At 47.2% G+C, this 130,123-nt stretch overlaps 1 protein-coding gene and 1 long non-coding RNA gene across 7 annotated transcripts; one reads left to right on the forward strand and one right to left on the reverse strand.

Moving 5' to 3' along the window:
- Nucleotides 1-2,725: 2,725 nt before the first annotated feature.
- On the reverse strand, nt 2,726-93,046 carry Abhd2 (abhydrolase domain containing 2, acylglycerol lipase). 4 transcript variants are annotated; one of them, XM_040729955.1, is made up of 13 exons: nt 92,902-93,012; nt 81,326-81,613; nt 71,871-72,034; nt 70,794-70,885; nt 68,421-68,620; nt 38,520-38,695; nt 37,737-37,904; nt 20,161-20,344; nt 17,712-17,804; nt 14,808-14,918; nt 12,373-12,442; nt 10,162-10,246; nt 2,726-8,491 (listed from the first exon to the last, which is right to left on the reverse strand). In XM_040729955.1, the coding sequence occupies exons 5-13, from the start codon at nt 68,612-68,614 to the stop codon at nt 8,295-8,297; spliced, it is 1,278 nt and encodes a 425-aa protein (XP_040585889.1). In that variant the 5' UTR covers nt 68,615-68,620; nt 70,794-70,885; nt 71,871-72,034; nt 81,326-81,613; nt 92,902-93,012; the 3' UTR covers nt 2,726-8,294. The 4 variants fall into 4 exon arrangements, with proteins under 4 accessions (XP_040585889.1, XP_012974394.1, XP_040585903.1 ...); XM_013118940.2 differs by lacking the exon at nt 81,326-81,613; XM_040729969.1 differs by lacking the exon at nt 71,871-72,034.
- A 68-nt stretch (nt 93,047-93,114) lies between these two features.
- On the forward strand, nt 93,115-108,020 carry LOC121133457. Of its 3 annotated transcripts, XR_005870304.1 has the most exons (4): nt 93,315-93,553; nt 94,577-94,742; nt 106,438-106,600; nt 107,047-108,020. It is a non-coding gene; the product is annotated as an uncharacterized LOC121133457 (long non-coding RNA). The 3 variants fall into 3 exon arrangements; XR_005870305.1 differs by lacking the exons at nt 93,315-93,553; nt 94,577-94,742 and adding an exon at nt 93,115-93,275; XR_005870303.1 differs by lacking the exon at nt 94,577-94,742.
- The last annotated feature ends 22,103 nt before the right edge of the window (nt 108,021-130,123 follow it).

The raw sequence follows: 130,123 nt of genomic DNA on the forward strand, positions 1-130,123 counted from the left end.
ATGGCTTCCGTCTTCTGCTAGCACGACAGCAGGTGCTCTCTGTGATAAACAACACCTGTATTTGGTTAAGGCTGGATAGCAGGCTTGCTTCCGAGTACGTGGACCTATCTGCATGTTCCACGTGGCATACTGGGGTTGGCTGCCCAAGGGCTTTTAAGCTGTGGGTTGGCGCTCCCCGGGAAAAGAAGATTGTTCAAGGTTTCCTGAATAAACTGCTTAAAAAAGAGTCTGGGCGTTGCGTCTTCCTTGCTGGTCGAGGCGGGTGCGACACAGCACCTCACTATGTAGCCCTGGCTAGACTGGAACTTGTTATGTAGAGCAGGCTGGCCTTGAAATCACAGAATTAAACAGGATTTAAAAGTGTGTGTCACCATGCCTGCAATGTATTCCATAAAAGTGGTCAGTTCCTGTAAGTTGCCCTTAGGGAAACACACACACACACACACACACACACATGCTCACACACGCACACACAAGGGTGTGGGGACAATATGGAGGGCCATTCAGCTAGACATTGGGTCCTCATCATGGGAAATATAACAGTGTAACATGAATACCAAGAAAGAAAAGATTTATTTTTAAAATTGTGTGTGTAGGTAGCTGTGGAAATCAGAATAGGGTGTTGATCTTGTGGAGCTGGAGTTACAGGTCATTGTGAACTACCTAATGTGGGTGCTGGGAACTGAACTGGAGTCCTCTGCAAACGCAGGAGGAGCTCTTCACCTGAGTCATCTCTCCAGCCCCAGGAACTGAATCTTCACATTGTGCTTTATTCAGAGTGGGAAATCTGACAAGGCAGCAGATTCAACATCTTTAAAAAGCTCTCTTAGATTCATCTCTAGCCAGCAGGCTTTATGAGCATGGGCAGGAGGAATAAAGACAGTCTTTGCAGAGCTTGGCTCTGTTCCTCTGGTAAGGTGTCAATCACATTTCTGAGGTTTTTGCCTGTGCCTTTCTTGTTACCATCCCGTGTTGTCTTCCCTCACTTTGGCTCTCCGGGACTCAGGTGGCATCTTGGAACACAAATCTAGATAGTACTTCCTGCTATCAGCCTTGCAGTTCCCCGGGGGCACCTGAGTACATGGTTGATGTAGAACAGGGCATTAACAGTTTGTGCTACGCTATTAATAACACACACGTGTGGACTTCTTTCTACAGTGTAGAACACAAATGTGTCCTTATACTACAGGATATACAAATGCCACCATCTGTCCTTCCTACTTCCTCTCAATAGGACCGTCTGAAGGGGCTGTTTGGGAAAGGTATAATGGAAAATACATCCTGTTGGGAGTCAGAAGTGGCACCGAGCACAAATGCCAACCTGCTGCCCAGGAAAGGTGTGGCAAATGATATGCTGTTGGCATCCACTCCCCTAACATCCCAGACCCGAAATCTTTCCCATTTAATCTTTTTGTTATTTTACATGTGCGTTTTGCCTGAACGTATATCTGTGCACCACACGAATGCTGTACCCATGAAGGCTAAAAGGGAACGTCAGATCCCCTGGAACTGGAGTTACAAACGGTAGCTGCCACATGGGTGCTGGAATTGAACCTGGGTCCTTTGGAAGCACAGCCAGTGCTCTCAACTGCTGAGCCATCTCTCCAGCCTGGCAGTAGTTTCTTTCCCACATTTCATTTTTTGGTGGTGGAGGCTGGAGCAGGGCGTTGCACTTGCCAGGTAAGTGCTCCATTTGTGAGTTAAGTCCTCAGCCCTTTAGGCAGCATTCTTTACAAGCTGGTTCTTAAGTCAAAATAGAGTGCTTTATAAGTGACAGGACAGGGTGAGGGGCAATCTAAAACGTGGTAATTCTGGGGTCTTGGTAATCTGCACCTTCCAAAGCCAGCACTCACTGCCTAGCTTGTCAAAAGGTTTGCATAAACTTGGAAGAAGGAAGGCTCAAACACAAGGCTCTGAGGTGATGCAGTTCCCCCGGCTAAGCCAGCGTTTGGCCCCGGAGGCCCTTTGCTCAGGTTAAGACAGGTTCAGAGTAGAGGAAAACCTCATCACCAAGTTGGGTGGTGGTGCATGCCTGTGACCAGCACGTGAGAGGCAGAGGCAGGAAGATCAGGATCTAGAGACATCCTTACATAGAGAGTGAGACTGAGAGGAGCCCAGGCTCTGTGAGATCCTTGTTTCTAGAAAACCAAGGGAAGGAACCACTACAACTATGCAACAAACACTACAACTACCAACAAACACTACAACTATGCAACAAACACTCAACTACACGATGACCCCGACTGGACCTTGACTTAGCTGAATCTCACTTGGTCTTTTCGCAGAACGTGGTCACATCTGGTATTTGTTTGCAGGGCTGGTTTAACATCACTTAGGAAATGGGCGTTCTGTGCACTGCCACTGAGCCCTGGGCTTTGATGCAGACACAGGAAACACCCTTTGTGTGCTTGTATGCACGGCGTGTGTGCTCTCATGCAGACGCTAAAGATCAACACGATATGTCCTCCTCTGTCACTCTCTCCTTTGGGTCTCTGGAGTTAGAGTCAGGTAGGTAGAACAACCAGACGTAAGCCCCAGGGACCCTCCCATGCCTGCCTCCTAGCTTTATAATCTACAGGCATGGACCCCACACCTGCCTTGGGAGCTGGGGATCCGAACTCAGGTCCTCAAGCAAGCACTTTATGCACCGAGCCACCTCTTGGCCCCCCAGACGCACCCTTTTTACGTAGAAGCCCCTCACTATACAAAGCACACACAAACACTCTACATTTTTAAGTCTTTTATTTTTTTTAAGTAAAGAAATCCCATTGAATCAAAGATAACAAAATTACAGCTTTTGTTTGTAATGATCTTTGTTCACCACCACACAGAATCAAAGTAGGATCAAAAGTAATGTGAGAACATAAAACAATCAAGGACGCCATTGTGTACTATAATTTCTTAATAAAGGTGAATATCGTCGTGGTTAGAAAAAGTTGCATTGCTAATTGCAGGTCCGAAACGCCTTGCTGGAGGAGTCGAAGGACACAGCGGCACAGGCAGGGGCTTTCAGAGCTCGGACTCCGAGATACAGTATTTCCGGGGCAGCATCTGGAGTTCCGTAAAACCCAGAGAGGGCAAAGCAAAGTGAACTAGAATCAGGAATGTGAGAGTGATGGTTCTTGAAAATCAATCTGGAAGCAGATGTGCCAGCTTAAGACTGTGGTTGGCTGGAGTTTACCTAGGAAAAGGAGGGAGGCGAGCTGGCCCCTCCCCCACCCTAGCCCCGGGTCACTAAGGCAGAGGCAGTGGGGAAGTTGCAAGCCCAGGTCCAGTGACCTGAGCCTGAGGCTGCAGGAGAGACCCAGGTCACCTGGAATGGGTGTGGGGATGGGGAGGTGACAGGATTCTACACAGCCTTGTGCTTTAGGAAAACTAAAGAGGCCAAAATGAAGACCAAAGTGAGTCTAGCCAGGAACTGGGTTCCCTCGTGAGAGCAACCTGGGAGAACAGTGGTTGGCCCCGGAGGACCAAGGAGGTTGGCAATTTCTTTTTCTTTTAGGTGATGTTGCCTGCTGTGTGTGTGGTCTGGGGGTAGAATGCCCAGAGGTGAAGGGTACTTCTGCAGGCGCCAGAAGTGGCCTGTCCCCAGCTTATGACAATAGAAGATTACTTGCCTAAAGGGGACCAGAATGGGGAGACAGAAGGCTATGGAATTTGTTACTAACTGACAGGAGTCTAGTTAAAGGCTGAGGACTTTCACGAGACTCAGGGTGCCAGATTTAACCTACCAATTAGAAATTAATTTCAGCTTCTTTATTAGGCATCGGTGAAAGCTCTAACTACACACATGCTAGGAAGACAGTTTGGAAAACACGGAGGACGGACTTTTCCAAAAGGGACAGCTGTCTATGTTCTGGGTGTCTGGGGACTGTTGGCGAGCTGGACTGTGTGGCCTGTCTCTAAGGACCACTACCAGAGGATGCTGGGCTGTAGCAAAGCACCAGGAGGCAGCAGAGACAGGCTGGCGGGGCAGCCTTTGCTCTCAATGCCGTTCTGTTAGTCGGCAGGGGCCTGTTCCTGTGTCCTTAGCTGTTAATATAGTTTAGGAAAAAACACCCTAGTATATGAAGAGGGGATACTGTCCTTTGCTTAGATACCAGGTGGAAGAAACCTGGCCCTCAACTGCTTGGTGTCTGGGTGCTGAGCAGGCCCCTTCTGGATGCATCTGGGTGATCCAAAGTGGCTTTGAGAGGAGTAAGGCAAAGAGGACAGGTGACAGGGTTGTTCCACACCACTCACGTTGTTGGAGGGGAGAGGTGGGGGTGACGTCACAGGAGCCTCCAGGCCACCTGAGGAAATTCTCTGGTTTGGCTGTGGCTTTGCCTCAAACTTTCAGAGTAAGAAGAGTTTGAATTCTTACGCCACAATGTTGTCATACCAGGGGATTTTCTAGAGGCAAGTTAAGGCTTTCTGGGTAAGGAAAACAATTCCAGATGAAACACCGTGACAGGACGCTGAAGTGACATGCTTCCTAACGACTTTCCTGTGTGTCTCAAGGAGGAAGCCCCAGGACTTCCTCCAACTCCACATATTTTTGTTTTTGTTTTTCCTTTTTCTTCTTCTTTTAAAAATGTCACTCTAAGCCAGAATCAAGGCCACGGGAAAAGAAAAGCCTCTCACATCTCTGACACCTGCTTCCGGGGCAAACACAAACAAGAACACATGTACTGTATCCCCGGAGCTGGCAAACTCTCTCTCAAGTCAGCCACTTACAAAGAGAGCTCTCATCCGGATGCCAGCCATATAAGCTCAGCTACCCAGAAGGCTCAGCCACGGAGTACAGCCTGGGTTCAGAATGAGCCTGTACAGGAAGGACTCTGTCCTGGCAACGGTCCATGCTTTGCCTGGTCACACTGAAGGACGGAGGTACTTTACTTATTACCGGTGGCCCTCACCTGCCACAGTCACGGGACTATGCTCAGAATATCGAGGAAACTGTCTTAGTGGTGAAGACAAGAAAGAGAGGCCAAAGATGGCTTTGGATTCCATCCAGAGTCCTAACTAGGAAAAGCTGACCGCGCACGCGCCTTCTCTCCGAGTCCTCTCAAGATGAACTGATGGGTCTCGATTCACCTGTTTTTACTTGGCAATGACTGAGAAAATGATCCGTAAATGGACGAAACAGTCTCAGAGATGATGTAGAATGAGGTAACAGGTTCAGAAAGGTGCAGTGACTTGCTCAGGTCCAAAGTGAGTTAGAGCGGGGGTGTGGGAGGTGTGGGGGGGCACACACACAGGCCTCCTGACCCTGGGTATGAAACACCATGGGGATAAAGGAAGACTTCCCTTTCAAGAACACTTCAGGTTCCCTGCAACTGTAAGATGCCACAGAAATGAAAAGAATATGGACAACACAACAAACTTGTCACCTTCATTCAGCTCAGGAATGGATGATGCAGTCATCGTAGTCTGGGAAAACTGTCTGCTAACTACCCAGTCTTGATTATCTCTTTTTCAAGCTAGGTTACTCTAAGTTGACCAAAGATAATGTCTTCCAATTATGTGAGAGGCAGGAGACACAGCTAGAGTAATGTGGATGCTTTCCTCACTTGGGTTTTAATGCTATCCCTGCTATAGTGCTATAGAATGGTCTAGATCCATATAATTTATGTCCTTGATCTTTAGAATATTCAAATGTTCTCTAAAAATTTGGCCTTTGGTTCTGAGTAAGTCCTTGATAGCCAGCAGACAGTTCACATCATTATCGGAAACGGACGACTTTGGGAAGAAAGCAAGGGAGCCCAGAGGAAAGAAAGAGGCTGACCTACATAGAGGGCTGTTCCCTCGTTCATTAGACAAGCTCCTCACACTCAGGCCTCTGTGCTCTCACTCAGGGTCAAACAAGCATTTTCCTGTCAGACTGCCATGGTCACGGTCTCATTTCCATGTCTGAGAGCCCAAAGCTTGAATAAAGAGCTTCAGTTGATTTCATGTGAAGCAAAATGGGACACCAGTGCCATTCAGAGCCACACACCAAGGAGGTTTCAGCTGGCACATGTCCCCTCCCCCAGTCCTGGGGGCTGGAGTACCAGCAGTGTGGCAACAAAGGCTGTGGCCCAGCTCTGCCTCTCCTGGGTGAGTCTCCAGGACTGCTGTAAAGACAGGACAGTCTCCCACTTCCTCCCAAGTGTGACAATAGGGCGACTTTTCTCTGAAGCAGGTGGCACCCAAGCTACTGCTTTGTCAGGACTTGGAAAGAGATGACCTCAGGCAAACGAAGAGAGGCGCTTACTTCTGGGGACCATGACTCAACTCTATCCCCTTATTGCTTTCTTTAAAATTTGTCTTCAGGGCTAAAGGCAGCAACAGGAACTATGTGAGTCTTCTAATAGCTGCGGTTGGGTGGAGGGAAACTGACAGTGAGGATTAGTTTCCAAATTGAGGAATGGATAATAAAGTGCCAATTTGTGCTAAGAGAACATAAAAAAAAAAAAAAGACATGCAACAGAGAAAGTGACAACCATTGGAGGGGCACAGTGACATAATTTGGTGAATGTGAAGAAATTATAGCAAAGCAAGCTGGAGACCCAGACAGCTCAGTCTTCCGGGAGAATGTCCACGTACAGTGTTATGGGATGATCTAGTGATTGTCAGAAAACAGTTCTTCAATCCACAGACGTTCCTGTTACAGTCTCTTGGGCCAATGCCCACACTCTCTATTCCGCCCGGGGCCCTGAGGATTGGCATTCGGGTACACAGGTGGCTCCTTAAATATCCGTACAGACTCACTACTATACTTCAGTCTGTCCTGGAGCCAAAGGAGATGAAGCAGAGAAAACAATTTTGTTTTTTTAAACAGTATCCAGGCAATTCACCCACAGTTTCATTTAATTCGAGAGCAACTGCTGATTTTTCAAAGTGCAGGTTCTTAGAGATTCAAGTACCACATGGATTCCAGAAGAGTACTTGAAGCTAGAGTGGCATGTCCACTCAAGAAGACATTTTGGAAATATCTACCCAACAGACAACCCGGAGGTTATTTAGTTACAAACCGGCTTCAAAAGAGCAGCCTCTCCTCTCAGGTGGACATACATTTCTTCAAACTCAGATCCAACTTTTGAGTCATTTGGTATCAAAACCCAGAGTTAGGCGGACCCTGGGCTGAGAAACTAAAATGACGAGCGAGTGATTAAGACTCTGAAATCTCTTTATATTAAATGGGGAAGGGGAACATTGCAAGGCCTGGTTTGCATGCTCAGCCCGGGAAGACAGACTCCCAGGCTCCCTCAGAGGGATGTTCTCTCAGACCTCAGTACACTGAGTTTGTCACTGAACTTTAAACTGGTGGTCATCTCGGCAGTCTACCTGGTAAGGGAAGAGAGTCAAGTCCAAAGGGACTTGTCCAGGGTCATACATCCGGGGAGAAACAGAGCTAGGGCTAAGCCCAAACGCCTTCCCCCTCTTAGGGACACCACACTGATATCACACAAAGGCAGTCATACAACAGGCCCTGCTGCTTTGGAGGTCTCTGAGAGCAAAGAGACACTGTGTCTTATGAGTGTCAATTAAATGAGCCACCAAGATGTTTCTAATTTAAAGGCGCTGTAGTATGGTGTTTCCCTCAGTTTGCTGGGTGATGAGAATTCCCTGGGGCACTTGTCAAAAATTAAAATCCCCAGGCCCCTTCCCAAACCCACCGAGTCAGCGTCTCCAAGGGGAGGGATCTGGGAGGCTGAATTTTTAGACAAATGCCCCATGCAACTCTCAGCAGCAGCAAGGTGGGAGGAAGGTGTCTTGGGAGATGGTGAGAAGGAATTGGCTTTAGACTCAGGGAATCTCTTTTGTTTTGGAGGCAAAACTCAGGCCCAGGAGGCCCCAGGCTCTCAGGCTCCCAAAGCTGAGTCATTTCTTCAGCATTGGTCAGGGATGCTGACTTCTTGTTGGAGACTCTACGAGGGCACACACAACTGTCACAAAGTGACACACACATCCTTCACGGTTCTCAGGGAAAGGCCTTTGATTGGCAAAGGGAAACTGCAGTTCGGATGCGCTCCTTAGTAGGAAAATTAGATGTAACTGGCGTGAAAGCAATCAGATACTGAAACTGGACAGAAAGGTGAGAATCTTGTAGCTTGTCACCATGGCTAACAATGTAATGGAGAAAACCCGTAACTAAGCACAAAAATAGCCTGGAGCTCCCAGGGAGAGCTGCCTACTTGAGACAGGGTGCATGATGGGTGGCCCCCACTGATGGTATGAGGTCAGATCCAGGTCACTGGGGGAGAGGGGAGACCTGAAACAGCCGTGGGTTCCAGAGGAGGGCTGCGGGAACACGCCAGAGTCCAGAGGCCTCATTCTAACTCCGCCTCCACCTGCTCGGTGTCTGAGCACTGGGACTTATTCCTTTCCCATTGGCAAATGGCATTGGCATACTCCACCACGAGCTTATCCATCCACGTCAGTGGCTCAGGGAACAGCACGGAGCCCTCGAAGAAGCCCAGGTGGCCCCCGTGCAGAGGCAGCACAAACATGACATTCTCCCGTTTCTCTGTGGGGGAAAGGCAGCAGAATTACAGCATCCTCTTAACTCCAGAGAAAGGTGAGAGAGCTGGGGAGGTGGGCATTCCCCAGAGGGCACCTAAGTGGGCATGCAACCATTGCTCACTGTGCTGTCTCTTCTCAAGTGGGCAGGCAAGTCGGACGGACCTCATGAGCCTGGCGGATAACGGGCACCAAAAAGGCTGGGGGCGCAGGTCAACAGTAAAACACTGCCCTAGCCTACGAAAACCCCCAGAGTTCAGTCTCCAGCACTGCCAAAAGGGCACCGGCTTCAGAAGATCTTAGAACTCATTCTTAAAGCTCTATAAACCCAAGCTGCGCCCCGACCTCCACATGACTAAGTTACAGCCTTAGGGGTGAAAGAGAGCGAGCGAGGGGAGCCAACGCTGTGCTGGGGATGCTGAAGAGCCCCAGCTGATTGATTGGCTGATGCTGAAGAGCCCCAGCTGATTGATTGGCTGATGCTGAAGAGCCCCAGCTGATTGGCTGTGCTTCCCAGCTTTGTGTTCCTGGATTCCTCAGGGTATCTTACTGAAATATATCCAACTCCAAGCGTGGGAAGGCTCAGAGGATGGGTCACAGCACTAAAGTGTGCAGGTGATCCGAGAGAAAAGAGAGCACAGAGCATCAACCTTCAGGATGAAGGCCAGGTAGCTCAGTGGTTAAGCGCACTGGCTGCTCTTCCAGAGGACATGGGTTCAGTTCCCAGCACCCACATGACAGCTCACAACTGTCTGTAACTCCCATTCCAGAGCATCCTCACACTGATATACATGCACACAAATCTTTAAAAAAAGATGCCCAGGCTCCCGGTGCCAGGCGCTAAATGTCTACCCTGAGAGCTGAGGGCCTGAGGCTGGACTTGGACTCATGTCTCACTCCCTCCACCCTTCCTTTCTAGTTGCTATTTTGCACATTTCTGCGGGACAGCGTTAGTCCTGTCGATGTTACTTTCCGGCCGGGAGATAAGCGCTGTTGCACGTGGCTGAGTGGGCTGTGGTGTGGTGTGCTGGGAGTCCACAGGGTGGCTGGGGGGTTGACAGGAGCCTTTCTCCTGGGCAGCACAGAAGCCCTGTGAGGCGGAAGCCCTCCTCTGCTGCTGTGGTGCAAGGGCAGGGTTAGCTCTTTCTTTAGGCTATGACATTTACGGGGGAAACGGAATCATAGAGGACTGTGATACCCCAGGGATCGGAAACTGCAATTCGAAATAACTGGAACCCCAGTCTTTCCTCTCTCTGCCTTCCCTGTAGTGCCGACACAGGATGGGTTAAGTCTGCATGGTTTCTGTGAGCAACGTTCTCTGCCACTTCAGCTGCCTATAACGTCCAGGCAGATGGAGGAGCTGTCTGTCACCAGAGGAAGCAGAATTGGCTTTGTTTTTGTTTTTTTGGTTTTTTTGTTTTGCTTTTTAGGGCAAATTTTAGTTCCAAATATCTCTTTCAGTCAGGCTCTCCCATTTAACGGAATGACAGCTATGAGACGACGCTGCTACAGACCACTCTCTTGGTGATGGGCATCAAGAACGGTCCCGTCTCCTGCACCAGGATGGAAGTCTAGGACTATCAATGAGCTGCCCCTCCCTCCAGAGAACAGCGGAGGTGACAAAGTTTACAGTGGTAATCCACTGTGTGGCTGGGGACACAGTGGGAAGAAACTCACCTGAGAGAGACTTTGGAATGGTTAGAAGGCTTTCGTGCACCAAGGGGTCGTCAGCTGCATTCACCAGCATAAGAGGCACGTATATCTACAGCAAGAAGGAAAACCGGAGTTGCATGGCCCGCTCCCTACCGGACACGCCTTTGAAGCAGAGGGAAATGCTCACAGCTCCGCTTGCTGGGTTGGAGCCTTGGGGTGCCTCGCTGTCACTGGAAGCGAGATGAGTGACAAGTCTGCTGTGATCACCACCCCGCAGCAGGTACAGTTAGGAGCGCAGCTGCCAGTGCCCCAGGAGACCTCTGTGCTCATGGGAGACTGGGCTCAGTGTGTACTTAATGCCACTCACAAGTGTTTCTGATTATTGTTAGTGTTTTGGATTAGCCACATTTCCCAGAAAAATGACAGCATCAAGAGTCTGTGTGTGTATCTGTCTGTCTGTCTATTATTTATTTATCTGTCTGTGTATGTAGGTATGTATCTATATATGTGTCTATGTATATATAGGTATCTAATATCTATCTATATATCTATCTATCTGTATGTATCTACTATCTATCTGTGTATCTATCTATATATATGTATATATGTATGTATGCATCTATCTATGTGTGTATGTATGTATCTGTCTATGTGTCTGTCTGTATGTATGTAAGCATGTATGTATCTTTTTGCCTGTCTGTCTGTCTGTCTGTCTGTCTGTCTGTCTACCTATGTGTCTTTATCTCAGGACCCTATTTCAAAAAACCAAGCATTAGAGATGTCACTCAGTGGTAGATCCCTTCAGCGGCATTTTAACAAAACTGCACAAACAAATAGGAGTGGGTTGGTGGGTATCAGGGAACACTTGGCAGGACTGTGCTCAGTTTGCTCATTAGTAAAACAGATGATAAGAGCCTCCTTTTGGTTTCCAGTGTAGGTGATGCTGATGGGTGCACTCAGACCTTCCTGAACTGCTATCCTGACATACGAAATGCCTGTGCTCTCCTGGAACTCTGGCATGTCAAATGATGCTGACTCAGGAGAACCCACAACCAAGACAGTCACAGAGCTATAATTCACAACCATCCCCATGAGCTGAGGATCAGGGGGTCGGGCACAGGGACACTCATAAACGGGAGCTGTGTGTTGGCATAAGGGCAATGGTGCATGGCAGGATGAGAGACGGGCTCAGTGCTGGTTCAGGTAAAAACATGGGCGTTGTGTTTGCCACAAACTTGGTAAACATAAGGTTTGCTGTAGCTGTTTAAAAGAACAGGTCAAAATCAGTCACCTTTAACTTTTTATTGCATTGATTTGTGTATCTCTCTCTCTCTCTCTCTCTCTCTCTCTCTCTCTCTCTCTCTCTCTCTCTGTGTGTGTGTGTGTGTGTTTGTGTTCATGGATGAGAGGTCAGGGAACAACTGGGGAGTTACTTCTCTTTTTCCACCATGTGGGCCCTGGGATTTGAACTCAGAATACCAGGCTTGGTGGCAAGCGCCTTCACCTGCTGAGCTATCTATCTTGCTAGCCTTCTTTCTCTATTTGAGTTGTGGTCTTTCAATATATTTCTGGCTGGCTGGGTCCTTGCTATGTACCCCAAGTTGTTACCAACTCACAGCAATCCTCCTGCCTCAGCTTCTTGAGTACTGGTTACCGCAGGTGCATCTACTATGCCTATTACATGTTTCAGAAGGCATGTTCCTTATCACTTTGATACAGAACTCCACCTAATTTATTCTGTGTTTACCAGACCATGGCAGAAATCCGGGAGTGCAGTCCTAGAAGGCATGCTAATAAGATATGTACAGCCACAAGACAGGTTCAAGGGCAGAAAGAAAGCCAGATGGATCTCCCGTGAAAAACCACACCAGAAATGGGTGTTTTTATTATTGTACTGTCAAAGGATGTCTAAGGATAAACTCCATGCTGCAGGCAATTTCATCCTTGAGAGAAGCCTGCGTGTCTGAGTACAGCTCTGGGCTTTAGAGTATGGGAGTCACAGCGCGGGCAGCCGGCTCAGTGGGAAATCTGAGTGATGAACTAGAGTGATGTTGGTCAAACGCTCGCTCTGCTTCCACCAGCGAACTCAGGAAGGGTATTTGTTGTCATGGGCAGAGCTGGCCCCCGTGAAACTGACTCTAAGGTGGGTCATGGTGACACTGATTTGGGGTGACATGGGGCCATGGTGACACTGATTTGGGGTGACTCTGACTCTGAGACGGGACAGCCACTCACCCTGTGCAGGTATCTCATGCAGCTTTCTTCCTCATAATATTCCTTCAGGGAGTTATAGCCATGGAACTTTCTGGAACACAAGCACATATACACACACAAAGGCAAAACAGTGTCTGTTAGAGAATTGAGCTGATGACTCTCCGGTTTCCACACTAACTCATGGCAATAGCAGAATCTGTACAGGCAGTGATTTCACCATGGTTCTAGCTTTCGCATAAATAAAATGAATGTAGGTGGCAGAGTTTGGAGCCGAGAGCATGGGCTTAAGATCTGGATTCGAGCCTGGTTCTGCCACTTTGTGTTGTGCAATCTCGGTTTCCTGGCCCTGGCGTCTCACTGTACAGTGGATCAAAGACAGGACCGTCCTTGCTGTGCTGTGACTGATGACAGAGTGCTTACGCGTACCTTGCCTGGAGAAACCTCAGTGTTAGCCGTTATAATCGGCATTGGCTGCAGCATCTTTTCAGGCAGCATAAACTGGTTTATCTCCTTTGATGGGAAACTCAGGGTCACAGACATGCATGAGCTAGAACTTTGCTTTTGTCAGGGTTACCCTGGAGCCGATGGAATGAAGTGTGCCGGAGAGTAAGATGTGACAAGAGCATTTTGAAGTTGCCAGTTCTGTCCAGGCAAGGAGCTATACCTGCCACTGACCACTTGAGGTTTCACAACAGAGAGGTCTGCAGCTCTGCTCAGCTCGTGCTGACAGGCCTGGAGAGTTCAGCTGGGGCTCTGACACCCTGATACCCCAAATTCTACCATTGGTCAGACCTCCCAACCTCCCTTTCTTTCCTACCAGGGTGGACCTTCCATTTCGACTCAGGTCTCTGAGATGTCCTGCCTCCCCCAGAGCTGTGACAGATCTCTTCTGCCTCTTCCCTTTTCAGGTATCTCGGTCAGAAACTGACCCAGAAGGCTCAGGCTAGACCAATAGGGACCCTGGTGGGGAAGCAAGCTGTGTACAGAGATCACATCCAGACTGTGTGAATCTGTCCTCTGTGGTCTTCCCAGAGTATTCCAATCCTCCAGCATTGCTGGTGACCACTCTGAGGACACTGCAGGAGTGGCCTGATGACAGAACCACAGCCACCCAATACTAACAATGATGAAGAGTTTTACCAGAATTGAAGGGACTTTTTCTTTGGGGCTTCAATTAAGAAGATGGATGGGAAATTTATATTAAATTAAAATTAAGTTACTTTTCTCTCCTTATTAGTTACCACAGTAAGCTATATACTGTACTCTTAGAGGGCTGGGCATCATTTATTTCTGTAGTAGTTTGAATGTAATTGGCCCCCATAATCTCATAGGGAGTCGCACTATTAGGAGGCGTGGCCTTGTTGGAATGGGTATGGCCTTATTGGAGGAAGTGTGTCACTGTGGGGTGGGCTTGAAGGTTTCCTATGCTCAGGATAATATTGCCCAGTGTCTTAGTCAAGATGTAGGACTCTCAGCTACCTCTCCAGCACCATGGCTCCTTGCAAACCACCATGGTCCCCACCGTGGTGATAATGGACTGAACCTTTGAAACTGTAAGCAAGTCACCTCAATTAAATGATTTCCTTGTACGAGTTGCTGATGTCTTTTCAAAGAAATAAAAGCCTTAATTAAGACAATTTCCACTTCTTAAATATACTAGCAATTCCATAGCTTCTATTTGCTTTGAGAAAACAGTAACCGTCACCTTCGACTTTACCTGGTGTGAAAGGATAGGAGTTTCATGACGGAAAAAAAGCAGAGCTCTTACAGCCTCAGGCCAATGGCCACCTATCCGAGGAAGACCTGCTTGGTTTAGGCTCTGTCTAAAGGTATCAAAGGATTGTGAAATGTGAAAGACAGGGACAAGGTCTGAGATGAACTCTACAAGGGAAGTTCTAACTTCAATTAGAAGGTGCTGGTGCCAGCAAAGGTGAGACCATTGGAGCCACCAATCCAGGCAGGGAAAGAGCGAATGAGAGAAATAGGCCGGGACTACAGCTTCTGCCCAGAAGTACCTCATCCCCATGCCCAGAGTGTGAAACCTACGGCTCTCTTGGTCTACCTCTGGTCATCTCTTTTGATAGACTCAGCCATCAAAGTCTGGATAAGCATGCTTGCCATGTAGAAGAAAAACTACTCCCCCACTGCAAAGGCAAACCTGGGGGCATTGATCTTGTCCTGTGTTGAGGCAGGACATACGGTGTACAGAGAGGGACACACTAGGTGTACGAGTGTGCCAGGTGAGCACACTTCATCCCCCAGTTCAAGCTGCCTGTGGCACATGGGAGGAGAGGCCACAGTCTTTACCCACTTCCAAGAGATGAGCATTTCCTATGATCTCTTATTCTAAGCACTAGACTCTTACTAAAATGAAAAAAAGCCACCAAAGCAAGTGGAGCAAGGCAGTGGCGCCGGGCAGAGCTGACCAGCACTGTGGCCTGGCCTTGGGGACCCACCTCATCACATTGTCATCAATCTGCATCAGGGATGTCGCTGTGTACAGCCGGCTCAAGTCTGTGTCCTCCAGGCTCTGGGGTTTCTTAACGTGGTCTCCAAAAAGAGCTTGTCTAGAACAAGGCACACAAGTAAACAGAGCAATGTGGGGGGAGAAATCACCACAGCAGAGCCCGCTGTCCTGTTCACAGGCAGACCAGGAGAGCTGGCTGCCATGGGACTAGAGATAGGGCAAACTAGACACACAGCCCTCGAGCTCTTTCATTCATTCATTCATTCATTCATTCATTTATTGTTTCCCTGTGTTACTGAGGATTGAACCTACACTCTTATGTAGTCCAGGCTAATTTTAAATCCCCCATGTAACCAAGGACGACCTTGGACTCCTGAGCCTCCTGCCTTTATCTCCCACATTCGGGGATTACAAGCATGTGCTACCATGCCTGATTCCTTCGAGCCTTTAGAACATCCAAGAAGATGGGCATGTATAGGAAAGGGAACATTAAAAGCCCTATTTTCCTTTCAGGATACCAAGACCAACTGAAGACTAGGTGTCAAGTTGGCTGGCTATTATACAACCTTTAGCACAGGGGAGGAAGCCCAGGAAGAGTGTTTTGGAAAAGCGATGGGCAGCAGGCCAAACAAGGAGATTCAGGTTTACACTGACGTTGATGCTGCCAAAGGTTGGCAGGTCCTTGTTCCTTTACAAGCTGTGTGTGTTGCTTAATAAGGAAGCTAACCAGCAATGCCTTCGGCATCTGGCTAAATCACAGCTCTCCACAGTGTTCACTGAAAAGCTGTAAACTGTCACCGTTGGTATCTACAGGCAGTTAGTTTTAGGATAGTCCTCAGATGCTGGGCAGTGGTGGCACACACCTTTAATCCTAGCAATTGTGAATTTGAGGCCAGCCTTGTTTACAGAGCGAGTTCCAGGACAGCCAGGGCTACACAGAGAAATTCTGTCTCGAAAAACAAACAAAACAAAACAACAACGACAAAAGAGGGTACTGCTCAGAGATCCAAATCCACAGATACTCCAGGACTGATATTTTTGGAGGGTGGTGGGCGGATGGGATAGAGTGGGGTCTCTTTGTGTTACCCAGGATGTTCTCAAACTCCTAGGCTCAAGCAACCTTGCTGCCTCAATTTTTTGAGTAGCTTGGACAACAAGAGCATGTGCCACCATACCTGGCTTTTGGATGAGCATGTAACTCTGCCATCTCCTGTATGTTTAATCATCTCTAAATTACATGTAATACCTAAGACATTGCGAGTGGAATGGAAACAGATGTTAGACTTGATTATACTGTTTAGGGCAGAAGAAATGAGGGTAATGGGGTTGGCTAGGCTAGTGACCCCCTCATTCCTCACAACTCCCTGTGTGTCTCTATGGAAACTGCATGGTTGGTCAAAGAGGACAACCTTCCCTAAATAGAGAATGGTCTTCAGTCAAGGGTATACAAGTAGCTACGCTCCCCTGCTAGAACCTGTAGACAGACTCTCAAGAGGTAAACTTGCACACATCCGGCACAGACAGAACCTTTGCAAGGCTAACTGTGATTTTCATCTGCTCTTGTTTGAACCTGTGCATCTGTGGAGACAGAGGAGTGGCTTCCATCCAGAGGTCATTTCTACGAAGAGGAATGGCCATTTTGGACATGACAGTGAAGGTAGGGATGACAACAGGCAGGGTGGACTTCCCTTCCATGCTCCTGCTCTCAGTCACGCAGCAGAGGGAGGACTGAGTCTGCTTTGAGGGTTGGCGCGACAGGAGGGAACAGTCATGCCAGAAATGCAGTGTTCTGGTATCCATTTATAACCTCTCTAAAAGGAGATCAACAGCCTTCCTTAGGACTTACTTTTTCCCAAATAAGGCGGCAAAGGATTGAATTCATAACCTAAAGTTTTCCTCAGAGTTCAGTTAGTTGGCTTTCTGTGATAAACACACTAACATGCCTTCCCAGTTTGTTAGCAATTGCATAATAAACCTTCGGGACTTTTTTTAAGCAACACTCCTCAACCTTTCAGCAAAACAAATCTTCTGCAGTAGGCTGCACTGTCCATTCTAGAGGTGCAGACACAAGGACTTAAATTTGGCATCGGCAATCTAACTTCACTCCGTCTGGCTAGAGAGTCTCAGTAAATCCTCAGACCCACTGGGACTTCAGCTGGGCTGTACTCTACTCTGTCCAGCATGTGTTCCTTGGAGTCCCAGGTTCTAGGGCAGTGCTGTGACCCTTTAATACAGTTCCTCATGTTCTGCTGACCCCCCAACCATAAAATTATTTTTGTTGCTACTTCATAACTGTAATTTTGCCACTGTTATGAATTGTAATGAAAACATCTGTGTTTTCCAGTGGCCTTAGGTGACCCCTCTGAAAAGGTCATTCAACCCACAGGTTGAGAACTACTGCTTGAGGAGGAGTGAAAACATGCCCAGATTACTCAAGGCACAGGACAGACCCAAGGAAAGCCTCAAAAAAGCAGCTTGGTGCAAGAAGGGGGGCCTAGATGGGCCTCAAGGACGGCGTGGGCCCAGTGGGCAATGCTGACAGGGACAGACAGGTGGAGACGCAGAGGGAGCAGGGTCTCCTCACACTCCTGTCCAGCTAGAGGGGAAGGGAGGAGCCAAAACAACAGTGGGGATAATCAGAACAAGGCCATTGCTAACATCGCTGACTCCTGCTCCCTCACATTACTCCAAGAGCCTGGAGCAGGCACCGCTGAGCCTCCCGCCACGGGGCTGAAGTTGAGGTCTGGACAAGACCCAGTCCTGAAGCCCTTCCCAGGAGCACCCTGAGGAGGAAGGCCACTTAAACAGTGCCAGGCAACCTCGGGGAGAAGAGTGTCACGTCTCAGCAGGAGTTACCAGCTATCGCCTTCGAGAAAAGAGGAGGAGGCCTAACCTGTGAGACAGGATGATCTTCTTCATGTTGTCGGCCATGAGGAAGTTGTAGAATCGGCGACACTGGTCCCACTGCATGAAGGTCTCCTGGGCCCTGGAAGAACCACAGCAAGTGAGAGACGCCATGACTACCACGAGGGACTGTGTGGACAGTGCATGCCTGGTTTGCGCCCGTGCTGGATACCAGCGTTGGTGTGCAGCATCCAGACATCGGGGGAGAAGCCACAAAGCCCTTTGAAGATGGCCCTGCAGGAAGCCTCCAGGCCCAGAAAGGCACAGCTGACACCCTCCTGGGGGTGAGAATCTGCTCCAACTGCTTAGATAAGTAAGTGGGGAGCATAAAGGTGCGTGTGCGCGATGTGTTCACAGTACAAATGCTGAAGCTTCAAGTGGAGAACAGCACACTTTTCGAGAAGCCACTATCACCGAGGGGCATTCTTGCTTTCATTAGTTCCTACCTCAGAGAAGATGGACTGCAGAGGTAAGGAGGGGAGGGTAGTCCTGGCCATAATGTTAGGAGTCAGCAGTGCAGAGGTTTTTAGGTTCAACACCACGGGTGCTGCTTAGTAAAAGTCCCTGGAGTTCACAGGGATCCAGAGCTTCACAGGGTGAGGACAAGGATACTGCGCCAATGAGCCTCTTGCCTCTGAAGGACGGACGTGTCTGCCTGTCAGGGTGCAGATGCGCCTTCCTGCTCCACCTGCCCCGCTGCCATCCCGGGATGAAAAGTCTCCTCCCGTCTCAAGTGTCCACAGGAAGAGAAGGCTACACCGGTTTACAGTATGGAACTTGCCTTCCTTCCTTCCTTCCTTCCTTCAGCCATGGCTATGAGCCCCGGCAGCGCCAGCACACAGGGACAATGCCCTTCTCTAGCTGGCCTCAGGATTCCATGTGGAGGGCTGCAGGGTCTCAGCCAAATGTCAATCACGCTCTAGAGAATCAACCTACCTCCTTCTCTCCTTATTGTATGAGGCTGATGTGACAACGGGAAATTGCGTGTCTGCAGCTCTTAGCGGCCTCTGGGAAGGTGGGAAGGAAAGCACTTCACCATCCTAGGTTCCTACTTGAGTCACTCTTGTTTGCCTCACTTGAACACCTTACTTTGCTAACTGTGCTGCTCATCTGCCAACAGCAGATGGCGCTATTGCTGCACAATGCAAGGAGACTTGTATATTGTAAGATTGGTGCGTTGAGAGGACAGCAGAGGGGAGAGAGGAGGAGAAGAAAAGGACAAATTTGTCAGCAGCTTCCTATTTATAAAAACCCAGATCTCTGAACACTGGGCTAGCATTCACAGCCAGTTCCCTGCACCGAGGCTGGAAGGGAATCCAGTGGTGTCTAACAGCAAAGATGACAAAGGTGGGTGGAACATTAGACCAGCTGTCGGGCGGAAGCAGGGAGGACCCCTCATCTCCAGGCCCTGCTCCCTCCGATCTGGTGGAAGGCTGCCCCCTCAGTATCCAAGTGACCGGGCAGGAGGGTTCTGGCTAGTTCTATGTGACTGTGAACTGGGAGATGGATATTTCTCAGTGAGCCACAATAAAGGGCATATGGGACGAGAGGCTAACCTAGTCCGAAATGCCAGAGCTGGAGGTCACCAAACCCAATGACTGCTTAACATGGAATCCTCTGAGAAACGGGTCAAGAAGGCAGATTCCGGGGTTCCTCAAATGAAAACCTCCAGACGTAGGGCTCCACCACCCTGAACTTGTTTCTAACATGATCCCCTCAAGTGAATGTTTTTAAACCTTACTATTATTGCGTGTGCATGATGATATGTGTATGTGTACATGCCATGGCACACGCATGGAGGTCAGAGGACCGCTCTATGGAGCTGATTTTGGCTAGCTTTGGCTTATGTGGGTTTTGGTCATCAAACTTGGGTCATCGGACTTCCCCAGAAAATGCATTTACCCACGGAGCCATCTTGCCAGTCACTCCAGAGACAAGTTCATCAGACTGGCCTCTGTGATCCCTGATCTAAGCCACCCTCTTCATTTCCCAGTGACAGCAGTGATGCTGCTGGACATTATGTCTGTGGCCAGGCATTGCTCCGAGTACGTCAGGCACACGAACTCATCCTCATCCTGCAGAGGGTCTGCTGGCAGGAGACCAAGGGAAGGCAGCAGCTATTACAGTGGTCTTGGTGATCCAACTGCTGGATCTGATCCTAAAATACTGTGATGCATCTCAGGCTTAACAGGCCTGCTAGGACGACTCTGGTGTATGACATGGAAGCAGGCCCAGCTGAGTCCAAGTCTGCAAGGTGCTCCCTGGACCTGTTATTGGCTGAGTGCAATAAACAACTACTGTCAGCGCTGAAGGACGCATTCGTGCGTGCGTGCGTGTGTGTGTGTGTGTGTGTGTGTGTGTGTGTGTGTGTGTGCGCGCGCGCGCGTGGTGAGAGAGAGAGAGAGAGAGAGAGAGAGAGAGAGGCGCAGACGACTCACCTCAGCGCACTGTACCCCTGGCACACGCTGACACAGCACAGGACCTTTTCCTGGTTTGCCTGCTTCTCCCCCAGGTATTTGCACACGATGTTACCACCCAGGCTGAAGCCCACGACGACCAGCTGGGTCTGGGGATATGTCTTCTTGATGTAGTTCACCATGGCTCCAAATTCCCACGTGCAGCCTGAGGGCAAAAGGTGAGGTCACCCGATCATTTCAGATGCAACAAATACTGAAGAAAATGCAAGCTAGAGCGTTTATAACTGGGTGCCAATACACTGAAAGAACGAGCCACACATGCATGCATGTTGAGAAAGGACAGGAAGCAGATAGATATTGCTTTTTAGCTGTGTGAGAGATGTTCCCTCATATTAGGGAAAACTGGGCATTAGCCTTGTCTGTGAGCACATGTATGCACATCGGTAGATTTACAATGCCCCTTTAAAGATGGCTGCGATTTACTAGTTTATATGCTCCTGGGCAGCCAAGATCTTCAGGGTCAGTGTAAGTACCTATCTTCATGCACAGATATAAACACAGCAAGAGTTAAACCCCGTGGGGATTGATTGGCTTCTTAGCTACAAATTGGGGTGGTATACCCATGTGTACAATGATTCGTGGTGTTAGAACCCAAAGCGCGTTATTTACAGGATCTTCTTGCCAACTCTGGGGAGGGAAAGAAGATGAACTCTAGTCCAGAGGGACACCTGGGACACTCTGCAGGGTTCAGCCAAAAGTTCTTGATGACATAGGGATAGAGTGCCAAGGGAGGCCAACTCATTCAGAAACACTCAGAGGGACTGTGTGAATGGAGAGGGTGTTTGGGCCTGGCTGGCCCAGGAGGAATGATTTCAGCTGGTGACCTCTGGGAAGCTGTCAGAGCCAAGCTATGCCACTGCGGCTTTGCTACGAGAAAGAGGTTGGTGGGTATTTATAGGCAAAGGATTTAGCACGTTCTTCTGAAGGGCTAAGACCAGACTAAAAGGAGCCAACTTAAGAGTAAAACCTAGCTGAAAACCTACTGGAGGCCAGCAGAAGCACATGCCACACACCAGCAATGGAAAAGGGGATTTACAATGGGAGTGGGAGCTGCCGCACTGCCATTGGCACAGAGGTTTGACACCCTAAATGGCCCAACAATAGCTTCCAGAATTGGCAAGCTTAGGGGACAACACTTTTTTGTTTTGTTTTTTTGAGATAGGGTTTCTCTGTGTAGCTTTGGAGCCTGTCCTGGCACTTGCTCTGCAGATCAGGCTGGCCTTGAACTCTGCTTCTCAAGTGCTGGGATTAAAGGCATGAACCACCAACGCCCGGCCCGGGGAACAACATTTTTAAGATCTAGAACAACTCTCTTCTATCTGTCTGTGCTGTTTGATACAAACTAGAGTTACTGGGGAAGAGAGAACCTTAATTGATACGATGTCTCCATCAGATTGGGCTATAGGCCAGTCTGAGGGACATTTGGGGGTGGTGCTTAATGATTGTTTTGGGAGGGTCCAACACACTATGGGTGGTGCTGGGCCGCTGGCCTTGAGTTGTATAAAAAGCAAGCCAATAAGCAGCAGTCCTTCCTGCTGCCCTGATTTCCCTCAATGATGGGCTGTGACCTGCAGTTAGAGATGAAATACACTCTTTCCTTCCCCAGGTTGCTTTTGGACATGGAATTTAATAACAGCAATAGAAACCAAACTAAGGCACATGTATTGCGTTCATCTTTTTCCTTGCGGGGGAGTGGCCTCCTGTATCCTAACCTGTCATCCGAAGAATGCTCTTAGGAAGTCCCCCTGGGTGGTCTATGTGTAGCGCTAGGCCTAATAACCATTTCTCTAAAGGCTTGTTATCTGGGCATTATGGCTCACTTCTGTCATCTTAGCATTTGGGAGTCTGAGGCAGGTTGGTAGTCCAGCTGGGGCAACATAGCAAGACCTTGTCAAAAGACAAAGAATAAAAACAAGCAGGCCTAATGGTACACCTTTGTAACCCAGCACCCTAGGTGCATGCATGCCTGTGTGTATGCTGAGGCGGGATTTCTTGAAGTAGAGGGCAGATTGCACTATCTAGCGATTTTCAGGCTAGCCTCACAAAACAAACGACAGCAAGTGACCCACTTTGAACTATATAAGGAAGGATTTTTTTGTTTTTGTTTTTGTTTTTCAAGACAGGGTTTTTCTGTGGAACCCTGGCTGTCCTAGGACTCTTTCTGCAGACCAGGCTGGCCTAGAACTCAGAGATCTGCCTGCCTCTGCCTCCTGAGTGCTGGGATCAAAGACATACATCAAGCTGCTCAGAAAGAAAGAATTTTTTTTTGAAGCATGCTCTTGTCTACTTCTAGGCGATTGCAGTAAGAGTCTTGCACAGATGGGGGCGCTGCGAGTGTTTTAGAAGCTTGGATAACTTTCCTCATTTCTCTAAATGCAAGGTTTTCCCAGGAGGCCATACGGTTCCAGGTTACCATAACCAGGCACTCCCTTAAGATCCTTCCCACCTGACAGAAATTTGTTTGGGGTAATGCTCCTCCGAAAAGAGAGACTCAGAAAACCTGCTGGCAGTGAATCTCCCAGCAAAGGGCTGGGCAGGTTCAGTGGCAGCCATGTTTGTTTGGCAAATAGACAGCTCTAGGTTTGATTCTCTGGCCCTGCAAAAAGGGATATATAAGCATGACTGCAAGAGTGAGGGTCTGTGGCCCAGCATGTGGGAACCTGCCCCAGACCTGCTGACCCAGCAGCTCCAGAGGCAGGGCCACACCGAGCTGCAGGGTTCTAACGTTCCTCCTTCAGAGGGTATGGGTATTCTGAGTCTACATTTCCGGTGTGATGCTGACGCTGTTGGTCCAGGGGTTCACTGGAGAATTACTATCCTAGTGGATAGGGAAGGAGGATAGAAGCCTCGGTTCTGTTTCTTTTGTTTTCAAAAGGCTAGTGGAGAAAGACGTTCTGTGTTATTCATAGGTAAGAAAATTAAAATTAAAATAACAACTAGCATTATTTTTTTTCTGCTGCTGAAATCAGGAAAAAAATCAAGTTTGTCAATATTCAAAACTGGGGAGTTGCAAGTAACGGGCTTGCAAGTATGTTCACTGTGAATGAGCCCATGGTGGTGCACCGTACGGCATGGTGGTAAACGGTGGTGCACCGTACGGCATGGTGGAACAGAGAGACCTCAGAATGCATCATGGTAACATTATTAGTGCTTTAAAAAGTACAGCACTGTGGCTGGAGAGACGACTCACTGATCAAGAGCACTGGCTGCTCTTGCAGAGGACCCAGATTCCGTTCCCAGCACTCATACGGCAGCTCACAACCACCTGGAACTCCAGTTCCAGGGGATCGAATGTCTCCTTCTGACTTCTGAGCACCAGGCATGCACAAGACACACAGATATTCATGCAGGCAAAACACCCAACACACTCTAGCAGTCTGAATAAGAACTGTTCCCCTTAGTCTTGGCATTTGAAACATGGTCCCCAGCTGGTGGTGCTGTTTTTAGATGTTTAGGAGGTATGGCCTTGTCACTGAGGCAGGCTTTGAAAGTTTAAAGGCTCACACTTTGTGCTCATAGTTCAGGATGTGAGCTTTCAACACCCTGCTCTGGCCACCGTCCTGTCTGCTGCCTCTGTCCCACCATTATGGACACTCTCTAGAATCATAAGCCCATATAAACTCTCCTATAAGTTGCCTTGCTGTTAGCATTTTATCACAGCAACAGAAAGGCAGCTAATATGCACATATTTGTTTTTTAAAGTACAATCAATCCTTAAGCCAGGTATGGTGGCATACACCTGAAATCCTAGTACTTGGGAGATGGATGGGGGGTGGAGTGGGGGGCGGGATCAGGAGTTTAAGGTTGGTGTTGGCTACAAAGCATGTTCCAGGCCAGCTTGGGCTACAAGAGACCTTATCTCAAAAAAAACAGAAACAGTCTAATTATTTGAATCCTTGACACTAAGGGCAGAAGGACTATGAGCTCAGGCCCAGCCTGGGTTGCGCAGTTAGACCCTGTCTCAAATAAGAACAAAATAAAAACAGTGTTTTTTGCTAGCAATTCCATTTCTGGGAACCTTATGCTGCAGACATAAGGTGTGCAAAGATGTATGCACATGAATGTTCTTGGCAGCTGCTGTTTGTAGCAGTGAAGACCTTGGAACAGAGTAGTGGGCGGGGGTACACGGACCATTGCTCTGCTGTGAAAGAGAAGGATGATGAGGGACCTGACCTGCTGGGTGATGATGATCCATCTTCCAGAGGGGCCAAACGAGGGAGGGAGCGGGAAAGGAGCCATCCCACGTGTGCTTGGTTTATAAGGGAATTCTATGTGTGCACATATCTAATCGAGTATTTGTGAAAAACTGTGGCAGAAACCAAGAAGAGAACTGTGGGCCTTATGCTTAATAAAAGCAACCTAGCTAGTTTAAATCTCCAGCCAAATAAAGATCCCCAAGGCCAGTTTCAACTGTGCTGAAGAGACACTACACATCAATAATTCGGAGAGCAGTCTATGCTGGGGACGCTATTTGCATGAGGAATGGTTCTAAGGGGATTTTTTTGTTGTTGTTTTTACACTATTAAATGTAAAAATTTTTCTCTACCATTTCTATGGATTTCTGCCTAATATCAGCCTTGGCTAATTACTTGTATCTCTATGCTGTGTTCTAACAGTGAGTGAGCTGCTATTAGATTATAAACTCCATAAAGATGTCCTTCATCTTGCTCCCTATTGCATCTGTGAGCCAGATGCTTAAAGGATGCTTAATTGGCATAACCTAAGCCAAGAGATGGAAGGGGGAAGCATACTCTTCTGTAGGCTTTCTGTTGGATCACACAGATAAAAAAAAAAAAAAAAAAAAAGAACTCTTGGCCGAGGTGACTTGTCCTCCCCCACAAGGTGAGCGGGGATGCTGGTCAGAGTGGGGATGCTGGTCAGAGCGGGGATGCTTGGATGCTGGTCAGAGTGGGATGCTGGTCAGACTGGGATGCTGGCCTGAGTGGGGATGCTGGTCAGACTGGGATGCTGGTCACAGTGGGGATGCTGGTCAGAGTGGGGTTGCTGGTCAGAGCGGGGATGCTTGGATGCTGGTCAGAGTGGGGATGCTGGTCAGAGTGGGATGCTGGCCTGAGTGGGGATGCTGGTCAGAGTGGGGATGCTGGTCAGAGTGGGGATGCTGGTCAGACTGGGATGCTGGTCAGAGTGGGGTTGCTGGCCTGAGTGGGATGCTGGTCAGAGTGGGGATGCTGGTCAGACTGGGATGCTGGTCAGAGTGGGGATGCTTGGATGCTGGTCAGAGTGGGGATGCTGGCCTGAGCGGGGATGCTGGCCTGAGTAGGATGCTGGTCAGAGTGGGGATGCTGGTCAGAGTGGGATGCTGGCCTGAGTGGGGATGCTGGTCAGAGTGGGGATGCTGGTCAGAGTGGGGATGCTGGTCAGAGTGGGGTTGCTGGCCTGAGTGGGATGCTGGTCAGAGTGGGGATGCTGGTCAGACTGGGATGCTGGTCAGAGTGGGGATGCTTGGATGCTGGTCAGAGTGGGGATGCTGGCCTGAGCGTGGATGCTGGTCAGAGTGGGGATGCTGGCCTGAGTGGGGATGCTGGCCTGAGCGGGGATGCTGGCCTGAGTGGGATGCTGGTCAGAGTGGGGATGCTGGTCAGAGTGGGATGCTGGCCTTTGGTATCTGCATCTGAATTTCAAGCCCAAGTCTCCTGCCCTGTATCACAAACCTACAGAGGCAACAGTACTGCAGGAGAGTACTGCTCAATTATTAAAGATTCACTGTCGATTTGAACCTAATTATTTGAGACCTGGAACAGTCACAAAACTTGGATTTTCTATACAACTGAGAAGCAATTACAGTTAATGGTGTAGGCTCTTTGGGAACCTTCATTTCATTAAATTGAAACACATCTGACCTGGATAAAGGGCCAGCTTATCCTGGATAAGCTGTCATTTGTCTATGAAGAGCAGACACCTATCCTCGGCAAGGGAAGGGAAGTCATGGTGTGACTACCTAGTGCCAGGACTGCCCTCTTCACAACGCTGGGAACTCCTGATGCTCTTAGGCCCACCTGGCTTCTTTTGCTAAGTACTACAGTAATCTGTATGTCCACAGTGGGGGTTTAGTGAGGTTCTATGTATTTGGTCCTTCCGGGATTAGCACCAGTAACAAGATTAGACATCTAATCTCACTGTAGCTTTCAAAGACAAGATGAAATATGAGCCACTAGGCTGGCTTTAGAGAGATGAGTCACACAAGATGACAGAACAGTATTGGAAGAGAACGGGCAAAAAGCTGTTGCCTTTTCTTCAAGCCTTCTCCCCCACGGAAAGACAAAGTGAAGTCTCTCTGAAAGCTGCTATTTCAAAAGCTATTCCTGGGCCGGGGATGCAGCTCAGCTGGTAGAGTGTCTGTCTAGTATGCAGGAAGCCCTGGGCAAATCCGCGGCACCACAAACTTGGCTGAGGTGGTACAAGACCGTAATCCTAACACTTGGGAGATGGAGGCAAAAGTTAGAAGTTTAGGGTCATGCTTGGCAGCACAGTGAGTTTAGGCCTGCATGGACCACATGAGACCCTACCTCAAAAAAGAAACCAAAACCCAAATGACATGACCATGACTAAGCAGCTAAAATACACAAAGCTGGAGACGTGGTGTTCCTGTGCATGCAGCCACTGAGTCATTCTGCACGCCCCGTGCCAGGCATGGGCCTGGCATTTGGTAGGTGTGTCACAGGATGTGAGTGAGTGAGAGCAAAGCGTGACTCATGCTCAACAAAAGCACACACACTGGGCATACATGCAGGGCACACACGCAGGGCACACACACTGGGCACACATGCAGGTCACACACACTGGACACACACACTGGGCACACGCACGCAGGGCACACACACAGGGCACACACACTGGGCACACACTGGGCACACACTGGGCACACATGCAGGGCACACACACTGGGCACACGCACTGGGCACACACTCAGGTCACACACTCAGGGCACACGAGCAGAGCACACATGCAGGACACACGCACTGAGCACACATGCAGGGCACACATGCAGGGCACACACACAGGACACACACTGGGCACACGCACAGGTCACACACTCAGGGCACACGAGCAGAGCACACACGCAGGGCACACGCACTGGACACACACACTGGGCACACATGCAGGGCACACACTCAGGGCACACACACTGGAAACACACTGGAAACACATGCAGGACACACACTGGGCACACACACTGGGCACACACAGGTCACACACACTGGGTACACACACTGGGCACACACACTGGACACACGCTGGGCACACACTCAGGGCACACACACTGGGCACACACTCAGGGCACACGCACTGGCTGGCACCGTCCTATGGGTGGGAAATGAGCACCTGAGCATCTGTCCCACTAAGTTAACAACGTGGCTCGCTGACAGCAGGTGGTTGGGGCTCAGCAACTCCTGTCACTTTCATAGTAAAGGTACATGAGCCATTTCTTAAAGCCAAGGGGAAGCTACCCGGGAAGAGTCACCCAGGAAGAAAATAGCTGCAGAGAAGAAGCGAGATGCCTTGTCCTTATCTCAGAAAGACATTGAGCACTTCCAGCTTCATCTGTCCTGGAAATGCCTTCCTAGGACTACAGGCTTACACACCAGGATCTCACACACGGGGATCTCACACACCAGAATCTCACACACTGGGATCTTACACACCGGGATCTTACATACCAGCATCTCACACACAAGGATCTCACACACTGGGATCTTATACATGGGGATCTCACACACCGGGATCTTACACACCAGCATCTCACACACGGGGATCTTTCAGAACTGTCCTGAAGCATATGGCCCTGCTCCTCAGCAACTGTCCCTTAAAGATGTTTGAGGTCTGGCCACATCACCGCTTTCACTCCTCCTCCCTTCCCCCCTTGTCCCCTTGTCTGTCTCCCTTCCCTTGGTGTCTACTGCCATTATAAGAAGGCTTAACTCTTTTTCTTTTTCTTTCTTTTGTTTTTTTCAAGACAGGGTTTCTCTGTGTAGCCCCGGCTGTCCTGGAACTCCCTCTGTAGACCAGGCTGGCCCCAAACTCACAGAGATCCTCCTGCCTCTGCCTCCCGAGTGCTGGGATTAAAGGTATGCACCAGCACAGCTGGCCCAAATTCACACTGTCACTCTAGAATCAACACAATCCCAAACTGAGCCTGTGGCAGTGAAAATGGCAGCTATGACAAGTTTACAGAAACATTAGGTTGATAATCTAATCAAATAATATAAGATGGACTGAACAATGGAAAAAATTGAAATTTCTTAAAATTTACTGTCTGGCATGAGGGTGTACTTCAGGGTCCGGACATTTGACTAGCAGTAGTATGTGCAAAGCCCAGAGTTTGAGTCCCAGTACTATAAAAAGAAAAGGAAATGGGCTGGATAGCTCAGTAGTTAAAGCACTTGTTGCTCTTTCAGAGGACCCTGGTTCAATTCCCAGTACCCACATGGTGGTTCACAATCATCTCTAACTCCAATTCCAGGGGAGCCAATGTTCTTTTCTGAACTTTACAGGCACCAGACAGATATATACATATTTATATACATATATATATAATATAATAAATATATAATAAACCTGAAAATTTTTTAAAAAGGAAAAGGAAGAAAAAGGAAGGAAATAAGAACAAATAATCAAACAACCCAACCTGGTGCACATAAACTCTGTCTATGCCTCCCTCCACTTCACTTTATGCTTGCTTGAACATTCACACACAAATAATTAATAAGTCTTGAAAAAAGGCAACTTCAATCCTTACAGGTGCCAATAATTACCATAAAAGATTTATGTTTTACTTTTGTTCTTATTAGCCAATGTCATTCATTTATCAAGAGAAATATTTAATATTTCACAGTTTAAAGAATCTTACAAAACGCCAAGAACTAAGTGTGGTGGCACAAGCCTTCAATCCCAGCACTTGGGAGGCAGATGCAGTCTGATCTCTGAGTTCAAGACCAGCCTGGTCTACAAAGCAAGTTCCAGAACAGCTAGGACCTTATTTCTAAACACATACACACATTCTCTCCTCTCTCTCTCTCTCTCTCTCTCTCTCTCTCTCTCTCTCTCTCTCTCTCTCTCTCTCTCTCTCTCCCCCTCCTCTCTCTCTACACACACACACACACACACACACACACACACACACACACACACCCCTACAAGACATCTTAAAAGTAAGTAGTATGTATTCATCACAAGTTTCAGGGTTAGAAAGACAAAAAGACCGAGGCGCTGTCCCCGGCAGGAGAACCTAAGTCAACACCACAAATAAATGTCACGGGCTGCTGAGAGGAAGGACGCGTTCCGGCAGTCTGAGAACGCTGCCAATGGGAGTTTCATGGTTTCAATGCTTGTACTGTGGTTAAATGTTGACCTTAGGGGATGGGCCAAGAACATGTGGGAACTCTTTGTAACAGTTCAGTTCTGCTATTTTTCTGTAAATCTGAAATACTTTTAGAATTGAAGTTTAAAAAGGCAACATCTTTTTCTTTCTTTAATAGAGGTCTATAAAGTCAGGACTGGTGACACAGGTGACACAGGCCTGTGATCTCAGCTACTTAAGAGAATAGAACAGAAGGACCACAAGTTTGAGGTTTGCTTGGGCTACAGAATATGTTCAAGGTCAGTCCAGGCAACGTAATGAGACTCTGTCTCAGAATAAAGAAAACTAAAGTGAAGGTTGGGAATACGGCCAAGCATGTGCAAGAATCCAAGTTCAATCCATACTACCACCTCTCCCCACATTAAAAATCTATAGTGCTCCAGGTGGTGGCGCACGCCTTTAAACCCAGCACCTGGGAGGCAGAGGCAGGTGGGTCTCTGTGAGTTTGAGGCCAGCCTGGTGTACAGAGTAAGAACCAGAACAGCCAGGGCTACACAGAGACCCTGTCTTGGAAAAACCAAACCAAACCAAAATTTATGGTGCACATTGGAATTAAGTAGAAGCCCCTACCCCTGCTAGCTGGGGACTGAACTCAGGGCCTCATGTACACCAAGCAAATGCTCTATCACTGAGCTACACCCCCAGCGTAGCGACCAGGAGCACTTGCTGCTCTCAAAGAGGACTCAGTTTGGTTGCCAACATCTACATGGTGACTCACAGCAGTCTAGTAACTCAGTTCCAACAGATCTGACCCTCTTTCTAGGCACCAGGCATACATGTGGTGCACTTATAAAAAATAAAAAGAAACGAAATCATTTTTTACAAGACTAAAGTATGTTGAATATAGCATATACTGAAATAAAATACCATGCCTGCACTAATTTAAAAATTAATTACAGGACTGGGAATGTAGCTCAGTGATAAAACACTTAGTAAGTGTACGAGAACCTGGGTTTGAGCCCCTCACATACACATACACTGAATATGAAGCCATAGTAGCTTTGAACTGGAGATGTTCCCACACAGACCCAACTGATGTCAGTACTGACGGCCATGCATCTGGAAAGCCAGGCCTACAAAAGAAGCGGACTCCATGCACGCCATACACTTGCTGTTACTGCTGCTGTTCTCCAGCCTTTTTCAGCTCTCTCCACTGGATATGCTAATCCCACCCACTGGCCTCTGAAGCCCGGGCTCTTGCCCTGTGTAGGCAGGCTCTTCTTGAGAAGATGTGGCTCATGCAGAGAAAAGTAGGAGATAACAAACATTCTGTCTGCACTTGTTAAAAACTAAGACCTGGTCCCTGTACCTAAACAGCTTGCCAATAGTGAACACTCTTTTGGATAAACAAGCGAATAAAACGAGATCTACGGTGGCTATACAGTCCTCGTCTGCCCAAAGCAGAGAGCTGTTCCTTATAGTGTCCTGAAGGCAGGGTCTCAGACGCTCAGCTGTGCTCCACTCCAGATGCTGGAGGATGTTGGACAAATACAAGACCAGACTCCAAACCACCAGCCCACTTCTGTGCCTGAGCAGCTCTTGGATGCCCTTTGGTCTTCGGTCTAACATGTACCTGACTGACAGCATGTCTTTATAGTGGTCGCATGGGGAGGCACAGTGGCCTGCGGCTCAGGAGCAGGGACTCCGACAGGTGGCTAGAGTGCCTCGGTTTGATACCTAGGTCACCTCCTCATCAGCTTTGTGATCTACAGCTAGTTATTCAGCCTTGCTTGGGCCTCAGTTCCCATAGCTGTCACAGAGGGCAAATGACTTAACAGGGCATAAAAAGTACTCAGGACAATTTGCAGCACTCTGCATATGCCACAAAAGTTATACTTACTAATAAAATGCCCACCGTCACCAAAGTGAGATACTTTTAAATGCTCAAATACTCTTGCTTCTCTATACCCTACTATTCTGAATGCATACATACACATACATATATATTCTCTACTATAATGAACAGTACCCCAAATAGGAAATGAGGAATACAACAGAAGTGGGTTAAGTTGGGGTTAAGAATCAGACACCTCGAATGCTGCTTCTGCTCCTCGGTCACATGATCCAAGGCAAGGCACTTAACCTCCCTAAGCCTGTAAAGTGGAGACACTAATTAATAGCGATCTCCAACGCAGTAAGAATCAAATGAAGAAATATGTGGAGTTCAGCACAGTCTGCCCCTCATTAGTGTGAGATCAATGGAAGCTGCTATGCAAGGCTTTTCTTAATGAATTAGCTTTCCCAGGCCGCACCAAAGAGCCTAAGAATGTGTAATCACCCACTTAGGAAATTCTTCGTTAATAATGGCTGCTGACAAGGGGTTAGGGCTTCTGTGCTTTGGAAATGAGTTCCAAACTGAAAAATAGGGGGCACTGCAGAATGGGCAGAGTACAGGACTCCTACAATGCCCTCTTCTGTTTTCTCCTCCGTCTTGAAAAAGACAAAGGGGTTTTCACAGTGAAGGGAAGGCCAGGCCTCGGTTCTAGAACAGTGAGCTTTCCACCAGGGAGAGTTCACCTGCCTGCCTGAGGTTACTGTCACCTGCAGTGCCACCTTACAGTCACACACTGTCTTCCACATCTGCCAGCAGAGTCCTGAGCCAGTGGTTAGCGTCTCTGAGGGAGAGGGGAGAATGCTCCTAAGGCCAAGCAGGACTCTGGGCAATGGGAGTCACACCAAGGGGAACAAAGACTTGCTCTAGTGGAGAGGACTTTTGGGATAGAGAGAAAGAGCTTACCATGTTGATAAATCCATTTAAACATTACAAAAATCAGCCAGGTGTGGTGGCTCCCAGCACTCGGGAGGCAGAGGCAGGCGGATCTCTGAGTTCAGTGCTAGCCTGGTCCACAGAGCGAGTTTCAGGACAGCCAGAGATAACAGAGAAACCCTGTCTCAGAAATGTATATATGAAAACCAATTAGTAACCTCAAATCTCAAGTCTCATGGAGAATGCTTGGGAGCACTGGGTAAAAGACTGGGTGGTATAGATGGGGTCACGTTATTGCAGACAGAAGAATCAGTGCAGGGGTCTCAAGACAGTGACATCTTGGTAGAGTCTCAAACCACAGGAGAAGCTAAGTGAGGGCCATGGAAGGGATTTCCAGACAACTTGGGTGTGCCCTGGAGATGAGCAGGTCCGAGTCCCTCTGACACCCAGAGAATGCTGGTGCTAATGCATACTCAGGGTGGGACCAGGAAGTCTGACTCATGGGCTTGTGGCATATCCCGGGAATCCAGAGAGCTTCCCACACTGACATCGCATCAAGTCACTCTGATGACGAGGGCTTGCTTAGGAATCTGGTAAAAGTGAGGGAAGGTGACTCAAGGGGTGTAAGAAACACATCAGTCATTTGCAGCCTACGGGACTGACGTGGGTTCTAACCTGAACAACCTGCAGTAACAGGGAACGGGAGACGTGAACCGCTCTTGTGTGAGATCAAGTTGTGCTTGAGTTTAGGCTATGAGATCAACCGTGTCTCCCCAGAGCCATGTCCCGAAGCTCTAACCTCCGGTACCTCAGCATGCCACTGTTTTCAAGGGTATAACTGTGTTAAAATGAGGTGGTTAGGGCAGGCTCTAAAATGTACAGTTGATGTCCTTTAAGAAGACATTAGGACACAGAGACATACCCGACAGGAGCACACACAGAAAACCACAAGGACTCACAGCTAGACAGTGGCCATCTACAAGCCACAGAGAGAGACCACAGATCCAGACTCTCGGTTCTGTGATTGTGGGAAAATACGTTTCAGCTGGATAAATAAGACTGTGGCATTGTTGTAGTCCAAACAAGTTCAAACTGAAGGAGTGACAGATGAAAGGACCAGCTGACTGAGGCTTGTTTCCAAATAACCTTTGAGGGAGGATGTGGGAAGGGTGGTTTACAGAAGGAACAGGACTGGTTGAGACTGGCTATGAGCTGCGTGCGTCTTGAAGCAGGTGCTGATATACTGAGTTTGTACTGAGTTCACTCTACTATTCTCCTCTCTCCCTGCTCTGAAGTTTTCTACAATGAAAAGCAAAACAAGAACTAACACAACACGGTAACAATAACAACAAATGAAGAGGCAATAGGAGATGAGACTTGGGTTTGCAGCTCTGAAAACCTGTGCTGTACCACAGGCCCCCGAGGAGCTGGGCCCCCGGCTCTGGTGTTCTTTAAAATTTCCCAGGAGGAATGAATCCTATGGCTGAATCAGTTGTCTGATTATTGGCCTCTATAGTCCCCTGACTAATCTCTATGGAGATTAGTAAATACCATGTTCCTGAAAGAGGAAACTTTGAACTGCCAATACAAAGTCTTCTATGTTAATTTATAAACTACAATTCTGATTAAAAAATGTTGATAGACTGTGCTAAGGCTCCACTGAAGTTTCGCTTGGTAGTGCTCTGTACTTGGGCCAACAAATTGTGGCCAGGAGTGATCTCATCATTTCTAGGTTAAAGCTTCTAGAGCCAGGCTCTCGTTATCTCCTGTGAGGCTGGCCATGTTGCAGCTGGTGGCCTCTTTAGACAGTAATGACGGAGAACCCAGGGCCCCCGGCCATGCCATGAACATGTAGGGTTAGCAGACATACACCTCTGCTTTTGCATTGCTGGGCTTTGGGGATATGTATCAGTTAGTCTATCTTGTCTCATACAGAAATTCAACACGGAATTTGACCAAATACTTCAAAGGTTGAGCTGAAAAGAGGAAAAGAGTGGGTGACAAAAGTACACCCCAAAGGAGCAGTGAGTCAGGGTTAGTGACGTCAAACACCAGGCTGTGTCAAGCACGATGACTTAAAACAAATAATGACTTGCTATAGATATAAAATTCTACAGAGATATTTGTGCTGAGGTACGAAAGTAATATGGATCATTTACAACTTGATTGACTGTAGTGAAGGTTTTTTCACTTCTAGCATATTGTTAAGCTGTTCCAGTTTCCCTGTCAAAAGTAACAAATGTAGACTTTACTGTAATGTATCAGGCCACTTCTATTAAAATAATACTCCCTGCTCAACAACCCAAGATTCACTTAGCAAAATTCAATTCGTTTTAGCTAAAAACAGCTGCTGATAAAATACCGGCTCTCTCTCTAGCATCTTGCAAGCCACCACAGATACGTTAGATTTCAATACGCCATCTGAATTCTAGATTTTTATACCTCTTGAAAGTCATGTTTGTTTGACCTCAACCCTTATTAAAAGATGCAGAGCACATCTCTTCTAGGTCGCCTGTCTTTCTGGACTAGAGTCTCTGGAAGAACCTGGGACTGAGACTCAGTGAGGCCACCTTGTCAGCTGTGGTTGGACTGGAGTGTCTGACCCAGGGTCCCAGTCTCCTGCCTCGGGTCTTCTCTGAGAGCACACCCTGCCCGGAGCCCGCTGTTTCTTCTCAGCTTATCTCCAGTCTGTAATGCTGTCCACCTCCCTTATCTGCTGCCCAGCACACTCTAGGGATGAGGTGCCTGGCTCTTGGGGACTCAGATGCTCTGCCAGCTGTGAGATGATGCTGAAGTTTGCAACAGCTGGATCTAGCTCCTGTCTCAGTTCTACTTATGGGCTTGGTGCCCCTGACTAAATCTTCCTCTGTGTGCTTCAGTTTTTTTTCACCCAAAGTTGTTTGTCTCTGTTTGTGTGCTTGACGTTAAGGGATTCTAGCTGCCTGAGACCAGGACACACACTAGGTGTAGGTGTCTTCACTGGTGACAGTGGCAGCGTGCGTGCTAGGTAAGCACTGCACCGCCTGAGCTACACTCCCAGGCCTCTCACTGGCGTTTCTAATTTGTGTTGGTGCACTTGCTGTTAGATGCAGTTTCTAAGTCTCGGCTGAGCCTTGCAGCCAAGCCACGTGTCATTATCTTCTCCTTATCCAGATGCATTTCTGTCTAATTCAGGATAGTATAATCACCCCCTATTGTTTTCATCTGTGTTCAAAGTTGCCTAGTTTGGCTTTTTAGAGTCGATTCTTCCTCCACATATCACATCCCCCATGTACCTGGGTTAAGTGTGAGTCTGGATTTCTCATCTTTATCTTAAACCACTGACCAGAGTGTGGGGCACAAGCCACCTGTAAAGGGGGTGTCTGAGTTATGGGAGTGAGTGCAAGGGCGGAAATGGACTGGAGCCATTTCCAGGGCAGTCCTATGCCTGCCACAAAGCACGCTCGAGTGTTTATATCTTCCTAAACCCAGTTTATCCTTCCTTCACACACTGGAGAGTGGACCTGTTACCAGTGGCAGTGTACAAGACCCCATAGAAGGCATGACAATATGCACAAATATGTAGGAAAAAATGTCAGCTGCATAATTCTATCAGAAATTTCCCTCTAAGATGCCATTGATGGGATGAAAAGGCGAGATTGGCTGTTTCAGCTTCTTAGGAGGCTGAGGATTGGCTGTTTCAGCTTCTTAGGAGGCTGAGGAAGAAGCATGCTCAAGCCCACGAGGTTACAGATCAAGTTCAGAGCCTGCCTGGGCATTTCAGTGAAGCCCCGTCTCAAGATAAAAACAGCTACAGTGTGGCTCAGTGACAGGCTGCTTGTCTAATCCACAGGAGACTGTGGGTTCAGTCCCTGGTACTAAAGAGGAGGGAAAAAACCCCAAACTATGAACATGATACTCACCCTTATTTAAAATACTGAAAACAACTTTAAAATACTGAAAGCAATCTTATTTAAAATACTGAAAACCTCTACACCCTGTGACTATAACTAAATAGAAACGACACTCTTAAAAAGATTCAATATCATGACTATGTAGCTTTAAAGTGACTATAAAGTTACGTTAAGTTACTATTAGTATACACACCGTGTCTGCAACTAAATAAAAACTATGTAAATATGGATAAGGATGGAAGGGGAGAGCAAAGAATTAGAAAAATTGAGGCAAGATTACAGATAGAATGTTTAGTTGTTTCTCGTTACAATATATTACAATTTGTTTGCTCATAACCACCCCAAATGTGAACATATGGATGCATTTTTCATGTGCTTATTATTTATGTGTGCATATATAATCTGAAGAGAGAGCCAATGGGAATTAAGAGAGAATAGTTCAGGGCTGGGCATGGTGGTGCATGGTGCACACCTGTAATCCCAGCATGTCTGAGGCAGAAGCGGGAGGATCACTGCAAGTTCAAAGCCAGCCTGGATGATAGCTTAACTTCTAGAGCAGCCTGTGCTACCAAGTAAGACCTTGTTTTAAAAACAAAACAAAACAAAACAAAAAAAAAGAAACAGTTCAGAAGGGAGAACTTCGGGTAACAAGACTTCTAGTAAAGTTAAGAAGTATTTGTGCAGGCCGGGCGTTGGTGGCGCACGCCTTTAATCCCAGCACTCGGGAGGCAGAGGCAGGCGGATCTCTGTTAGTTCGAGACCAGCCTGGACTACCAAGTGAGCTCCAGGACAGCCTCCAAAGCCACAGAGAAACCCTGTCTCGAAAAAAACCAAAAAAAAAAAAAAGAAGTATTTGTGCAGCTTGGTGTGGTGGCGCACACCTTTAGTGCCATTACTCGGGAGGCAGAGGCAAACAGATCTCTGTGAGTTTGAGACCAGCCTGGTCTACAGAGTGTGTTCGGGACAGCCAAGGCTGCTACACAGGGAAACCCTCTCTCTCCTCTCCTCTCTCCCCTCTTCCTCCGCCCCCCTCACACACACACACACACACACACACACACACACACACACACACACACACACACACACATTTGTGTGAAGTTGACAGCTTATTCTTGTCCTCAAGGAACCTGAGAATCCAGCAATTTGCTGGTGTGCAGATTCCTTTCGGCCAACACTAATACACTTCACTACATCTTTGCCTGCCTGGTAGAACCTGGAGGAGCAGGTGTCAGGATGGCATAGTGAGTGGTGCAAGCCCAGCTGTGAACATGGCCTCCCTGGCTCCTGCGGCACTCTCAGACCAGTCAGGGCCTGAGCAAGACCTTCCCTTACGAACCTCCAGGCACTGTAGGTGGCTGCCACCTACAAAGCCGTTCAAGGCGCAGCATCACAAGTGCCAGTGCAAGTTGGCTGCTGTGACAAGTGTGCCCCGTCATCTCTCATGGATGTTTACAGTTCTATACTTACAACACAAGGCGGAAGGAGGAAGGAGCTTGGCAGTGAGAACAGAAAAGGGGGAGAAAGAGAGGCTCCACTGACTGCGCCCCGTGCTTACCATAGGTGAACATTCGAGGGGAGGTCAGCTCAATGTTGGGCAGGGCTCCCAGGTGGTTTAGCACTGCACACCGGTAGCCATTTTTCTGGGCATAGTCAACGAAGGTTCGGATATACTGCTTCTCGCTGTGATTGGCAATTCCAGGGCAGATGACCATGGTGATGTCATCTACAAGGTGGAGGAAGAGATCCTTACATATCTGCTTAATATGTGAACACTGACATTAACAGGGTCTGAGGTGGTGGGATTGTGAGAGATTATGGGTAATTCCCCTCCCTCCAGGGAGGCTCAGGTAGAAGGATCACCAGGGTGAGGCTACATAGTATGATCCTGTCTCAAAAGCCAAAAACAAACAAAAGAAATAACTTTCAATTTTACAAAAGGCAAGGGCTGGAGAGACGGCTCATCAGTTAAGAGCACTGGCTGCTCTTCCAAAGGACCTGGGTTCAATTCCCAGCACTCACATAGCAGCTCACAACTGTCTGTAATTCCAGTTCCTGGGGATCTGACACCTTCATACAGATGTATATGCATGTAAATCATCAGTGCAATAAAATAATAATAAATAAATAGTAAGAAATAAGCTGCATTTCACAAGTGGATCACAATTCTGTACTGATCTCTGCTACATATGAACTAGCAAGCACAGGTTAAACTGCAGGTCATCTGAGTGATGACATGCCCCCCCCTGCCCCCACTAATGCAACGGGCATTTACACTGCATCCACCAGTGGGTACTCCCTCTCTCTAGGTTGTCAACACTATGGTCTGGAACTAACTCACCTCCAACACAGTGCTCAGCCAAGGGCTCGAAGAGATCGAATGTGGAGGTGGCTCCGTCTGCCATGGTGATGAACTTGCGGTGCCCGTAAGGGTGTGGGGACCTCACCCTTCCCATCTTCCCATACAAGGCTGTCTGGATATGTCCGCTCTTCCCCCAGATCAGCGGTGGAATGTATCTGAGAAAGGAGAGGAAGAAAAATGGGAGTGGTCAATCTCCTCCATATTCCTTAACAAAGGGACCCTCATTTTTAAAGTTTTTCCAGACACGTTTTGCACACTGGTCAGAAACCCAGTGGTTTCTTTGCTAGTTTGTAAAAACTTGTTTCGCTGGGCATGGTGGTGTAGGCCTTTAATCCTAGCACTCAGGAGGCAGAGGCAGGACGATCTCTGTGAGTTCAAGGCCAGCCTGGTCTACAGAACGAGTCCCAGGACAACTGTCACTGAACAGAGAAACTCTGTCTAAAAATAAAACAATTCTGTTTCATCTCTAGCTTTTGTCAGTGCAGGGGATGAGATCCAGGCCTCATGCATGCTGAGTGAACACTCTACCATTGAGCTGAACACTTTTACCACCTCATATCCAGGCCGCCATTTGTTCCGCTTCTACATTCACTAATGCCTTCTACACCAGTTTAGCTTCAGAAACCAACCATGACTTCAAATTTAGAGCTTATGTGATTTAACATGGTTATTTCTATACTAGAGGGAAAACAGAAGCAAATAATACCCTTTGGATACATCCCACATGACAGGGTTGGCCTCATTATTACCAAATGAGCCAATGCATACAATGTGGCTTGCATGGCACCTGTGCTCAGTAAATACTCACTTCTGCCTTAGCTTCTGTGGTTACTGCATTAGTAAAAACGCTGCTCTCAGCTACACCATGAAGGACTGCAGACTCTCCTCAGAGCCTCTAGGCGCTTTGGGGGACGCAAGGGGGGAGCACTACTGTATGCCCCAGAGAAGGTGCTGGAAGGGCAAGTTTTCTGTTGGATTAATGAAGGACAAAGGCTTCGTCACGTAAGGTAGGCATGACGCCTTCCTTACCACTGCCCTTTGTGAAGACAACGGTGGCACTGGAGTGAAATATAAGAACTGCAAGCCCATTAACTCCTGGGAAAGATGGTGCTCCGATTAAGAGCACTGGGGATGGGTCATAGCCAGGGTACAAGATGATCCCATTTACTGAAAATGCTATTGGTTTCTCTCAGCTTTTTATCCGAGCTCAGTGACTGGCCACGGTGTGTGTTCTATATAAACTGGAATCTCATAATGTCACACGGTGGCAACACTGATCTCTCCGCTCTGTATTATGTTCCAGGGGTGTTTTATTAATGATTTATCTTAACCTATTTGCTCATTCATGCATAGCTGTCATTTCCCTCAGAACCAGATGGTTCTGGAAGCTCCACTTCTAGTCATTCCTTTTGTGTGTGTACCCTTAGATACACACAAAGTTAAAGAAGCGCACTTCCCATGTAACCCAGACAAGCTGCTGCTTTGGGGCTGGAGACGAGAGAGAAGGGAGCCACTTGCCAGCAGGTGCAGACACCCCTGCAGAAAAGACTGTGTTTGAGAAGCAGGGGGAAGTACTTACAGGGGCTCAGTGGTTAGGACAGTAACAAAAGGCAGCCTTATAAAAATAATACAATGTCAGACTCAGCCACATAGTCTACAAAAGCTACCAGACAGCTACTGGGCTGTGTAGAGGGAACAGGGTGGACATGGAAACCAAACTCCTGAGGAAAGCTGGAGGGAAATTTTCCTTACAGCATGAATAAAAAAGGATAAGTAAAGTGAGTTAAAGATATCAGAACAGGAGACAGGTGGATCTCTGAGTTTTGAGGCTAGCCTAGTCTCCAAACAGAGTTCCAGGACAGCCAGGGCTACACAGAGAAGCCCTGACTCAAAAACAAAATAAAACAAAACCAATAAACAAAAACCAAAGCCAGAACAGGTATATTTCATAGGCTACTTTTTAATCTTGTTTAGAACATGATTTAATCTTGGAAAATAAGTCAAAAACACAACCACATCTCCTTTTGGCTATTTGCAGATTTTTCATGTCATGATGTCCCGTCGTCCACCCTCCTCTGAATCTGGCAATGGCCTCACGGTGGCCTCTAGCCTTGCCCCTCCCCCTCCGCTGTTCAACTGTCCACCTTGCCAACGGAGGGAGAATCTCAACACACAGATCTTGCCGCAGTCCTCCAAGGCATGGGTCTTTAGCTTGGCCTAGGGGGTGGTCACACCCTGGCACTCCCTAATTCTCTCCCAAAGTCCAGGACAACTAAACTAGTGTCAAATGGACACTCCTGGGGAAGAGTGTTTATTCCAGGCGACCGTGAGCCACCCTGGTCCCTTCCTGGTCAGCCAGGACTTGTCTTCAGGACATGCTCCCAATCGGGTTGGTTGCTGGGACAGATGTCTCATCTCTGCGTACTGCTCTGTCCCAGAACCCAGGCAGCTCCACCCCTTTCCACATTTACCCCAGGGTCTGTGGTCAGGGACCCACATTAAGCATCCAGAGAATCTGCTGAGATGACAGAAAACACACCCGCTTAGCAAATCATAGGTTTAAAAAGTATCTTTAAAAGATAGTATACATCATGATAATGTGAGTCTAGTCTCACCCGACTGGCATTTGGTGACATTCTTACTCAGTAGAATAAAATCTTGAAAGTGCATGTTGGGTAGGGGGCCACTGCCTTAGAATCACAGTGTGACATCAACTACGCACAGTGGAAGTCCCACAAATTTTAACTGTGTGACGGAACCACCTACTGATAAAACACTGTTCTTAACTAACTTCCCAATAACACACAGCAGGACTCACAACACTGTGATTAAGTTCAGTGTGGTGGGTTTCTGACTCTATTTTAAAAAATATTCATATAACTTATCCAAAAACCACAAGGAAAAAAGTCAAACAAGTATTCAGAATGGTCCAAGTCATGGAAGAAATACAGACCCAAAGGATAAAATATTCTGGTTTATCTATACAATACACGCAAACACAGAAAAGAGATGCAGCTGACTTGGTCTGTGGAGGGCTATACCTAATCCTAACTACCTATGGGACAATTTTTCTGAAAATATAGAAGCCATTAACTCACCTGTCATTCTTGTGTCTGAAGGTCATCTCACTAGAGGATCTAGGCCAGTCTGGGACGGGTTGGGTGGACAAAAGGACAGTCCTATGCCACCTGTCCCTTAAGAGACCTGGAAGGTTTAGTGTTCATAACCTTGGAAGTCTGACTGCCTAACAGGTGAGAAGCGCAAGGGGAACCTTGGAGGATGTGTGCATTTTCAATTTCATAGATAACCCCAAAATGCTTTACAAAGAAGGATCAATGTATAATTTATATACCACCAATAATAAATGAGAGCACTTTTTTACCCTCATCGGTAATTGGCATCATTATTATTATTATTATTATTATTATTATTATTATTGTTATTATTTACATTCTGGCCACTTTAATGGGCACCTCATTTCAACATGTTTAAAGTTGATCTAATTTATAATCTAAAAAATGTCTCTTGGGCTGGTGTGTTGCCACGGAGGGTAGGAAAGCCGTTTGTTGCCGAGCCTGGTGACCTCGGTCCAATCCCTGGGACCACATGGCTACTGCCAGTTGTCCTCCGACAGCCACAGGTGTGCATGGCACACATGCCTGCTCCAAATAAGTAAATGTAAAAGTGTTTCTCATTTCAACTTGTGTTTTCCTGACTCGTGTCTCCTACTACTTAGTTTCATTTTTCTCTTGTGAATTCTGTTCACAGTTTGTTTTTATTATATTTTTACTTTTTCCTGTTAATTTGTACTTACCAGTTCTATATTATTAAACATTATCATTTGTGTGTTAGAATTGTTTCCTTATTATAGTGTATGTTGCAAGTACACATTTTTCTTTCTTTTTGAGACAGGGTCTAGATATATAGCCCAGGATGACCTTGAACTGGCAATCCTCCTGCCTCAGACTCTGGAGTGCCAGGACTATAGGTACGCATCACGATGCAAGAAAAAGTTTATCTTGATTTTACACATTTTTTATATTTTGTGGTTAAATTTAGTAATTTTTTAAAATTAAACTTTTATATTTTGGCTCCTCCTCCATCCTCTAGTTTGATTTTGTTTTAAGACAGTGTCCTGTATAGTCTATGCTGACCTTGAACTTGCTATGTAGTTGAGACTGGCCTTGAACTCTGGATCTTCCTGCTTCTACCTCCAGAGTGCTGGGATTGTATACGGGCTTGTACCACTTCTGACTTCGCAGGGTATTTTAAGAAGAGCGATTCCAACACCCATTTATAACTATACCACTTATTTCCTTTTATTCCTATAGTTGTTTTCTTTTTTTTTTTAGAAATGCATTCCCCTTAACTGCACTTATTTTTCTAAGTGATACCGAGATGTAATTCATCACTTCCCAACAGATGAGTTCACTGTCCTTGCACAACAATAAACGGTCCGTTCATCTAAGTGATTTCAAGCATCATCTGTAATAGATGCCAAGTTCTCAGTGAGATATGTTCTTATGTTCTCTATTCTGGTTCATCCATCTATCTGTCTACTCGTTTGCCAGTATGGCTGTTTTAATCGATACCTCTTATAGGATATTTCGAGAGACAGAAGTTCAGGTCATCTTGACAATTCTTTTGCAAAATTTCCTTGGCAGGTTATTTCATTCTCCAGATAAATTATATAATCAGCTTGTTGAGTTCCTGAGAAACTTTGAGATTTGATTGAAAACATATAAACATGTAGCACCCTGGGACTAACAGACATCTTTGCACTGACTTCTTCCCTCTGAAAACATGGCACGCCTCCCCCAGGCCCCGTGGTAACGCTTTGGAGTGTGCAGTCAGACTACAGTGCTCTGCATGGGGTCGTGCACATCGGTAAAAGCTGTTCTCCAGAGCTGGAGCACATGGTCATGTTTATCTCTAACAAAGCAGGAATAATGTCTCTTCCTTTTCGAATCCACTCGCACCGCTGCTCTGTCCACTGTGGTGGTTAATAAAGGCGGGCTACTAAGAAACGAGCTAGACCACAGCAAATAGAGGCCAGCCTGTCCTTATCACATCAACATCTGGCTTTCCTAACAAAACTGCCCAGTGGGAGAGACTGCAGGGGGAACATCTGGAACACCCTCCTGCCCACATGCCCTGAGGCATGCACACCGCACACATGCACACACACTACACACACTATACACACTATACACCACACACACACACAATAATAATAATAATAAAATAAGTTAAAATACATTGTAAGCAAGGGTTTATGCAGTAATTCCAGCTACTAGAGAGGCTAAGGCAGGAAGAGCAAAAATCCAAGTCCTATCTGGGCTACATTCCAAGTTCAAGGTTAGCCTGAGCAGTTTGGTGAGACCCTGTCTCAAAATAAAAAGTGGGATGAAGGGGCTGGGGATATATCTGCATGGAGCACTTGCCTAGTGTGTGTAAGGTCTTGGGTTCAATCTCCTGCACTGCAAACAACAAGACTGTGCCTTCCTGGTGGTGTGAAGTGACATCTCATTCCAGTTTTGATGTAGTTTCCTTTGTGACTAATGATGTCAAATACCCCTACCAGGCTATTTCCTACCCTCAATCTCCATGTTAGTCTCTATCTTTAACCTTAATTGCAATAAAAAAATGAACAGTGGATAAATATCAGTCCCCTGTTCATCTCACAATGGCTATTACTGAAAAGCAAAAAAAAAAAAAAAAAAAAAGGACCAAGTCACATGACATCAATTAAAACTGCATATGGCACAATTCAGTGTTGTCTAAGAACATTTTGGCCTCCACAGCTGAATGCAGGGAATTGGATGTGAGGACTAACAGCCACAGAGAACTTATGTCCCCTGAGGCTGTGATTCTGATGTGTGTTATGGACAAAAACTGAGCAGGACATGGTGGCACACGTGTCCTGGTACCCAATACCTGGAAGGCTAGGGCTGGAGAACTGATTAAGTCTGGAAAACCCTGTGAGCACCAAGTCTCAAAAAACTCAAATGATCACTGACCCCAAGCTTGGTTAAAAATACAAGTAGAAAATGACCCAGATAAAAATAAAATTTCACTATATATGTATACATATATTTTTTAATGTCACATTGAATTGGCTTAGCAGAATTTGTTCCAGAAAATATTTTTCCATTTAAATTATCTTCAAGCTCAACAAGAAAATTAGAAATAGATACATTTAGTATTGTGTGTATGTGCCTACCCATTTACACACAAAGAGGAATAAAATTATTTAATGGAAAATTTTAAATCTATTGAAAATATACAGATGATTTCAGTAAAAACAAAAAATCCTACTATTGGCTAATACTGCTTGATTTTTTTGGCTCTTTTATTTTTGAGATTATAATAAAATTATAATCAAACTCTCCCATGTACCCCCTCCTCAATCCTTCTCAAATTCATGATTTCTTTCTTCACTAATTGTTGACAAATGCACATATATGTTTATAATACATATTTCTAAATATAAGTCTGAGTAATGTTACACGTGTGTATGTCTTTAGGGCTGACCACTGGTTTTGGATATAACCAATTGGTGTGCATTCCCTGGGGAAGACTGTTTCTCCCACTCTTAGCATTCCTTGGTTGCCTGTAGTTCTTTGTGTAGGGTTGGGGCCTCATGGAAGACAATATTTTCTCAAAGAAAACTCTTAGTCAGGTGCTGTGCAGGCGTCTGTGGTCTCAGTTATTTGGGCGCTGAGGTTAAGGTATCGCCTGAAGTTTGAGGAGTTTGAGGGCAGCCTGAGCACCGTAGCAAGGCTCCCTGTTGGACGGGTTTCCCTTTATCTTTATTTTATGCGTCTGGGTGTTTTGCATTGTAGGTTGTCTGTGCATCAAGTGCACATACATGCCTGTGTCTGCAGAGGCTGGAAGGGGTCCCTGGGACTAGAGGTATAGATTGTGAGTCACTATGTGGGTGTTGGGAGTGGAACCCGGGCCCTCTGGAAGAGCAGGCAGTTCTCTTCACCTCCGAGCCATCTCTCCAGCCCCGTGAAGCTCCACTGAGGAGTCTTCCTTCTCTTCCATGGCAAGGGAAGAACAAAGATCATCATCTCTCAAAGAGAAATAGAAGAAAACACTCACCATGCTCCAGTCACCTGCAGGAATAAAACTCATGCCAAGGAAAAGCCACCAGAATTTTATAACAGCAAAGAAAACCCTGGGGCCTCTCCCTTAGTGACCTAATACACATTAAGGATTTTCCTCAACAAAGTGAGCCCTGAACAAGGGAAGCTGGAGCTGTCTGAGGAGCTATTCGTGGCTCTGGAACCCTGAATTTATTTGCCTATCTCATTGAACAGAGAACATGGTAAGTAAAACTGCTTGTTTTTCTACAGCCCATCACAGGTTTTCAAAGTCCTTTTTGTGCATGATCTCATTTAGCTTTGATGTCACTTTTGTGAAACGGACTTCCTGCTTTTCCATGAGGACACTGAGGCCAGTGATTAAAGGCTTGGATGGCCAGACTTCGTGCCAACAGTAGAACCCAGAGGTCAACAGAGGCCCTGGCCCTGTGCGGTGCTTATGCCGGTGGTAACTAGGATGCTTTCTCTCCAGAGGTGAACACCAGTGTACATGACCCTTTCCTACATGGTCAACAGCCTCCAGCTTAGAAACTATCAAAGTGGCACGAGGGGCTGAGATATAATTCACTATGGAGGCCTTCCCTATCATGTACGAGGGGCTGAGATATAATACACTATGGAGGCCTTCCCTATCATGTACGAGGCTCTGGGTATACTCCCCAGCACTGCAGCAGCAACAACAACTCCCCACCCCCCAAAAAACCAACACAAACCCAAACAAACAAGCCAACTACTAGCATGTGAATTTTCTAGAGTCAACTTTTAAAGGCTGTCTCCTTCTCCGGAACAGGGACAGACAGTCCTAGCAGTTAGTCACTCCCGGCAGACATCAGCTTACTGAGGACCCAGTAAAAGAGGGAGGGCATCTAAGCCCAGAGCTGGCAGTGATGTGGGGATCAAGTTAACAAATTATCAATTCTAAGCCGGCCACATCCCAAGCATCTCTTAGGAAAGAACACTGTCTTTTGACAGGATCTTGATCCTTCTGCCTCAGCACCCCCAGTGCTGGGTTATGGGCACGTGCTGCCAAACCCAGACTCTCACTGCCTCTCCAAGTGACGCCCCAGACAGTTCCTCAGGGCTGGCCAGATGGCTGGATCTGTAGCTACGCACAGATGGCTTTGTGGCTTCAGGTTGGGATCATGTTGTGCAACAAATGAAAACACAGAAACACATCTTTAAATTGGAGGGACAAGATGTCCTCCCTGTTGGGGAGACACAGACCAGGCACTGCCGGAGGGGAAGCCAGCAGAAGAGCCACCAGAAAAGAAGCTGTCTCTGTGTGTGTGTGTGTTCTTATTTTTGTTTTTGCAGTGTCTGGGATGGGATGTGGGACCTCAGGATATAGCCCATAGCTATGTCCCAAACCCTTTCTTGATTGGGCTGAATTTGCTTAAGTTAAATGTATATTAAGCATACCCCCAACTGTGTACCAGAAAGTAGCCAAGGAATAGCTAAACATTGTGATATTAATCAGAAGTAAGAAATTCATCTTTAAATTACTCCCGGCTGAAACCCAAAGGCCTTGGATAGAGAGCAGGCCACCCGGCACTGAGTGTCTGCAGGCCTCCGCCAGGCGCCCACAGCTGCCTCTGGAATTCAACTAGAATTCACCCTTGAGGTTGATTTGAAAGGTCAGCATGTGAAATGGATGGCCATTTCTTCAGAATTGAGACTGTGTAATGCCAGCCCTGCAGCTCTTCTGGCAGGTCCTGAGGGAAGCGTTTGTGACCACAGCACCTCCCAGGAAGTCTCCAGAGACCACAGGCCCTGGCTTTGTTCAGCTCCACAAACACATCTCTGTCACTCTGTTCTCTGGCCCACAGGCTTCCCTCTCCTACAGAACTCAAGTACAAGAGACATTTCAGTGACTCAAAAAAGCGGGGAAATCAAGAAAAAGCTCTCTGTTGCATCTATTGTTCTGTTGTTGTTTGTTTAAGGTGTTTTTATTTTTTATCTTGTGTGTTTGGCCTACATGTATGTCCGTGTACCATGCATGCCTAGTTTCCTCAGAGGGTACTGGATCCCCTGTGCTGGAGTTACGGATGGTTGTGAGCCACCATATGAATGATGGGATCCTAACCAGGTCCTCTGCTAGAGCAGCAAATACTCTTAATCACTGAACCACCCATCTCTCCAGCACACGGCTTTTCTTTTCTCTCTTCCTTCCTTTCTGACCTCCTTCCCACCCCACCCCACCAAGACAGGGCTCCTCTGTGTGGCCCTGGCTGTCCTGGACCAGGCTGGCCTTGAACTCAGGGATCCGCCTGCCTCTGCCTCCCAAGTGCTGGGCTTAAAGGTGCGTGCCTCCACACTCGGCTCCCACGTGGCGCTCTTATTCTTCTCCTGACAGTCTCACTCTCCAGCAAGGCTGATGTCCGTCCGTCACTGGCTGGGAGCCAGGACAGCAGTCAGAGTTCCAGTCAGGGGCTGTTTGGGAGTGGTAGGGTATACAAACTCTAATGCTCACTTAGGTTCCAGAGAGAATGCCTATTGCAACAGACTGCCACTCAGCTCTGCGTACACACTCAGGGAAAGAAAAACAAGTTTTCCATCTCAGGAAAAAATATTTGCCCCCCCCCAGGAGGTAAATATTGTGACTAAAGGTCAGTGGCCCTGAGAATCCCTATCTAGGAGTGCGCTGACAGCAGCTGGGACCAAGCCAAAGACAGTAGCAGGGTTGCTGTATTCGCCCAGTAAGACTCAACAGATGTGGGCGCTAAGAAGCGCTTGGAGAAAGTGAGGCACGGCGTCTGTCCTTTCAGGGCCTGAACTGGAGTTCAGCCCGTGAGGAGCGCCAGGAAGCTGCTGTCAGAGAGGGAAGGTGTGGGCGGGCAGCAGGGCCCGGGGGACAGAAGGCAAAGACATGATGGTGGACGGCCTTGTGGACGAGAAGTTATCAGTTCAAGATGGAGTCTGGGGTTCTCAGGGAGTAAGAACACTCCTGAGCATCCTGTAAGGGCCGGGGCAAGTCACGCTTAGCATTTAATCTCCCCAACAATAACGAATGATAGCCTTTCCCAGTTTTATAGATGGGGGCAGGGCAGGCATGTGACTCAGGCCATGGCTTTTCTTGTTGGCTTATACTTAAGCCTCACTAACCCCCCTAACTAGAAGTTAAATTAGCAGCAAAGCACGAATCCACAATGCACTTTGAAATTACCCGTCTCCAAACTGAGAATAGAGTTTGCTGGGACCTCTCTACGGTGCTTTTCCCACGCAGCCAACAGAAAGCCATTTCGTTGGTTTCACGTTTTCTACAACTGAAACTGTCCTTTGAATGGCAGAGCGTTTGTTGTTGTTATTGTTTGTTTTCCTCTGCAGAAATATAATGGCATGGTAATTGTTTCAACATCCGCATTTGGCGATTTCTAAGACGAGGCCAGAGTGTTAATAAAATCAAATCGGGTCTCTCTCCAAAGATAACGAGACCCCAGAAAGAAATGAAGAGAAAGATGCACTTCCAGAAAGGTGGCAGGTGTCTGGTTTGGGGAAGCATTTTTTTTGTTGTTTTGTTTTAATGGGTGAAGCTAAACCACCCGCTAATCATGGCTGGCTTGGGCAGGGACACACAGGGGCAACGCTTCTTTGAGGTGGCAAAACTGATCTCTCTCTCTCTCCTCTCTGTGTGTGTGTGTGTGTGTGTGTGTGTGTGTGTGTGTGTGTGTGCAAGCACACCTGCGAGGGTTCTGACCACACCAGAGCCTCCTCTCCCCAGTTCCCCAGGTCTGAAACCAGGACTCTGACTGAATGTGAGCCCAGGCCCCCTCTCTGAGTGCCTCTCCCCCAGTCTGACCAGAAGGTCAATATTAGGTCTTCAGAGCCACTGCCCTGGGACTCACCCTGCTACATTAGGACACAGGAGGCCCTGCAGGCGCATCTCTCCAGTCCTCTTTTGGGGAAGGACTCATCCATCCTGAGCTTTGGAACAAACACCTCGGCCCACTATCTCCGAGCAGCTTCCCCGGCGCCCCTTCCCAGGACCACGGCATGTGCGCTCCACGCAGCACGGCCCCACTGGAGGCAGCCGCTTCGCTTCCCAGCTGCTGCTCATTATTCCCTCCCCATTCTTGCTAAACGTTCTATTCCGGATTTGCTGGATTCAGAACAGGAAAATTCCAACCCAGAATGACTGAAATGAAGAGCAGCCAGAGTAGGCAAGATGGAAATCATCTTCTGTCCCTGCAACGGGCTCCCAAGCCCGCGGCGGGGGCGGGGCGAGAGGCAGGCGCCGGCTGAGCAGGCACATCTGTGGATCCCTTGGGCGCCATGGGCGAGCTATTAAAAAAGGGAATGTTGAGGAGAACGGTCCCGTGAATGACGATTAAACAACTTAAAATGAAAACATCCATACTTTTCTTCACCAAATTCAAAGACAAAACTTTCAAATCCTCGGGACTGTACTATCTATCTGACCCCACAAGATATATTTTCTGACTAAAGAGCCCCACAGTCCTCTCTTGTGCCCCCCCCCGCGCGCATTTTGACTCCATGCTCTAAGGGTGGCAGCAAAGGGAGGTGTTCCTAATAGGCTTCAGGGTTCTACTGGACAAAGGCATCCATCCCCTAAAGAGCTAGGCCTGTACCTAACCTTGGAAGAGTGTGGGCTCCAGGGACAAGGCTGCCCAGGCGCCAGGCACCAGAGCCCCAGATTCAGGGCAAAGACTTCAGGTAGAACACATTACCTTGGCAATCCTTTTTATTGAGAAATTATGGATTAAAAACAAAAGAAAAAATTACCCTGCCTGTACTGGCAAACAGAGCACTTGTTGACACACAGGACATAGAACACCTCTTTGTCCTCATGTCCTCCAGTGACTTCCCTCCTGTCTGGAGGACACACACCGAGTGCCAAGACCCACTCTCTGTCCAATCCATTATTGCTTTTGGCTGCTTCCCAGACCAAGGCCACTTCTGTGCCAGGTTTTGAGGGAAGAAAGATAAGAAATGAAAAGTCCCATCCCCTCTGCCATTATTCCTAGGGGAGGCAAGTGGGACATCTAAATGTGAAACTGCTGGATTATCTACATGGTCCATCTTTTACCAACACTTCAACTAAGAGATGACTTTGAGATGGGCTAGAGAGATGGCTCAGCAGCTCTTTCTTCCAGATAACCCAGGTTCGATTCCTAGCATGCACATGGTGGATCACCATTCAATGTATTTCCAGTCCCTCCTACTATGACACCCTCTTCTGGCTTCTTTGGGTACTGCACGCACATGGTGCACAGACACACATGCAGGCGAAACACCCATACACATAGAATAGAAATAAAGAAAAAAATAGAAAAAGATGACTACAAAATTAAATGCTGACATTTGACATCAGCACTTGGTACTACATGTTGAAAACTCAAAGGATGCCAAGTTATGATGTTAGACAAAAGACATGTTCTTACAATATTTTTAAAAAATTATGCTTTTGTCAGTAATTATATAGGTCACTATTGAGACGCCACATTCAGAATCTGACTCCACTGTTGCTCCCAGGGAGTTTACATTATGAGATGGAGATTAAGAAGACAGTTTCCTAATGTTCTCTAAGGCTCAGGAGACTTGGGCAGATGAGTCTATACTGGAAACATCTGGAACACAAGCGTGTCTAAATTATCTATAAACTTAACAGATGTACAATCAAAACAATGGGATTTCTGTATTTGGAATATAGCATTTAAATGCTCCTATGGAAAAATGGCCTGTCAAGGAGTCAATGAAATTCAGAAAAAGAAGTGTGAATGAGGACTATCCCACAGCAAAACATGCTGCTTAGCTAAAGCCTGCAAATGGTGCAGGTTCAGGGTCACTGGGTATTCCTAAATACAGGAAATGTAGTGAAAGGCAAGCCCTGAATAAATGAGATAAAGATGGATTGTTCATCAAATGGTGCTGGGTAAAGACCAGCCATCTAGAAAAGAAGTAAGCTGACATTGTTCCTAATGCTACCATAAATTCCAGAGGGGTCAAGCATTTTAGAACAAAAATAAAACCATGCATGTGCTAGGAGAAACTTCAGAATTTTTAAATTATCTGCAGCAAATAGGGTTTTCTTTCTTAGAAAGGATTACCTTTCTATGGAAAGCAGACATTCCACAAGGCACAAAAGAAGCTATTGAAAAATTTGACTACGCATACATTACAAAATTCTGCATGGCAAACACCACACATAAAGTCAAAAGGCAAATGGCAAACCAGGAACAAATCTTTGCAATTCCAATCACAGAAGCCTAATGTCCCTAGCCTATCTGGAGCTCTCTCACCAAAACAGCCCAGTGACCATTAGGGCAGTAGCCAGAGGCTACGAGCAGAAAGGACAAAAAAAGGAGCTCTTAAATGCATTTAAAAAATGCCCTTTTCAAAGAAATACAAGTGAAAACCACAGCGAGAAAATATGCTTCACCCGCCAGCTTGGCAAACATCCGTAAGAACCAGAGCCCTGATTGCTGTGGGTTTGGGGCATAAGTGGCCCTCTCACGTGGTGTTGGTGGAAGAGGCTCAATGGCAACCACTGGCAAATTATTACACAAAGTCCCCTTCTAGAAGTTTATCTGATACTGGCATGTGTAAATGCAAAATTATTTATTGCAGCACTGGGAAAGCAAAAAAAAAAAAATACAAAACTTGCAAGTAGAATATGGTTCAACTGGTTAAGATGGCTAAGCAACTAACACATCAAAAGAGAAAACTAACTCCTCTAGGACTGGGAAGAAAGGACGGACGAGAAGAACTGTGTGGTGGTGCGTGTCTGTGTTCTCAGCACTGAGGAGGCTGAGGCAGGAGGACTGCAAATACCAGGCCAGTGTGGGCTGTACACTGAGACCCTGTTTTGTTTTGTTTTCCTGAGCTGAAGGCCAAGCCCAGTGCTGTGCACTTGCTAGCGAGCTCTCTTACCACCTAGCTAAACCCAGAACCCCTAGTTTTGTTTTTAGAGATAAACATAGAAGCCAATGGAAGCAAGACTCACACTTGAACAGACTGTTGGGGAGCAGTCACTGCTCTCTGAGCAGGGTGAGCCCAAGCAGCAACCCAAAAGGAAGGAAATGATGCCATTGGAGCTCTCAGTGCATCTGAAAGAAGCCACTGTTGCGATGGCTGTGGGTCAGCCATGCTGGAACGCAGCCGTCTCCCAAAACATTGCCTCCAAAGGCCAACAGCTCTGCCCCTTGTCAGAAGTTCCCCTCGGAGAGGAGGCACCAGACCATCTGTCCACGGTGTGCGAGAAGGACCACATAACCATACAGATAACTACATTCTAGAGAGTTGTGCTAAAGCAGACTCTCTTGACACATGAAACAAAAGCAAAGGTCAATGGATCTGGTGTTGAGTGTCAGTTTTGGGCCAACGGTGACACGCTGCTTTGACAATCGCTCCCGACTCTTTCTTTAGGAAGTCCTGCTATTTGAATGTTGGATTTCTTGGACAGATGGTCACATAATCTCTTCCATTCCCCACTCCATCTCTGTCTTCTTATTCTTTCTGGAAGAGATCTCCAAATTTACCATGCCTCTAACAATCTTTATTTCTGCTCCCAAAGCTCGCTCCTGGGCTTCCAACGCTCTAGATGTGGTAATTCCTTCTCACCACAGGCATACACATCTTCCCTCACCCCTCGGCCTCTGCCCTCACCGGTCCTTTCTTTCTCTGCTGCTGGCTTCCTGCCAGCTCTCACGTGCGAGGCTTTCTTCATGCTTCCTTGAAATATGGGGTGCCAAAAAGCTGACATGTTCTATCTGTGTAAAAAGGCAGGCCTCCCAATCTGGGGGCTCCTGCTATCTCATAAGACGATCCCCAAACATCCGGGACTTTTCTCCAGGGGTGGTCAGCGTCCCCCAAGGGGAATCCTCCCATCTCTCTAGAACCTGCTTGTGTCTGGGGAGCTTTCGGAGTCAGACACCAGATACCTTCAAGCTGCTAGTCTCCTGCAGGGCAGAGCAGGACAGTTGTGTCGTCTGTGAGATGGGAGATGGGAGAAGTCTGTGGCGCTCCCTGCCAACACACATGCCTGCATGCTCACAGGTACTGGGTGCCTCCAACACCTGGGCCTTCCAGTCATCCTGGCTCTTGTAGAAACCCCTGTGCAAGCTTGTGTGTGTGGGGGGGGGGGATCAGCTTTCTTTGACCTCTCAAGACAGTTTCCATTTCCACCTGGCCACTGCTTTCTGCTCATCCGCTCCACTGCCCCGCCCACCCCGATGTTCTATGTGTCCCTTTTAAAACCTTACACTTTTTGTGATGGGGCGGAGTTCAGGAAGGCATAAAAATAAACTGGATTCAATCTACCACTCTTCATCAAGCTTAGGCTTCTGGTTTTTTGTTTAAATTGATCTTTTTAAAGAACCACTGTTCTACAGTTACTTGTAATCCACCCATCCAAGCAATAAGCATGTGTTAGCTGGGCATCACGCTGGGTAGTGAAGATACACGAAAATAGGAAAAAAAACAAAAACAAACAAAACAAAACAAGGACTTGAGAGCTGGAGAACCAGGGCTAAGTCTCAATCCTGCCCCGTGACTGGATAATTCCCCTTGTTGGGCTGTGTTTCTGGAGAACAGAGGAGGGGCGGGGAGTAGCAACGCCTGCATTGTAGGGTCTTCCTGACAAGGAAATAGCATGGAATCACTGGCTCAGTGTTCCCCTCAATGGTGAGTCAGCCCACAACGTACTGAGGTGAAGATTAGTAAGTAATGTTTAACGCAAGCATGAATGCTATCACAGAAGTTCCAGACATGGTGAGGCCACCCAGAAGAGAACCACCCACTCTGAGTGGAAGGGGACATGCAAGTCCCTCAGAGGGTGTCTGTGTTCTCACAACACGAGGCTGCCTGGGCGAAGGTTGTAAAGAGGAGGAGGGAGGCGAGGGTAACAGGCAGGGGAGAACATGCAGTGTTGGCAGAGTGGAGCAGCCTCTGGGGAGTGCAGAAAGCAGGTGTGAGGGCAGCAGAGCCAAGGCGGGGAGTAAGGGTCAATGGGCAGTGACAGCCAATGGGCAGAGACCCACTGCTGCCTGAAGCAAGGCCGTCCTTTGGTTAGATCTGTGCTTTTGCAGAGAGAGCATGCTGGTGGGAGACAACGAGGGTGAGGCTACCGTGTCACTCCAAGAAACAGCTGATGAAGCCTGAACTAAGGAAAAGGCGACAGACAGGGAGGGGCAGACCCGGGCAAGTCCTGGCTGCGCTGGTGTCGAGGCCTTACTCTCCCCGCTTCTGTTTTACTGACGGTCCTTAATTCATTTATTTGTTTGCTATTTATTTACTTGACGTGTGTGTCCATGTGAGAGCAAGCACGCCACAGCACACATATGAAGGTCACGGAACAGCCGGTGGCAGCCGGTTCTCTCCATCATGAGGATCCCCAGTCAAACTCAGGTCATCAGGCTTGAGGGCCAGAGCCTTGACCGACTGAGTCACCTTGATTCTGGGCGCAAGTAAGTTGCACTTCTAAAGTTAGGTGTGGCAAAGAGCATTGCTATAGTCAATGGAAAGGGAAAGGGAATTACCAACTTCTGGGAAACAGTCTTAGGGAGCCAGCCTGCCTGAGTGCCAAATTCCTGTTTCCGTCACAGGCTGAGGAGACATCTCCACCAGCTGAGGTCCCAGTGGGACTATAATCGGCAGCTCCCTCCTCCTGCTGACAAGGAGTAAACATCTACCACAAGGTGTGATGTTCACTCTGAGACTGAGGAGAAGTTACCATGGCACAAACCAGCCAAACTTGGCTGATTAAAGTTGCAGGGTATCTGAACACACTGTGAAGCCCAAGATTTCGCTGATTGGGAAAACCCGACTCTAGCTGTGGTGTGGCCCATAATCCAAGCGCTTCCTGTTTGTTGTAAACAGGCTTCAATAAAATCCACCACAGGTCAGGAGGAGGAGCAAGCTGCTGACAGGAAGTAGACACAGAGAGTAAGAGGGGGTTGGGAAGACGGACAGCGAAATGCCGTCCCTTTTTGGTTTGGGACAGGGGAAGAAAAGCTCTTTCTGGCCGGGCGGTGGTGGCGTACGCCTTTAATCCCAGCACTTGGGAGGTAGAGGCAGGGGTATCTCTGTGAGTTCGAGGCCAGGCTGGACCGACAGCCTCCAAAACAATACAGAGAAACCCTGTCTCATAAAAACCAAAAAAAAAAAAAAAAGCTCTTTCTGGGCATTGGCCAAGGAAGGTCAGTTGGCTGCGTTCTCTGCCTCTCTGAGCCAGCATATTTTCACCTCAGCATCTGGCTCCTGAGTATTGGTGAAATAAGAGGAAGAGACCTAGTTAAAACAAAGCTCGTCTCCCTACGTGGAGGGGGCAGGGGCAGCAACAGGACATGAAGGCGGCCCTGGGCTGCAGTTTCAGCAAGGTGGTGGCTGTACAGTCAGCAGCTGAGGCAGCGACAGGGTTAGGTGTGGCTGCTGTGCCGCAGATATAAAAACAACAAATTAATGTCATATCGATGACACTTTTTCCTCTGAGCATCAGACAACGCTTCATTTTTTTTTTTGATGCTTCACTATAACCGAGGCTAACACATTATTTGTTACTTGCTACTTATGTTTCCTCTCACAGAAATCATATAGGCCTCTCCTGGACCCAGTTGCCCACACAGGTCTTGTTGACAGTTCAGACAGACTCACATGAACTTGGGTATATTATGCCATTTGCCATTTGATCTGGGTAACAAGATCTCTACCTAACAGCGGCTGTAGTTACTAAACTCTTACACGTGCAAACATCCTAGCAATTACTTTATACACTGATCTCTTTCTCTCCTCTCATTGATCCTATGAAACAACTACAATTATTGTCTCACAAATAAGGAAATAGAGATTTTGCAAGGTAAAGTCACCCTGCCACTAGTGTCAGAGCCGGCCCAGGTGAGCCTCACAGGAACCCCAGGGATTGTTAATCTCTGTTCTCACAAGTCCTAGACGTCCTCCTTTGCAGGGTGCCTCTGCACTCCTCCTCAGGCTTGAGGGGAAGCCTTCATCCAGTTTAGCTTGGTTTTCCATCACCCCCTACCCCTGCTGTCTTTCCCAGAGTCTGAATGCCTGCCAGCATCTCCGGTTTCTTCTTTAATCTTGCTACCCAAAGCACATCCTCAGCATCCCTGATTCTGCATTTCCTCGGGCTGCGTCCTCTCTGGCTCTTTGTGGTTTTGGCACCGTCTTCACGGCTTTCCTTTCTAGCTTCCGTGATACTCCCGACTCTCCTCAGCTCTCTTATTGCCTTCCTGTGGCTCACGCCTGCCCCTTCCTCCTACCCTACTGCAGCCATCAATCCAAAGCATCTCTTTTGGTCTTGCTTCACCGTAACCCCCGACCCCCCCGACCCCCCACCTGAAGCTGATCTGGAGTCCTGGAATTTGCTTGTCTGCCTCTGAGCTGTGCAGTCACACTGGTACCTGCTTCTGTGTAATCCCACAGACAAGCTCCCAAACAGCTTTCCCTGAGAGATCTGCGCCCCTGTGTGCCCGCTCCACTCTTTCTCGGCTGCTCTATGGCGCTGACATCACGGCCTTTCCTCCAGTATCTACAGGTACCACTGCATCTACTTAAAGGCCCATGCTTCTCTTTCCACCACACTGTGGAAGGGGACACTCCATGTGATCCAACTCCTTTTCTTCCCCTGCAGACAGGGGACTCGTGGGTATCAGGCGGCTGTTGTCACCTATGCCCTGGCTAGGCGGTGGTGAGGAAGCAACGGTGGAGACCAGACTGGGGGCAGAAGCGAGTTAACAAACAAAACCAAAGGGCACGGTGGACAAAGGGCAGAATACGTGGCAGGTGCCAGGCTAAATAAACAGTGTGGCGTTCATCTCTGGAATTACAGGAACAGTCAAAGCACGAGGGCCAGAGCACAGCAACTGCCTTAGCCCAGATGCCGGTTGGAGGCGCAAGGCAGATCTGGATGGGTGAAACGCTACGCTGGAAGACAAAGCCAGTCTCCTGCAAGAGTGTTGTTTACACGGTCTGCTCACGGGCTGGTGTCCTCACTGACCTCAGTGCTGACATGCTGCCCCATCTATGTGAAGTCAAGTAGTCCTGCAGATCATACAGGGCCTTCATCCGGTGTGCCAGGGCACCAAGGTTCCTCCTGCTCCCTCAAACCCTTTGTCCCCAGCCTGAAATTACTCATTTGGATAGTATATAATGCTCCCAAAATCTATAAACACCAGCATGAATTGATTCTGTGTGGAGCACAGACTTTTTTTTTTTTTTTTTTTTTGGTTTTTACGAGACAGGGTTTCTCTGTATTGTTTTGGAGGCTGTCGGTCCAGCCCAGCCTCGGGAGCACAGACTTTTAAGACTTCTTTGTTCTCAAGCCTCTGGGTGGGGGTGGGGGGGCCGTGGATGGCTCAAGTCCAGTGCTTGGGGGGCCAGGGCAGGAGGACTGCTCCAAGTTCAAGGCCAGTTTAGGCCACATAGTGAATTTCAGGGCAGCCTGGGCTCCATAGTGAAACCTTGTTTCAAAAGGAAGGAAGGAAGGAAAAGAATACAGTTGGAGCTGAAAAAGACATGGGAAGACTTACATTGCTGCCCTTGGAGAAGCCAGAGATGAGACATTAAGGGGGGGCTGGCTACGGGGAAGGTCTGAGGGTTGCAGGACCTCTGATGGATGGCGAAGGTGAAAATAAGAAAAGGAGCATCTGGCATCTATTATGCACAAGAAGGTGAGTGTGGGTGGAGCGACAGGACTTAAGAGTAGTTACTAGATCCTACTGATGATAAATAGGCTTATTTATTCATTCATAGAGAAAAATATTTTCCTTTATTCAAAACCAAGGAAGGAAAAGCCCACACTGCTATGGTCTGGTAATTTCAAATTGAAAAAAATAAATACAGATTTGGGGCTGGCAAGATGGCTCAGGAAGTAAAGGTGCTTGCTGCCAAGTCTGACAACCTGAGTTCAATCCCTGGAACCCACATGGTGGAAGAAGAGAACTGACTCCTGCAAGTTGCCTTCTGACCTCTGTAAGAGTGCTAAGGCATGTGTGTACTTGCATGTGTACACATACATACACACACACACACACACTATATATATATATATATATATATATATATATATATATATATATATATATAAAGACTTTAGAGTCTTTCAGGTCATATAGTATGAAAACACTGTTCAGGTTTGTGTGATTCAACTGGACACACCAGTTCAGGGGCTTGCTGGAAGGACATTTTCATGTTGTCACACGGAAATCAAGATGGTTATAAGACCTCTTCCTTCCTGGGAAGCCATGGATGGTTCTCCATCAGCCACTGACCTTGGGAGAAGTTCCCCAAATGTTTCGGATCACCCCAAGAAGTTAAGCAGCCTAGCCTGACACACTAATTACACACTAAGCCAGACCCTTCACCTGGGTGGAGACAGGGCATTTCCCAAGCTGACTCCCTTTCATCTCCATGACTTATGTGACACGTCAGGTAGCCACCTCCTGTAGCTAAAGAGCTCCAAAGAGGCTCGGTGGCAAAAAGGACTTCTAGCAGTACCCGGTCACTAGGCATACCTCATCCAACTACAGGTGAGTACAAGCTTTCTGTGTGAATAGAACTTACTGGAGTGTTGAGGAGGGACAGATTTCCCTGCAAGCCCAGGAGACTGCAGCCCTTACGTAGTTACTACACCATCATTGGATCCCGATCTCAAAGCCATTCCCCAAGGCTCTATGTACAGGAAAGCTATTTCTACTGCTGAAGACAGCAGGCACTTCGTTCACTGCGGCTCCTGGCCAAGTACAGATGCCAAAGGGAGCATGCTCAGCCCCACCATCACTGATGACATCCTGACCATGCTCAGCCCCACCATCACTGATGACATCCTGACCATGCTCAGCCCCACCATCACTGATGACATCCTGACCATGCTCAGCCCCACCATCACTGATGACACCCTGACCATGCTCAGCCCCTCACTGATGACACCCTGACCATGCTCAGCCCCTCACTGATGACACCCTGACCATGCTCAGCCCCTCACTGATGACACCCTGACCATGCTCAGCCCCACCATCGCTGATGACATCCTGACCATGCTCAGTCTCACCATCACTGATGACATCCTGACCATGCTCAGCCCCACCATCACTGATGACATCCTGACCATGCTCAGTCTCACCATCGCTGATGACATCCTGGAAGGAAATCTGGAAATCATACTTGACCCTCTAGAACACATTATTAAAGTTAATTTCTGTCTTAATTATACAAACTGTTTGTGGTATGATGTATACTACTCATTGGAGCGAGGAGAGGGGAGTTGAGAGGCAGGCAGAGAAGAACGGATTGAGATAAAAATTGGTAACTATGAAATTCACAGGATCGATAAAACACGAGATGCTGATGAAAGCCCGCTATATTTAGCAATTTCAGGCTTCCTAGAAAGCAGATCTGTTTCTGTTTCTGCATACTGAAGCCATTTTCAGGCAACTACATACAGAAAAGTGGATGTGGTCCCAGGCAGGACTTGTGAATGAAACTTAAGGAAAGTTGTGGAAGGAATCCAAGATGGAGGCTAGCGCCTGGTCTGGGGAAGACTGAGGGTAAGTTGGCAACGGGACCCACAGCAGTAGTGGGCTCTCCTGTTCATTCCTATGCACTGGGTTGACACAGAGTAAAGGCATCACTGTAGCACACGTTTCTTGATTATTTTCCCCTTTTTGAGACAGGGTCTCAGGTAGCTGGCTTGGTCTCAAACTCAATATATAGCTGTGGCTGGCCTTGAACTCCTGACCTTCGTGCCTCTACCTCCCAAGTACGTGGCTTGCACATAGCTTTTTTTTTTTTCATTTCTGAAGGCACAACCTGAATAATATGCTCAGGCTTGATGAACAGGACATCCAGGGGAGGGGTCAGGTGGGAGAGGGATGTTTGGGAAGCTGCTTTAAGATGGAGCATTGCTTCTTGTCATGGCCGGCCTGCTCCTAGGAGAAATATCTACTAAAGCACAGACAGAGAAGGGGAACGAATACCTAGGAGTAAAATTTAAATCCGCCACTGGCAAAGTAATTGCCACTCCAAATGTATACTCGCTTACTTGCACAAAAACAGACAACTTCACTTCATAACAGAGGAAGATGGTGAGAAATAGTGAGGCCAACCCATTCCACTTGTAGGAGACTTCTTCAGTATTAGCAGAAAGTCCCGCATCGCTGGGCATGCTGGCACACACCTTTACAAATCCCAAGCACTCAGGAGACAGAGGCAGACGGATCTCTGTGAGTTCAAGGCCAGCCAGGGCTACATGATATGAGCCTGTCTAAAAAGAAGGAAAAGTCTCATGTCACAGGACACCTGCCAGCCCTGGGCAAACTGGTTGGCCTTGTGACAAAGGTTTGTATCCCAGGGTCAGGTTTTTGTTCGTTTTGTTTACCTTGACAGAATGAGTGTGATAACAATTCTTTGAACTGTGTGCCTAAGCAAGTTTAAGATGAAGTAACCTCAACCAAGGCTGCCCATCAACGTTCAGTCCCAGGAGACAATCTGAGGGTTTCATCTTCAAGCTTTCTAGGTAATTATGCTCCGAAGGGCTAAGGGCTAAGTAACAAGTGCATCAGGACACTGCAGATCCTCTTATAGCATCTAAGGAAATATTTGTACAGCTCTTGGAATGGATAGAATCAGGTCAATGAAATGAAGACTCTTGGCCATTAGTTTATCCTCTGAAAAGGACAAAGCTTTAGTGTTCAGCAGAGGACGGAAGGATTTAAATCTGATCTGGAATGTGGGTGAACAACAGGGAGTGAAGTGCAGTTTAAACCCAAGATAATGAAATTCTTATCAGCTCTAACACATTATAAATAAGTTGTGCAGAGCTTTACCTAGGAGTGGTTGGCCCAGGGTTTGCAGGCTGTTATAGAGGTAGCAGGCTAGCCTAGGGTTTGCAGGCTGTTATAGAGGTGGCAGGCTAGCCCAGGGTTTGCAGGCTGTTATAGAGGTAGCAGGCTAGCCTAGGGTTTGCAGGCTGTTATAGAGGTGGCAGGCTAGCCCAGGGTTTGCAGGCTGTTATAGAGGTGGCAGGCTAGCCCCGGGTTTGCAGGCTGGCAGGAGTAGCAGGCTCGTCTAGGCTTTGGCACTGTTACTACAAAGAAAGGGTCTTATAAAACAGAGACAGGAGGAAAACTGCATGAGAGTGGGAGTTTATATATGGAGCCCTCCATTCATTTGATAGAGAAAAGAACACCGTGTATTATACTACTAGATCCATCTGAATCAGTGTTGGGTTTCCTGGCAGGGTACTTCTAACTATTCAAAAGTTCCCTGGCACACTAGGGCAAAAGAACCTTTATCTTGCATATTTCTAACAGACGCAGTATGTATAGTATGTAGAACCAGGCTTTTATTTGTGGTGGATAAAAGAAAATAGATACTTTCTGTTAGTAAGAGAATGCAAATGACAAGGCAGAAAATGAGTTGAGGGCTGGAGAGATGCTGTTAAGAGCACCTGCTGTTCTTCCAGAGGACCTGAGTTCAGTTCCCAGCACCCACTCCAGGGCTTTCAAACACCTGTAACTCCAGCTCTAAGGGCTCTGATGCCCTCTTTTGACTTCTGCAGGTACCTGCACACAAATTTCTCTCTCTCTCTCTCTCTCTCTCTCTCTCTCTCTCTCTCTCTCACACACACACACACAGAGTAAAATCTCAGATAAGAAAGTGAATCAATGTTGTTTGAGAGAAAAACTAAAAGCAGTTTTTCTCTGCATGCTGGGAATGATTATGAAGTGAGTAATCCAGGTCTGTGGACAGTGGTGAAGCGGGAGGGCAGCCACAGTGAAGTTATGATGAAGCCAATCTTCAAAAATGCCTCTAGAAAATTTCTACAATGCAAACGTCTCTAACGACTTAAGCCCCACCCCAACAGCTATGTCTAACGAAGGAGATCCTCTAACGTTTGAGTCAGACAACCAAAGGACTAAAACTAGGTGCTAACTGGGGCAAGAACAATTCAGTGGGAGACAGTTCAGGTCCTGAACTCTGGTGAGTGAGAGCAATGGGGGGAACCACCCATGATCTATCATGATCTACCGAAGGGCCACAGGGCTTCTGCCGCTCTCCTGTGACAGACAGCATGAAGCAGCTTCCCAGAAGCAGTGTTCCAAGAGGGCACGAGGGCACAGGATGTTGTTTTTGGCATGAGGTCGGAATGGGTGCAAACCTCACAGCCAAGTTTCAGACATTTTTCAAACCCACCGTGAACAGTAACACTCAGTTCTGGTGACACAGGTGGTGGCTGGTGGCAGGAGAAGACTATTATAATTTTGTCTCTGGGGAAGCCTTAAACACAGTAGGGTTCCATCACATTGCCCTCACTGGACCAGAAAAGGGAGCCTAGATGTCTCTTACACCCCCTTGAAGACACCAGCTCTATTTCACGCTTGTCTGTTAGTCCGTCATGCTTCCCCCAAGTCCTTCAACTCTAACTAGAGCACACCTCAGCCAGACACGCCTGCTAGCGATCGAAAAGGCACACCTGGCTTCCCAGGGGAAAGTGTACAGTAGGTGCCACCTGGTGCCTGGGTTCACTTTCCAACCTGCACCTGCCAGCAGGAGCTTCAGCCAGGGCCCCGGGGAAGGGCTGGGGAACAGTCAGTATGCATCTGGGGCTGCCCTGACTAATGCAAGACCAGAACAATCATTTAACAAAACACTTCTTTCAGAGACAGGACAGAGTCTCTCTTGACAGACAGTGTTGTCAGTGCTAAGAGACACCTGACTCCCTGGGACGCCACTGGACAAATGGCATCCAGTGCGGTTTCTTGGTGTCTCTTGGCTAACACGGATGCCATCTGCCATCTGAACATCTCACCTGCGCTTGCTTATGGAAAATCTGAGACAGAAGGATACCATACTGAAGGCTCGGGAGCACCAATGATCCTCTTGATCTGGGGTACATGTGCTCCAGCGGCAGGCTGGAAAGTGACACAAATTCCCACGAAAGCAAATGAAAGGCATCAAATGGAAATAGAAGTTATATGCTGGGGAAGGGAAGACGGTCTGCTGTGTCTAAAAGGGAATAGGTAAGATAGGAAAGGTTTCTCAGCATCTGATATGGTTTAAGTTTTGTTGTTAGACTTAGTTGGCTGAGGCGATGGCTCGGTGAGTAAGGACTTGTGCTTGGATCCTCAACACCCACTTGAAAGCCAAGCCATGGCGGCAGGCAAAACTCAGCACTGGGGTGTGGGTAGAGGGATAAAAACAAGTAGACTCAAGGGATCCCTAGTCAACCAGCCTAGCTGAATTGGCAAATCCAGGTTCAGCAAGAGATCCTGTCTCAAAACATAAAGGAGGAGAGCGACCAAGGGAAGACGCCCAACATTGACATCTGGCTTTCATATGCACAGACACACATGTGTACTTGAACACACATACACACATCCCCCCACTAACATCTCCCTCACACACAGACACACATCTCACACACACACACACCCCTCCACTAACATCTCCCTCTCACACACACAACATACACACACAGACACACATCTCACACACACACACACACACATCCCTCCACTAACATCTCCCTCTCACACACACACAACATACGCACACAGACACACATCTCACACACACACACACATCCCTCCACTAACATCTCCCTCACACACACACAACGTACACACACAGACACACATCTCACACACACACACACATACATCCCTCCACTAACATCTCCCTCACACACACATACAACAGACACACATCACACACACACACACACACACACAAGAAAGAGTATTCTGGTGGAAAACTAAAGAGGTTTGGAGTATCTAGAGGACAACAGTCCTGTGGGCAGGCCTTTCCTGTGCTATGAGAGAATGTCATGAGGGATGGGAATGGACAAGTACACACACACACACACACACACACACGAGGGGCAGGGAGAAACCAGAAATTATACCGTCCTGATTTAGTGGAGGGCACATATATATGGAAGACCCCAGGATCTCACTCAAACAGCAATGGTACACTGCTTCAGATCAGAAGAATTATAGGTGGTTTTCTATGTGCTTTGTTTCCTATTTTTAGAAATGAATATGCATTACTTTTTATTCTGAAGAAAATGGAGACCTGTATCACCACCAGAGACCCCCTCGTTGCTCCTAACTGAGCTTTGGTCTGCCTGTTTCACTAAAAGCAAACCCTTCCTGAATCGCTAGGTAAATATTAACGTGTTGCTAAGTGAATAGGAGGCACAGCATCCCACCAAAGCAGCCTTCCTCCAGACATTTCAGAACTCATGTGTGATGTACCTTTGGGTCAATTACTTTAAAATCAGACTTAAAAGCTGGCTTTAATGCTAAGAAAAGGAAAAAGCTCTCTGCTCTTTGAATATTCACCTTTCTTCGGCTCGTTTCCTCTCTGGGCACAGCAAGAGGGTTTGCTGGATTTGCATGAAAGTCGTAGTAAGTAGCTGCCTGAGTCCAACTACTGGGCAACTCCCTGTGAATCACCACCCAAACCTTCCAGCAGCAAACGTGTTTGTGGAGCCTGGAGACAGCTTCCTCCTAGGAAAAACACTTCAAAGTCCCAGAAGAAGTTTTTACCTACAAAGCCATTTCCTACCCTTAGCTTCAAACACAAGAGAAGCCATTCCGGAAATGTGACTCAGAGAAAGATGATTAGGGGACAGTGGTTTCCACCAGAGACAGAAATAGACACGCAGGAACTGAAGGCCACCTGGTGAGGAAAGCTCGTCTAACCACCCTCCCGGAGCTAGCCTCTGGCTGCTCTGCGCTTTTCCTGTCCACTTCCACCAGGGACAAGAAGGGAACCCACTCCAGATACTACAATCTGTCTCAGGTGTCCTCACTGCCACGTCCTGCTTCCCAGTCCTTAAAACGACAGGAAAAATGAGTTTGGCCTCCAAGGCTTTAAGAAGATTAACTGAACATAATGCAGCACACCTTTAATCCCAGCACTCAAGAGGCAGAGGCAGGCAGATCTCTGTGAGTTTGAGGCCAGCCTGGGCTACAGAGTGAGTTCCAGGACAGCCAGAGTTTCAATAGTAAGACCCTGTCTAAGAAAAAACAACAAACAAACAGAGGACCTGGTGGGAGGACGTTCTCTGAGAGGCGCTAAATGTGAAATGCGGGGCCTGCACCAAAGAGATGGTGTGAGGATGGCTTGCCAACACCACATGACATGCACCAGACTCTAACCCTAAAGAAGACAATGGGTAAAAGCAAAAAACCAAAAACCTAGGGGACAGAGTCCTCTTGTCCCATAATCATTTGCCACATTCACGTCAGAGGGGGCTTGTGCATTTGGAATTCCACTGCTTAAATAACTTGTTCTAGGTGAGCTGGCCCTGCAACCAAAGAGAAAGGTCTTGGAAGCACATGCTTCCTGGAGAACTTGTCTTTCTCGCCTACCTTTTCAGCTGTCGCTAATTCCTCAACAAACATGAGTTCTGCCTTAACCTGGGCATCCCACACCCTCCATATCTAGGCCATGTTGGAAGGAAGCCTGGGGACAGGTCAGTGACTGGGGATACTGTGGCTCAGGTTATGTTCCATAAGGAGGGAGGGGCATTCTACCACACCGGAAGTGAGAGTCAGCCGGCTCAATAGCAGTCGCCCGGTTAGCACCACAGGCTCATATAGGAATAGGAGCCAGGAAATGGAGAACACAAAGGGAGATTTGTAGAACTTAATATGTCTGGGTTAATTTTAAAAGAAAAGTAAGAAAAAGAGTTAAGACCTTCTGTAAGCTGGTTTTATTTACACTTTGAACAAACAGTGCAGAATAAAAATTGACGGCATCCTTCCGGAGCCTGAGCAAAGGCAGCGTTCCTATGGACCCTCCCTCTAAATCCTTAGTACAAATTTACACTGGTCTTCATGTAAACATACAGGGTTTCAAACACTTTGGTGCTATGGTTTTGAAAGGGGGGAGTCCTGCACAGGCTCATTTATTTAAATAGTTGGTCCCCAGGTAGTGCTATTGCTCTGGCAGGTTGTGGAACCTTTTGGACGTGATGTCTAGAAGGCAGACTTAGGGCCATGGGGGGTGGTCTGAGTCTGCATCTTGCTTCCTGACTGCAGACACCAGACACCTCATACTACTTACTGCTCCCCACCCCCACACCTTCCTTACCAAGATGGACTGCACTCTCTCAAACCGGGGGGCTAAGTAAAACCTCTTCTCCTTAAGTTGTCAGGCATTTGGTAACAACAAGAAAATTAGACAATACATTTGGTTTTTTGGTTTTGGTGTGTGTGTGTAGTTTTGTTGTTGTTGTTTGTTTGTTTGTTTGGTTTGGTTTGGTTTATGACTGTCCTGTAACTCACTCTGCAGACCAGGCTGGTCTCGGGATTAAAGGCATGTGCCACAACCACCTGGCATAAATTTGGTTTTCAAATGCTCTTTACAAATGAGATGACTGAGGAACTGGGTCTGGTGGTTACAGTGAATCTGAAAATAATTGTAACTGTCACTGGATAGTCTAGATTAGTGAGTTATCCAAATGAAATGCAAGAGAAACACTGAAAATACAAGGTAAAATGCTGGACAAATTTTCAGTACAGAGTTACTATGCATATTGTGAATAGATTTTAACTGCAAATGTCATGTAATAAGAACACCAAATCCTAGTATGACGCCTGGTGTGTGGTGCCTACTGGGCAGTTTCAACTACAAGGGTAGTTTCAAACACAACTATGATATGTTGTTGTACACACATCTCCTTCATTGAGGGTATCTCTAGATCTAAGGCCACGACATCACAGTCCTGGCTATAAGACACTGCACTGGAGACCACCCCAAACATCCAAGAACCACCTGGAAGGTCCCCCGCCGTGGCTACTAGCCTCTGAAAATCAACCAAATGACGAGACTGCACAAGGCAAGAACTAGACTCTTAGATGCCCGTGGCCCCCAGAAGTCTGAGACAATCATGCAGTCAGTCATCAATTCCCCAGAAGAGGGAGGAGCTTCTGCCCTGTCCATCACGAGTTAGAACCCTGCTAGGCATGTGCCGAGGACGCAGCTTCACGGAGACACCTCTATGCACAGCCATAGCCCAGCCTTGAGGCACAGGACAGGGAGTGTCACTGCCTCTGACCTGGCTGAGCCCCAAAGAAAGACCCAGTTAACCTGAAGACATCAGTGGGAAATTTAACACTGCATCTCTTGGAGACAGATTGTGGGTCCTGATCCATCACAGCTTCCCTTCATCCCTCAGCCATGGCTTCCTCTCTCGGAAGCATGCCACCCCCCCCCCAAAAAAAGCATACGTAGCCCGGGGTCAGAGGGGCACGCCCTTCAAGTGTGCTCTTTTGGTTAGTTGTCTGGACACGTTTCGTTATACACGTTCCAGGGTATAAAAAGGAGCCCACGACAAGGCCTTTGTGGCTCTCAGTGACTTTGGATAAGGATGGCTTCTCTATCTTCAGAGAGGCAAGAGTTAAAATACTCACCAGGGTTTCATATCTACCTAAAAATATCTACTGTTTTCTGAAAAGTCCTTGTCATGGATGATGTGAAGGACAGGGTGTTTCTAAGCAACAAAGATACAAGTCTTTCACCCACCATTCACTACCTAAACACTAGCTGACTACCAAAACTGTTCCTAACACCAACGAGGTCATTTTCCATCTGTGTCCTACAGGTACAATATGGGATTCCTTGCTTGCCCGCTTGTTTTGTGGTGCTGAGACTAGAACCCAAGTTGTCACGCATGCCAAGCCAGCCCACTCCCGATAAGCAACATCCTTCGGCTGGAAAGAGTCTTTGAACATCGCACCAGGTCAAACAGAACAGCAGGAGGGGACAGGCAGGGCAGCAGACTCACTCTTTGGTCAGAAGAGGACAGGATTTGAGCAGGAAGCGTGAGAGACCAGAGTCCTGGAAGTAGAGGTCGGGAGGGGCAGTGGGGCTCTTCAGGTTCAAACACCGCACGATAACGTAGAGAACGGCAGCTACTGCGGCCAGCTTCACCCCATCAAACACGGCGGGGAGCTCGGGGGTCTCCAGCATGGCATTCATCTTGATCTAGGAAGCAAAGGCACAGATCTGGGCTCACAAACATGGTCAGGGCGAGGGGGTGGAGCCCACCTCCTGTAGAGGCATGGCCAGGGCGAGGGGGGTGGAGCTCACCCCCTGTAGGGGCATGGCCAGGGCGAGGGGGGTGGAGCCCCCCCGAGACTCATGGCCAGGGCGAGGGGGGTGGAGCCCACCCCCGGAGAGGCATGGCCCACTCTGGTTGTGTTCACACATTCCCACAGGGTGCTCCACAGACTGCCCCCATCATCATCACCTGACAACACCAACGCCCAGCCAAACCCCCAACCACATAAACAGCTGAGTGTTGACTAAGGAAGGTACTGTACTCTCATGAGCAGTTTCAAGATGAACACTGCAGTTAAGAGTCTTTCTGAGAGCGGGAACGGCAAGGTGAGTTAGGAAGGTTTATGGGAAGTGCTTTGATGTCTGTGAAGAAGCCACTTAAATCTCTGGAGACATAATGGCACTTGGGCACCAGGTGTGTCAAGTGTTGTTTCTAGCCTTGAACAGCAACACGGGACTGTGGGTGCCACCAGGTAAAGCTGTGCGGCATTCTGGCCCCACTTCTCCACGGAGTCCATGGACTACGTAATTCTATTCAGACTTGGCCTAGGTCAGGTGGTCCCGGCTCCTGGGGCTTTTGGGCAATGTGAGATAGACCCAGTTATTTAAAAGACTTTTTCTCCTCCAGGAGGAACCTGAATGTCGCTACCAGTCCAAAGTCGGGCCAACAACAGACCGAATTCAACCACTAGACCAAAATTTAAGATTGCAATACAGAAAAGACACATGCATATCTAATTTCCCACAAAGTGTCTTAATATTTCACCTTTTGAGGTAAGCATTCCCTTGATACACAAAGCATGCACACACACTTCAAACACATAGAACCAGACATCAACAACAAAATCTAGTCTTTTCCTCGATGCTCTACAGGGTTAGGGTGAGTAACCAAACATGGGGATGTACACCTGTAATCCTACAACTTGGGTGGTAGCAGCACAAGGATCAGGAGTTTGAGGCCAGCCTAAGCCATGTGGCACCCTCTCTCACAATGAAATGGGGAGTGGGGGAAGGCTAGCAAAAAACTAACAAAAAAGAAAGAAAGAAAGAAAATGTAATGCTTATAGCCCTGGTAACTATGGTAACGGCTTTCCCTGGACCAATTTCAAGTAGCCAATGCTAAAAACAGTTATGAGAACTCTGGCATCCAATGATGGAGACATGATGGGTAGGGTGAAAAAAGTCTCCAAAATGTGTATAATAGACTGAAGGCTACTGAGACCTACAGCAAGTCCAGAGGGGCCTTGGAGACTCCTCTATAATCAAAGTGACACAAATCTCTGGCAAGGTCTTCAGTTTGGTAAGAAACAGATCAAAGGTCACAGCTTCTTAACTGGCCTTCTGTCATCAAGATAAAAAATAAAAGGACGTTCTAAAACATTCCTGGAGGGCTGGCAAGATGGTTCATCGGGTAAAGGCACTTGCGGCCAACACTGATGACCGTAGTTTGATTCCCAGAACCCACTTGGTGGAAGGAGAAAAATTACTGACTCTAGCAAGCTGTCCCCTGACTTCCACACACATCCTATGACATGAGCCTATCCACACCACACATAAATGCTTTAGAGAAAAGTTTTAAAAGCCAGGGCTGCCCTCCAATACACAGTCATATTCAAGGCCAATTTGGGATGAGACCCTGTCTCATCAATAATAAATAATAATAAGTATTAATTAATTAAATAAAAAGAAATCATCCCTGACACAATTTTAAGTTTTGTTTTTTTTTTTTCCCCAAAACAGTTTCTCTGTGTAGCCCTGGAACTCACTTTGTAGACCAGGCTGGCTTCAAAACTCAGAGATCTACATGCCTCTGCCTCCAAGTGTTGGAATTAACGACAAGTGTGACCATGTCCAGCCCTGAAACTCTGTCTTACAGCAAAAGCAGAAAGAAAAATCTACCATAAATTGCAGATTTCTCTGATATGTGCTGGTGAAATGGAAATAACGTCTATGTGTTTCATTGTCCTCTCTGGCATGAGAACAGAGGCTGGCCATGGCAGCTTTCCCAGTCTCCTTGCTGGTCAAGACTAGTAACTCACCCAAGGATCCTCCCCTTCCAACAACCATGCAAACAAAGATGTGTCTTAGCAGGACATACCTATGTGGTTGTTCCTCTCACAGAGAATGTGGGTTTTCCTTGAAGAGTTGAACAGTTGGGCCAATCAGATCTGATCTTGTATTCAAATTAACCTAAAAGCGAAGAGAACTGGTTATAGGTAAAGTATTAAAGAATGAGAAAGCATTTTTCATTTTTGTGTCGTTTGGAGACAGGGTCTCCCATACCCCGCACTGATTGGCCTTGAATTTGTGGCATCCTCTCTTGCCTGTACTTCCCAAATGCCGGTATTACAGGCATGTGTCATCATGCCTGGCCAATAACCGTTTTAATTGAAACATAAACAGTCTACTTTTCCTTTCACTGCACTTAAAGTCTTCAGAGGAAAGGGCAATTTCTTTAATTAACCTGTCTGCCATGGTCTTGAACGTTTTCATAAACTGGCTGGGGGGGGGTGTGACCCCACCACGACCCGGGGCTCTCACTGGCTCTGGAGACATGTTTCTTCCATGTTTCTTCTGACTACAGCAAACTCAAGCTACTTTTACTCTTTCTCCCACAACACGATCCTGAACAATGCAGACGGGACAGGTGCCCTCGCTGTGACATGACATAAATGAGATGGCTTTAGAGCAAGACAGCACGGCCAGTGAGTCATGCCCTTTCTCCCAGACATACAGCAAAGGGGACGATAATGGGAGCCAAGGGAAGTAAAAGGTGCAAAGACAAGGCTCCAAAAACACAAAAGAAGAGCAAACTGTGCACAAAGCTCTGTTCATGAATATTAATTCATTTGCTCCTTTCCATCCCTGTGGGACAGACGCCAGTATCACTCCATTTTACAGGTGGGGAAACTGAGGCCTACGAAGATTAAGTTTGCCCAAGGTCACAAGACTGGTAGGCAGAAAGACCAATGTTCATTTCTGACTCCAGAGCCCTTGATACAGTGAAGTAAACAAGGAAATGAATGGCATGGAGGACAAACACAGAAGACACTAAAGGCTTGCCCCAAATCACAGGAACACAAGCAGAGTAGGTAGCCAGGCTCCATTTGCTTCTGGTTGGCCACACTAACATTAACGAAGAAGAAAAGGAAAGGCAGGTCAGGGACTGGCTCACCAGCCTTCACAGCAGCCCTGCTCTATCTACTTCACATCCGTACGAGCTCTTCCTGTCCCAAGACAAATCAGCCGCAGAGGCCAGGGTGAGGTGAAGCAGGAACTGCAGAGCGCTGTCCCCGCCACGGCACGGGCCACCTGGGCCCATCAGGCCCCCAGGCTCAGCTGCAGGAGGAAAACAAGACACAGCCCTGACTCAACATCTGTCAGAGCTGCTGGCCCACGGCCTGCTGTTATCTTTGCCGGTTTTGGCGGTGGTTGTGAGTATCTCACTCTGTAGCTCAGGCTGGCCTTGAACTCTTGGCAGTCCTCCCTCGCCAGCCTTTTATGTGCTGGGGTTATAGATGTGAGTCACCATGCCTGGCTTTGCCTGGCATTTAGGGGGATTTTTTTTTGTTTGTCTGTTTGTTTACTAGTTGTCAAACATCAAACTGCAAGCACAAATCTAAAAAAAAAAAAGCAAAACACAAACAATAAAACAAACCAGAAGATTTGGTAAAACAGAGCCTGCCATGGCAACAATGAATGAGACTGTTCCTCCAGACACAACACATTCTGTGACAGAGTTTGTGAAGTCTCTGATGCTGACCCTACCACCCCCAGCCCAATGTAATCATTTCTTATACCTGAGTCATCCCTATAATTATCTTCCAGAGCATGTGATCCTTGGAAAAACCTAACTAAAGTCTCTTATAGCCTTGGGTAAGTCTGTACTGGCTGAATATTTAAAAATATCAACTATAAGCACAAATGATAAAATCATAGCCAAGTTTTGAAAGGCAAAATGTCAAAGCTTATAGGATGTGTTTACTATATTCATCAGTTAAAGTCTATTTATGTTTAAACTTCTCATAAACTGAGGAAACTTTGACAAAGCATTTTTCCCTGGGAATGTGCCTTGTTGAGTAAACTGACATACTCCTGGCTCCCTTGCAGCTAGGTGAGTCCATTTGACTAAATGGCCAATTCTAAATAGTCTGGTTTCATTTCTAAGAAAACTCCTTTAAAAGGGAGTCAGCCTTCCTGCCCTCTTCTCTTCTTGCCTCCCTGAAATGCAGACAATATGGCTGCAACTCCAACAGGCATCTTGGGCCATGAAAAAACCTTGGAATAACTCTAGATGTCTATTAAAACCAACAGATTAGAAGGTGATTTAGCAGAGACACCATATCAGACCTAGGTCATCTGTCTTGGAATTCCTTTTATGTGAAAGAATGAATAGTTTACACCACTGTTATTTCTAGATGCTTTCATTATACAATTTCCAATGACACATAAATACTACATACCTATCTCTGTGATGTTAGAAGCATCAATTGCCAAGTGTGAGATGCTTCTGCTGATACTTATAAGAGTGTTTTAATTTATTTTCAAAATTCACAATGACTTTAACTATTTGGTTACTAGAGAAAAAGCTTTAAGAGCTAGGGGTAGAACTCAGTGGTAGAACACTTCTAAAATGTACAAGGCATTGGGTTCATTACTTGGTACCACAAGGAAGGACAGAATTCATGAATGTATTCATGCTAAAGGATGGAATTCATGAATGTATTCATGACAGCTGGCTTTAAGATAGCAACTAACAAAATATATGAAAAAAGTTAAAATCTAGTACAGTCAAAATAAACATCATGTCCATAGTTCAGCTAGATTAACTCTGGGTTTTCTGCCCTCCAGAGGAGAAAGAGAAACCCGGTGAGGTGGGTGGGTCCCCAGTGGAAAGAGCTAACAGAGCATTCTGACCCCTTGGGTGCATGACATGCTCTCGGTGGAAGAAGGGCTTTTCTGGCACAGGATTATTTTGAAGACATGCAGGACTTTATAGAGAGGACTTCCACTGACGGTGTCCTCAGAAAGCTTTTTTTTTTATTATTATTTTAATAGCAAATGCAGCAAAGAATTGATTTCCTCAACCCTTGAAAAATAACAAGGTTTTAAAACTCAACTCAGGGCAGACAATTCCATGGATGGTTTACAATTACTATGACCCAAATTACAGCCTTGGTCCAAGACTTGAGTTTAAGGGTCCTGAGCAGCAAGTGGGTTCTGTGTGTCCCTGGTGAGTGCAACCCTTAAATCCTAGCGGGCTTAAGTAGCCAACTATTGACTGGGTGCTTGTTATGGCACAGAACCACAATAAAGTACCGTCTGAATACAACCGGGGAAAACAAGCTAGGGTTCTGTGTACTTTAGGAACTTGGAGATGAGAATACTTGAGCAAGGAAAGGCCTGGAACAGCTACATCCAGAAGTGGGCCTCAGTGTATCAAGTCTAGGACTTTAGAAGTACATGTATGTCTATGTATGTCTGTACAATAAATACCTACCTACCTGTCAGTCTATGCAGGTATTAAACTAGGAATCATCGGGAAATTCCAAAACAAAGCTCTTCACACCCATTTCGACTCATCTCTCTTTTTTTTTTTTTTTTTTTTTTACAAATCTGACCTGGTAATTAATATGAGATATTCTAAGCTTTGTCTAGACATAGCAAACTAGACATACTACCCTGCATATGCTAGATTTCATCTGATCTTGGAAGCTAAGCAAGGCCCGGCCTGGTTATCACTCAGATGGAAGACATACCAAACTCAACACTATTTTCAGTGCTCCCCCACTCCATTTTCTAGGCAGATGAAGTCCAGTTGGGATGAACCCAGTCTCAGATGGTGAAAACACATCATGGGGGGTGGGGGGCTGGGTGTGTGAAGGAAGGGGCCAGCCTTTCCCCCACCTGTCTCCATTGAGTCGGGCGCCCCTTGTACCTGTATCAGTCTTTATTCTGTGGGCTACCCTACACTCCAGTTCTGCCATTTTATGAGTAGATTTTGGTGCTGTAACTGATAGTTAGTATTCTATTTGTCATCTATATCATCCAAAAGAAAATGCAGGATGCTGCCGAGTGTCCAGCATCCGGTCATTAAGGGAGCTCTCGGCACTGCTGTTGGCCTCTAAGACTTGCTTGGCTGGTATTTCCACCCACGCTGAAGGCCTAGGCTGTGCCTCCCACGCTTCTCATGGCTCTCCTGTGGCCAAGAGTATCACTTAGGATGGAGGCCCCTGAGACCTGGGATCTAGAACCTGTTCTACCTAGTCAACTTGAAATAGTCACTTAGCTTTTCAGGCCCTAAGGATCTCAGCTGTAAAATGAGAGGCTTGGATTAGAGTAGAAAACTCTCTCAGTTTGAAATGTCTAAGATTTTGGGGAGACAAATGCCATCACTGGCAAAAACGCACAGGAAGATTAAATGTCTTTGTGCTTCGTGACGGAATGAAGTCCCTGTTTTCCTGCCTCAGACCACACATAATAAAATTCACAGACCCCCAAAGCTTTTGTTCTTTCTCCAAGTCAATTAAAATTATATATTTTCAGCTGTGTCATTTAAACCAATAATTCCATTATATTATTCCACTAAGTGTCTCAACGTATGGGCTATCACCATCATCACTACTAAATTCTCTTCTTAATCTGACACACAGAAATCACACAAAAGACGCCTGGCTGACGAACACCAGGGCATCATTGAACAATGAGACAGCTAGCTGATGGTCTACTGGAACTACCTCCAACAAGATTAAAATTAATCCCAGGACATTCTCCTCCAGAGTCCTCCACAGAGGAACCCTGTTGGAAATTAAATACACCACTGATAATAGATGGTGATCCTCAAAGGGTCCCAAGCAGCTGGGCATAGTGGTACACACCAGAGTCCCAGGACTCAGGGAGGGGGGAAGCAGGGGGGCTGTGGGCAAGCTCCAGGCCAGCTTGGTCTGGAGCACAGTGAGAAGCTCTTTCTTCAAAAAAAAGAAGGAAGGAAGGAAGGAAGGAAGGAAGGAAGGAAGGAAGGAAGGAAGGAAGTCCGGGTTTTATGCTAATGGCCTTCCGATATTCCCACTGTGTCCTACAGAGGATCCCTCCTGCCCCTTATATTTACCTCCCCTTGTAGGGAAGTCCATGCTTCTCCCCATCCTGACCCACAACTCTAGGCTAGCACATAGAAAGCCTCTGGCAACTGAAGGTGTTAGGGGGTTTAGGAACAACACTCTGCCACAAAAATATGATCTATGTCCACTCCATGTCATACAAAAGGCCGTCAGCCCCAGTGTGGGCAGTACAAGACCTATGGAGAGAGTGGAGAGAGCTATTTCACTAGAAGTCAGAGCTATCATATGACACAGGAATTGAGTGGCAAGCCCAGGACAAGATGGCTAGGAGAAAGCCTAGTGTCCACTCAAGATGTGTCTTTGTACCCTGGAGTTATTTGCCACTAAATTATTTTTCTATTGCTGTGATAAAATACCACGACCAAGGCACTGGGCTCACTGTTCCGGAAAGCTGGAGTCCACGGCAGCGGGGCAGAAGTGGCAGCAGGAGGCTGGGGGTCACACCTTGAACATCAAGCAGGAAGCAGGCATAGAGCAGGATTGGCCCCAGCTTTCAAAGCTCAGAGCCCACTCCTAGTGACACACCTCCTCCAGCAAGGCCGCACCTCCTAAGCCTCCCTAAACAGTGCCATCAACAGGACCAAATATCCAAGCACCTGAGCCTCTAGGGGACATTTCTAATCAAACCATCACACTCCCATAGAAGGGAGACTCTCAGAGGAACTTCCAAGAGGTTTTGAGACTCAGCCTCATCTTCTGAGAACCGGGCAATCCCTGACAACCCGGGCCCCACTCTGGGTCTAATACCTCTGGTGGTTGAGCATCTGAGCCAGCAGCTCACATAACATGTCCACATGACCTAAATCCCTCTCCCTCAGAGCCTGGGGAGGATGGAGTGTTCTACTCACTTGCTGTGGGCTCTGAAAGACCCTCCTTCTGGACCACCACTGCTCAAACTCCCAAGTGACGAGAAAGCCTGGCAACTGCACCAATTCTCATTTCAAAAAAATGCCAAGAGGCATTTATGTCTCAGCATCAGCACGCGGTAACTAGCTGTTTCCCAACTAGCTGTTTTCCTTTGGTACCTGCTGCTGCTGACTCTTGGGGCCACCCAGGGAGATCAGAGCAGGGTTCCCATGCTGAAGTTGCTGGAGCTGAGAGGCTGAAGACCCCTCACGAGCTGGCCACAGTGACACATGCGCCATCCCAGAATTCTGGAGCTGCAGGCAATGGAGGCAGTAGGATCTTGTTTGCAGCCAGCAATATAGAGTAAGACTTTATCTCAAGACCAAAACCAAAACCAAACAAAAACCCAATAAACACACACACAGAGATAGACGGACAGGCAGGCAGGCAGGCAGGCAGGCAGACAGACAGACACATACACACACACACACACACACACACACACACACACACACAAAGACTGACATCTCTCATAAACTAGATCCTGGAAGATGAAAGTCTGTACAAAGTCACACATAATTTGATTAAGTAGAAGACATGGTAGATAATTAAATTTATATTAATGTTGCCTTCAATTTCATTAAAATCTCAGACCCTAAAATTCCTTTTTTTTCTTTTTTTTTTTTTTTTGTGCAAGCACACTCAGGTGATAGTTTTATTTAACTGCATTCCTCTACAAAGCTGTGGGTCTGGAGTGATACTCCGGGGTGAAGGCCATCTCTTCAGTTCAGGACTCCGGTTCGGTTCCCAGCACCCACAGGGAGCCTCATAACCGCCCAGAAGATGCCTCTTCTGACTCAGTGGGTACCAGGCATGCACGAAGTACAAACACATACATGCGGGCCAAACACCCATACACAGAAAATAGAATAAACCTCAAAAGAGATTTTTTCAGGAAAGCAAGAACATGAAGACTTCACATGGAAATGTCAGGAATGGCTACTAACCCACCAGCTTTCACTAAAGTAACTCACTAAACTAAAAATATCTGAAGACTGAGTCATCAGTTAAACATGATCATTTAATTGGGCACTTTGCATTTGCAGAAATGCTGAAGAGAAGCTGGTCTCTCCCGCTTGTAAAGAAGCTGGGGTGTGGGGAGGGGGGGGGCAGGTGTGGGGGTGGGGGGTGCTATGCCCTGAAGAAGGATGGAGAAATGCTTAGAACCTGTCCCTACCCCACTCAGAAATGTTCTCTACCATGAAGAAACCAGCCCATGCTGAGAAGGAACAAACAAACAAAAACAAAAGCCAGCTGTTTCCTCTAGAGATTCCAGAATCTTCAAAGAGGACATTTCTAAGAAAATATTCTAATAGATTCAATAGCTCCAAATATTGCATTTTTAAAAACTATACTAAAATTAAACTCTATTATCAAAGCAAATTCTCAGTTTCCAGAATCTGACAAACACCATTGCTTCATTTGCTACAAGGCCGGACCCACACCTACCATCCCACCTTCGTTCTTCTTTTTGGGGGGGAGGGGAGAGTTTCTAGACATAATTTGTTTCTCTGTGTAGCCCTCGCGATCCCAGAACTCACTCTGTAGACCAGGCAGGCCTCGAAATCACAGAGATCCGCCTGCCTGCCTCTGCCTCCTGAGTGCTGAGATTAAAGGTGTGTACTGCCACCATCCAGTCCAGATTCTTTTCTCCTTTCTTTCTTCAGAGTTTTGTGCATTCTAGACTGACTCAGAATTTACCAAGCAGCCAAGGATAACCTGGAATTCCTGATCCTATGGCCCCCACCTCCCAAGTGCTGGGATTATAGGCATGTGTTATCTTGCCCAGTTTTAAGAGGTAGGGCTCAAATCCGAGGATTAATGCACGCTAGGCGGCATTCTCAACCAAGCTTCATTCCCAGACCCATCTGCCAGATTTTTTCAGAGAGGGGTACACGTGAAGAGAACAGCTCCAGATCTACAGGAGCTACACGGACAAGCTGCCACTCTGCAGACAAGCTTTTAGAAGGGAGGGAACGAGGTGGGAGCCAGTGGGAGCATGGTTAGGAAGCTGCCCATCTTGCATCTCACCATGGCGAGCACCAAACAGTAGATCTGCAAGGAGACCTGACCCACGTGCCAAGCCCTTCACCTCCCCACAGGGAAAACTGACTCATCTCATCCTTCCAGAACTCCTGGAGCTGAGCTCACTCATCCTGCCTCCCCTCTCAGCTCTGTGGCTTTTAGGATGAATTCTATCAGCTGTGAGAGCAAGGGCTCTCCTCAGGACTGTGCCACTGGGCCCCTAATAAAGGCTAGACAGTGATGACAGCTCCATCATCTTCATCCTTCTGAGACTGGCAAGAGAATATAATGTGCACAGCTTTGGAAGGCACTCTTCACTTCTTCAAGCTGTAAAAGCACCTTGGAAGCTATGAGTAGAAACAAGAGCCTCTGCCAGTCCACAGCGGCAGGCTTGGAGGTCACGTGGGCTCCACTGAGACCCAGTCTCAGATAACAGGTGTGAGCAGCCAACACAGACAAGTACAAACCACTGATTTGTGGGCCCTGGGCTATGAATGAAGGAAAGGGGAGTGTGAGAGAGACACACACAGCCTCTGCTGTCGGTTCTATGGATTCTGAGAACTGCAACTTCCAGAGCACAACCCAAGTGGTAACTTGATGTCAGAGAGAGGGAGAGACAGACAGACAGACAGACAGACAGACAGACAGACAGACAGAGGATACCATGCACACCCTCTATGCTTGTACCAATGACATCTAGAGTGATTGTCCTCTAAGCATTCTGTGCCATGCATCTTAGCACGGGTCCCTTGCTCTCCCTGGATATTTTCAGACAGCTTGAGAGCCCACGTGACCTATTCAAATACAGGTTTTAGGATCAGAAGCTCTGGGTTTGAATCCCAAGTCTGCCAAGTAATCTTAGGTAAATTGTAGAAATTTCATGTTAATTTGTACTTTTGTCTAAAAATGAGGGGGCATAAGCTCATTTACAGGATAAGAGGGAAAGAAGCTGAACTATGGAACTACAGGAACCATGCGGGTTAAGAAGGCTTTAAAATTATAAAATATCTACAAACACACAAGAGGCTCACAAACATTTTGAGCTCTTTAAAGGGAAGTTACTTCTAGGCTAGAGAACTGGCCATTTGAAAGCAACTGTAAGGGACTTCTAACACACGTGGCCAGGCACCTGCCGCCAGGCAGCCCTGAGCCTGGCTTTATCAGATCTTTGCATGGAGGATACTGAACCATCTAGAAAAATAAAAACTCAAAAGGAAGCACACTGGGTTGCTATATTTTGGGATTTGAGCTAAATGAATTGCTTTGCCAAGGGAAGAAATAGAAGTAAGTTCACACCCTCAAATGTTCCTGTCCCCTATCCATCCAGTACAAACACCCGACTGTTGCTCTGGGCCTTGCTCTCTCTCTCGCCTCCCACTCTAGAAGCACAATTTCTCAACCTTTTTAAAGCCCGAGGGCGAGTCCCAACTGCCACCCTTGGTCTGCCAGCGGCCTTCCTCTTTTAACTTCTGCCCAAATTTAGTTTTGCCCATAACTAGCAGGCACCTGCTCTAGGTCAACACCCAACCCTTCCTCTGTGACAGACACTGTAAGGACCAGCAGACAGGTCCCTGCTGGAGCTCTTCCTCCTCCTCAGGGCCTTCCCAACACACAAACACTGCCACTCCTTCAGTGTCCTGGGAGGTTAGAAAGCTGCCAGGGAGGGAGACGGTTCCAACAGAAGCAGGGCAAATCCTTCCCCACAGTTGGGGAGAGTACACAACCATTTCCCGAAAATTAACCCACCTGCTTTAAGTGGCCAAGGCAGGGCTTTGCAAATGAAAAGGACAGAGCCTACTGGAGCTGTGTTCATATCAGCTGAGAAGTGGTCATGCCAACCGTGGGGGGGATGTAGGGGGGGCCTTTACAGACCACACCCTATTCTGTCATTGTACATGCCAACTGTGTGGGGGGGAGGACGGGGGACGGGACTTTACAGACCACACCCTATTCTGTCATTGTACCCTAACCCCACTGTATCAAAGACCTCAGCTTCGGTCTTACTTCTGTAGGTGTAACACAAGTATAACACACAGATCTGTGGAGTGGACAGGGCCACGCAAGCAGGAGTAAGTGCCGACTCCTGAAGGCCGACAACAAACCCTGGAGGAACTCAAAGGGAAGCAGAGGGAAAGAGGGAGATGGCATTACAGTTGGGGATCCTTGAGGAGAGGGAGGAATGGGGTGTGTACGGCTGTCAGGGTCACAGCTAAGCTGAGGTTCAGAGTGTGAGCAGACGGAACCAGAGGGGTGGGTTTGGAGCGGGGACCATGAGTCACTGTGGGATGACGCTTCAGTGCTCTATTTAAAAGGGGAATTCCAGGAGTCAGCCTGGAAGATGGTGCCACACAAATGTTGTCATGGCAGTGGGTAATGAGCCGAGTATATCCTTCTGTTCATGTGAGGGACTGACGTAAGGCTGGAAGGGTGAGGAATATTTACTTGGCTACTGGAGCCAGACTCTTGGCTCTGTTGGGACATGTATTGTCACCCACCATTGGAGCCACAATAACAACTCGTTTTGCAGGAACTTCTGTATGGGGGCCTATCTCCTGTAGACTCTAAGACCACAATGGCCTACCTTCACTGCTCGTGACCAGAAAATCTGCGAGTCTCATCTCTTCATAAGAATGACGAGTTGCTTCTCGTTCCTCTCCATACTGGCGATCCCAGCCAATGCCTTTCTAACAAAATCTTCCTATTGACATTCTACATAGATGTGTTGAGCACAGAGTGGGCACCTTGCAAACAGATCGAGCCGGTGGGAAAGAATTAGCCTGAAGTACCACTACTGTGATCCTTAAGCGGAGTTTCCTTGCCAGAGTGTTCCATTGGGTTTCGAGGTGGGCAGCCGCCTTGGCCCTGTGTGCTGAGAGAGAAAGCTCGATGTGACCTGGGCTGACGGCAGCTTTGGGTATTTTAAAGACCATCTTGAAAATCGCTTCTCCATTCAAAATGAAGGTTTTCAATTTTCTGTCATTCAGGGGAGCTACTGTCCAAGCTTTATTTTCCCTACTTTCCCATCTTTTCCCTGTGTGACTAAAGAACATCTCAGTAGGCCAAAAAGTAAGAAATCTGCTTCAGGCATGGCTGTCTCACAAATAAAGATAACTTGTAGTGGAAACAAGTGATCGTAGGTAGAGGGAAGGAAAGGCCCTGAAGGAAACCGAGAGGAAGCCTCCCCATGGACTGGAAGGAGCTGATGCACTCAGACCTTTTGAAGGCAAGATTTCTGCGGCTCTGTTGAGATAGTCAATGCTACAACACTCTCTATAGTGTTTTCTAGTGGACATAAGCTCATCTGAATAGCACTAATCCCAGGTTAGTCTAGACCAAGAAGTCAGTCGGATTATAAAATAAACTTCCTTTTTAGCGTCTGAGGGAAACAGAAGTCCTTTAGAGCAATTGGTGTCCCACAGTTTCCCACCTCCTGAGAGACTTCCTCTGATCTGCAGTGCTGCTGGCAGGGGAGGGGGCTACTCCTGGGCTCTCTGGGAAAGACAGGCTTGGCCTGAAGTGCAGTTGTACTGCACACTATTTGTACGACTTTGGGCAAGTTTCTTAACCTCTTGGTACCTCACTAAATGGATATAATAGGATCTTCCTTGAAGAGTCCTTGAGAGGTCAAGCACCCTATGCCAGAGTATCCTGCTATTGTGAGTTTAAAGATATAAACACTATGCAAAACTTGGCAATGGTGTGCTCACCAGAGAGGGCAAAGAAGGGGCTTCCTGTATCCAAGACCAGAAGACCTCATTCCAGAGCCTAGTGACAGCTCCTCAAGCTTGGCTAGTCTGCTGCCTATGAGCCACAAGCACCCTCCCAGTCCAGCATTACCAGGTACCAAGGCAATAACTGGAGCACCCATATGTGGGAACACACACACACACACACACACATACACACACACACACACACACACACACACGCACGCACGCACGCACGCACGTGCACACACACATATGCATAACACGCACACATTCTAATGCACAGTCCTTCCCTTACTGCAGACCACTAGAGTCTCCATCACCCACCCAGGCCTGCCCTGGGATCTAATATCACATTTGGCCCTGACATCATTATCTTTAACACACTAGATCTTAATCGAGGAACAGAACTGGATATTGGCAAGTGTTCTACTTGGGTAGCTCCACAGTTTATCAAGTGTTAGTGATGTTAATACATGACCTCAATTACTCCTCAAACAAGGCACATAATGCATTTGTGTTGACAGCAGGGGCCAACTTCATAATTTACCACTTACAAAGTGTACACCCAGACATTACCTCATTGGTACTTGCAGCAGCCTTGACTGTTATGAATGCAAGCAAGGAAACTGAGGCCCAGGGATCCCTCCCTATGCTAGGCCCTAGAAACGTGGAGAGGGAGGGTCCCATGTTAGAGCTGGCTGGAGCCCACCACTTCAGCACTTTGACGAGTTCTCTAAGGCCTTTCCCATTCAAAGACAGACATAAAGACCTTTGCCTTCCCCCTATGAGCTCTATGGTAACAATGTCAGTGCCACACCCACCTTCCTCTGTTAAGGCTAAAATAACTTGTACTGGATGGTATTAATGACAGACCAAATGAAAGGGGCTATTTTCTATTTGGGGAAAATATCCTTGGCTATCTCTTCTCCTTGGCATTTTCTGCTGTCTCACTGTTCAGAAGGACACATTTTTTCAACGGCATTGACAAGAATGAGTGAGTACTTTATGCACATTTCAGACTTGCAGAGGGAACTGCAGCCAGAGTCCTTGGAAGATGAAGTTTACTGATGAATACAGTTCCCTGCCCCCCGGAGTGTAGAACCTGGAACACAGCGAGCCTCCCTTGGGCTAAGCATAGCCCACGGAGAGGCAGGCACATTGTACCCAAGTCCCCTGGAGAGGTGCTGACAGCAGAGTCCCGGGTCATCTCCAACACAGAAAGAGCCCATGAGCATTTTCTGAACACATGAAATCAGTGAGCATCCCCCCGCATCGAAGATTCCTGTCCAATCACAGAACCCTAAGAAGGTTGATATTTTTCCCCTCCATTTCTAGGGCTAAACAATTTCATAACTGGATACATGAGAAAAGGTTGCCAAAAGCTTGATACATGTGGCAATTTGCTAAAATATATCATTCCATGCTACCTGAACATAAGGAAGGAAGAGAAAAACATGGGCAACTATGCTGTCAACTATATAAAAAAAAAGGAAGAAAAGACATTAATGTAACACATATCTGCTGCACTATACATAAAATACATCTAAAAAAAATACGAGGCACTAATAACGGTCATTACTTCGGGGGAACATTCTTTACGGTGATATACCTGCCCAGGTCGCACCGTGTCAATGCATGGCCTGTTCAAAAGCAGATAAAACTCTCTACAGTACAAAGTACCCAGCTGCTCCAATAAACCACAGGGGGATGAGAAGAAAGGAAAGGGGGCGCTCTGAAGCTTCGGAGGAGAGCGCTTGCCTCGCATGTTAGGCACAATGATGCACCCCTGTAATCCTAGCACTCAGGAGGGTTCAGGAAGGAGAATGGTGTGCACTTCAGGCTAACCTGGGCTACACAGCAAGACCCTGTCCCAAATCACAACCTCATAAGAGACAAGGATACAAAGAGACAGTGTCATAAATAGTAGAACAATGAACTAGAATGATCACAAGTCAAGAGATCAGCCAAGCTTGGGCATATTCAGGGTGGTATGGCTGTAGAAAGGTTACATTCAATGAATAATGGCACACTGGATGTTAAAAGGATTAGCATTCTTTTTTTTAGATGTTAGATATGTAATGAGAGTATTTTGAAACGATATCATGGAAGTATTTACAGATGTAACAATGTGCTTGGGGTCAAATTTAAGATAAATGTGGGTTGGCTGAGGTAGCTAGAAGAATTTATGAAACTCCATTACTCACAAGCCGGTGATGGGCCCTGGGGCCATGGGGGCTCACTACATGATTCTGTATACTGTGTATTTTTTAAATTTCCACAATAAAAAGCTAACAAGGGAATGAGTGGTTATTCAGTAACAGACAAGAGCCTGGTAGCCAATGAGATCCAAATTCATCCCTAGCTTTCAGCTCCAGTCAAGTTCAGGGCAATGGCCCCTGAGCTCATGTGTCACCATGACAAATAAGCTTTAGCTGCTGGCTGCTGCCATTTTGACATTGTGTTTAGGTCACACAAACGATCTGTGTTATCCAATTATTATTTATCATTATTCATTTGAAAAGTCCCTGCCTCTTTTCTGTGCTAAGCCCATCTTTGCATTTTTTTTTCTACTAATGGGGTTTCCTGGCTCCAACTCATCAGGATTTCCCACACGTACATGAGGTGCACCAACGCTGTATGTGTGGAGCCTAATATTATCAATAATCCCAACATTCCAGGATGGGTCTGTCAAGTATTTTTAATTATCATTCACATAAAACAAAGAAGACTGAGGGCTGAGTGTTCATCTGCGACCTCAGGAAACCTCACAAATAGACCCTGGGCCCTGGATTGGGAAATTTTAGCCCAAGGTCAGAGTGCTGGTGCTACGAAGGCAAGCAAACAGGATCTGGGACCTGATGAGAGGTCACCCCCTGACATGCTACATCATGTGCTTAATAGGCTTACACGCACACTTCAGAAAATCTCATGTGTAAACACTGCCAAGTGCCTTACCTAACCCTACTCCTTACCTAATGTTGCTGAGCTCACAGCTCAACCATCTCCCACCTTCCATTCCTTAAGAAATTCAACACCTGTTAGGTTGTGGTGGCACTCGGGAGCTGAAGCAGCTGATCTCTGTGAGTTCGAGGCCAGCCTGGTCTACAGAGCGAGTTCCAGGACAGCCAGGACCACACAGAAAAACCCTGTCTCAAAAAGGAAAAAGAAAGGGAGGAAGGAAGGAAGGAAGGAAGGAAGGAAGGAAGGAAGGAAGGAAGGAAGGAAGAGAGAAAAGTCCAACACGGCACTTCACACATGAACGAATCCAGACCCCAGGAGTTGAAGAACAATTTCCCCTAACAGCTTTATTTCTTTCTAACATGCTAGAAACTCAAGGTCTGGACTGCCAAGGATGCTGGATCTGTAAGCCCACAAAAAGGTACCATGTCCAGAAAGCGCTGGGTGGAATGGATGCCCTGGTTTCCCAGTACTGCTTAAGAAAGTTGAAAAGGTGAGGCCGCTTCATGAATACAGTCCTCTGCAAGGGAATCTAGGCCCTCCCAAATGCCATGATTCAACAGCCATAAGGACAACTTTTTGACCTTGTATAGAAGACTCCCTCTATTCTAACACACCTGACTTCCTTAAATGCTAACATATCTGTCGACGTGTTTATTCATGAATAAAATGAAGGTGATAAGCGATCTTATTTGCATTCCTTATTTGAAAAGTTTTGAATTCGGGTGAACTTGTGTTGGACTTCCTGGTTTTGGGGTTTGTTTTCTGTTTTTTTCACTGACATGACTAAGCAAACAGTACATGTTCAGATGATGGTACACAAACTGGGGGTACTTGTTAGCAGATTTTGTCTCTTTTATTGGAGAAAGGATTGAAAAGAATAACTGCTAACAACACCCCCGTCTTCGTGTGCACAAGAAGGTACCTGTGGTACACATGAGGGATGCCGTGGGTGCCCAGCAGTGAGTTAGGACCAGGAAGTGATGACTCAAGACTGGCCGCTCTGACTAACATCTTCAACATTCAGTCATTTCCAAGGTGACTTTAGACCGGACTCAGAGGCAAATAAAAGCAAGATAAAGGCTGAGGCACATTCAAAGAAAACCCAAAACCCACAGGCAAAATCATGTTTAAATCAGTGTGGTTATTTAAAACACAAGTACAGCCACAGGAAACTCCACTGTGGAGAACCAGAAACCCTCTCCTTAGGCCCAAAGAAAGCTTCAGTTAGCAAGGCTGGTGTGGATTGGAACTTGGAAGTGGCAAAATGATCTGGAGAGCCTGGGAGACACTTCCAATCAGGTCGACAGAAGTCGTGTATAGATCTGGAGGCAATGGAAGTTGACAGAGCTGGTTCTCCCTGAGGCAAGAGAAAAGAGGTGTGGCACTTATTAATGCTCCCCAAACAGGAAGTCCTGAGGGGAAGGGCAGGCTCCTCTTTGCTGTCCAAAGGTGGGAACACAGAGAAAGCTGTGGTGTGGAACACAGGGGCCTTTAGACAGGCCCTGAAACAAAACTCTCTGGACACCAGAGGAGACCGCGGCCTGGCTCTGCATTGTCTGCATGTCCTGCCCTTGGGCACCGTCCGTTGGGGCCCAAGGGTCTGTGTGTCCCTCACCACAGTCCCAGCTCTCCTTCACAGGCTAACCTGGAGAAGCCTTCTGCCTCTCCAAGCATTTTCTCAGGCTGAGTCCTACTGAGGGGCTGGGAGCCAGCAGAACCCTGACAGGTAGGGAAAGGGGTTACATATAAATAATAAATGGCAGACGTCCTCGCTGCCCCCCAACCCGGAGACAAAGGCCTGGCAGGTTTTCTCTCCCACCAGCAGACATTCCGCCTGGCTGACCTGTCCAGGTTGTCAGGTATTCAAGCTGGCTCCCAACAAGTTTATTTGAGGCTGTGGGTCTATCAGCTTTCCGTTCTTTAAGCTGACCAATCCAAAATAAGGGGAAAGGGACCCATCCCAGGCCCAGAAACACAATTCCCAGCCCTGGTGTGTGTGTGGGGGGGGGATGATGGGGTGCTTTAGGTCTCTGAATGCCCTCTCCACTTTGTGGGGAGTCTCTCTCTATCTCCCTGTACCCTTTGCTATGTGAATATGCTACTTTACTTTTAAAAGTTTGTTTCCTGTTGCTGCCTGCTGTATCTAAGATATGGTTCCCCTGTCTTTTAATCCTTTAATTGGTGGAGAAAATGGACCAGAATTGGACCCTTAGCAGAGTAGGACAAAGAGAAGAAAAACATCTGTCTCCAAACTACCACAGAATGCTTTAAGATGCTTCTGCAAAGCTGCTGCCTAAACACGAGGGTGGCTCAACAGCCTTCAGAGCAGAAAGCGAGATCTAAAATAGACGGCCTTCCTGCAGGGTGACGTGGTGTTTCATATTGCCAAGAAAAATTAAGTGAAGAAAGCAAGGTTTAAAACAGTTTGCATAGCATGTGCTACCATTTGGGTAAAAGGGTGGGGCGTGTCATATAAAGGGTGGGGCGTGTCATATAAAGCAGGTGATGGTGCAGGGGAGGGGACAGAGATGCATTTACTTCCTAATCTTAGCACTTTTCAAATACTCTCCCATCAAAGGAATGTGTAACCATATCCCCCAGCCCCCAGAGACAGACTCTCACACTGTAAACCAGGCGCCCTAGCTGGTGTTGGACTCCTGGCAATCCTCCTGCCCCAACCTCCCAAATGTTGGGATAACTGATGTAATCTACCACACTTGGCTTTGTATTGCCCATTAAAAAAAAAAAAACTAACTAACCAAAACTGCATTTTCCAAGAGTGACATTTCTCACATAGATTCAATATTTTGTACTTTTCAATGTATATTTTCTTCAAATATGTTTTTAGTGGAGCCAGAAAAGTGGTTTGGCAGATAAAGGTGTCTGTCGCTAAACATGACACTCTGTGTTGGATCCCAGGAACCCACAGGATGGAAGGGGAGAATCAGGCCCTAAAGTTGTCTTATCACAGCATACACACCATGGCATGTATACACATACATAAATACAAAAATGAGGGTACAACATTAAAAATTAAAATGAACAACAACGAAGGTCAAGCTAGGTGTGGTGGCGCACACCTTTAACCCCAGCACTCAGGAGGCAGAAGCAGACAGATGTCTGTGTTCACGCCTAGCCTGGTCTACCTATTAAGTTTTAGGCCAGCCAGAGCAAGGAGAGATCCCATCTCAAAGCAAACAAACCACCAAAATTTGAATAAAGAGCATTACATTTTAAATTTTAAATAGAACCAATTTTAAACCAAAATAGTTTTGTGTGATAAAAAAAGACACACTTGTTGGTTTGGTTATTAGTGTTCCCAATATACACCTGGTAAAGAATTTGTGACCTAACAAACCTCGTCTTTGCTGGGGATGTAGCTCAGTTGACAGAATGCTGGCCCTGGGGTCCATCCTCAGTACCATATAACACACTGGCGAACTAACGCAACAGCCTGTCATGCCAGCCTCTCCAGAGGCCCAAGCAAGGGGACGAGGAGCCAAGGTCATCTCTCACCTCAGCCAGTTCCTGGCCAACCTGGGCTCCACTTAGACAAGTGAAAAATCAGAAACTATGCAAACCTGTGCTACCAGTGTTCAGATTCTTTAATCTACTCTTTACTTGACTGTTGCTTGATGAGGATGAAAGACCAGGGAATGGGTCTCTGCCTAACAAGTGCTTTGTCCAACTGGCCCAGAACACACATTTCAGGGTCATAGTGGGGTTCTTCATCTGTCTCCTGCAGCCATTTTATAAACTGAAAAGATTTAATTCCCATATATGATGCTCTGGAGCCAAGATAGCAGAAAAAAGAAGTCTGTAAATGGAAACACAATCCTTAACAGAAGACCGTGTAGTGGCTGGTGATGCCTATAATCCCAGCACTTGGGAGGATCAAGAGATCAAGGTTATCCTTGGATGTACAGTGAATCTGAGGCCAGCCTGGGCTACAGGAGGCCCTGTCTCAAAACAAAAACAAAACCAGTTCTTATGGAAAATAAGTTCAGCACCTATAATGTTATCAATGCTCAACAGAAGCACAAGGGCTTAAATGGCTGTAATCCCTGAGCAGCAGAGCCGAATGCCTGGAATCCCAGGACCCTAGAGGCTGAGGCAGTAGGACCAGGAGAAGCCAAGTCTAAACTGCATCTGTAGATCCTGTCTCAAATATCACCACCAGAGCAGAGAGAGACAGAGACAGAGACAGACAGACAGAGACAGAGACAGAGACAGAAGAATGAATGCTGAGCCATGAAAGGCTGTTATATAATCCCAACACTAGACCACATCAGGAGGTTCCCCCACCCTTCCAGTGTCTGTTCCTGGGAAAACCAAGATGAAATAGAAAGGCTTACAACACCTCATGTCCCAGGTCATCAACTCTTCAACTGGACAACGAGGGTTCAAACCCTACAGTTAATAAAAATCCAAACACTGTAGGCTATGGTCCTGGCCGAAATTATGCCAGATGGGATTCCACTATACTGAAAATGTCCAGCTGCCAGGGGGTTCCACAGAACCAGATTTCAAGAGGAGGGGGAGAAAGAAAAAGAGTAATTTCCCCCTGTCTGCCACAGGGCCAGAGGTTGTGCTGAGCTCTAGGGCAGGAGCTGTAGGCTCTGTCCTCTACAGCTGTGGAACCTCTGTACTCTACAGGTTCTGTCAGAGTTGACCAGGAGAAAGGTGTCAATTTGGGAAAGAGGGAAAGGCAGTGGCTAGGAAGTCATCCTTCTGTTAGAATGCGGGGGGGGGGGGATGTAGCAAAGAAAAGAAGCCATTACTCTAATGTGGCTGAGGTAGCGAGGATCCAAGGAAAAGCCCCAAACTCAGGGTCATAATCCTAGGTGCCCATCAGTGAAGAGTAATCAACTTCAGTGATGCCTAGAGAAGGAAAAACTACAGGGAATGGGGTTTCTGCAAAATCCAAACAATTGAAAAAATAAACAAAGAAACGACAGTGACAGGCCCCACACAGAGCCGGCACTTCAATAAGGGTGAATTCAACTTTCCCTTGGAACCTAGTGGACTTCAAAAAGCATCAAAGAGGCAGGGTAAATGAAAGTGAAAGTAAAAAGGGATGGGTGAGGACTTTTGAAAAAATGAGAAGAGAAAGACCGCTACGCTGCACAGCCACCTGGGCTGTTGCAAGCTCTGGAGGAGGAGGTGTGGGTGGGCGAAACGCAGGCTGGGGAATGAACAGGTAGGTGACCAGCAAAGATCCTTCTCCCTCTTGCTCTTGTCTCCACCAGGCAGCTGCTGCCGCGCCCCCTACTCAAATGACTAAGGAACTTGCTTAAATGCACTCGACACATGATCCCTGAACTTCCGAAAAGCACTTAATTCAGTGGGTCATGAAATCTTAATCTAAAAGATGTTCACCCGTTTATAATCAAGCCGAATCACACTGACAGCTGGGGAGGGAGGCTGGGCCGAGAGAATGCGAGTTTGGAAGGACACCATGCAGACTGGAACCCCGGGGACTTTGGTCTACCACCGTGAGAGATTCATTTTTACTCCCTTTAAAGATGGCAGAAATGCCAGTGTCTGAGAACAGTGCTGTTACAAGGGGGGAACTAACGGAGGAACTACATTATCCAATTCAATACAAGGAAAACGGGGAAAAACGTGATGCAATTAAGAAACTCATGTTAGTGTACATTTAAGGATGAAAAATGCTGGGTGGTGGGTATGAAGGAAATCTACAGAGAAAGGCGACAACAGGCTATTTAGCAATTCTATTGCGGTTACCAGGCACTGTTCTAATGTTCCCAAGAGTGCATATTTCCCCAGTCTTTAACAAAGTGCCAGCATCGTTCCTTGTCTTACTAGTGAAGAAAAAGGCACAGAGAGTTGGATAACTTGCCCCAAATTACACAGCTAAGAAGAAGCAGGACTAAGACTCAAACCCAACTGACTTGTGAAGCAACCTTGATTCTTATCTAAATTTAAACTGGAAAATAAAATTAAAAAAAAAAAAAAAGACTCAAACCCAGGCACTGAGACGCCTAAGTCTGTGCTCCTAACCTCTCTGGGCTCCTCTAGAACTTAAACATGGAATAAGAACTAGGCTGTGAGTAAAATTTAAGTCATGGCCTGGCTAGATCTAGTCATGTTCCTGTGACGATCAGCCAGTCTGGTGAGCGTCCCAGGCCTTAAGTGTCTTATCTGCACACTGTGGAATGAATTAGATGAGCTGCGGCATTTTAGCTCTAAAAGATCCCAAGCTCAGGCTGACCATTAGCAGCATGGACTGGCCTGCATTCTGGCTGGCTGGAAGCTTCATTTTATCCTCACATGGGCAAGGTGGTTTACAGTTATTTCTTCTGCTACGTGACCTTCAGGCAAGGCAGTGAAGAGGGGAAATGCACTCTGCTTAATGTGGTTGTAACCCAATGGCCCTTGAAAAGCTCTGGGCACAGATCATGTTGACTCTGCCAAACCTGCAATCTCTCTCTCTTGAGTCTGTTCTCAGAACCTGCCTCTGGGCCAGGTAAAACTCACAAGCTGGAGGTGGAGGCACCCGCATAGAGGAACCAGAAGGAGTAAACCCCAGCTGAACACCGAAATAAACCTCTCGATTAATTCACCTTTTGGTATAAGCTATTCCACTTGCATGCCGGCATGCACACATGCACGTGAGAGCTAAAACCTCAAAAATCATTATGGGTGAATTCAACACCCCCTTGGAATCTATCGGACTCTGGTAAGGATCCCCCTCAACCTAGTCATCAAATGTTGCCCAGCGTGCACTGGTGGATGGAGAAGGGCCTTACAGATGGATCATACAATCCTTCCTTTCCCAAGCATCCCAGACAGGTGGCTGTCATCTGGCCTCTGCCTAGGCACTTCCAAGGTCGATGCTCTGGCTGCCTAGCCTGGCAGGCAGCCCAGGGCGCTGCTGGACAGATCTTGCTATGGGGAAAGCCCACGAAACACCTAGAACAGTTGCTTCACAAGCTCAATAAAGTGCGCCTCCAAGTAGGTCAAAAATTGCTTCCCTAGAACTTGAACCCATCAGTCGTGGGTGGGCACGGGGATCCCCAAAACGCAAAGGCCCATCGATTATCCCGGGCTTGTAGTCAGGCCCTTTCAGGTTTCCAGCATCCTGTAACCCTCTTCCCCGAGTCTGGCCCGGCGGAAACCTCCCCAGGCCCAAGAGTGGGCATCGATAGGGAACAGGGGATGGCACCCAGGAGGCCTCTGTCGGCCTTGTCCCCAACCTCGGTTCTTCGAGCAGGAGAGGACAAAGGACCTTCAGGAAGGCGTATCCCACCCGTGGTTTGGGCTGCCCCGCCACTAGACAAGCTGGCCCTCCGGATCCCCGCAGTGCCAGGTGACAGTCCCTGAACAGTCCCCACGGATCCGGAGCACACAGGCTGCGGCGCGATGGGCCGAGCCACGCTGGGGACCGGGTACTCGGGATTCTGGCCCGACGCCTCCAGAGAGCGATCGCGGCTTGGTGGAGCTCTCCTAGCTGAGGCTTTACCTGCGCTCGTTGACTCCAGCGGTCCAGCTCGCCGGGAGTCCGGGTCCCGCAGCTCCGCGGCTGCCGGCTGCGCTCATAGAAATACAGCCGGAACCCCTGGCCAGCGCAGCTCCCGCCGCTACCGGCCCCGCCCAGGCAACTGCCACCACGCCCCTGACGACCGCCTCTGCCACGCCCCTAACCAAGGGCTACACCACTGCTCATTGGATAACCAAGCGGCCACTCTATTTGTTCAGAGCCCTTATTGCGCTTGGCTGGCAGCCCATTGGTCGGTGGGGCTGTTCCTCAGGGTGGAGGAGGTGATTCTTAGCAGATTGTTCTTCTACAATTGGTTACTTTTGATGTCTTTGGCCAGTGGGCAAAGACACTATTGGGTAAGGCCGGCCCCAAGAGGCGGGACAAAGGGGAGCTGGCTAGAGGGTGGGTTGTGTTTGATGGCTGATACCGGGAGAGGTGATGGGAGAAGGGCCCATTGTGACTGCTAGCTGGGTTCCGGGGCTGGAAAGGTCTGGAATCCCATGGGGATGAGTGAGGGAAAGAGATAGCCCAGCTGTGGGGTTCTCAGCCCTGGTGTGCCCAGGAGGACGTACCTGTAGCTCAGGACGCAGGGGACGAAATGTGGAGTCCCAACTTCGAAGAGCAGAGGTGGTGGGTGAGTCACCAAGCCAGAAAGGGACAAAGAAGGGAAGGCTGCGACCTCTGACCTCTTTCTGCTAAGGAAGTGGGTGGGGACACGCGGGACTTTATGAACCTGTTGTCGCCTCTCTGTCTTTTCATCCTTTAAGCCAACCGTTGCGGGTTGGAAGCCTCTTAGAAGGTAAAACCTTTGAAGTCAAGTTCGGGTGGGGGGGGTGCTGGCAGTGCGGCCTCCCAGCGCTGCGCCGATTTCACTTGGTAAGTGCGGGTAGCACAGGAGACAGAGAGTGCGAACAGTGCCTGGCATTCCACAGGCCTTCATCAGGACTGCCTCACTGTTCGCCGCTCGCCCTAGGCCCGGTTCTAAAATTCTCCGAGCCTGAGGCAGCGCGTGCGATGGCACGTGCTTGACTAAGAATAGAACACCGATGACTGGAAATGCCACGCCAGTGGGGCAGCAAGGGACACCCTGCCAAGGCTCAGAGAGGCCAAGAGAGGATGTAGAAGAAATGAAAGAACCACATAGCCAGAGGGAGGAGGCTGCATCTGAAGCAGTGCTAAGTCTTCTCCAGCACATTTCAGGATGGTGGCAAGGAAATCAGGAGCCAGCTCACAGAGTGGGGGCAAGCTGGGTATAGTGGCTCATGACTGTTATCCCAGCAGAAGGCTGAGGCAGGAGGATTGCTGTAAGCCGAAAGCCAGACTGAGCTACACAGTTAGGCCTTGTCACAATCAAAGAAAACCAGCAAAGTGAACGAATAGCATCCTCTGAAGGGTGCTTGCACAGTGCTAAATCAGAAGTCACTCTGTAAAGAATCTGTCAGGCTCTCCTGAAGCCCATTTCTCATTCTGAAGCTATGGGATACCCCAGAGTGTGCACACTCTGGAACTGCATTGAATCTCAGACCTTTAAAGCACCCTTAGAAATGGGAGGGGAGAGAATTCATCGCTGTTGTGGTTTTTATACTGCTGCCATGTTACATCAATAAAGTTTCATCTCAAGGCTTATTTATTCTTCTGTATTCCGTTCCATCTTGAGGAAGAGAAGCCTGGGCTTTGGTAGCAAAGGATTTTACTGAGGAACAGCCTCCCCCATGGTCCTGACGTCTCGACTGAAATGGTTTAGACTTGGAGAGATGAGCTTTGGATTTGTCGCCAGATAAGGATGCTAACCAGTTTGATATAGCCGTCTAACTCATACACAGGTATACCAGGACATTGCGTGGAAGGTGTGTCGTAAAGCATGTACTATTGTCAATTAAGAAATTCTTTGAAATGATGAATTTATAAATAGATTTTCTGCCAGTTGAGAGAGTTGTATTCATGAGTGTGGGTGCAGGCGTGTGTCTCTGTGGGTGCACACGCTTAGTTCTGAGCTACAGTTTTCTGCTCTTTCCTTTAAATAGAGCTGGTTGGTGGCTATGCACATGGTTGCGCACGTGCTGGGGAAGCTGACTCAGCCTGATTTGGGTCTCCTGCCCATGTCTGCTGATCCTGAGACATCTTTGGCCTTGGAATGCCTGCAGCGGCTCCTGGGTTCTCAGATGAGTTCTCTAACTTGAAGCCCCGCCACAAAGGTGACTGTTTATAGTGAACTGCAGACGCTCACCATGGAAAAAGTGGGTTTTCCCTCCTGTCTCAGGAACCTAGGTTCAGCCAGGAGTGCTAGCAAAGGACATCTGCCCAGCTTGGGAATTCTCAATCACAGTGGGTCACTGAGGCTCGAAAAGCAGACTAAGCCTGGGCAGAGGAGGGAGCTGACAGGACTCTCTGTGCCTGGGTGTCCTGAAGAAGGATCCATTATCATAATGATGCTTCCAGCACTTTTCTTATTTATCTCTGGTTTCCACTTCCTCCCCTCTTCCAGGGCTCTTGCCATATTCTGTTTAATCATATTATCCCATTGTACAAAGCATTGATTCAGGAGGCCATTTAGGGGCCAAAAATGGCCTCATTTTTGCCTTCAAGTTTAGCAGCCTGCAGGGATGGAAGACTCGGTGAGCCTTGGCCTGAGATACTCAGATGCCGGAGTGTGTCTATAAAGCATGGGGGTGTAGTTCACCAACCTCAGCACAGCATAGACCTGACATAGAGATGCACACTTGTCATCCCAGCGTTCAGGAGATAGAGGTGGGAGGATCAGAAGTTCGAGGTCACCTAGAGTCAGTGTGTCCCTGCTCACATTCTGTGTTGGTCGAGGCTCTGGGACTTCATTGGTGTGGACTGGGTTTAACTCAATGACTGCCAAACTCAGTGTTTCACCTGAGTCTAGAAGGTGCCCTGGAAGGTGGAGGAGCCATAAATAATACATCCTTTACTCATTGTCATCAGGCAAGCCCAGCGGTTTCCTAGCCTTGTCAGTCCTCAGGGAACAGCTGCGGGCAACCAGCTTTGGAATCTCTGCTGTTGGCACTTGAACCCTGCTTCCTAGCTTTGTGGTGGTGGGCAAGCACAGTGTCTTTCTGTGCTGTCCGTTTCTTTAGTAAATGCCGCCACCTGTAATGTGCTTCCGTCCTGGGGCCCTAAGACTAAGCAAATGAGTTTGTAATGGACAGTGTTTCAGTCAGCACCTGGCAAACGCCAAGCTCTTAATAAACCTTTGTCGTAGTTATGAGAGGAGCCATTGAAGAACCGTTCCTAAATCAGCCTCATTTTCTAAGTTTTCTCCCCGGTGACCAAACAATGTCTAGCGTATGTGCATGTGTGCACACACTTGAATGTGTAACTTTGTTCAAGCCTTTAAAAACAGGACCTCATATAACTCAGAATGGCCTCAAATTTGTTTGTGGCCCTCCTCCATCCGCCTTGCTAGTGCTGGGCCTGCAGTGGAACTCCACCACGCCAACCCTCTTTTGTGTGGATTATCTGAAGGATTGTGTTAAGGTTCAGGGGATTAGACCTCATCAGCTTAATCACCATGAGGGCAAAGGGAGAGGGTGAGGCTGAGACAATGATACTGAACGCTGACGTCTGGACACTTCCTCTGACTTCCTCTGACAGCCTGATATGAGTCTGACAAAGGGATGCAATATTGTCCCTTTATTGTGACACCCAGGGCTGTTTATGGGAAATTTAGGTTCAGAATGCACTGTACCTCCTGGCCAGCTTCTCACTGATCGTGGTGATTAACTTGGGTTAGAAGTTCTAAGGCCCAGCGTGTTACAGGTCAATGAAGACAACCAAGGATGCTATTTAAAGACCTGGTTCCTTTTATTAGAAAAAGCTTCCAGCTGACTGTTTAAGACAGCAATGATGGGAAAATAGCCTTCTCTTTGGCCTGTGCTGTTTCGTTAATCTCCATGTAAAGTTGTCTGTAGTAAGATTTTGAAATGGGGCGGTGCTGGCAACACGGCTCAGTGGATACCGCACTCACTCACTGCACTGATGGCCTGAGTTTGATCTCGTGTCAAGGTGGAAGAGAAAATGATGCTACAGGTTGTCTTCTGACTTCCACACGTTACTCCCCCATCTTACACACACACACACACACACACACACACACTCTCTCTCTCTCTCTCTCTCTCTCTCTCTCTCTCTCTCTCTCTCTCTCTCAGGGTTCCAGACTTACTATTAGATACATTAAAAAGTTTTAGACAGGTAGGTGAAGTCTCAGTCACCAAACATTTCTCTTCTTGACACCATCCTTAATTACAGCAATAAAAATTGACTGCTCCCCACTATTAATTCCAAAGAAGTCAATAAAATGTGTGCATTAAGTAAGTGTGCCACAAATCCTTTCCTACTGAAATTCATGTGCATGAGCTATTTTAAAGCTACTTAAATCCCTTTAGAGACCCATATAGTGTTTTTTTATCATATTTTTAATTAACCAGACAGTAAACAGTTTTACTGAGCAACATATTTTCAATGCTAGAGAAGTGGACTAAACCATGAGGCCAAGTCCTGTCCCTTCGTGGGTTGGTGTATAGGACAAGGGAAATCCTAGAGATGCCTCAGGATGCATCAGCAGTAAAAAGCTAAGTTTAGCGCAACATCTCCATTCAGAAGAGGGAACAGTTTCTTCTGATTTGGATTCATGGAGATTTGAGTGGGTGCTTAGAAGCCCCTGGAATGAGGCAGTGGGTGGTTTTCCTGGCGGTGAAGGCAGCAGCCTCAGAGGCCTCTAGGTAGAAGAACTCAAGACAGCTTGTCCAGAGTGGAATCAGAGTGTGAAAAGGGCAGGAGAGATGAACAGATGGGCCAGCGTCAGAGGCCGGTGAAAGTCTTCACCTGAGTTAATGGCTTTGCCTAGCACCCTGCAGGGCATGCGTCCCCCATTACCAGGCATCTCCATGCCTCCTTCATAACTTTGACCCTACCTCTGTATCCCCTCTTCCATAACTTATACCTTCATTAAATTGATTCACTTAATTTTTTTTGAGTCAGGTCTTTTTAAGTACTGGAGGCTGGTCTTGAACTCACGAGCTTCCTCCTTCAGTGACCTGAGTACTGGGATGATAGGCAGCACCATCATTCTTGGCTTTTGGCATTGGGGTGTGTGTGTGTGTGTGTGTGTGTGTGTGTGTGTGTGTGTGTGTGTGACTTTGTTTTTTGAAACAGGATCTCATATAGCCCAAGGTGGTTTCAAGCTTGCTACCTGCTATGTAGCAGGGGCTGGCCTTGAACTTCTGATCCTCCTGCCCTTACCTCTCAAGTGATGGGTAAACAAGAGTGTGCCACCGTGCCCAGGTGCGCTTTTGCTTTTCAAGTGGAATGGCTTCTTCTGACTCATCCTAAATCAGTGTTTTGGTTTTGGCTTGGCGATGCAGCGGATTGAGTCTGAGGCCTCTCACACCCTAGGCAAACACTGTACCACTCAGCCACACCTTCAGTCTGATCAGTACCTCTTAACTGGCAACAGTTTTGATCCCAGACACATTTTTGGTTGTCATACCTACAAGGGTGCTGTTGGCATTCTGTGGACCGAGACCAGAGATGAGGCCGAACCACCCACCGTGAGGAGAATAGCACCTGTTCACATGAGATTGCCTGGCTCCAACAGTTGCCGGTGCTGTGACCGGGAACTCTGTGGACAGAAATGTTGCCTGTGACACTTCAGACTTGATGTGATGGTTGTGATATTCTGATTTCATTAAATCCATGCCATAACTATTAAGGTTTAAGATATTCTCCCATGCTCCACCCTAACCCCATTGGTTGTGTCATCCTCGGTGCAGACATGGCACCTTAAAAGTTAAACGAGCCAGGCAGTGGTTGCCTATGCCTTTAATCCCAGCGCTCAGGTGGATCTCTGAGTTCGAGGTCAGTCTGGTCTACAGAGTGAGTTCCAGGACAGCCAGGGTTACGCAGAGAAACCTGTCTCGAAAGGAAGAGAAGTTAAGCTTGATCCACACAGGTATCTGTACACCAGTGTTCATCACTGCATTGCTCATAACTGCTGAAAAGAAGAAACAGCCTATGGCTTGAGAGGAGTGGGTAAGGAAAGTGAAATTCTGACACACACTGCACCATAAGTAATCCTTGAGGATGTTAGACTAAGGGAAATCAATAAGAATAAAGCAATAAACACTAACATTTCACTTCTAAAAGGTACCTCTGCAAAATAAATAAATAAATAATAAATTATTTTAAAAGGTACCCCCACGTATATTAATCTTTCTGTATTCACAGATTCACCTAGTCTGGAAATATATAAATGGAATAATGCACTGTGTGTCACTTATGTCTGTTTTTCACTTTGTTTTAAAAGTTCATCCAAATTATAGCATGTACTTATTACTTCACTACTTTTTACTATCGAGTGGGGGGGCTTGCATATTCTAGATACATACCTGTGTTAGTCAACTTGCCATTGCTGTTACAAATACAGAGATAAGTCAATTTAAAGGAAGAAAAGTTTATTTGGACTCAAGGTTTCATTCCATAGTCTCTTGGTCCAGTTGTTTTAGGCTTATGGCAAGGCAGAATATCATGGGATATGTGCTTTTTTCTCTTGTGGTTGTGGGGATTTTCTTTTCTGGTTTAATCTATTGTATGTCCTGTGTGCTTCTTGTGTCTGTAGTGGTGTGTTTCTTCTTGGTTTAGGGAGTTTTCCTTCTATGATCTTGTTGAAAATCTGATCTGTACCATTGACTTGGTATTCTTTCCCTACACTTCTTATTCGAGGACTTGGTTTTTTTTTTCATGGAGGTCCACATTTCCTGTGTTTTAATTGTCTCCATGTTCATTGCTTATTTGATCTAGGTCCTGTGTTTTATCTCTAAATCCTGATAACCCATCCAGTGCTTGATTCATCCCTACTTAAAAGGTTTTCCTTTGAGTTTTCTAGTTGAGTTATTGGTGGTGGTGGTGTTTTTTTGTTTCATTTTGTTTTGTTTTGTTTTAATTCCATCTTCATTTCAGCTTGAGTCTTCTTCAGTCTTCAGTGGTTTTTGTTTGTTTGTTTTAGTTTGGTTTGGTTTTTCGGCACAGGGTTTTTCTGTACAACAGCCCAGGCAGTACTGGAACTCACTTTGTAGACTAGGCTGGCCCCAAACTAGCAGATCCTACTGCCTCTGCCTCCCAAGTGCTGGGAAGGCATTCACCACCACTGCCCGGCAGCTTCTTCGGTGTTTTTATTTCCTTACTGACTTCCGTTCTCTGGTCTTGGATTGTCTTAGTCATTTTTTATCAGCCTTATGTTTGTGTTATCTCGAACATCACTCAGATGTTTATTCTCCCTCAGCTCTTCTTAATTTCATTGAGCTGTTTCTTTGTGTCTTCTTTAAACTCCTTGATTCCTCAGATTAAGTTCAATATTTTTCTTTTAAGTTCTGCGTCCTGGAGTTCTTCTAGGTCATTCTCACTGATGAGCATTTCTACAGGACCAGAAGACTTTTGGAGAGGGGGCACTGGCTTGATCTCTCATATTTGTATTTTCTCAGTGAGATCTGGGCAGGTGACTTCTGAGTTTATCACAAAGCAGATGGGGTGGCAGAGAGGATGTGCAGGTGCATTAGGCCTAGAGGTTGGAAATGGCTGGGGTCAGGTGACAGAGGGGACTGGGCTGGGGTGCAGGAGGTGCATCCTGGTCCAAGCCCGGACTGTGGGGGTAGATCTGTCTGGGTGGAAAGGTTGTGGCATGGGATGGGCTTATGGCTTGGGGCATAGGTGGGGGGTCCTGGCAAAAGCCGATCGATCCTTTGCAGTGCAGGCAGGGGAGGCCAGACTAGGCCAGACTAGGCCACGGTACCCTATGTGGGTCCCAGGCTGGATATGGTGGGCTGGAGAAAGGGTGTAGTTAGGGAGGCCAAGGCTAGACCCTGGAGGAAAATGTGGGACATCTGGGTCTTATGACAATTGTTTTGGGGTTTTAAGGGTCCTTATCTAGGAAGTCTGATATCTGGGAGCTCAGAGTCTGATGTCTGGCTTTTTTCTTCTGTGTAGGTCATGATTTCTGTTTCTTTTCCTGTTCACTATAACTTTTTGCTGAAGACTATTTTAGGTAATATATTATAACAACTTTAGATTTTATTCGTTTTGGTTTTTGAGACAGGGTCCCTCTATTGTAACCCTGGCTGTCCTGGAACTCCCTATGTAGACCAGGGTGGCCCTGAACTCACAGGGACCCACCTGCCTCTGTCTCCCAAGTGCAGGAAGTAAATGGGTGGGCCACCAAACCTGGCTGGGACTTGCTATTGTGTTTGCATATTTTATTTGTGGAGTGGTTTAGCTGGATTATTCTGACGAAGTCTCTTTCTCTCACTGGTAGATTTGGATGCCATTCCTCGGAGTCTGCAGACTTGGGCATGTACACAGTTATCTTAGAATGACAATGGTCTTTTTGTTGTTGTTTTAAGACAGAGTTTAGCCACATAGGAACTCCCTATGTGAGCTGCCATGTGGATGCTGGAAACTGAACCCGGGTTTTCTGGAAGAACAGCCAGTGCTCTTAACCACTGAGCCATCCCTCCAGCCCCTCTACCTGATCTTTCCATTAAACTGTTAGCCAGTGAAATGCTATGGGCTATTCACCTTCTCTGTAGCTGACTGTTCTGTTTGTTTTGATTCTGCCCTGGTGTAGAAAATGCTCCAGTCTTGCCCAATCAACTTTGGCCCCTTTTGCAGATACAATCTTTCAGGTCAATTTTGAGGCATATAGTCCAGCTCCAGGAAGTGGGGGGATGGGGAGTTGACTGATGCCTCCCATGATTCTCTTTGATGCACTTGTGACTGGTCTGCAGTTGGAGTCTGAGTATGTGGTACACTAGGCAAGTGCTGTGCCTCTAAGCTCTCTCCCCTACTCTAGCTTGTTCTAATGGAGGAGTGCCTAGCTCCTCCTAATTCCCTCCTAACACAATCTGTATCATTTCTTGGAGCATCCCCAGTTAATGGCCCCAAATTGTCTTACTTGGTGAAAGCTCCAGGCTGCTCTGTTTCATGGCCTGCTTTTCTTCAGCAAAACATGTAGGCTGCTCTAGAGCTGGGGGAACTTGGGCAGGGACAGTGGCACTCCCCATGCCTCAGTCTTGCTTAAGTGGGCAGGGTAAGTAACCTTTGGTTTTCTTGGCTTGCCCCATTCCAAACAGAGTCTCTGCCCCATGAGCAAGCTGGGGCCTGGGTGACTAAAAGTACCAGCTAGTCTTCAGCCATCCATAGCTGAACTAGAACTTCTGCCTGTGCATGGTGGTGGGGGTAGGAAATGAGCCTCAGACCACTCAGCCTACGTCGTCTGCCACACGGAGCTGGAAGGCAGCCTGCCCCTCCCAGGGTCATCAGAAGCCCACTACTGGCAGTGAGCTGGAGAAAATCTCATTGTGTTCTTGTTCTGCCGCCTCCCTCCCAGGACTGGAGTGGGAAGGAGAAGAGATTTGTGGCTCGGTGACACTGACTCTCCATGTTCTTTCTGGGACTTAGCAGATTTTCTAGAATGTCCTTAGGACAGTTTGCAGAGACTTTTAAGTGATTGTGGTTTGAGGTTTAAGCAATTGCCACCTGCTGTGGGTGTTTCACTTGGGAGGGAGGTCATGGAGCATTTGAGAGCCACCGTTCATTCCGGAAGCCATACATCCCACTGCCCAGCCTGGAAGCACGGCTGTGTTTTAGCCAGGTCACCCCAGAGGCAGTAAGCACCCTTGGGTGAATGGGCAGCCTGGAGCCAGGTAGAAGACGTGGTGGACTGTGGCATTAGTTTGGATGGGAAGTGACAAGGGATTGAGTAAGACAATGGGAGTAAAATGGACAAGAAATAAAAAGGAGTGATATGGTAGCCTGGGGGGCGCCCCCCACGAGTATACCAGTGGCAGAGTGCTGGCCTGGTATGCAAAAGGCTCTGGGTTCCATCCCCAGAAACGCACACACACACACACACACACACACACACACACACACACACACACACACAGTGATGTGAGTACAGATAGATATTCATCAGAACTCCCTCACAAATTAAAACTGGGATTCAAGGGAAAAGGAAGGGTCAGAGATGATCCCAAGCTGTTTGAAAGTAATTGCCAGGAAGAGAGAGAAAGGCCACACTGATCCTGGGCTGTTGAGATTATGGTAACATGCATATTCAAAGGAGAAGGGGCCTATTTCTAGGGTTACACACCTGTAATTTTGCAGAAGGCAGGAAAATCTAGGCAAGTTCAAGGCTAGCCTGATCTACATAATAAATTTCAGGGCCAAAAAGAGGGGGGTGAAAGAGCAAATATTAGGTCCTGACTAGAAAGGCAGGTTTGGTCAGTAGGAGAACAAATTTTGTAGATGAGAAGATTAACAATTAACTGTTATTATAATACATAATATATTAATATAATACTTTGCAAATTTGTCCATGTACAAGAAAGCAGAAGTCACGAGAATAGACCAGTTTTAGAGAAACACCATCAGGTTACCTTGAACCTGGAAGAATGGAGTCAGAGGTTCGCTGCTTAATGGCATTGACTAGTGTACAGGGGCCTGGATTTGGTCCTAGCACCGCACAAAAGCAAACTATTCCAGTGCAATGTCTAAACAACTGGGAAGTGAGACCACTGCATTTTGGTTGGCACCAAGGCATTTTGATTTTAGGCTATTTAATTGTAGCAATTTTTAAGTCCTTATGTTTTTTAGAGGCACATACTGATGTAAATATGGATGAAATGAATCAAAATTTAGTATTTGCTTCAAAATCATGAAGCTATGCGCATAGAGATGAAACAAGATTGGCTATGGGTTGGACATTGTTGACAGTGTGCGGCTATGGGCTGGACATTGTTGACAGTGTTTGGCTATGGTTTGACATTGTTAACAGTGTGCGTTGGTTACCTGGGGTTTGGTGTAATAGTACCTACATGTACATTGAATGTTTTGTTGAATAAGATTTTGTGGAGGAAGGAGAAAGAAAGGAAGAAAAAAAGCTGACTTAACATCCAGTGTCAACAAACGAATAGATTCTTGTGACTTCACTTTTTTTTTTTTTTTGAGAAAAGATCTCATTGTATAGCCCAGGGTGACCTTGAACTCACAGAGTTGGGTCTATCTCTGCCGCCTAAGTGCTGGGATCTCTACACATTTGGCTGGTCTTTACATTTGCATTTGACTTGTCTTTATATTTGCATTTCCTCTGAGAGGGAAGACTGTAAACACATAAACACACCCGAGTAAGAAGGGAATGTAAGGGGAGATGGGACCTCCAGGTACCTGTGACTCTAGCTCCATCTCTGTCTCCACTGGACTGGTGTGGCAGATGCCACCCTGACCCCCACTTCTGGCACATTCAGCGGTTGGATCGCTGCCCCTCTGTACCTGACTTCTGGCTGCCAGGCCCCTCCGGCTTGGGAATGACCCCTGCTTTTTCATGCAGCTCCCCCTTTGTGTCTACGTGAGGACCTCCTCCTTCTGCCCTGGGTTCTGTCTTTAGCCTTCAGTTCTCTCTGCTTTCCCAAAGGGTTTGTCATTTTTTAGTGCTCCACGTTGCTGCTGTGACTAAGTTTTTTAAATGAATTCTGGGGGCTGATGAGACGGCTTGGGGTAAAAAAGGCTTGCGACCCAAGTGTGAGGACTTGAGTTTGGATCCCCAGCACTCCTGCGAGTGGCACTGGGTGTGGTGGCCAGCCTGTAACCCTAGTGTTCAGGAAGCAAAGACAGGCTCCTGGAGCAAACTGACTGCCAGACACCCCTCCCCACCTGGCATACCCACACACACTTCTCCACCTGGAAAACTACTCATCCTTCCGTATGCTGCTACAGAATCCCTCCATCTGGGTGACGTCCTCACCTTACTGTGGAGTTCACTTATTCAGTACTCAATATTCCACTCATCTGTTCAGTTAAAGCCATTTATTTGTGAGGCCCTGTGCTGAGGCAGAGTGTCAAGGGCACACACCTACACAATTCAGACCTTACATCATAGTTCCTATCTGGCCGGTAGTATTGACTCATTTATGTAACATCTGCTCCCGGGCCCTACCCTTTGGGGTCAAGGATGGTAAATTACTCATCTTTGTACCTCGCTGATGGGAGGCAATAAACCATGTTTATTTACTTGAATCGGAAGAGAGTAATTGCTGAGAAAATGACTTTGGCCAAACACCTTTCTCCATTCTTCGTGGTCTTTGTAATAGTTTAGGGTGAGGGATGAGAAGAGCAAGGCTTTTGTGTTGAGGAAAGCTCAGAAATCGGCACAGTTTTAGTTCATCTGTTCGGGAAATGTATCAGTGAGCAGAGGCAGGATACAGGCTGACAGCAAGACTGAGCGCTTATCTGGTTTGTCCCTTTTCATTTCTTCTGTGTTTTATCCGGCGAGGGCCTCATGCTCACAGGGCATGTGTTCTGCCACTGAGCTACACCTAAGTGTTTCCAAATACAGAGAAGTACCAGCAGGAAATAGATGTATGGTTCCAGTGAGAGTAGACAGTGGCCCAGGAGCAAAATGGCAGGCTAAGGGGCTCTTTGCATGGTGGCTGTAGGCGAGCCTTGTACAGGCCCAGGGACAATCTGGATGGCTATTTGCTGTTGTTGATTATAGTTTTGTTTTTAATGTCCGTGCTTATTTGTGGAAATTAAAACAAACAGACAAGCAAACAAACAAACAAAAAGAACCAGTTGATGACACAGAAGTGTAGAGAATAGACCACAGGTCTGAGGGTTTGCCTCATGCTGGTCCTTTGTATTTCTATTTGAAATCCTCTGGCCATTTGCAGAGGAGAGGCTCAGAGTGACTCTGTGGTTCCCACTTGGCTCCAACATTTTAGCTAACATTACTGAAATAACAACTCTGGGGCCCCTCCCGGCTTTTCTGATTTAACTGGAACTGGGCCAGAACACAGGCACCAGATTGGCTTAAGTTCCCCAAGTCTAACATAGGGAATACGGAATTTGTCAGATTCAGCACCATGCTACGATGGAGTTAAACAGACACCTGCTAATTCCCACTGTGTTTCTCAACATTGGATCTTTTAGGGGCCTGCTAAATCATAAACCCTGAGATACATCCGTAAGTCTGGTTTAACAAGCACTCCAGATGAGCCGAGTTTGAGCACCAATACCCAGTCTTACTACTTAGTGTGATCCACAAATCTACAGCATCTACTTCAGCATGCTAGAAATGCAGATCCTGTGGCCCCGCCCCAGAGCTGATGAATCAGAAAGGGTGTTGGCAAGAGCCTAGGTGTTTCATACTTGCCTTAAAGGGTGAGACATCCTGCCTTGCACCAGTGCCATCATACTTGTGCTCACATTTCATTGACTATGGATAGATAGATAGACAGACAGACAGACAGACAGACAGACAGACAGATGATAGATAGATCGTGTGACCAACTTGACATCAATGGTCAAGCACTTGTTTATAATCAATCCTGTGGTGGTAAAAGACTCATAGGGAGGGGCAATAGATATTTTGAATAGTAGTAGAATCTATTATAGAAAGCAAGTAGGAAAACTTGACAGTCCCAGGAGTGCATATGTTCTTTTTAGGACGATATATGTGGACCTTGTGAATGGCAGAGCCAAGAGGACTTGGCATTTAAGTCGTTTCAGCCAAAGGTGGAGGGACTCCCTCTCCACCAGGAGCAAAACTAAAACCTGATCAAGAGAGGGTCCCACTCCCAGGACAGGACAAGAGGCTCCATGTGTGCTGGTGAGATGGCCCCATTGATAAAGGCACTTGTTGCCAAGTCTGATGACCTGAGTTGGATCCCTAGAACCGGCATGCTGGAAGGAGAGACTCAAGCTGGCCTTTGATCTCTACACACACACACACACACTACATTTTTTTTTTTTTTTGGTTTTTTCGAGACAGGGTTTCCCTGTGGCTTTGGAGGCTGTCCTGGAACTCGCTTGGTAGACCAGGCTGGTCTCGAACTCACAGTGGTCCGCCTGCCCCTGCCTCCCGAGTGCTGGGATTAAAGGCGTGCGCCACCAACGCCCGGCTCACACTACATTTTTTAAAAGAGGCACTTTGTGATGTCAGTCCTATAACATTTCAAGATTTCAGTGGCCAGTGCCCTGTCCCCCATTCTTTCTAAATGAGGTGGTCCTTGCCGTTTCCCATCCTTGTTCCTGAACAATAACTTGTCCTCTTAGTTCCAGCTCTCCAGTCAGAGGAACCACACCTCCGCCCTTTGTACCTGCCACGAAACTCTGGACTTGGAGTCGGTTTCTCCGATTGGGCAGGGAATGCCAGATCTCTCCTGTGAGAAAGTGAGCTGTTCTGCAACACAGAAGCAAACATGTGTGACCAAGGAGGAATGTCCAGATAAGTTGCTTCAAAGAAGCCAATGGTTGTGACCAAGGGAAGCATAGTAGTTTAATTATTACCTCAAACACTCCTTACTGATGTAGGGTCACCCTCTTCGTGCATACCTCTACTTGAGGATTACATTTGCGCTCTGCTGACCTTAGACTTGGTCATGTGACTTGCTTGACTAACAATGGAGCTGACACATGTCACTTCTGAACAGGAGTTTGAAGAGCCAAGATGTAACCCACCATCTTTTCCTTCTGTCTGGTGGTTAGCAATGTTTCATGTCAGAGCTGTTCCTGAGCCTGGATTCCAGAGTGGACTTACAGCTGACTCACAGCACGGACATTCTGTGAGTGGTAGATAACTGTAGTTGTGAGCCATTGAAATTTCAAGGATGTTTGTTACCATAGCATAGCCAAGCCTACCCTGCCTGATACAAGAGTAAATGAATGAGGTCACAAAAGAATACTCTGTGTGTCTTTTTTTTTTTTTTAATGACAGAGTCTTGCTATATATCCCAGGTTAGGCTCAAACTTATCATCTTCCTGCTCCAACCTCTCAAGGGCTGAAATTACAGATCTAAATCATCATGGATAACTTTTTTGAAGCTATTTTTATGAGGTTTAAAAACAGCCTATATTATTTACAAATAACTGTGGGTTGGCACAATTATAAATAAAGCAAAAACATTAACAGGTAAAAGTGGTTGCCTTTGGTTGAGCATCAGGGAGGCACAGTTGACCAGTTTTAACACTTCAAATGTTATAAATACTATTTTTGTATGAATGACACAATTAAACGTTTTTTATTTTAATTTCCTGTTCATGTGGATGTGCCTGCAGTCTGTATGCGCACCACACGCATGCAGTGTCCATGGAGGCCAGAAGAGGACGCTGGACCCCCTGGAACTGGAGTTACGGTTGGGAGCTGCATGCTGGGAACTGAACCTGGGTCCTCTACAAGAGCAGCAAGTGCTCTTAACCACTGGGCCGTCTCTCCAGCGGAGGGATGGACACAAGGCTGTCCACGTCCTAAGCTTGCCCACTCCCCCAGGCCCTGAACCTGGCAACCTGTGTGGCTGCCTTGAGGTACACAGTGCGGTGCTGGGTGCTGCTCTGGGATCTCCCAGGCACAATCACAAAATTCTGTGTGCTTGCACTTAGGTTTGTGGGAAGCTTTCTCTAGGATCCTAGCTACCAGCTGGTTTGAAGCAATACAAACTAGGCAACGTGGAGAGGCCACATACAGAGGCCAGGGGTAGGTGTTTGGGCTCACAGCCCAGCTGAGGCTTCGGCCAAGCCACCAGACATGTGGGTGAAGATGTAGCCCCCGATGAGGAGTCAGCCTTGGCTTGAGGCCGAAATCAGCCACCCCTTCTAGTTCCTGTCTGACTTCCTGACCTGAGCCCTTCAGCTCATCAAATGGTTTCCATGGGATTGGAGTTTGAGGCAGTTTGTCATCAAGATAGTTTGAACTGCACACATACGTAGACACACACAGATGAGTCCATGCTCTGATAAACCATGGTCAGTGTAGAACACGATTAACCAAAAGTGATTGTGGTACCCTTCGAAGTCCCTCATGAAGCTGGGTTATCAGGTTAGACTCCCCCATGGTGTGCTGATATGTGATCCTAGCTCATGGGAGGTTTAGGCCAGAGGACCATAAACTCCAGGACAGCCTGGGACATATGGTGAGACCCTCTCTAAGGAAGAAAAAAAGTGACCATCTTAAATCAAGGACTGCTTGTGTACACACACACACACACACACTCACACTCACACTCACACTCACACACGCACACACGTGCACATGCACACAACACACGTTTGTGGGTTAAGAATCCCATGGAAGCCAGGCGTTGGTGGTGCATACCTTTAATCCCAGCACTCGGGAGGCAGAGGCAAGTGGATCTCTGTGAGTTCGAGGCCAGTCTGGTCTACAAGAGCTAGTTCCAGGACAGCCTCCAAAACAATACAGAGAAACCCTGTCTTGAAAAACCAAAAAAAAAAAAAAAAAAAAAAAAAGACTCCCATGGGGCTGTTTCATTCACTTATCCATCCATTTGTTGAAGAATTCCTTCTCTCATCACAGAACTATGAAGAGCCAGTCTGTGAGATCCCTCTGTATTATGGTCTGTACCTTGATGCTCCACCTCCCAGAGGACAAAAAGAATAGACAATAAGTAAAGGGACTTTTGGGATGGGGGTGTTAGGCACAGGTGTCCTAGGGCCCTGTGGGGATACCATCCTTCATTCTCCACCCTCTGGAGTCTGGAGTAGAAAGTCATGAGTCTTTAAATTCTTTGCTTCTTTATTTATTCTGACCCTAAATGTTGTAAACGTGGTGACCTCACAGAATGCAGCCATGTTTCCCAAGTGGTATGACATCTGGAGGAGCAATGACTAATATAGTTGGACCATTATATCACTGTGCTCAGGGCTCAGCTGAGGACACCAAAGCAAACTGTCTCAGCACAGGCTGGCTCAGTCACTCTGCTGGCCCACGACTCTCTTGGTCCCATCACCATATCGCTGCAAAGACTTCTGTGCTGATCAATGCATCTTTGCTCTCTCTTTGGGTAGGGAAACGCCTCCAGTATCCCCCATTTGTTTGTGAGCAGGGAGCAATCTTCCTGCCTGCCTCCAGAAGGAGATAGGGCAGGAGGGTGACTCGGGGACAAGGATACCCATAGTGGTTGGTTGAATTGTGTCCCTTAAAAGTGTATGTTCAGCCTGGTAGTGGTGGCACATGTCTTTAATCCCAACACTCAGGAGGCAGAGAGGCAGGTGGATCTCTGTGAGTTCGAGGCCAGCCTGGTCTACAAAGTGAGTTCCAGGACAGTCTGTTAAACAGAGAAAGTCTGTCTCAAAAAAAAATTTAAAAAAGAAAGAAAGAAAAGAAAAAAGAATAAAAGTACATGTTCATATCTTGATCATTTGGAGGACAGAGTCACTGAAATTGCCATCAAATTAAGATATACTCATGCTGTTTGGGATCACAGGCCTTACGCCCAAAGACTGGTGTCTTGCAAGGAAAAAAAATGAGATTTGAATGTAGGGACTGAGGCACCGGGAAAAGCCATGTGATCACAGAGAACTGGGTGAGGCATCTACAAACTAAACACTGCCAACCAAGGCTTGCTGATGACCACCAGAAGGGGAGAGAGAGGTATGTATATGTAATGAAATACTCGAAGCAGTACATTTACAAATAGGAAAAGTTTATTTTGGCTCAAGATTTTAGAGACTCCAGTCTGTGAGCACAGCCTCTGTGGTAGGAGCTAGGGAGGAACAAGGTGGACTGGGATCCTACAGTGTCCTCTGTCTCCTGCAGATTCATTAGGAATAGAGTTTAAAAGGGAGCAGAGCATATTCTCATATGATAAAGTTATAGAGGAAGTGTGTTAACACAAGTTCAATGGTCCATGTGGGAGAAGACAGGACCAGCAGGAGGCTTCCGTGGTCTGAAATGCACAAGCATGGCTTTTCTGTTATTAACCCCTGCGCCACCTCATGCGTGGTTCACTCCTCGGCATAAATTTGTGGAAACTGCCTTGATGAAAAGTTCATTAACTGAAATGAGAATGTGTGGACAACCGCGTTCATTATGAGTGATCTGGCTAAATGATGTAGACCATACATTCCACAGGGCTCTGAGAGACACCAGTGGAGCATGGCGGCTGAGGTTTGCAATCCCCAAAGGAAGATTGTGAGTCCCAGGCCAGGCTACATAGTGAGACTTGGTTTCAAACAACACCAATACAAAATCCTAAATAATAATGTATCCATTTTATTTGGTGGCACAGCCATAGTAAGATGCCCATGCTCTTATAAATGACTTTTAACCCGTGCTCCCAAAGACAACCCTAATGAAGCTTATTGGTCAAAAAAAGGGAGGAAAGAAAGAAAGAGAGGAAGAAAGAAAGAAAGAAAGAAAGAAAGAAAGAAAGAAAGAAAGAAAGAAAGAAAGAACTATGAAAGCAGAAGAGGAAATATCTGTGAAAAGAAGGGATCCATGGGAAGGGAACAGGAAAGGGTAGTGGGCATGAATAGTACCAAAATTATATGAATGTATGAAATGTCATAATGAAACCCATTACATATAATTACCATATGCTAATAAAAATTTTAAAATGTACTCTTACTTTAATATGAAGTGATGTCTGCAAGATAGAAAAAAAAGCAACTTAAAAAACCCTACTTTCACTAAGTGCCCATCGATGGATGAGTGGATAAATAAATGAGGTATACGCCTATGATGGAACATTATTGAGCACTTAAAAGGAAGGGCGTTTTGACTCTGCTAAGTGAATTCTCCTTCTGCCAAGTGAAATAGGACAATTGCAAGGGGACACAAACTGTATGAGGTCACTTACATGAGGTGCTTAGAGCCGTCTGACTCACGGAGACACAAAGTAGAATTTGGCCTTGGGGACTGGGAGTGAATAGGGAGGCGGTGTCTGATGGACATGGAGTCAGCAGTGGATGGCTGTAGGGATGGTTGCTATGCAGTAACTCAGGAGCTTACTGCCACTCAAAGATGGCTGCAGGAACCTGTGTGTGCACACTGTGATTCTCTCTCTCTCTCTCTCTCTCTCTCTCTCTCTCTCTCTCTCTCTCTCTCTCTCTCTCTCTCTCTCTCTCTCTCTCTCTGTGTGTGTGTGTGTGTGTGTGTGCAGACTGGGTGTGGGCGAGGGGATGGGGAGAGAGCTGGAGGGATTCTATGTAAGAAAAAGCCGAACAAGGCACGGTGGTGTTTCTGTGTGAACCCAGTGCTTGTGAGGCTGAAACAGGAGAATGCCCACAACTTTGAAGCCAGCCTGGGCTATTTAAGAAGACTGTCTCAAAGCACCAGCACCACCCCAACGCCCGGCAGGGTGTATGTCAGCTTGTAAACAGTGGTTTTCAGTGGTCAGGTTTTAACCCATAGATTATTCTCATTCACCCCTCCTTCACAGGCTGTCCTTGAGGCCCCTGTCCTCCTAATTCAGCCTCTTGAGAGTGGGGATTCTGGGTGTGTAAAGTCCAATGTAGTAGAAAGGAAACCAGTTTCTTTTTCTTTTTTTTTTTTTTTTTTGAGACAAGGTTTCTCTGTGTTTCTGTATAGCCCTGGCTATTCTGGAACTCACTCTGTAGGCCAAGCAGGTCTCAAAACTCACAGAGATCCACCTGCATCTGCCTCCTGAGTGCTGGGATTGAAGGTGTGCACCACAGCCTGATGGAAATCAGTTTCTATTAGGAACAGCAATGGGGATTGATGAACAACCTTGGCATTGTCAAATGATCCAGACAAAAAAATTGAAAAGAAATTAGTCCCCATTAAAAGTTGAGAAGTTAGTAAGTACCAAAATCAATGATGGATTAGCTTTAGTACCTCTTCATTAAAGGTATGTCTAAGTTACCATCTAAATTGTTCTCAACCGGTGGGTAGCAACCCCTTCTGGGTGGAATGACTCTTTCACAGGGGTTACCCAAGACCATGGAAAAATGCATATACTTACGTTACAATTCATAACAGTAGCAAAATTACAGTTATGAAGTAGCAATGAAATATTTTATGGTTGGGGGTCACCACAATATGAGGGACTGTATTAAAAGGTTGCAGCATTAGGAAGTGATCTAAGGTCGTTTGTAGCTCAGGCTGGTCTTGAACTTACTTTGTAGCCAAAAATGATCTTGAATATGTGCTCCTCCTGCCTCCAGCACCTGAAGAGTTGGGGTTCCGGGTGTGGCACCATCAGCCTTCCTCCCTGCGACTGTCTTTTCTGTCTTAGAACCACACCACCCCTTGTCCCTTCCCAAATGTGTTCTTAAAAATTCCATCCCAAGACCTCCTCTAGCTTTATCCCCAATGCAAATTCCTCCCCAATGCCCCAATCTCATATTCCTGACTGGACAATGGCCTGAAGCTTCACAAACCCACCTCCACATAAGTGCTTCTGCTTGGACCTCAGGACTCCAGCCATGTTTAGCACTGATGTTTAAAAGGCTTCTCTCTTTCCATTTGCAATGGTCCTCTGGAACTTATGCTTTAGAAATGTTCCCCTCCCCGGGGGTGGGGAGCCTGGAGATGTAAATCAGCTGATAAAGTGCTTGCCTACCATATACAATGCCCTGAGTTCGTTGCATAAAAATGGGTTCGAAGGGAAAACCAGCCTTTCCTCCTTTTCTTTTGAGACTGAGTCTCACTATATAGCCCCAAGGGCCTAGAACTCACTGTGTAGGTCAGGCTGGCCTTGAACTCATGGAGCTCTGCCTGCTTTGGTTTCCCCACTGCTGGGATTAAAGGCATGAGCCACCATGCCTGTCAAGAGAAGCTCAGCAATAAGAAGCTGTCATCCATTGGAACCCAGGTCCTTCACTGCCTGGAAGACTGTGTGAATGCTTAAGAGAGTTGAGACCTAATTACCAAGGCAACGGCAGGTGCTAAACTCATGAAGGATGCTGTTTCTTTGATGGCCCCAGCTGGCCTGGGAGGGGGACAGTGAAGGGAGTCTATTCACTTGCTTACAATAGTCTTTTATAGTCTAGGCTTGTTGGGGGGGGGCACAAGCAGAGACAAAAGCGTCTGCATCTGGATCCTGCGACTTCCCCATCACCTGTGGCGGGCCTGGCCCCTGCCCCAGCACTCACTGTCCCTGAATGGCTCCTGCCACCATGGTACCACTTTGTGTCCCCAGCTAGCAGGTTTCTCAAACCCATCTTATGTGAGAGTTCAACTCTCCAATCTTACTTGTTCCCCTTGATGTCATCCAAATCCATCTCCCCAACATGGTCACACTAAGGTCCATTTCTTTCCTAACTTGTGAGTTTTGACCAATCCTGTGAATTTTGATCAGATTTCTTGGTTAGGAAATTGAAACAGGCTGTATTCTGTAGGTGTTTTTTTGGGGGTGGGGTGAGGGGACAGACAATAGCCAGTTTGGTTTTCTTCCAGGTCTGGGTTGACAGGTGGCCAGGTCTGTGCCAGCTTGTCTAGGTACAAGGATCATTTTGTTGAGGATGCTGGGTGGGTGCCATGTGGTTGGTCTGGGTAGGCAGGCCACCGTCCTTCCTGAATGCCTTGGTAACATGGGCACTGAGGAGACTGAAGAGGTGTGGCTAGGGACAGCAGAGGAGAGGCAACACGGACGGGAAGCATGATGAGAGATGCTGGAGAGGAACGAAATTTTCCATTTGGCTTTTCGAGTTCCTTGCCACATCCCCTGAGCACAGTGGCTTGGAGGCCGTCCAAAGGCCCCAGCACTAGTCTTCCTTCATGAATTTTTCATTTCAGCCAAAGAGCCCTTACCGCTCATTGGGGCTACTTCAGGAGACTGCCTTCCCATCAGCTGGAGACTAGACAGATGAAGGGTTGCATTAAGGCCAGAATTATCTGTCCCCTGAGAGAGAAGTGACACTCTATGCCCTTAAAGGATGCCTCCCCCTACTGCATTTTACCACGGGCCTCTGAGAACCCAAGGCTGCTGTTTTTGGAGAACATTTTGTTGAGAAATGAGAGAGAAAGACTTCCAGAGCAGCTGTGGTCCTGGCCAACGGGTAGGGTCTCCTGCTGGTGTCAAAGCAAGAATGATGGATGATGAGGAGGTGTGGTAATGAAGAGGTATCTTCTCCCACAACACAGAATTCCAGGAGCTCATGTGTCTAGGGGCAATTCTAAGGGGTGGATGTCACCTCTCCCTGACCGCATCACCCATGCTAGAGTAAGAGAAGCTCCTGAGTATCCTTGGGGGAAGAGATCTGTGAACTCACTTGAAATCCAGGTTTCAGAATTTATGTCTCAGTGGTAGTAAGTCCTTTCTGGGCCTACAAGGACATCTTCCCTGGATTCAAGGGGTGATTATTTGGGGGTGTAAGGGATATTGATGGAGGAAGTTTGGGTGTACAAGTGTGAGTATTCTTGTGTTATCTGAGGCTTTTTACAATCTGGGGCAAAGAGGGACAGGGAAGGGAAATAAAGGGCCAAGGACTGGATCTTCAAGAAGACTGGGGAAAAAAATTGGCTTAGATCTTCACTGTGTGTGTGTGAGAGAGAGAGAGAGAGAGAGAGAGAGAGAGAGAGAGAGAGAGAGAGAGAGAGAGAGATATGTTAGGGATTGAACCCAGGGCCTTGTATTGGCTAGGCAAGCTCTCCACCACTGAGCTACATCTCCACTTTATACAGGGTCTCACTATGCACAACCTAGGCTGACCTAAAACTCAGGATCCTCCCTGCCTCTCATCTCAGAAATTAAAGCAGACATTTGTCACTACCACTGAGCTCAACATAGCTGGTCACGAAAGTATGGTTTCATAGTGGAGGGATAGGGCATTCCTCATGTAGTAATCAATTGTCTTGGTTTGATAACTTAGACACCTGTAGACACAGAATCGTTGAGCCTTTATTTATGCTTTTGTCCAGGGCTTGAAGTGAGGAACTAGGGAGCGCATGGGGTGGGATTCCTGGTGGATAGGAGAGGAGACTGAGAGATGCCTATTGTTATGTCACTTGGCTGTTATGATTGTCTAGTTGAAAAGTCCCTTCTGTTTTCCCAGCAGAGCAGAGAGAGGTTGGAGAGGGAGCAGCGCCACCCTGAGGCCTGGGGGGGCAATGGAGGCAGGCATGGAAGCCGGATGTTTAGTCAGACCAGCTGTGTGATCACACGGCCCTGGCTTCATTTAGAGGTCTATTTTTTAAATCTTTATGCAAAAAAATATTTTCATTACAGATGCTCCCAAAGGAAATGGCAGCTGCTTGCTGAGAGTGAAGAGCAACCTTCAGAGCCCCTTCAAAGTCCAGCCCCCAACTTCCCAGCAGCCCTTGCATAACCAGCCTCCAACCCTACCCACTCTCAGAACCTACCCTCCCCCCACCACCCAAATTTAAAGATGGAAATTAGCTCTGAGCAGCCCAGAGAGCTGACCTGGGGCAGCTCTGGGGCAGAACTGACTTTATTGTCATTTTACTCTTAATTAGTAATTAATTAGAGACGGGGTCTCACATACTCCATGTTGGCCTTAAACTTGAAATATAGCTGAGGATGAACTTGAATTCCTGACCCTCCTGCCTCCACTTCCCAAGTGCTGGCATTATGGGCATGTAATTGTATTTTAAATTGTACCTCTTACATATAGGCATTACAATGTCGGAAAAAAAAACCATTTACTTTATTTCCTGGCATTGTCCACATTTTAACTCTGGCAGATGGAAAGAATGTTCTCACTCTCATTTTACAGACAAAGAAACTGAGGACTCAGTATAAGGCGCACTGCTGGCTTTGATTATTTTCATAACTCTGTTCAGGATTCTTGGGGGCTATGGGCATCAACCCTTCAAGTTCCCGACATAGTCTTTTTTTGTTTGTTTGTTTGTTTTTTGAACTCAGAGATCAGACTGCCTCTGCCCTCCCCTTGAGGATTAAAGTTGTGCACCATCACCACCTGGCTATTCCTGATTCTTCTTCTTCTTCTTCTCCTCCTCCTCTTCCTCTTCCTCCTCCTCCTCCATTTTATTTATTATTTATTATGTATACATCATTCTGCCTGCATGTATGCTGCAGGCCACAAGAGAGCAGCAGATCACATTACAGATGGTTGTGAGCCACCACGTGATTGCTGGGAATTGAACTCAGGACCTCTGGAAGAGCAGCCAGTGCTCTTAACAATTGAGCCATCTCTCCAGCACTCCTGTTACTTCTTAAAACAGAATCTTGCTATGTAGCCCAGGTGGGTCTCAAACTCCTGATCCTGCTGCCTCAGGCTCCCAAGTGCTGTGATTTTACTTTATTTTATGTGTTGGGCATTTGCCTGTATGTTTGTCTGTGCACCATGTATAGGCCTGGTGCCTGAGAAAGCCAGGAGAAAGCGTCAGATCCTCTGGAACTGGAGTTGCAGATGGTTGTGAGCTGTCCAACACCTTCACCCGTCTGCTGTCACAGCTTTCATAAAGCCCTGCACACACAGCAGCTATAATAACAGCTACCTAAGTGCTTATGATTCTGGAGGCCAGAAGTCTAAGCGAGGCCAAGACTTCAAGAGAGTTGATCCTTTTGAAGGCTGCGAGAGAGAAGCTATTCTACCCACTTGCTTTGGCTGGCTTTGGGGCAATCTGCTGCATTCCTTGGATCATAGAACCGGTACCCTTATCTCTGCCCTCTACATCACACAGCCTTCTTCCTGAGTGTTTTCATCCTAAGCCCCTTTCTTGCCAGGGGAACTAGGCAGAAAGGCTTAGAGGATTAGGAGACATTTACATCAAACACTTCTGCTTCAGCCACTGTGTAACCCGGAGACTTGCCTGCCTGCTGATTTGATAATAACTGAGAATTTATCACCACTTCCTGCAAACTGAATACTCAAGTGTGTGTGTGTGTGTGTGTGTGTGTGTGTGTGTGTGTTGACAGCTTTGTTATTAAATACAATGAAAACCAGCCTTCTGATTTCTCAAGTTTGTCTGGAACTCTAGTCAGGAAGCTGGCTCGACCTGTGGCATCTCAGACACACAAGGAGACATACTCCAGCTCTCTCATCTCTCTGGTCCTGGAGAGAGGAAGTTATCATAAGTAATCTGGCTGAAGAATGTTGGGTAAATCAGTTTCCATCCTCTGGCCTGAGAAATCAGCCTCCATTTATGGCCTTGCTCCCATGGGAACCTGAATTCCAAATTCCTAGCAACTGATTTGCACATAACTTTCCCTCCAGACTTTAGCGGCCACTAGAACGTGCTCTCTTACAATCCATTCTTCAGATAGTTTCCCACGAGTCTTTGCCTTGCACGGCTCCATGCCCAGCACCTCTGCTGCATGCACCCCAATTGCATCTTTACCTGGCATTTCTACTCTGAGGGCGGAGGTCCTCAGTGTCTGGTACTCCTTGTTGTGACCAAATAATTGACAAAGGCACTTTAAGAAAGGAAGGAAGGGCTTGTTTTGAGTCTCAGTTTGAAGGTGTAATCGGTCATCTTGGTGGTGCAGGCATGGCTGCAGGAGTCTGAGGCAGATGGTCCCATTGTGTTCTCGGTCAGGAAGCAGAGATGGAGCAGGCGCTAAACCCACTTTCTCCCTGGGTGGGTACCCTCTGCGTTTAAAGTGGGCCTCCCTGTTTCACTTAACCATCTACAGACTCCCCCACAGACAGGACCAGAGATTTGTCTCCTGGTGACCCTCATTCTTGTCATTTGACAGGAGTAACCAGCACACCCTCTCCCCGCCTCTGGAGCTGGGTTACGGGGCCTGTCTTACTTTACCTGGGTTTCAGAGACATGTGTAACGATGTCTTCAGCCTCTGACAGGATCTTAAGGTCCTCCCAGGCAATATCTCCTTATCTTCATCTTTGCATCCTTTCAGGGATGACGTGAAGCATATGTAGCCCTTATAAACCACCCCCGGTGCGCCAGCCTCCGCAGCAGCGTTTTCTGGAGTACCTTTTTAAAACACGTCCCCTAGCATGGAGGCCAGGACCTGGCACACAGTAACTATCTTTGTTTTTACATCTGTGCAACCCTCTCCACGCAGCCTCCTTTCCTGGTCTCCCTGGTCACTCACGTGAATTCTCCCAAGCTCCTCAACCTGTGACGGTTGCTGAGCTACTTTTGTCTTCCCCCAGGGCTCAGGGAACGGGGCAGGTGACAGGATTACCAGCCTAGCGGGACAGTCATCTGGCATCTGAGAGAAAGCCAGCCCTCCTCTCCGCATCTCCCACCCAGCAGACGGGACCCAGTGTGTTTACTGGCTCCCTTGTTCTAACAAGAGAGGCAACAGATTGGATCCCCAGGACTCACAATGTGAGAACATGTGCAGCTGGTAAACATCCCCACCCACAAATTCAGGTGTCGTGGGGCTCAGCTGTGTTTTTACAAATCAGCTAGTAGACTAGACCGTGGGGCATTAACCCTATGCCTAGATGTGTGTTCTGTGTGCCTCTGCTTCTGACCTCATGGCTGCACCCTGGCTCTTGAATCGTGGCTGTGCTAAGCTGTTTCATCTTGACACACATGTTCACAGGGTTACTGTTGAGAATCATAATCCCCACACCCACAGCCTCTGAAAGTTCAACTGCCACCCCTACCTCGCCATCTGTCTATCCTGCAGGTTATGTGTGTGACTCTTGGAGTCCCAGAGGGAGTTAGGTGATGCCTGTCCTGCTTGGACTCATGGTGCTCCCAGGCTCAGAAGAATGGATGCCCTGCTCCACATCCCCCAATCCTCTTTGTGTGCTCAGGAAGCCCTCTCCAACTTGGGAGCCTAGCATTTTGTGGGCAACCCTTACTTTCTGCATGGTCACATGCTCAAAGACAGCAAGCACAGAGTCCACTTCCTGTTTAGAGGAACAGAAAAGAGAAAAATACAAGGAGGAGGGGTCCCTCATAGATGAACTTCAAACATTTAGCCCAACTGGCAATCCCTCACAGGCTACCATCCATTCCTTCGCCAACAGCAAACTCACCCGTTCAGGTCCCAGGAAGAGCTGGGGCAGTGTGGGCTGCCACCTGAGGGACTCCATGCTGATTACAGCACAGTCTGTCCTCTCTCTATCATGTTCCTGCTCTTCTTGGCCACCCAGCGGGGTTCAGGGAGTACCTCATTAAAGGACTGTGCACCCTGGGGGCTCTCAGTGATCATCGCAGATATAAGCAGACGGTGACAAGCACTGGGTCAGTCTGAGGTCAGAACAGTGAAGGAAGCAGGGTCTCGCTGCCAGGAGAGGAACATCAGGGAGTCTCTAGGGAGGAGGTGGTGTGGGACGCTGAGGGTTAGATTGGTGAGTGGCAGGAGGATGGGAGCAGAGAGGGTACTTTCAGGAGTATGTGTTCCAAAGGCAGAAACCGGTTTTCACTTTGATTTGTTTTCTCGTGTGCTGGGGATAGAACCTGGGGCCTCATGCATAACAGACAAGCAATCTACTGCTGAGCTAAGTTCACAGCCCTTTCTTCAGCTTTTCGTGTTCATGCTTCAGCCTTACCTTAGTGCTGGTGTTTGAGGAAGCAGCCTAAAGAGAAGACCGGATTGCCGTGGGGGAGGTGACCTGACTCCTGGGCAGTATCAGAGTAGGCCACCAGAAGCCATGATACCAGGACTCAAATTCCATGCTGTCACTTCTGTTTAGCACGGGCAGATCCCTCAGAGGGTTCCAGCCTCCCTGAGCCACACTTTCTCAGCCACGGGATGGAGGTGATAATGTTACAGTGGGCTTCGTGTGGTGGCTGTGAGAACGAGTTAATGTGGAAACAAGACCTGGAAGAAGCTGGGAGGGAGTGTGTCCCCAGCACAAAGGGCACATGGGATAAAGAAGTTGGGGGGGTGGGGAGGGAAAACTGTGGTCAGTATGAAAAAATTTTAAAAAGTGTTATTTAAATAAAATAGAAGAAGGAGGAGGAGGAGGAGGAGGAGAAGAAGAAGAAGAAGAAGAAGAAGAAGAAGAAGAAGAAGAAGGAGAAGGAGAAGGAGAAGAAGGAGAAGAAGGAGAAGGAGAAGAAGGAGAAGGAGAAGGAGAAGGAGAAGGAGGAGAAGGAGAAGGAGAAGAAGAAGGAGAAGGAGAAGGAGAAGAAGTTTTGAGGCATACACGCAGAGCCAAGAAGTCAGTTCCCCTCCTGGTCAGGTATCAAGCTTTGGTCAGTGGAGCTTTGTAGAATGAATTCTAGTTGGTCTTAATAATAAAATCCAGAGATAGATACTGGGGTTAAAACTGAAGATCAGAGAAATAAAGCGGCCGGCCACAAGAGAGTTCTCACCTCTACCTTTCAGACTGAAGGGGCGATCCTGTCCTCAGCAGAGTGACTGCATCTCCATACTGCACTGCTCCTCCAACTCACTGCTCTCCACCAAACCTCAGACTGCAATGTTCCTGTCTTCTCCCGACTTTTATTATCTCTAGGGCTGGGATTAAAAGTGTGGGATCCCAAGTGCTGAGACGTCCTTTGTGTGAGCTCTGTATCTCAATTTTGTGTAGCTCAGGGTGGCCGTCTGTCTGCCTCTGTCTCCCAAGTGCTGGGACTAAAGGTGTGTACCAGCACTGCCTGGCCTCTATGGCAAGCTAGAGTGGCTAGCTTTGCACTCAGATCTTCAGGCAGGCTTTATTTGTTAGATCATAAACAAAATATTAGCACAGGACTCTAGGAAGAAGATACCAGCCAGGGCTTGAAAGTAGCAGACCTATTTTCTCTGAGTGCTGCCCTCCAAGAAGCCTCTGTTGGGAGCCCAGTGTTGTGTTCCACTTGGCTGGAGGGAGAAGCTGTCCCATCTGAGGACTCCTGAGCCTCCAGCCAATAGCTGGTATCAGCATCGGGGTGTAGAAGACACGACCTGGGGACTGGGTCTCCAGCCACAGTGAAGCAAGTCACCCCAACTGATGCCATAGGCAATGGGATCTAGCTGTCCCTGCTAAGCCCTATTTCTGCTGCAGAGTCATAAGCAAACATAAAGGTTATGACTTCTGGAAAAAAAGTGTTGGAATGGTCTGCAGTAGGAAGGAGGCTGCATTTCCTTTTGTGTTTGGGCTTGAATTCTGCTTTGCTATAATCGTTTGATTGTGTATTGGTTGGTTGGTTGGTTAAGATAGGTTTTATGTAAGTATCCCAGGCTGATCTCAAACTCTCTGAAGCTGAGGATGACCTTGAACTTCTGATTCTCCTGCCTGTACTTCTAGAATGCTAGACTTACAGGTATGCACTACCATGTCAGGTTTATGCAGCACTGGGGTTTGAACCCAGGGTTTTGTGAACTCTTCCAACTGAGCTACATCCTCAGCCCCTACTTCTCATGCATTTGTACCTGCTCTGTCTGTGGGGCATACCTCCCTTATCTCTTAGGAGCTCTAAACTGGGTGTGGTGGTTCTCACCTGCTATTCCAGCACTTGGGAGCTGGAAGCAGGAGCATCAGGATCAGGACGTCAAGATCATCTTGAGTTACACAGCAAAGTCATCACCAGCCTGGGCTGCACAGGACTCTGTCACTTCCGCCCTGGGCCCATCTCTTATATTTTTGGTTATGAGCCTAGCCTTTAACAGCTGAGCCCTGCCTGGACCCATCTCTAGGAAGGAATAAGTGCTCTCTTGTTTATACTCTGGCAGTGCTTGATGTAAACTCCTGGTAGAGGAGCTAGAAGCCCACAATATATGTCATTATGTGCTTGAGCTTCTCCTAAGTTGTCAGGTTTTTGTTTTTTGTTTGTTTGGTTTGTTTTAAATATTTTATTTATTATGTATACAATCTTCTGCCTGCATGCCAGCAGAGGGCATCAGAGCTCGTTCAAGGTGGTTGTGAGCCACCATGTGGTTGCCGGGAATTGAACTCAGAACCTTTGGAAGAACAGTCAGTGCTCTTAACCACTGAGCCATCTCTCCAGGCCCCTGGTTTTGTTTTTTTATAACAAGAAATGTTTTCCTGACTGAGAAGTGGTGGCGCATGCCTTTAATCCCAGCACTTGGGAGGCAGAGGCAGGAGGATCACTGTGAGTTTGAGATCAGTGTGATCTACAAGAGCTAGTTCCAGGACAGCCTCTAAAGCCACAGAGAAACTCTGTCTTGAAAAAAAAGAAAGAAGAAAGAAATGTTTTCCCATATTTTTAATCAAAATATAGATATTTTTAGATTATATAGATTTTTAAAAATCTATTATATAGATTTTAATACAATATAGTCTGATCACAGTTTCCCTCTTCTAACCCCTCCCAAAACAAGCCCACCTCTCCTCCTACTAAATCTACATCTTTTCTTTCCTTCATTAGAAAACAAATGGGCATCTAAAATAACAATAAAATAAAATAAGATAAAATAAAAAGAAACAAACCAGAATAGGACAAACAGAAGAAAAAGTGAAAAAAAAAGTATAAGAAACACATGTAGACACAGAGATACAGACATTCGTACACTCAGAAATCCATAAAAAATATGAAATTAGAAGCTACAGTCTTTAACAGGGCCTGAAATGCTGCCTTCAGAGCCTCAAATGTCAACAAAAGAGCTAGGGTGCCACTGGAGCTCAGCAATAGAGCACGTGCCTAGCACCCGCCCTGCTCTTGGTTCAGCCAGCAGAGACTGTTGGGGAAGTCCTGTGTGTATGTCAATAAAGCACTGTTGGCCAATAGGGAAGCAAGATAGGTGGGACTAGGAGTCGAGGAGGACTCTGGGTAGGAGAAACACAGGGAGTCAAGATGTAACCACCATAGGGATAAGAGCCCGGAAACTTCTCCAGTAAGAGAAATACTTAGATTAACAATTATGGGATAAATACTTAAGTCAGAGCTAGCCAGTAAGAAACAAACAAGGCCAACAGCTTCATAATTAATACAGCGTCTTGTGTGTTATCTGGGGACTACATCACGGCAGAGCCCAGGCAACTGGTGGGGAAAAACCAAGCAGCAGACAAGGAAAAGGCCTGTCTCAACAAGAGACAGAGAAATGAAATGAAATAAAATAAAATGGAAAAATAAAAACTGTGACCATTTTTGAGGTAGAAAAGATCCTTTGGGCACCCAGCAGGGGGCAGGCATCTGGTTTACAACCTCATCTCCTTTTTAAAAGGAGACTCTTAACTTGTCCCAGAATACAGATGTTAAAAATAAACTCCAGCGAAGCCTGGCAATTGAGCCAGTCAGAAGCTGCCAGGCCACCTCAGCCTGGGACCATCCTGCAGACGCCATGTGGTCCTCAGCCTGGGATCATCCTGCAGACGCCATGTGGTCCTCAGCCTGGGAATGTGCTTCCCAGTGGCCCAGAACGTGTGTGGCTGCATCCGCCCCTGCACACAGCAGCAGTGGCAGTAAGCAGACCCTAGAGAAACACTAGAGGAGTTGAAGATGCCCATGGTCAACTCCAGACTCTTTCTTTTCTGGCCCTTGTTCCTAATGACACATCTCCTCCTGGCTGCCACCCACACCCCTTCAGAACTGGCCTGCTTTTCTCTAGGAAGCAGAGAAGGCAAGTGACGGCTGCCAGGGACATCTGAGGGAAGGGGGGCCGCATTTTGATGAGAGGAACAGTCTGTGATACTGACCTGAGGTCTGTATAGAGCTTAAGGGATAGCATGAAGAGTTCAGGGGCAGGGTGGCCAGTTCAGAAAACAATAGATGGTTTTTGGGCATAGCAGTGGGGAGGCTGAGGCAGGAGAATCTTGAGTTCAAATCCAGCCTGAGACTATGTCTCAAAATAGTAAAAATTTACTTTTTAAAAAAATATTTTGAGACAGGGTCTTGCTATATCGCCTCAGACTCACAGAGGTTCACCTGCTTCTGCCTCCTGAGTGCTGGAATGGAAGATATAAAGCCACTAGAACCTGCAAAAGCCTATTTTTATTTTATTTATTTATTTGTTTTTTCTAGACAGGGTTTCTCTGTATTGTTTTGGAGGCTGTTCTGGAACTCTCTCTGTAGACCAGGCTGGTCTCGAACTCACAGAGATCCACTTGCCTCTGTCTCCTGAGTGCTGGGATTAAAGGCATGTGTCACCAACGCCTGGCAAAAGCCTATTTTTAAAATCTACCAATTAACTGTTATGTGATGCCACAGTGATAATACTGCACCATGGAAATGTACCAGTCCTTCACTGTTCTAAAATTTCTCATGCCTAATCTAAAAGACAAGGCTATCTCACCATGCTTATGTTTCATTATGTACCAGGCATGATGGTACATGTCTACACTCCTAGCACTCCGGAGGCAAACGTAGAAAGATCAAGGAGTTCAGTGTCATACTCCATTACATAATGAGTTAGTTTAAGGAACAATTTTCCCCCATAGTCTGGTGTGATACGGGCAAGCCTCTGGCATGAATTTCATCACCTAACATGTCAGCACCTGCTTTGGGAATCTACATTCTTGGGTCTTCAGAGTGGGCCCAGTGGCATCAACATTATCAGGGTTGCAGAATCTCCGGCCTGGGCTAAACTTAGTGAACCAGAAACTGTATTTTATCTACATCCCAGAAGAAGACTTGTGTGCACATACTAGCTGGAGAAGCCCTGCTGCTGGCAAGATCCCTGCCAGTGTCCCGCAAGCAAACACGGAATTGAGATCATCGCACCAGCAATGCAGAGGTCCGCCTCACCGGTGCTCCCGTGGCAGATGCTTTGCCTCCCTTTGTGCCAATGTTGACTCATCACGGTACGATATGATTTGTTTATTTATCTATTTATTGTGAGTGTGCATGAGTGTAGAGTTCAGAAGGCAGAGTGCGGAAACTGCTTCAATACTTTAACCGTGTGGATTCCTGGGATTGAACTCAGCTCATCAGGCTGGGTATTTGGCAGCAAGTGATTTTACCCACTGAGCTGTTTCCCTGTCCTATAGCACAATCTTTTAAAAGGCATTTAAACAGCAATGTGGGAGTGTTGGTGACATTGGCTCATTGGTCCAACTTTACTTGTTATGCTAGAATGCATCAAAGCTATATGGGGGCTTTCAAAACTCAGATTTCCTAGTGTACCCCCACATTTAGCAAGCCTGACTGAAGGTTTAATGATTTGCATTTCTAACAAGTGCTCCTGGTGACATTGATAAGTGGGCTAGGGAGCCTGTGGGAATCGTGATCCCATCCTACAGGTGTTCTCCCTGCTTCTGTCTTGCTTTTCCAACTCTGTCAGTGACAGAAGTTGGACAGGTTGGGACTAAGGAGGGAGCCTTCTGGCCATCGGCTGCAGGCTGACGTGGATTTAGTCTCTCATTAACCTTTGCAGATGGGTGTCTGTCAGTGATAAAGCTGATAGCCACTGTGCTGGCTAGTTCTATGTCAACTTGACACAATCTAGAGTCATCAGAGAGGAGGGAACCTCAGCTGAGAAAATGCCTCCAGAAGATCAGGCAATATGCAATCCTGTAGGGTGTTTTCTTAACTAGTGATTGATGAGAGAAGGCCCAGCCCATTGTGGGTGATGCCACCCCTGGGCTGATGGTCCTGGGTTCTCTAAAAAAGCAGGCTGAACAAGCCACAAGGAACAAGTCAATCAATAAGCAGCACTCCTTCATGGCCTCTCATTGGCTCCTGTGTCTAGGCTCTTGCCCCGTTTGCTTTCCTGGCCTGGCTTACCTCAGTGATAACATGGTGCTTTCTCGTGGCAATAGAAACTAAGACAGCTAGATTCCTAAGGTGGTGAGTCTCCATCCACAAAACAGTAAAAGGAATAGTGAAGGCTTTGCTAACGTCTGGGCAGGTGCAGGCTTTAACCTAGCAAATCCTTTTCAGGGATGTTGTCACACCCTAGTTGAAGGCTGTGTGGACTTGGGCAATTAACTACGTTGTCTTTTCCACCTCTGTCTCATTTGGTGTAGGGTAAAAGGCAGTGAAGACACAAATCTGAATCAGTTATACTCACCAACATCACTTAAAGATCGCTCTCTTGTTTTATTTAGTTGATTAGTCCTTGTATTAATCAGAGTAGGTTAAGGTTATGCTGCAGTAACAAACAGTCCCAAATTCCTGGATATTTAAACAAGACTTGATTTTCCTCCAAAATTACTTGTCTAGCACAGCTTAGCAGGAAGGAACCTTGGGGGAGGGCCCTTTGGACTCACTCAGGGGTACAAGTTGGTGGAAGTTTCTCCTTAGCTCTTATCTTTATGACTGTCTGCCGTAGTAGACCTAAGCCTTGGATGCCCTCCTGCCACAAATTGAATGCTCTGGTCTACAATAAGCACATTTTGACTTCTGCCCACAACTCTAATTCCACGTTCTATCCCAACTACAGGGTAGAGGAGGTCAGAGAAGTATAACTACTCCCAGAGAAGACAGTGGCCAATGCCGAGAAGATTCCTGGCTTCCTTTCTTTCTCTCTGAAAGTCATTCTAAAGTGTTCGATGGGTATCTTTTTATTTGTGTGTGTTCCTGCAGAACGTGTGATGCTGTTTTATGGGCAATTGCTTCTGATTTATGGATAAATACCTCCTATTGTTGATGCCCACCTCACATGGGAGAGGCTGCTTGCTCAAGCTGGTTCCATTTCCCCTGTGACTTCTGATCAAGCCCAGACAGCCGAGGTGAAGAGATGCCACAATGTGCTAAGTTGAGACTGCAGAAGACAGTCGCACATGAGAAAAACATGACTTTCAGGAAAAACAGCCAAACAGAACAAGCAGGCTAGCTCAGAGAGGCGTGCGCCACCAACACTGCAAAGAAGCTGCTGGAGTTTAAATCACTGTGCTTTCCATCTTAAATCCAAGAATCCAGAACTGTTGGCGAGGAAAGCCAGGCCTGCCTCTCCTGCCCGCCAGGAAAGAAAAAGAACCAACAAGTTGGTGGCAGGGTGTGCGACAGTTATATATTTGAAACCGGGGACACAGGGGTGGAGCAGTGTAGTCTACAGTAGAATCCATGCTGGCCTAAGGTGTCCTGAAAGTTGTCAAGTGGAATTTAATCAGTGTGTCATTTTTAAATGTTCAAACTCTAATTACTAGAATGGACAGTATTTAACGTATGTCACATATGTAACAATATAACATAAATATATTTTCTTCCTCCCTCCTTCCCTCCCTCCCTCCCTCCCTCCCTCCCTCCCTCCCTTCCTTCCTTCCTTTGAGACAGGGTCTCACTATGTAGCCCTGGCTGGCCTGGAATTCACTATTTAGACCAATCTGGCCTTGTCCCCCTCTGCTTCCCAAGTGTTGGGACTAGAGGCATGAGCCACCACACCAGGTCCATCCTCCTGCCTCCACTCTCCAGTGTCAGGATCACAGGCATGCACCATCACAATTGACACCACATATTTGATTTCCTAATGTACTGGGGGTTGAACCCATGGCCCTATGCATGCGGGGCAAGTGTTCTTCCACAGAGCTATGAACTCTTTCCCTCACTGATTTAAAGCGTCTGAAGGTTGAATTCAGCTGAGGGACACCAGTTTACCAGCCTTGGGTAAATTCCTGCTTGTTTTGGTGGTGGAGATCATCCATCCCACCCCTCAAATATGTACTCTATCACCCTGTTCAACCCCGGCTCATATCATCCCTGGCTTTTCAGCTCTGACCTAACAAGCAGAAGCCTTGGAATCTGGAAGAGTATTCCCCCAGAGCAACGTGCCAGATTCTGAACTTTATCTAAAACAGCAAAGGCGATGCCTGTCTGACAGGACCTGTCCTTAGTGAGCCCTGAATCCTAGTCCTGCTCCCAGACTGAAGATCTTGGAAACTGCCTGTTCTGTCTTTGAAACTAGTCAATATTTGTCCATTTCCATCAGGTGGGGCCAGGAATTTCAAAATTCCTCCACAAGGCCAAACACCAATGGGACCTTGGAACTTAACCAACACAGGCATTGCTGACTTCAGCTATTTCCACCCTTAAAAACAGCCTTACCTCCCTCTACTCTTCTCCCACCCTGGTTTTGCTCAGACTTTTGAGACAGGGACTTTCTTATAGCTCAGGCTGGCTGGGAACTCACTTATGTGGCCCAGGCTGGTCTACCTCTGACTCTTGTGTACTGGGGATGTGGGTGTCAACAACCAGACTCACCTCCTCATTCTCAGCTTTTCCTGAACTTCGGATCAGGCTGCGGCCCTGCTCTCTGCCTCTTCGCTCCTCCCCGAGCACACAGAGTCCCACTTTGGGAGTGTGGGCCTTAGGAGACACACCCGAGCCTGTCTGGGCCTTAGGAGACACAGCTGAGCATACAGAGTCCCACTCCAGTGTGTGGGCCTTAGGAAAATCTCCTATACTCTCTGCTTGCAGCATTCTCAGCAGAAAAATGAGGGCATTGAACTGGATGGTACCTTCCAAAACAAGGCTTTTGGGTAGAGCACCCCTTTGGTAATTGTTGGAAACCATAGACCCTGATTCTAGAAAAACTGTGATTCTATGGCTACCTCGTTTTGTTTCCCAGCATCCTCCTTAAAACAAAATAAAACCAAACAAAAACCAAACACACACAAAACTTTTTTTATTTTATGTGCATGAGTTTTTGCCTGCATGTATGTGTGTGTACAACATATGTGCCTGGTGTCCTCAGAGGCCAGAAGAGGGCATTGGATTCGCTGAAACTGGAGTTACTGATGGTTATGAGGTGCCACGTGGGTTCTTGGGAACCAAACCTGGGTCCTCTGCCAGGGCAGCAAGTGATCTTAACTGCACCCTAACTGACCTGACTGGGAATGGGGTGGTGGGGGTGGGGAGTGGGGTTTAAGGGGCATTTTAAGTCCACATCACTTCTGTTTGGTTTTCAATGAAATTGGGAAGGTGTCTCTTCCTATTGGGCAGGGCCCAAAATTGCAGCCCAGACCTGCCTGTGGCCATATTTTCTATTGTACAGAGAAAGCCCTCTGTGTAGCTGAGAAGGAAGGCCACAGAGAGAGGAAAAGGACAGCCAGGGCAGAGGCTCAGGAAGAGATGCACTTCCTGGCATTGTGATCCCGAGTCCTGGCCACAGGTGTCTCTGAAGCAGTCTCAAGTTCAGTCAAATCTGTCCTTTCTATTGTCTACCCTATGGACCAATGAATAATTTGGGGGAGGGGCCAGTGTGGCTCCAGGGATTGAACCCAGGACTCTAGACATGCTAGGTAAGTGCTGTACCACTGAGCTACGTACCAACAACCTTTCTCTTTATTTGTTTCTTTTGAGACAAGCTCTCACTAAGTTGCCCATTCTGGCTTTGAACTCACTGTGTAGCCGGGCCCTGCCTTAGCCTCTCAAGGGACTGAGACTGAGACTGGGACTGGGATTACCACCAGGAGGGCCTACATTCCTTCCTTCTTGGGTTGTTTGTTGAAGTGAACTTTAGTTCTGATACAGCAGAGTGATTCTCATCCTGATGAGCCCCAAGATGAGAGGCACAATCTTAAACACTGGATTGAGGTGTGTGTGTGTGTGTGTGTTGTATGTCTGCAAGTGGATATGCATACTTGAGTGTGTACATGCATACATACAAGTCAGAGGTTGACATTGTGTGTTCTCTATTTCTCTCCACACGATGATGATGATGATGATGATGATGATGATGATGAGAGTTGGGAGTATCTTTC

Source organism: Mesocricetus auratus, unplaced genomic scaffold, assembly GCF_017639785.1.
Source record: "Mesocricetus auratus isolate SY011 unplaced genomic scaffold, BCM_Maur_2.0 Super-Scaffold_4256, whole genome shotgun sequence".
Taxonomy (NCBI): domain Eukaryota; kingdom Metazoa; phylum Chordata; class Mammalia; order Rodentia; family Cricetidae; genus Mesocricetus; species Mesocricetus auratus.

Bases quoted from the DNA above. Each gene is read 5' to 3' on its own strand.
- Abhd2 (XM_005077784.4), bottom strand. From the start codon at position 68,614: ATGAATGCCATGCTGGAGACCCCCGAGCTCCCCGCCGTGTTTGATGGG. The intron at 38,696-68,420 runs GTGAGTCTGCTG...CTCCTTTCTCAG, and splicing joins TGTCCTCTTCTGACCAAAGA to ATACATTCCACCGCTGATCT. The intron at 14,919-17,711 runs GTTAGGCCTCCT...GCCTTGTTCTAG, and splicing joins AAGATCATCCTGTCTCACAG to ACAAGCTCTTTTTGGAGACC.